At 40.3% G+C, this 144,179-nt stretch overlaps 8 protein-coding genes across 21 annotated transcripts in view; 5 read left to right on the top strand and 3 right to left on the bottom strand.

The window, feature by feature from the left end:
* fggy (FGGY carbohydrate kinase domain containing) overlaps positions 1-9,162 on the bottom strand; it is an 18,960-nt gene extending 9,798 nt beyond the window's left edge. The window contains exons 1-7 of one of the 7 annotated variants that reach the window (XR_008386354.1): positions 5,780-5,868; positions 5,359-5,655; positions 3,762-3,970; positions 3,408-3,519; positions 2,113-2,264; positions 1,894-1,982; positions 266-381 (exon numbers count right to left, since the gene is read on the bottom strand). Coding sequence is in view for 6 of the 7 variants with exons in the window: in XM_053629763.1 (XP_053485738.1) it covers positions 266-381; positions 1,894-1,982; positions 2,113-2,264; positions 3,408-3,519; positions 3,762-3,970; positions 5,359-5,374 (694 nt within the window). In the remaining variant the exon portion in view is untranslated. Of the gene's footprint in view, positions 1-265; positions 382-1,893; positions 1,983-2,112; positions 2,265-3,407; positions 3,520-3,761; positions 3,971-4,556; positions 5,043-5,358; positions 5,656-5,749; positions 5,890-9,070 lie in introns of those variants that run through there. The other 6 variants (XM_053629763.1, XM_053629764.1, XM_053629768.1 and 3 more) reach the window with 6 other exon arrangements.
* Positions 8,446-10,559, top strand: LOC128610446 (transcription factor Jun-like). The gene is made up of 2 exons (XM_053629774.1): positions 8,446-9,688; positions 9,810-10,559. Exon 1 carries the CDS (start codon positions 8,856-8,858, stop codon positions 9,684-9,686), a length of 831 nt encoding a protein of 276 aa, XP_053485749.1. The 5' UTR covers positions 8,446-8,855; the 3' UTR covers positions 9,687-9,688; positions 9,810-10,559.
* Positions 10,560-13,400: 2,841 nt separating this feature from the next.
* Positions 13,401-22,503, bottom strand: tada1 (transcriptional adaptor 1). Of its 5 annotated transcripts, none has more exons than XM_053629773.1 (9): positions 22,257-22,503; positions 21,805-21,896; positions 19,293-19,510; positions 18,267-18,332; positions 18,007-18,107; positions 17,695-17,910; positions 17,377-17,528; positions 15,677-15,833; positions 13,401-13,973 (listed from the first exon to the last, which is right to left on the bottom strand). In XM_053629773.1, the coding sequence occupies exons 3-9, from the start codon at positions 19,327-19,329 to the stop codon at positions 13,821-13,823; spliced, it is 882 nt and encodes a 293-aa protein (XP_053485748.1). In that variant the 5' UTR covers positions 19,330-19,510; positions 21,805-21,896; positions 22,257-22,503; the 3' UTR covers positions 13,401-13,820. The 5 variants fall into 5 exon arrangements, 4 of the variants coding, with proteins under 4 accessions (XP_053485748.1, XP_053485745.1, XP_053485746.1 ...); XR_008386355.1 differs by lacking the exon at positions 19,293-19,510 and adding an exon at positions 15,339-15,435 and having other exon boundaries at positions 13,836-13,973; XM_053629772.1 differs by lacking the exon at positions 19,293-19,510 and adding an exon at positions 15,339-15,431 and having other exon boundaries at positions 13,836-13,973.
* A 4,620-nt stretch (positions 22,504-27,123) lies between these two features.
* Positions 27,124-43,975, top strand: LOC128610442 (angiopoietin-related protein 1-like). Its single transcript, XM_053629762.1, has 5 exons — positions 27,124-27,294; positions 35,919-36,744; positions 38,192-38,385; positions 40,964-41,234; positions 41,590-43,975. The coding sequence occupies exons 2-5, from the start codon at positions 35,955-35,957 to the stop codon at positions 41,775-41,777; spliced, it is 1,443 nt and encodes a 480-aa protein (XP_053485737.1). The 5' UTR covers positions 27,124-27,294; positions 35,919-35,954; the 3' UTR covers positions 41,778-43,975.
* Positions 43,976-60,248: 16,273 nt separating this feature from the next.
* Positions 60,249-70,940, bottom strand: cldn1 (claudin 1). Its single transcript, XM_053629761.1, has 4 exons — positions 70,626-70,940; positions 64,764-64,928; positions 62,904-62,988; positions 60,249-62,212 (listed from the first exon to the last, which is right to left on the bottom strand). Exons 1-4 carry the CDS (start codon positions 70,846-70,848, stop codon positions 62,047-62,049), a joined length of 639 nt encoding a protein of 212 aa, XP_053485736.1. The 5' UTR covers positions 70,849-70,940; the 3' UTR covers positions 60,249-62,046.
* Positions 70,941-73,329: 2,389 nt separating this feature from the next.
* zgc:153913 (carboxypeptidase N subunit 2) lies at positions 73,330-76,618 on the top strand. Its single transcript, XM_053629760.1, has 2 exons — positions 73,330-73,679; positions 74,651-76,618. The coding sequence occupies exons 1-2, from the start codon at positions 73,674-73,676 to the stop codon at positions 76,247-76,249; spliced, it is 1,605 nt and encodes a 534-aa protein (XP_053485735.1). The 5' UTR covers positions 73,330-73,673; the 3' UTR covers positions 76,250-76,618.
* A 3,126-nt stretch (positions 76,619-79,744) lies between these two features.
* Positions 79,745-143,131, top strand: LOC128610425 (tensin-3). Of its 2 annotated transcripts, XM_053629734.1 has the most exons (27): positions 79,745-80,171; positions 96,770-96,919; positions 98,930-98,980; positions 99,462-99,584; positions 101,988-102,052; positions 103,475-103,558; positions 105,489-105,601; positions 108,035-108,095; positions 109,103-109,178; positions 109,740-109,866; positions 110,066-110,131; positions 112,706-112,807; positions 122,177-123,265; positions 129,159-129,310; positions 129,411-129,531; positions 131,933-132,016; positions 134,024-134,135; positions 134,960-135,393; positions 135,541-135,627; positions 135,767-135,898; positions 136,878-136,973; positions 137,390-137,467; positions 138,310-138,387; positions 139,603-139,771; positions 139,855-139,923; positions 140,999-141,028; positions 141,262-143,131. In XM_053629734.1, the coding sequence occupies exons 2-27, from the start codon at positions 96,770-96,772 to the stop codon at positions 141,404-141,406; spliced, it is 3,894 nt and encodes a 1,297-aa protein (XP_053485709.1). In that variant the 5' UTR covers positions 79,745-80,171; the 3' UTR covers positions 141,407-143,131. The 2 variants fall into 2 exon arrangements, with proteins under 2 accessions (XP_053485709.1, XP_053485710.1); XM_053629735.1 differs by lacking the exon at positions 122,177-123,265 and having other exon boundaries at positions 79,749-80,171.
* Positions 112,854-119,929, top strand: LOC128610432 (uncharacterized protein aq_1264-like). 3 transcript variants are annotated; one of them, XM_053629746.1, is made up of 2 exons: positions 112,854-113,686; positions 113,932-119,929. In XM_053629746.1, exon 2 carries the CDS (start codon positions 115,958-115,960, stop codon positions 117,140-117,142), a length of 1,185 nt encoding a protein of 394 aa, XP_053485721.1. In that variant the 5' UTR covers positions 112,854-113,686; positions 113,932-115,957; the 3' UTR covers positions 117,143-119,929. The 3 variants fall into 3 exon arrangements, with proteins under 3 accessions (XP_053485721.1, XP_053485722.1, XP_053485720.1); XM_053629747.1 differs by having other exon boundaries at positions 112,854-113,806; positions 114,137-119,929; XM_053629745.1 differs by having other exon boundaries at positions 112,854-114,357; positions 114,451-119,929.
* Positions 143,132-144,179: the final 1,048 nt, after the last annotated feature.

Below are 144,179 nucleotides of genomic sequence, written 5' to 3'. Positions count from 1 at the left end.
AGGTCGTTTCTAGTCCAGATTGCTAAGCAGTGTTTGGTTTTGTCGGGTCTTGATGAATCAGTCTGATGTAATCTTTTGATCATCTGTTTTTAGTGCATCATTATTTATTGTCAGTGATGGATGTAGATCAGAGAGGTGAGGGTGTAGAGGATCTCTTTCCAGTCAGGAGTTAATGATCCGCATCACCCGTGGGTGCGGTTGAGGATCGCCGATACGGGTTATACAGCACCGTGGTTTGGGTTTTTGTTTTTTAAACACGTCTTACCCATTTTTGAATGATTGTTCTCGATCAAGTCCTGCAGACCGACGGCGGCCCAGAAACTGTCGTCCCAGCCGTCCAGCGGCGAATACGTCCACTTACACACCACCGTGCACAGTGATCTAGGACACCGCAGAGAGGTGTGAAGACAGAGATACACAAGAGTCGGTCCACGGTTTTACTCGTTTACTCAGAACACACCCGAATACACTATTAAAGCAGTAACCTGTCAAAGACTTTAAAGCAGCGGTATGTAACTTGCAAACTGTCTGTGTGTGTGTGGACGGAGTGTGTGAACTATGCTTCTGCATGAAAGCACAAAGTCATGTGACAAACATACCCAGCCTCAAGCGCTCTTCTCTTCATCCAAAAGAAATCGGATTTCTTTTTCAGGACCGTGTGGGCAAAAATCCGATCTGTTCTAAATCAGACCTTTCGTATGTAAAGTAGCTAGATTGATTTGGATCATAAAGAGAATGGATAAGACAGGAAGTTATGTGGCTTTTTTTTCCCCCAACACACTTACAATAACAAAACAACAACAACAACATGTCCAGCGGAAGGACTGACCGAGACGACTGGTGCATTCACATTACAGATATCAAAGACGAACACGGACCGGCAAAGTCAAACATATCCGATCCGAGCTAAAGAACAAAAACAAATCTGTGTCACATAACGAAGCCCGAGAGACGCCAATAACAATACCGAGTACTGAAAGACCGAAACACACACCCGTACACACACACACACCCGTATCTCGACAGGTTCAGTTAAATTCAGTCCTCTCCCAAACGACTGGAGCAGCAAGGCCAACTCGACCGTTTTCTGGTGTGAGCTCAAGAGACGAATACGAGACCATCGATCAGAATTTCAGCTTTCATTTCCTCATATTTATAAATGGACTGGAATTCCCAAAGAAACACGGAGAAGAGCCTGAAAAGTTCTGGAACCGAGACGAAGCTCCACCAAAGTGATGGAAAAGTGCCAAAGTGTGGAGAAAGAAAGGATCTGCTCGTGATGCAAGCAATACGAGCTCGTCTGTGAAACGTGGTGGCGGTAGCGTCGTGGCTTGGGGCTGCACGGCTGCTTCTGGGACATTCTCCCTAATGAGAATGAGTTTGGGAACTCGTGACGAGAGCGGCCGAACGGATTCAGACGTTTACAGGAACGTCCCGTCTGCCGGTTTACACAGAAACGTGCAAACGCACATGATCAGGAGGAACTTCATCACGCAGCAGGACGACGATCCAAACCACACTGCCGTCTCAATAAAGGACTTGATCGGGACGGGGAGAACGTGGAAGGTTTTAGACTCCGTCTCCAGACCTTAATCTGACTGAGCAGCATTTCACTTCCTGAAGAGGAATCTGAAGGGAGGAGCCTCCTGAAACAAACAACAACTGAAAGAATTTGCAGTAAAAGCCTTGAAAAGCAACACCAATGAAGACAGTCTGGTGACGTCACGTCTAGACGTAAATACCAGGAAATGAACGCTGGAAGTCTGATCTATCGTCTCATATCCACCTTTCGATCTCAATCTTTGACGTACAGCGAAAACAAGAGAATTGGACTTGTTGTTCCGATACTTTCGGAGAGGACTGTGTGTGTGCGTGTGTGAAGAAAACCCTCACCTCACCAGCGAACCTGTTGCCTTCCAGGATAAAAAGTCTGGCAGGTCGAAGAAGTGTGCGGCTTCCTTCCAGCAGCGCTCCCTCAGGTTCTAACGGAAACACGGACACAGTGCTGAGACGGGATCCGAGAGAATTTAGCGGTTGCGTGTCGCTCTGATGTCACGCGGGCGTCAGTTACGACGGTGTTTATGGAGAGAAACGTGAAGCGAGCTGCGTCACCTCTTTCAGCCACAGTAACTTGGGCGGCTGCATCTCGGGAGACATCACGCCGCCGACGGCGCTCAGGACTCGGTGAGAAGTGGCTGTGATGCGAGACGCTTGTCCCGTCGCTCTGTGGTCCATCCACATGACCACGTTCCTCTCCTTGACACCTGACAGGAACATGGAAGACGGCGGAAGTGACATGGGTGGGAACATGCTGCACGATTTAGAACCTTTAATGCGGCATTCTCCTAATTGACGGCATATCACAATCATTTACATATGCAAATTTGACATGAACTTATTATTATTATTTATTCCATAAAAGGATCTTCATTTGGGGCTTTAATGTCTAGAATATGGAGCATTGCAGTGATGGAAGAAAATTCTCGACCCTCAACATGCTGTAATTTAAATAAATTAAGCATAGTCAGCTACAAAACTATTGGCACCCTTGGGAAGGATGGTTGCTCGGTATTCTCCAGCTCGTGCAGGAGTAGGCTTGTGGGATATGACGATTCTGTTGTTCCTACGTGATCTTACGTCGCCACGATACGCCGTGGCACAATATTACCAGCCCTGCCATCCTTTTTACGCACTGCATGAGCTGCCCCACAATTCCTGACTGCACAGCTGGTAATATTATGATTACACCCTGTACTACTCTCCTTAAACCCGACATGGAGGAAACGCTCGCTTTCTTTGATTTGTTTTAGAGTTGTAGATGAATAAAATCATTAATGGTGATTTTTTTTTTTTTATTATTGCACAATATCGCAAGAGCCGAGGCAAAAAGAGCGCCGATAATTGAGCGGTTTAAAAACATACTGCTAAACTGTGATTGGCTGCATCCGAATCCGTCGGTATGCACGCACCTGTGACGGCACCACGGATGACCGGTTCTGTTTAAAAGTGCCTGGGTTTAAACCAGTAAGTCATTTGTCTGGTAGAATACACTCGGCTTTGTCTGTGCGGTCGCTTAGCAACTAAAGTGCGCGGTTAACGGTACGGAAAATTTCACTTCGATTTAAGGTTACGTTTCTCTCACAGGTTTAGGCTGAGAGTTCTTCTACGCGTTTTTCCCCGAGGGTGCCAATAATTCTGGAGCTGACTGTCTGAATGTCAGAGATCCTAGCAGAACTCTTGTTGGGCCACGCCTCCAGCTGTTAGTGTTTTCAATAGCAATAAACGTTTCGCAATTTTCAGACGATGCCTTCCAGATGGCGTTCTTGACGGACGCGGACATTTCAGGATGAAGAACTCGGCTGCGCGCGCGCACACACACCCACACACACCCCTTCTGAGCTACTCACCATCTTTATTAACAGCTACAGGCTGAAAGTTCTGGTCCAGAACCACCAACGAGCACGTGGCATCGAACCCGATCCCTCGCACTCGCTCCTTCGCGATGCCTTCGGTCACTTTCTACGATGAGATAGAGAGAGAGAGAGAGAGAGAGCACAAGAGAGAGCGAGGGAGTGAGAGCAAGAGAGCGAGAGAGAGCGAGAGAGAGCAAGAGAGCGAGAGAGAGCGAGAGAGAGAAAGAGAGCGAGAGAGCGAGAAAGATTACACACACATATGTAATCAGACACTGAGGTATATATTGGGAATAAAACACTTGTGGGCGGAGCTACAGAGGATACACCCATGCACCATGTCTTTTGTACCTTCACAGTGCTGCAGCATTTCCTCCAGATGTCGTCGGAAGATTGTTCGTAATGATCTGCCTGAGGCTGCCAGATGTGCACGGGCTCCTCGGCCGTGGCTGTAACACGGCCGTCGCGGGAAACCAGCGCGGCTCGAACGCTGCCGCTGCCCGCGTCCACGCCCACGTAACACCAATCGTCTCCGGACGAAGTGCTCGTCATCGAACCGTCTGCGTATAAACACACACACACACACACACACACACACACACGTGTGATATCAAACAGACACACAGCACACAGAGGGTTAACGTCACAATCTGAACCAGCAGCCCTGTCCAACACCTGACCCTAACGCTCTTAACGTGTCTCTCACGCTCCAGAATAACACTTCAATGACATGACTCTGACTCGGGGACTCGCCATAACCTACGACTAAATATACACGTACAAAAACGCCTCGCTAACGAAGACATCTCGAAGGAGTCTCCAGTGTCAGCAGTTTGTAAAGCTTTAAACGAGTAGACATGAATCCTTTTTTTGTTTGTTTGTTTTTTTTTTTACTGAAATATAAAGTTATGAATAAAACCAGTTTGTTTTAATTTGATATGAAAGCATGTTTTCAGTAGGTGGCCCAGCTGGTCACGTGACCAACGTCATTCAGTTCAACATGAACCTTTAGGAAGAATAACTTTTTTTTCTCCATTTAAAAATAAAATAAATAAGTAATACACCTGAAACAAGGGTAAACAAAAAATAAAAATTCCCCCAAAATCTCTCTGATTAGAGTTAAAATAACGGAAGCATTGTTTTTACTTGCTGAACGGCGTAAAGTTGGCTGGACTCTGGACTTCAAATTAAGGGACCGTCTCTAAAGTTACATACGACATCGGTATACACGTTTCTAACTCCAACAGCATCTGCCTTACAGTCATAAAACCAACTGTATAGTATTTACGAAGGTGTATAACGCACGTCTTTTAGATTTTCGATATTTAATCAAATAAACTGCCGAATCCTATGTAAAAATGGACATTTCACCGCTGAATGGACTCGTACACAAAACGTCCCATCATTTAAAGCTCAAAAGCATTTGAAGGGAATGACTTACAGTCACGAAAACAACTGTAAAGTGTTCATCTAGGTGCCAGGGATGCACGAACGAAAAAACTGTCTACAGTTTCATTTATTTATGTACATGTTCAGACAGATTGTGTATGGGAGCCAAAGGAATTCAACATTATTTACATAGGCAGCATTTCCAGTGAACCTTGTGAGCCCTGTTGAACTGCTTCTCTGACATAGAACGGATGAAAAAAGGTAATAATAATAAGAATAATAATAACAACAACAACAACAACAGTAATCTTATCAAATTGCTCAGTAATCACTTAGTTTCTCTCTCTACACACAGATCCCTATACAGTTTTATCTGTGATTATTGTGTATTGTCAGTACTTTTAATTATTTCATTAATAGGACTTTTTTTGTGTGTGAAGAAAATGATTTCTTCCAATACGGGTCGTTTTGACCCCCTTCATACATTCGTGTAGGTTTTTTGCTTCATGTATTGTAGGGTTAAAAATAATTTGATGGCATTTTTGGCAGACGCCCTTACCTAGAGCGTCTTCCATTTATCTCATTTATACAGCTGAGCAGTTGAGGGTTAAGGGGCCTCACTCAAGGGCCCAGCAGTGGTAGCTTGGCATTGGCAGCTCTTGACCTTCTGATCTGAAAGGCCAGTGTTACAGCTGACATCTACAGGAACACTTTCCAGTTGTTTTTATGACTGTAAGTCATGGTCTTGAGATGCTATTGGAGATAGAAACGTGTATATCAATGTCGTCTGTAACTTTAGAGACGGTCCCTTAATTTGCGAATATGGAACATCAAGCCAGCTTCACGCCAGTGCTCACTGAAGAGATAAACACAGAATAATAAAGCACAGTAAAGTTGTTCAAATGTCTACATATTTTTTTATAAACATGCTTTAAAAACAGCGTTTATACCAGAGGGATTCGTTAAGTCGATTATTTTACCGGGAAATAAGACGCGCTGGTTTTAAAGCACAAAAACCCCAAACGCTAGCAGGATCAGGACAGACTTCGAGCTACGGCGAGAGAGAGGGAGCAAACCGCGGAGCAGAAAAACACAGGGAGATGACGTCACTCAGCCACCGCCACGCCAGGGGGAGAGGATTCAAAATGATTTAAATTAATAAAACAGATGTGAAGCAAACAAAGAAACAAACCAATAAAGGAATAAAGAAATAAATAAATTAGTCTGTATTGTTAGTATTATTGTTGTTTGAAAAAACATTAATATTGAAGAAGAAGAAGAAATAATTATAATAAAATAATAAATGTGTGTTGAAAAGTAAATGAATTAATATCTATCTATCTATCTATCTATCTATCGGTCTATCTATCGGTCTCTCTATCTATCTATCTATCTATCTATCTATCTATGTCTATCTATCTATCTATCTATCGGTCTCTCTATCGGTCTCTCTATCTATCTATCTATCTATCAATCAATCATTTTGAAAGATTCCAGGCTAAAATGGTCATAACTGTCAAATAAAAAAATGAGCCCATTGTTTAAAACTATACTACATGAATTGTTTATCTATACCACGTGTGATAATGACTTTACTTTCTATATATTATTCATTGTTATTTCTTTTAACACTTCCATTTAATAAACATGTATGGATTTAGTTTACTATGAAGCATTGCTGTTAGTGTATGATACCCTGTACATCTCTAGTTTATAAATATAATTAATACTTTAAAAAAAAAAATGATCCGGGGAGTCAATTTTAAACCGATTCACGAGGCCGTTAGGACAATCTGATTACATTCGAATATTTCAAATCAACTAACAAACAGCCAGATTTTTATCCCGAGCTGTTAAAGTACAGAATCTCATAAAAACCTGCCAGCACATGAAGTCGTAGGCGTTTATGAAAAGCCGAGTCGTCTCGGTGATTCACTGGAGTGATTCATCAGAGACGTGCAGTCAGACAGGACGGAGTCGCTGTAGACTGTAGTGCGGGAGTGTGAGTATCTCCGTCTCTTCATGACAAAGGAAATGTAAAAATGAAGAGTTCATTACAGCGGGATTCAAAAGTGGCCTACTCCGGCAGCTTTTACACAAAAATCACACGATTCACGTCAACTTTACACGTGTGATTTCCGAACACTTCAAATCTTTCACACGTTTTGCGTGGATTTTTTTTTTTACACGTTTCATTTATATTTGTGTGCTTTTTCTCTGATGCTTTTATCATCATGTGTGACTTTTACGTGATTCGTTTATTTCTTTTCTTGAATTTCACGTGATTTTCACGTGGTTCGCTTACTGTTACGTGTTATTTTCATGTGACTTGTTCCTTTTCACGTGTGATTCATTTATTTTCCATGCGTGATGCATATTTTCTCACCTGGGTAATGTACTTTCATGTGGTTTTTACACACGCTTCATTTACTTCCACGTACGATTTTTCACGTGATTCATCTATTCACGGGTGATTTTTTTTCCCCCTCTGCAAGTGATTCGCTTGTTTTCGCACATGATTCATTTAATTCATTTCTTTTTAAGTCCTTTCTGTTCACGCGCAATTTTCTTTTACACGATGAATTCGCGAATTTCACGTGCGATTTCTTTCTTTCTTTCTTTATATAGTTTTGCACGTTCTAATGATTTATTTCTTTATTCTCACACGTGATCTATACAAAGCCGAGACGTTTTCGTGTGAAACTACATGGTGCGAATATTTCTTTCGCACGTGCTCGCACGTTATCCGTATGTCGTGGCGTGCCCACTCGAGTTTACACGTTCGGGTTCAGGGCGTAACGTGATGAAATGCGGCTTTACGTCGTTTTTTTTGTTTCGTTTTTGTTTCTTTTTAATGCACGTGATTCCGCTCGCCGTTTATCGCTCGTTCATCCTCAAGGTTGCAGGAGTGTATCCTGGGAAGACTGATCCTGGGGTAGGAGTACAGTCTGGATGTGGCATCTTTCACACAACAAGGGGTCGTTTAGATTCGCCAGCGCACCTACGGCGAGGGTTTTGGAGGTGGGAGGAAACTGGAGAAAACCCTATACACCACAGTACATCGAACCCTGGAGCGGTGATCACATCTCCCTCACACAATCAGCAGAAACCCCCTCCCCGGAGAGAGAGGAGTCAGTCTGGCTAAAACGTTCCGAGCGGAGATTTCGACTCGATGTGCCAAATACCTCCACGTGTTTGTTGATGTGCAGCCGGGGCAACTGCTGAAGCGTTCGTGCCACACGGCGGGTTACAGAAGCGAACAAAGCATACAAACGAAGCTCATCTGGAAACGAGGATAAGAACAAATGTGTTGTGTACGCTCTTTTTATTCCCCCCCCCCCCCATCCCCTTGAACCTTCCATCTACTGTACATTTGGGCTGGAATTTCACTTGTTCCACTCTTCTCCTTTACACTACTGATTAATTACAACTTTACACAAACATCTCACTTCTCCTATTTATTTATTTATCTATCTATCTATCTATCTATCCCACGTCTGATGCAAACACTTCTCCCTCCACTGCATCTTAAACTCGAGTAATCAGATCCTCCAGTGCAATACGTAATCCCAAGGTGCACCGCTCAATGAATAAGCGCATTACCTAATCCCATGAAGCATTGCGGTGGGCGGGGGTGCTTTTGGAGAGCTGGGGTGGTTTTGGAGGGCTGAAGCCCCGCCCCACGCGCTCATGTGGGCCAGTGAGTGTTGTTGGACATGACATCATCTTTATTTTCAGTGCGCGAGCTGAGCCGTGCCTCCGGGAAAGAAAGAAGAAGAAGAAGAAAGAAGAAAAAACAAAAACAAAAACAAAACAAAAAAAACAACCCACCAAGAAAGTTTGTCTCCACGTCGGAAGTGTGAGAGGATGTTTCAGGATCTTGCTCGAGACGGAGGAAAACTTTCCCTGAAAAGTTGCTGCTGTTGTTGTTTTTAATGAACGGATGCCAGAGTGATCGGCTGGAACTTTTTTAAGGTGCGCGGGTTTGGGGATCGGTTTTACGCGCGCGTCTTTCTGCAGAAATCTTCCATATTTGTTCGTTTATTCTTTTGAAAAATGGATGGATTGTTTTATAATGAAGCTCTAGATGGTGTGTTAAACCAGCACCACCATCATCATCATCATCCTCATCACCACCACCACCACCATCACGGCGAGGCTGGAGGAGGGAACGGATACGAAGCCCTGACGCGCAACATGACCCTGAACCTCGCCGACGCTCACGACGCGCTCACGCTCACGTCCCCCGACCTCAATTTACTCAAACTCACCTCCCCGGAGTTGGAGCGACTCATCATCCAGTCCTGCAACGGCTCAGCTCCGACGACTCCGGCTTCCGGTCCGGCGCGCGCTTTCCCCGCTCCAAAACCCGCCGCGGACGAGCACGATGCCTTCGCCGCCCTGGCTGAGTTTCAGTGCCAGCAGAGGATGTCCGGTAACCCCGACGATGTCGGACCTGTAGCTCCGGGATCGTCTCACGCCTGCGCCGGGTTTGCGGAGCATCTGAACCACACGTGGGACGCGTACACCGACACGCCGCCGCCGTGCGTCCCTGCGCAGTTCGGCGCGTACAAGGACGAGCCGCAGAAAGTCCCCGAGACGCCGCCGCTGTCTCCCATCGACATGGAGGACCAGGAGAGGATCAAAGCCGAGAGGAAGCGCATGAGAAACCGCGTGGCCGCCTCTAAGTGCCGGAAGCGGAAGCTGGAGCGGCTCGCGCGGCTGGAGGAGAGAGTGAGCCGGTTATCGGGGGAGAACGGAGAGCTGCGCGGCGCCGCCGAAACGCTCAGAGACCAAGTCGCGCAACTCAGACACCAGCTCCTGGATCACATCAAGAGCGGCTGCAAACTCCTCAGCCAGCAGCTGCAGACTGTTAAAGAGTTTTAAAGGTGCGGTCCGTCTTGTTTTTTTTTTTTTTTAAACTGTGCTTCAACACTTATAATGATGTCAAACATAGCCTATTTTAGAAAGACTGCGATTCAAAATGCTATTTTTTTCCTTTCGTTTCAGGCTTCTTTTTTTTTTACATTTCTTTCTGGCCCAGAAATTAGCTCCACCCCACAGCTGGATCAGAGCTACTTCCTACCCCCCCCCCCCAAAACGCACCTTACTCTGCACACGTACTGTAGTTTCTCCACAGCGTGTTGGGTCAGACGTCATTTTCGCTCGGGCATCAGAGGTGACTAAAATGACATACGGCTCCTTTAATACTTTAATCGGACTGCACTGTAAACCTTGTCTTCCAACGTGTAAAGGAAGTCGTCTGTGCTAGACGGCTTCGTGGACCTTTTCACAGGTGGCACGGAGGGCACCGTCGCCGCCTCACGGGGTCCGGGGTCGGATCCTGAACTCGGGGTTCCTCGCAAAAATATGCCGGTGACTTTAAAATGATCCAAACCGGGGTGCATTCCCACCTCAGGCCTGGTGTTCCCAGAATAATCTCCAGCTCCACCTCCACCTGACCTCTATAAAGCACTTACTGAATATAAATGAATGAACTGCATATTAACACGTGATGTCAACTTTCCCCCCATTTATCTTTTTACTAATATACAGATTTGCACTGTTTTTAAGATTTCTAAATTGTAAAAAAAAAAAAAAATTATTACGTGTAAACATTTTATATCATCAATCAACCTGTATATGGCGTTGTTTTTCCCCACGGCGACATGACGGTCCACGTACAATACAAAAGCAACTGTTACACACTTTCAGTGCATCTTAAATAAATAAATAAACAAACAAACAAACAAATAAACAGCGCTTCTTAAAACGAATGAAAACGTACTTGTGTGTATACCATTTTAAAGTGACTGTGAGCATGCAAACGCTGTAGAATTTTAAGAAGAGACCTGTTTACGGGATTGATTGATTGATTTATTTATTTTTTAGAACACGTTTTCTTCTTTTGTTTTTTAAGATAAGATCACGCGACACTTTGGGAATTGTTCAGCGAGTCTCGTTAAAGTTTATCTGTAGAGTCAGAATGGTCAATTTGTCATCAAGATCACATGCACATCGTTTATAGTATCGGCGGGACGTGCAGGTCACGAGACCATTTTAAACGTGAAAGAGAAGAGAGGGCTTTAAACGATAGAGCCGTCGTTAAACAGGCGTTCAACGAGAGATTCGAGAAATATATACACACACACACATATATGTCGCGAGATGACTGATGAACGAGAACTAAACGCGACAGAGCGTTGTGAGATTGCGTCCTGACTGACAGGATGTGAGCTTTCGCAGCTCCTTTCTCGTCACTACCCATGGTGTGTGGTGTACGGGTAAATATTCGGAACATATTTCTAGTAGAAAGTGGAATGAACAGGTGAAGTTACAGTTGTGTGTGCACACGCACAAGTCGTATAATACGACCTGCCTGTCTTTTTACAGGATTAGGTACAGATCGTGATTATATCTATCAGTAGGAGGTACAGATCGTGATTATATCTAATCAATCATAGTGCGGACATTCTGCTAATTCCTATTCCTTTGACCGTATAAAAATGTGAGGTAGAACCACTAAACATTACCACACACACACACACACACACTATACCAAGACAGCGTGTGAAATTCTAACCAGATGCAGTTTTGCACTCGCCCAGGCGCAGAGTCCGAGAGAGAGAGAGAGAGAGAGAGAGAGAGAGAGAGAGAGAGAGAGAGCAGGAAAGCCGTCACTTCTGTTTCTGTGGTTGGGGTAAAAGGAGAACTGACACGCAGAATAAGAAGCGTCTTTTTGCTTAAGACTCGATTCTTAGCAGTGATTTCCCTGGAAGCGACGTGACTTGGACGTCATAAAGAAATTCGGACCGCCTCGAATCAGCAGAATAAAGAAATCAAGTGCAAACAAACGACATTACAGGCCCACGGCAAAAACGACGGAATCGCCGCACTTCACCGGGCCGTTTTACTCCGTAGCAGATAAACGAATCACAGACGATGACACGGAACTATTTTTTGTTTAATAGCTGAACATTCTGGCTTCATGAAACATACCTCAAACAAATTCAATTATTTTAATTAACGGCATTTAAAAATAAAAAAAAGGTACAAATCAAGTAGAGGAATAAAAAAATAATAATAATAATAATATGGATAATGATCACCTTGTAATTTGCATTTCTAAAACAAACCAGCACGAATCGAAAAATGCTCATTAGTCTGCAGTTAGTAGAGCGTGCTCACAGACCTTCACCAAGGAAACACGGCCTCGACAAGAGCGGCGTCGATTCGGACGATGGGAGAGGATTATAAAACTCCGAGGAGATGATGGTCGGTTGTTCCCAGTCAGCCGTGTCTAAAATTAACGAAATGAGAAGGGTTGTAAAAATGAAAACGTACGGGTCGACCCGAGGGAGAAGCGTCGGGAAGGAAAACTCGAAGCGATACGCCTTGAAAATAGAAAACACACGACAAAACAGGACCCGGTGTTCGTGACAGAACTGTAAGAAATGGGCCGGATGAAATGGGATTTACGTGTAGGATGGAAAAGCCAGAGGAAAACCAGCACGAGGCAGTGCTGCCTAAAGAGAAGAAAACAAGGTCCCAGTGGGCTAAAGAGAAGCGAGCGTGGAGCGTGGATGACGGGATGAAAGTGATACTCGGTGATGAATCTGCGTCGGCCGCGGAGATGGCGCGGGAATGATTGCTGGTTCCGTTCTAATGAAACATTTAGTGGACACCCCGCTCTACCACCGGAACCACAGCCGCCCCACAAGGACCTGGCCCGAAGGACCAGGAGAGACCTCAAGTGTACATGCGTCCGGGGAAATTTGGGACACTTTTCTCATGATAGGAAAAAAGAAAGGTTTTGTTGTTGACGTGGTCAGAAGAATCGTTCAGGATGATCACGCGTCTTCGCTGCAGAGTAAAGAGTGTTCAAGCTGTTCTTCAGGAAAGGCAGATCAACTCGGTGACACGGCGAGCAAACAGTCCGGATCTCAATCCGAGTCAAATTTATGGTGGGAGCTTAAAAAAATTGGCTCGGTCGTGCAAAGCTGATCCATCAACCGCTACTCGAGAACGCTGGAACCGGCCTGATGGAGAAGATTGTTTTTCATTAGTGAACTCCGTGCCTCGAAGAGAAGAAGAAGAAAAAAAAAGCCAGAGAAGGAGCAACAAAGTACTAATTGTGTTGTTTTTTTTCTCTTTGTTGATGACTCCATAATTTTTCCCCTCTACTTGATCCGGAAGAAAATATGCCATTCATTAAAATCATTTCGTTGAACTTTTGAGGTTTTGAGGTATGTTTCACCAAGCCCGAATGCTCAGCTATTACACAAAAACGCCTGTGTGTCAGATCTCAGATCTGTGATTTGTTTATTTGCTACCAAGTAAAAAAAAAAATCCTCCAAGTTTGGTGATTCCATGGTTTTTACCAGGAGTGGTATTCTTCCTGCGCAGACAATAAGAAGATTAAACGTTCCCGAGTGGCGCGTCTGCGAGGTCACGTACAGCGTGTAAGCAGACGCTCGGATAACGCTTTCCTCCGAGCGTGTTACACCGCCACGTGACGCAGCATGAGCTCTCTCAGAGGAAGTGTGTCTTGTCTTAGCCTTCACCTTCCCAGGTGGGCGGGATTAAATCAGGAAGAAGGAATGAGCACCAGACGGGCTTTATTTCCTGTATTTACAAACCTTTACAGTGGAAAAAAAAAAAAGGTATGTGTGTAGGAACGTTACTTCATAAACATATTTACAAAAGTGATACAGATATTATAAACTGTCCAGAACGTTAGCATGGACGCTAGCTATGTAAAACCATAACTGGACCATGAGTAACAATTCTGAGCACGGAAGGCTTACTGTGAGATCTAACTCGTTATAATAATAATAATAATAAAATGAATCAGTGTCCATGTACGTAATTATGCCGTTACGTGCAAACCCAGACGGACCGATTCAGACTGATATACCTACAAACCATTTAAATAAACTGTATTATTCTAACAAAAGGATCCGGAAGTCCACACTGTCCATAATGACGATCATACACGGTCCAGGTGTGCCCCCTCGTGTCTCAGCAGAGTGACAGGCCCTCCTTGGCGGCCAGCCGCTGCCTGTGGATGTTGTCCTGCTCCAGCTCCTCGTGACTCGGGTGCCAGAGCCGGGCGAGGATGCGCTCCATGTTCAGAGCGTAGACGGTGTGAGACGGCATCGCGCTGCGGTGCACCTGACCACAACACACACACACACACACACATCAGTTTCCACGACATCTTACACTGCATAATGTTTTGTCTCTTCTCCAACAGAGCTCTCAGTGGAATTTACCTAAAATTTGCAAAAGGTCAGCGTTAAGTAAATGAACCCAACCTGCGCACTTAGTCTGTTTAGACGTTCTAGAGAGAGGAGACAGAGTGTTTCTTAGTCATCATAAGCTGAAACTCCTGATATGAAATTCAATTCGATTTGATTCGTGTAGCGCGTTTAACAGCGGACGTTGTCTCAAAGCAGCTTTACAGAAACATATAAACACAGGATGGAGATTTTAAGCGTGTGAATTTATCTCTATTGAGCGAGCCGGTGGTGACGGTGGTGAGGAAAAACTCCCCAAGACGATATGAGGAAGAAACCTTGAGAGGAACCAGATTCAGAAGGGAACCCGTCCTCATCTGCGGAACAACGGATAGTGTGAAAGTAAAAGAAAGCTCATTATGGTTTTATATGAAGTCTGTTTGTTGAACTGATCCACTGTTCACTAAAGAACACCCGAGTGTAAAACTGTGGTACTTGCAGTCCCGAGGCCATCGCAGCAACCGTAGTCCCAGCAACCACAGCGATAATGTCCTACCTAATACATAGTACCTAAACATTAGGACACACTAGTGCAGTCGCTTGTCAGGTAGGCGGCTAAGATTAAGGTTAAGTAAAACAAACTGACACGCATTTACAGTTTAATCTCCCCCACCCCCACCCCCACCCACAGACCTGTTTACACCGCGCAAGTTAAGGACGTGAGATATGAGAAGTAAGATATAAACACTTTAGTGTATATATCTATTAGAGATGCACAGAATTTAAGCATTTTTAATTCTAACCTAAAAACTCTCTCTCTTTTTTCTTTAGGTTAGCTTTTTCTTAATGGTTTGAACCATTTTGTATTCAAGTCTGTTTTGTGTTTTTATCTGTGTATTTTTTATTGTGTAAAGTGTCTTGAGAAGCTGCTTTAAAGGTGCTATATAAAAAACAAAGTTCATTATTATTATGATTACCAACACACGACAGAACGTGCTGGAATATGAAAAGAACGCACGTCGGGGTGGTGTGATGCCGTACAACACGGGCCACTACCCTGCTCTCTCTCTCTCTCTCTCTCTCTCTCTCTCTCTCTCTCTCTATATATATATATATATATATATATATAAAATGCTATATCTTCATAGGTCAGGAGTGTGTTATTCCACTCATACCACAACCGATTTGCCAGCGGTTCCAATGTTTAATTGATTAACACATGAATCATCATGCATGTTTAAACAGTTTATAGATTTAATGTTGTGGAACATCTGAGAGACGGGTTACTCCCTGTTCTTACTTATGTTACAGCGGTGATGAACGGTCGTTCCCTCTCCAGCTACTCTCTCTCTCTTTCCTCTCTCAGATCAGATCGGATCGGATCTCTCTCTTTCTGTCTCTCGCCAAAAAAAAAACAAAAAAAAAAACATTCTGCTGTCCTGAACTAAAACATCACAAGCACGTTTTCATTCTTTAAAAACTAATTGCTCTACTCTGTGAAAATATTATGTGAATATAGCCTAGGGCATTACGGGGTGTAGGGCAATACACCACAAAATATCACACGAGACTTTAACCGTGATTTGTGTTTTCACTGAAATATTCCTCCCTGAGTAAACGGAGAGATTCAGACATCACCTGTAGAGCCTCCAGTAGATCGTACATGCTGATGGGAGGCAGGGGGGCGGGGGCACTGGAACCAGAGCAGGCCAATAGGAAAGCAGCTTGCTGTTCTGCATCGTCTGGAGACACCTGAGGGGGCGGAGCACCCGGCAGCGAGGCACTGGGAGGGGGGCTGCGAGTAAACAGGCACACGACTATCAACTCGCTGCACAACCAAGTAAACGTACAGTTCCCTCCACTAATATTGGCACCCTTTGCTAAATATGGCCAAAGAACACTATGAAAAGTTGTCTTTATGGTTTAACCTTTGGATCTTTTATTTAAAACAATTCACAAAAATACTCTGCTCTCATGGAGATCAAACAACACGGGTTTAGATAAGATATTTAACAAATATCTTTGTTAAATATATTAGTGGAGGTCACTGACAGTTTAATATACATGCTCACTACATGGTGTAGAAAATAATCGCTGTCCTGGAACTTTACACACACACACTATACACGCAGGTTCATAAGTATTTGGACAGTGACGATTTTTGTACCTTGGCCTCTGTACACCACCACAATGGATTTGAAATGAAATCCTATGTATAAAAACTATGTGAAAATAAAGGGATGCACATACTGTAACCATGACAACAATAATGAAGTAAATAAAAAAAAATTGCACTGCTTTGTATCTGATAATGAGGAGATCCAGACTATATGGCCAAAAGTACGTGGACACCTAAAAGCACTGTATAATACATAATATATTTACGGATGTGAATTAGAGCTCGAGCGACAGTGGATTTTACCGATCGCGAGAACTCTGTCGGGCGGTACCCACCTGCCGATGACGGATTAACTGAGCGATAGTGTTTAACATTGATTCTGAACAAAAACACAACGCTCAAAATAAAATAAATATATAAATATTAATGTACCCTACCAGTCAAAAGTTTGTGGACACTCGACTGAAACGTTGCTCATGATCTTAAAAAGCTTTTGATCTGAAGGTGTGTGATCAAATGTGTGAAATTGGTGTCGTAGACAAAGATATAATCGTGCCGACGTATTCGTTTCTTCCGACAGAAAACTAACATTTTATTTACAAACAAATATATTTTTAAACGGGCGACTCGGAGTGAAATATTCCGAAAAGCAGCCGATAAGCGTCAAAAAAAAAAAAAAAAAAGCATCTCGGTGAAATTCCTCAAGAAATCGGTCGAGAAAATGCCAAGAATACATTTCTGGAAATTCTCGGTGAAAAGGGCGTCTACTTTCAAGATGCTAAAATACTAAATAATAAAGATGACTTGATTTTTATTTTAAAATGTGGAAAATAAAAATAAAGAATGAGTGTCTCTAAACTTGACCGGTAGTGTATGTTAACCATTAATAAATATTAAGGTAAAGAAAAGATCCAAACTGAACCAAACAGTAACACTACACAAATAATTAAAAATATAGACATCCAAAATGAATTTAAAAAAAAAAAAAAAAAAAAACACTTCAAATAACAAGAAAATTAGTCAGCGATAGTTTGATTTCGCCTCTAGAGGCCGCTCTCGTACCGCATAAAGACACTCCAGGGAACAACAACTATTGGTGTGGATTTTTGCTGATAACCGATAGTTCCGGCAAACAGTTATCAGTGCCGTTTAATCGGCAGTATGTGAAAAATCTGACCGTCTCAGGACACTAGAAGCTAAAGACGGTGAAGTGACTCACTATTCGGTGACGGTGTGGTACGCAGCCAGGCTGTTCTTCAGGTACGGCTGCGGTGCGACGTCACTGCCGAAGGCGTACTGGAAACGTCCCTCTCTCAGACGGTAGGCTCGTCTCCGAGACACCACTGCGGTGATGAGGTCTTTTAAATGCACCTGAACAACAGGATGGATAGTTAAGACAAACATAATAATAAAACTTATTACGCTTAAGATACACTACTGTACATTTATTTTTGAGCACATACAGAAACATATCATAGCTGGCTGGATTGTTCCAACCAGAACATACTGATGATCAAACACACACACAAACACACACCTCGAGAGCGTACACGACAGTGCTCACGGCGTCCTCGGTGACGTTGTCAAGGCCCATCTCGAAGGCGGTCACCATCATGCGGGCCTCCAGCTGCCCCCGCGTGGGCAGTAAGAGCGTGTGAGCGCTGAGCTTCATCATCTCCTCCTCCTCCGTTCCGGCCTCGCGAGGGCTGAACGTCTGAGCTCCACTCAGCGGGTTCTGGGGCTGGAAGCGATGCTGGACAGAGACAAGCTGAGAAGATCAGTGGACACCACATACAAAATTTTTTTTTTTAATTAAATGAAATAATAAAATCTTGGCAAAAGGACTTACGTCGAATTTCTGGCGCACGGAGGAAAACTTCTTTTTGCCTTTTGGCTTGGTGGGCTTCGAGGCAGAACCACTGGACCACTGCAGCGAACCGGGACCCTCTGCTGGAGAGAAAAAAATAATAGTGAAAAACTACACACACTTGATTAAGTTTCTCTTACGCGAACAGAAAAACACAAAGCTACGTGGAAAAGAAAAGTCTCCATTGAAATATTTACTTCACAGTCGCTTTAGGCTGATGTGCAGTGCGTTTTGAATCATACCTGGTGTGGATACGATAATCTGGCAGCGTGTGAGAATGGCCAGCAGGAAGTCATTGTGGATGTGAACTGCGAAAGGGAAAAACAAGACCATGTCCAAAATGGCCACAATAATAAATAAATAAATAAATCCTATGACCTTCACCTACCACAAGGGCATATAAGTTATGTTTCTTTTTATCCATCATATAGACAGTTCATCCTGTCGAATTCTAATCCCTGATTGGTCAGAAGGGGATTCATTTTCCATAACAGCAGCTCACAGGTTTATATTAAAAGGTGCAGTACACAAATTATTATATTTTTTTAATTCCGTACTTGTACAAATAACCTAGAAGATATGTATAACATGATTTAAACTTTTTTTTTTTTAAACCATCAGATTAAGCCGTGGACTTAGCAGAAGTTTATTAAGTCAGTGAGAAAACTTGTTTGTGTTTGGATGAGCCTCCCGTCAGTCATTTTATAGACACGGTGCTCTAAGGGCCAACTAAGATCCTGGAGGCGGAGCTTCATGAGCATGGGCGGGAATGGAACGGGTGCTGGGACTCAAGGAGTAAAGAAAATCGTTCAAATGTCAAACCCACCTAAGCGTTAGAGACTGTTTGTGCGTCTCAGTCAGCCCCCTAGGTGAGGAATCGGTGTATGGCGTACACGAGTTGTGGCGCTGGTAAGGACCCTGTCTCACTACGCGTTGGGACGCCGATGACTCTGTTTCCGGCGACACGACTATGTACTCGCGTTGTAAAACCTCACCGCTGGTGTTCATCACCAACAGGCAGGACCGAGATCTTTCTACATTATATATACACGTCGTATAAATTTGTTATCTTAATCACACGCGTTTCTGTCGCGGTACTTCAAGCAGGATCGTAGGCTCGCTAGAGGATTTAAAAAAATAATAATGAATCATTTAAAAGTCGTTAGTCTCAAACAAACCGTATACAGAACGTCAAATAAAGTTACAAAATCGCTAACGTACTGTAAATAATCATGTCGGAGCCACGACAACGATAACAAGCTGCTTACATTTGTACACGACGTCGGCTGAGAGCTCGTCCAGCATTTTTTTCCCGCGAGCCAAGAGTCGTCAGAAAACACGACGTCATTTCCTGTAAGGGAACGTAGTGAGCGTCGACGTTCCCTGGTTTCTGCGGTGCATCGTGGGATTTTGCGATTGATACAGCTCTCAAAATGGCCGCCTCCATGATCAGCGCCCTGACTACTGAACTACTGGGTGCTGAATCCTGAGGGGAAGGGAAAAAGGAAAAAAAAAACCCCTACAGAAGACTAATGTTACCTAATGCACCTTTAAAACGCTCGTTCTAATACGTTGTCGTTTCTATAGCAACAACTCGTTCACATGGACTTGTATGGCGGACGCTTGACATAATGCAAGCCAAATAAATAAATAAATAAATAAATGAATTGAATGAAACTTGTATACTCGTTGACGTGGTGAGTGTTTTCTGTTAGGAGACCTTCATGTAACGTTTATGGGAGGAGTCTCCAGCACACATTCGAACGCAAAACAAATCGTGTCACGTAAGACGCGTAGCGAGCACTAGAACTGATTTGAATTCAAACGCGCTGCTGAAAAAAATATGACAGGAAATGTTCTGGGAAGAAGAAAAATCTAGTAGGAGTAGTTGTAGTGTTTGAAATAACCCGGGCGTAGTCAGTAAACTCGGGGATTGATCCGGACAGTGAACCGACAGCGGGGAACTGGAGCGCTTTACTAGCAGGTTGATGAACTCAAATGCATGTGAGATCCATCAGACACGTACATACACGCGATACAATCCTAATATCACACCTCGCTTCGGCACAAAATGGTGTGAAAGCACGAGTGAACTTCAGTGAGGTGCGGTAGAGCGGGTAAGTGTGGATATTCGTTTCGTAAGGATAAAAAAGTTCACTGCGCTTCGAAAGAGTGTACATGCCAGAGTTGGACGTAAGGCTTTACTGAATTCTAATGACTTTTTCTGAGCACCTTTTAAATGCATGTCATTTGATTAGTTACTGTGATTTCATATCTTCAGCGAACAGAGGCGAGACCGATCAGACAGCTTTTGCAGGAAAATACACACGTGGAAACACTCGCGTCTTATTGGCTGACGGTCTCTCGATTCTGCCTAACACTGACTCACAGTCAGTGTGAGGGAAAACGGATATACGCCGATTCTGTTTTTTAACCAGTGTTGAAACTGGAACAGTAGCGTCCTCTGACGCCGAGCAGGACAACAAGGCGTGAACATGATATGAGCAGAGCATAAGGAAAGATAATGTACTCTTCATGGCACTGTAGCAGCTAAACCCATACAAGCCTAGTTAGAAAAGTTTTAGATTTTAATCAGTCTGGTACTCCTACAAACAGTGACAACACTAAATCCCACTTTTTCCTACACTGGCGTGCACTACAATCACTGAAGCGACTCAGAGTTTCACTTTGTAGTGTATTTGTGTAGGGTCTGATAGTAACGTGAAAGTAAAGTAATTAGCCATCTGATGACTTTTTACACGCAGTAATCGTTCAGTACGTTTACACGGACAACGATAATCCGATATGAACCCGATTAAGACGATACTCTGATTAAGACCCTAGCATGTAAACAGAGATTATCGATGACCTTAATCTGATTAAAGTCATACTCGAAGTGAACACACATGGAATTAAGACGTGTGGAGTATTCCTGTTTTAGTCGCATTACAGACATGTACACACTTTAATCACACTATTAACGTCGTGTGAGAGTTTTCACCGCATTGTGCGACAGGACACGTACACACACGGCAGCGCTCAACCGTTTTACGGCGAACAAGAGAACACGGCTGCGTCCCAAACCGCGTACTTACCTACTATATAGTAGGAGAAATACATGTATCTCGGCTACTATACAGTAGGCAAGTATGCGGTTTGGGACGCAGCCCACGGCTTCAATCAGTCGTCTATTAGCATGTACAGCACGATAAATAATTAACCGCACTTGAAGCTTTCATGAAATTAAAAATAAAAACACCCAAAACTGTATACGGTCCCATAACGAAGACCAACTGTATGTCGATATGTGAGATTCTGGAGGGAACGTCGGACGGCGTGACGTGAGGACGTAATGACGTGTGCTGTTAATCGAACTATGTTTCTATAACATGTAACACGGGAACATGAAAGGAGTATTCTAAACGCGACTCATGTAAACACCTTAATCAGAATACTGTCTTATTCAGAATAAGGTCAATGATTAGATTACCGCGGTCCGTGTAAACTGTAGTGAGTAACGTAATCAGATTACAATATTAAAGCAGCAATTAGTAATCTGTACTGGATTATTTATTTGAGAGTAATTTACCTGACACTGGTACTTGCATTATTACACGCTTATATTATTGTTATATCACTGACATGAAGTGGTGTTAAAATGACAATAATATCATTTATCGCAATTATTTCTGGGTCGATATATCGCGCAGTAAAAGTGTTTACAGGGACAGGATTAGTCATGGTAGGTGAAGTGAGTTTATTTATTGAATAAAATCTCACCATTGTCGTGTCCCAGAAGGCGGCGCGCCTCAACATCAAACTCCTCTTTACTGATTTTCTGTTTGAACCACAGCTTCAAATTCGCCCAGTAACTAATAAACAAACAAACAAACAAACAATTAATTACTTGTATATAAATGGTGCATTAGAGATTAATACAAAGAACATTCAGAAACTAGAAGCATCTCCACAGTGTCATTTGACGTTTATGTAATATACTGTAATACATTTATATTCATTTTGGAAAAGAAAAAGTTATTTGTTTTTGTTTTATTTTGAATTAGCCGGCTAATTATATTTGCTAAACATGCAACTGAGCTAGCTAGCTAGCTGATTTAACACACATCTCACTCAGACTTAATGCTCTCTCTCTCATTAAGAAACCTTATTATTATTATTATTATTATTATTATTATTGTTGTGAATTAAATCTGATAATATGAAACGCTCACTGCTTTATATTGTCCCCGATGGCGTCCGTTAAGTTCTTCTTCGCCAGCTCCAGTTCGCTCGCGTGAGCTGCCATAGCGACATCGGCACCTACCATCGAGCTAAACAAAAAGGGGGGGTGGGTGGCCTTGGAATAACGCTGAGGTTCAAACTGCACCGCTGTCCCGGAAATATCGCATGTATTATGATATGTAAGAGCACGATGCACCGTTTCGAGTCTGTAGCGTTGTCGTGCCACACTAAAAGAGATTTAGGCTGCTTTTACATCTCTGGAGAGAAAAAAGATCCACCGCCCCCTGCTGTTCAGGAGTGGTACAGCTCAACACTTCTCAGACCGGCAGCTCGCAGGTGCTACCATTTTAATCCAAAATGGAGGAAGCGGTTCATAATTCATTTGGAAAATAATAATAAAATAAAGTTACCCCAATATATATATATATATAAAGTGACCATGAACATTGGTCACTCCATATAAATTAATAGCTAATATATTCTTCTTCTTCCTCCTCCTCCTCCTCTTATTATTATTATTATTATTATTATTATTATTATTATTATTATTATTATTATTGGGCACATGGTGGCTTAGTGGTTAGCACGTTCATCTCACACCGCCAGGGTTGGGGGGTCGATTCCCACCACTGCCCTGCCCTGGGTTTCCTCAGCGTACTCCAGTTTCCTCCCCTCTTCCAAAGACATGAAGGGTAGGCTGATTGGGCCAAAAAAAGTCAACAAAACAAACAAAAACACCCCGAAACTACTCAAAGCAACTGACCATTTACAACAGCAAATGAAGAAACCGGTTAAAATTTCCCCCCAGACTCCGAATATGATATTTAAACAAACTCAATGTCTTTATATTAAACCATGTGCCATTAAGATTTGCATCAATGCTACATGATCTTGAAAATGGATTATATTTGGATACGCATCACACAGCTAACAAACATTCAACTGTAGTAAATTTATCTCTATACAATGTTCATGTTTGTTTATTTATTTCATTTTTTTATTTACTACCATTTCGAGATGAGCTTTTTCACAAAGCAGGATTTCTCTGTTAACCTTCTTCACATAATTTCTGATCGAATCATTAACTGAGTGGATCAATGCATGGACTCTCTCTCTCTCTCTCTCTCTATCTAGCCTATCTATCCATCCATCTATCCATCCATTTTATATCTTTCTGTCTCTCTCTGCTTTGTCTTTTTCTCTCTCGTTGTCGCTGTCTCTCTATCTTTCTCTGTCTCTCTGCCCCCCCCAATCTAATGTCCAATTTAAGTCAGCAATGGATGTGGTCAAGTGAGCTCTCTCTCTCTCTCTCTCTCTCTCTCTCTCTCTCTCTCTCTCTCTCTCTCTCTGCCAGCAGAGGGCACAATAAGTTTGTGTAATTTTCCAATTACAATTTGGGTATGTGTGTGTTTCTACAAGTTCTCGAGTTCATTCACAGGGATCCCAAACATGTTCTTTTTTAAAGCAAGACATCACAATAAAAAAGTAAATAAACAGTGTGGTTTTTCTTGCAATTCGGTAATTAATTGGTAAATTATCCCAGTGAACACTGAGTGACCTCAAATGTCCTTGGACATCCAATACTGACGTAAATAGTGTGATTTAAAAAAAAAAAAATGTTATTGGTCCTTAAATATATATTTGGATATGCATATCTATATTCGGTTCAATATCTTGTACATAACAGCGACAATCATCTTTTCCATGTCCTTTCTATTGAAAACAACATATTAAAAACTCGTCAACAAGGTCATCTGTTTGTCGTTTTTCTATACTTTTGTGCATTATGTCCTTTGGGATTTTATTCACAAAATGAACATCAGTAGTCCAAGTCCTTTTCTGATCTATTTTGTCATACAAAATACTAAACTAAGCAGATTTTCCCCTTTTTCATCAAGCCAGGCTGTAAACAAAGTCAATTCATTCCCCATATTCTAGCGCACAAACAGGTTAAAAACATACGCAGTGGCTTTTTTTTGGTGATATCCTATGTTCCAAAACAGCATTAATCCCTCGCAGCGCTTTTAAGAGTGACCCAGATGTTTGGCAGTTCATTCTTCTTAAACGGTTCAGTGAAAAAGAAATCCATAAAAACTCCAAATGGAAGGCAGATGCTCACCAGGAACATTTGCACCACAGAAGTTGATGTCCAGGACAGCCAGGTTTATTTATTACTCAGCAAGTCTGTTTTGTTTATGAGGAGAGACCCGGGGTTTGGAATTAACAAACAGCATAGATACAGTTTCAAGGATTACAGCAGAATTACTTGATTTGGGGATTTAGAGTTAATAAATGGTGTGTGTGTGTGTGTGTGTGTGTGTGTGTGTGTGTTTGTGTGTGTGTGTGTGTATATATATTTTCCAGGCCGAATGAATAGGATAAATGAAGGATGGAGACACACAGACGGATAATTACTCAATTCTGCCATGTTGCTTTCCTGGCTTTATGTTTGTTCCAGCCAGCCACCAGCCGTCTATGAGCACGGAGTAAATATACTGTATAAGGCGGAACGAGTGATTTGGGCCATATGGCGCATGACAGCTGGGGTCCCTCAGGATCACTGGCCCTGGTTCTCTTCTCATTATATCCCAGGTTTGGATGGCAGCATGGCAAAGATGATTTAAATCAGATCTCATTCCAAGGCACTGAGATTGTACGGGTGAATAATATTGACCCCAATACACTGCTCTAACTTTTATTAGCAATATCTGGAACTTCAAAAGTATCACGCTTCCTATTCGCAAGTTTCTAACCGATTAGTCAGACTTGGACCGGAGGCTGAACAGGAGAAACAAACAAGCTGTGGCACACAGAGCTCATTCTGCTGTGGGAGAACTGCAGAGAACAGAAAAGAAGAGTAAAACAGGGAGAGAACAGAAGAGTAAAGAACTGTAAAACAAACAAACAAACAAAACAGAGAACAGTAAAAAGCAGCAGACAAGAATACAGAAGAGTAGAGAACAGTAAAGACAAACAGAGTAGAGAGTAGTGAAGAACAGCAGAGGAAGGTAGATTACTGTGATACATCTAACTAATTAACAGTAAAGATTAGTAGAGAACAGTACAGAACAGTGTGATTAGTAGAGAACAGTACAGAACAGTGTGATTAGTAGAGAACAGTACAGAACAGTGTGATTAGTAGAGAACAGTACAGAACAGTGTGATTAGTAGAGAACAGTACAGAACAGTGATGATTAGTAGAGAACAGTACAGAACAGTGTGATTAGTAGAGAACAGTACAGAACAGTGTGATTAGTAGAGAACAGTACAGAACAGTGTGATTAGTAGAGAACAGTACAGAACAGTGTGATTAGTAGAGAACAGTACAGAACAGTGATGATTAGTAGAGAACAGTACAGAACAGTGATGATTAGTAGAGAACAGTACAGAACAGTGTGATTAGTAGAGAACAGTACAGAACAGTGTGATTAGTAGAGAACAGTACAGAACAGTGTGATTAGTAGAGAACAGTACAGAACAGTGTGATTAGTAGAGAACAGTACAGAACAGTGTGATTAGTAGAGAACAGTACAGAACAGTGTGATTAGTAGAGAACAGTACAGAACAGTGATGATTAGTAGAGAACAGTACAGAACAGTGTGATTAGTAGAGAACAGTACAGAACAGTGATGATTAGTAGAGAACAGTACAGAACAGTGTGATTAGTAGAGAACAGTACAGAACAGTGTGATTAGTAGAGAACAGTACAGAACAGTGTGATTAGTAGAGAACAGTACAGAACAGTGTGATTAGTAGAGAACAGTACAGAACAGTGTGATTAGTAGAGAACAGTACAGAACAGTGATGATTAGTAGAGAACAGTACAGAACAGTGATGATTAGTAGAGAACAGTACAGAACAGTGTGATTAGTAGAGAACAGTACAGAACAGTGTGATTAGTAGAGAACATTACAGAACAGTGATGATTAGTAGAGAACAGTACAGAACAGTGTGATTAGTAGAGAACAGTACAGAACAGTGTGATTAGTAGAGAACAGTACAGAACAGTGTGATTAGTAGAGAACAGTACAGAACAGTGTGATTAGTAGAGAACAGTACAGAACAGTGTGATTAGTAGAGAACAGTACAGAACAGTGTGATTAGTAGAGAACAGTACAGAACAGTGTGATTAGTAGAGAACAGTACAGAACAGTGTGATTAGTAGAGAACAGTACAGAACAGTGTGATTAGTAGAGAACATTACAGAACAGTGATGATTAGTAGAGAACAGTACAGAACAGTGTGATTAGTAGAGAACAGTACAGAACAGTGTGATTAGTAGAGAACAGTACAGAACAGTGTGATTAGTAGAGAACAGTACAGAACAGTGTGATTAGTAGAGAACAGTACAGAACAGTGTGATTAGTAGAGAACAGTACAGAACAGTGTGATTAGTAGAGAACAGTACAGAACAGTGATGATTAAGAGAACAGTACAGAACAGTGATGATTAGTAGAGAACAGTACAGAACAGTGTGATTAGTAGAGAACAGTACAGAACAGTGATGATTAGTAGAGAACAGTACAGAACAGTGTGATTAGTAGAGAACAGTACAGAACAGTGTGATTAGTAGAGAACAGTACAGAACAGTAAAGATTAGTAGAGAACAGTAACAAATAGTAGGTGGAGGTCTGTTTTTTTCTCATGCAGCAATGAAAATAAACTTCTAACTGCTTTTATGTTGTGAATGCACAGTGGAAAACCCAGAGCTTAACTTGATGACAGGGTTCTGTCATCAAGGAGGTCTTTGAGTATTCTCTCTCTCACTCTCTCTCTCTCTCTCTCTCTCTCTCTCTCTCTCACACACACACACACACCCACACACACACACACAAATGCAGAAGCATAAAACCTGTATGAGGCTCTCATCAGCAGCAGTGAGTGGTTGGGAGTGTGTGTGTGTGTGTGTGTGTGTGTGTGTGTGTGTGTGTGTGTGAGAGAGAGAGAGAGCGAGAGAGAGAGAGAGGGCAGTCACTGAGCAGAGAGACTGGATGTGTGAAGCTGAACACAGGCTCTAGACTCTCAGAGGTAAGACACCTTTTCTCTTCTACCCTATAGCATGTATTTAGAGGAAAAATATTATTCTATAGTTCCTAAATATGTTAAACTGCTTTAGTAAAAGATGCAGAATGTCCATGAATATTGCAGTTCATTATCGATATTTTGAAATATTTTCCAAAGAACGTATTAACGAATGAAATCACAAATCAGTGCCGATAGAAAGATTTTAGCCTGTACATTTCTTTTTAATAATGTAATTAATTCGCCGGGGTTTAGTTCAGGATAGTTCACTTTGTATTCAAGTGTATTGCCATTATGCACATTCTTGTTTAACAGCACACTGACATTCACTAGTGGCTTGAAAAAGACGTAAGCAGTATAAGCAGTGACCATGTTGGAAAATAAATAAGTAAATAAATAAAAATGGTGGTTTCAATCAACAAATAATTGACCAAAAATCTAGCTTATAAAGTACAATAGACTTATTAATGACATAGTGAAATGAAATAAAAATACATTCAATACCTATTAATTAAATTGCAAGTTATATATATATATATATATATATATATATATATATATATATATATATATATATAGTATATTAATTGATATTGATTATATTAAACATGAATTAAATCAATTAAATATTAAGACAATCCTGTGAGATTGTAAACCCGAATGTACTGCCTTATTAACTCTTAATCCCCACCTCCCCCTGTAACTCATGGATGCATGTCCTCTGTGCGTTAATCCTAAATGGAAATAAACAACGAATCATAGTGCTTTTAAGAGCTAGAATGACTTTAATCTGATGGAGACGTGCAGTCCGCAGACGGAGGCTGAGACGGATCTGGTTAGAGACGGAGCTGCGTCTGTGTGACTCGGGTTTCAGACTGAAGCCAGAAAGCCCCTGGTCACTGTGGTTCTAATTGAGAAAGTGTTTGCATGTGCTGCACCTGAGGAAGTCAGATACTTTGTTTTATTACATGTGATATGAAAACCAGACGATTCCGCCTCTTCTGTGAATAACTCAATCAGCTTCTGGGTAACAGCACGTTATAAATAGCTATTCATAAGAATTATTAGACATGCCCTTTTTTTTTGCCACAAAAGAACACTCGTAGGAATTTGTATTCAACAGATTTAATATAACATCCAAGAAAAGAAACAAAGATACAAAACAGATCACATTACTGCTTTCAGAGATGAGGAGTGCAGATTAGGTGATGGAGGTGGGTGGGAATGATTCAGCAGTGGCTAAAAAGTGTTTTCCTGTCAGAAAGGGCTCGAAGTAAAACCTTTTACGAGGCTAGAAATGATCCAATGAACCCTCCAATATAAAACAGTGCATCAAGTACCAATATTAACTCGATTGAAAACACCTGACGGGTTCTAGGTGTTAGGAAGGAAATAATTACCATTTCTAAGAAGCGGTTAATACATACACTCATAAAAACCCTTAAGGAACCCTCGAAGAACCATTTTTTCTAACAATGTATGTATTAACTCTATAGGCGTGCAGAACAAACACAAATGACTGGTCATTATTTTCATCTTAATGCCTAGAACCTGTATAACTGTTTAAACTGTTATGATATTTGAGGGAAAAGGGTTCTTCAATGGTTCATTTGATAGTTAAGGGTTATTAACTTCCAAATAAGGGAAGAATTCAACTTGGTACCCTTTCTGATAGGAAAACACTGTAGGGTTGTGGGGTTCTACAAAGAACCTTTAAGGGTTCCCCCAGAGGGACAACTGAGGAACCTTTAAGGGTTCCCCCAGAGGGAAAACTGAAGAACCTTTAAGGGTTCCCCCAGAGGGACACCCGAAGAACCTTTAGGGTTCCCCCAGAGGGACAGCTGAAGAACCTTTAAGGGTTCCCCCAGAATGGACAACTGAAGAACCTTTAACGGGTCCCCCAGAGGGACAGCTGAAGAACCTTTAAGGGTTCCCCCAGAATGGACAACTGAAGAACCTTTAAGGGTTCCCCCAGAATAGACAACTGAAGAAACTTTAAGGGTTCCCTCAGAATGGACAACTGAAGAACCTTTAACGGGTCCCCCAGAGGGACAACTGAAGAATCTTTAAGGGTTCCCCCAGAGGGACAACTGAAGAACCTTTAAGGGTTCCCCCAGAATGGACAACTGAAGAAACTTTAAGGGTTCCCCCAGAATGGACAACTGAAGAAACTTTAAGGGTTCCCTCAGAATGGACAACTGAAGAACCTTTAACGGGTCCCCCAGAGGGACAACTGAAGAATCTTTAAGGGTTGCCCCAGAGGGACAACTGAAGAACCTTTAAGGGTTCCCCCAGAATGGACAACTGAAGAAACTTTAAGGTTTCCCCCAGAATGGACAACTGAAGAAACTTTAAGGGTTCCCCCAGAATGGACAACTGAAGAAACTTTAAGGGTTCCCCCAGAATGGACAACTGAAGAAACTTTAAGAGTTCCCCCAGAGGGACAACTTAAGAAACTTTAAGGGTTCCCCCAGAATGGACAACTGAAGAAACTTTAAGGGTTCCCCCAGAGGGACAACTGAAGAACCTTTAAGGGTTCCCCCAGAATGGACAACTGAAGAAACTTTAAGGGTTCCCCCAGAATGGACAACTGAAGAACCTTTAAGGTTTCCCCCAGAATGGACAACTGAAGAATCTTTAAGGGTTCCCCCAGAATGGACAACTGAAGAAAATTTAAGGGTTCCCCCAGAGGGACAACTGAAGAATCTTTAAGGGTTCCCCCAGAATGGACAACTGAAGAAAATTTAAGGGTTCCCCCAGAGGGACAACTGAAGAATCTTTAAGGGTTCTCCCAGAATGGACAACTGAAGAATCTTTAAGGGTTCCCCCAGAGGGACAACGGAAGAACCTTTAAAGGGTTCCCCCAGAGGGACAACGGAAGAACCTTTAAAGGGTCTTTGAAGAGCCTAATTGGGAGATGCAAGACCAGTTTGTGATATCATTAAAGAAACCTTACGAATCTGAACCAATCACAGCCCAAGACGTCATGAATTAACATGAAAGTGATATTCTGTAACATTTCGCTACTGCATGCTATGTAAGCTAACTAGCTAAGGTCAAATAATGAACAATCTGTACCTGTCACAGATATTTGTCTAGTTGTGAGAAACGCGAGCCAGTTAACTAGTTTAATTAATTTAGCCCGCTAGCTAAGTGTGATGGCACAAATTCATGCGGTCACTTACGCGTTGCATATAGATGTTCAGTATGTTAATAGATCCTTGCATTCTTACAGAATGGTGCAGGGAATGGGCCATTTTAGTAGCTCCTTGGGCATTAATTAAGAAATAAATTACTCTAAAGTTGATTAATTCCCTATCACAACATGTCCTGACACTGGAGACTCCTTACAGATAACTCCTTATAAAGTGATGACACATTTTTTTCTGTTTTCTTTTTTTTTAAAAAAAGTCTGTTTATTGTTCGGCTTAGTTCATGTGGCGTGTCTACTATACAAGTCCCTGTGAAATTTGTTTCCATAGAAACGATAACGTATCAGAACGAGTGCATAAATTTAAACCTGTGATTTACAGCTTCACTACTGTTCAGAGCTAGAGTTCAGAGTTATAGAAAATTCATCAGCACCTCCTGACCAATCAGAATGCAGAATCCAAACTAAAAAAAAAACCCAACATTGATCATTTTTCTGTTGGTAAAGTAAAGAAAATGATAAACAGTGAAAACAGACTTTTGGGTGGCCATGGTGGAGGTGAGGATTGACTCTAAATTCCTCATTTGACAATCAAATGACTCTCTGAGATTCTTTTTTCTTTTTTTTTCTTTTTGTTTTTAGACACTAAAGTCCAACACTGTAATCGGGATTTATAACGCTCTCTGTGACTTCAGCCAACAGTGTAGAGTATCGCCTTCCAAGTACAACTTTAACTGCTCTCATTTGAGCTCGGAGCCAAACATTTTCTTTCTGCCAGACTTCAAATCAAAGCTTTGAACTTTTTGATGTGTCCTTGTTCCCATTTATTCCAAGCCTTGGCAATTATTTATTTGGGAATTATGCGGGAATGTCCCATGACTGCCAACATTCAATCTGATTTCAGGAAAAGTTCAAAAATATGAGGGTCACTAACTTATGCGTGCTTCCTATATAACTGACCAAATTGCTCAAACTACTACATATATATATATATATATATATATATATATATATATATATATATAGTTCCTTTTTATTTTAATTTTCAGTATGTGCTACTGCTAATAGTGTTTAAAAATGTGTAAGAAGATTGTAGGTTCCTTTACAGAGTAGCTGTGAAGGATGTGCTGGAGAATCTTGGCTGGTAACACTCAGCTTCTAAGTGTACTTCCATAGAGATTAGTTTTAGGAGCACTTTTAACAGACATCAACATTTCCCCAACATGGACATGTGGAGCTCCTGGAAGGAAACGCCTGCTCCCTCTGATTAAGGCTGAGACGCCACAGCCAAGTGACAAAGTGTTTAGAAAATCACGAGCTGTGCTTTCTTTCCAAACTCCTACCATAACTCTCCATCCCTGTTATCCCTTCTCTCGTTCTTTCCCACCACATATCAATTTAGAGTAATTGGGCGATGGAGAACGATTACGGAGAGAAAACAACGGTCGCTCAACTGGATGCAGATGAAATCACAAAACAGCGACAACTTCCTATTTAAGCAATCGTTCTTGTTCTCGTAGAACCTCAGAAGAAAGCATTCCAGAGCCGTTTATCGAATGAGCCCTTAAAGAACCTTTCAAAACCCCCCTTTTTTTAAAAAAAAAAAAAAAATGTGTGACAGATTCTAGTATTGTGAAGAAAATACTGTCCAGTGGTAGGGTGTATACCACACACTTACCCAGTCATTACATACACTTTTAGAAAAATGTGTTTTTCTAGGATTCCTTAGGTTTAGTTTTTTATTTTTATTTTTATTTTTTTTGTGCTAAGAAAGGGTTCATAGCTTCCAAAACAAGCATTCTACATGGAACCCTTTCTGGTAGTGAAATACTTTTATAGTAAAACAAATGAATAAATAAATAAAAATCAGAAACTAAATATTAAGGGTTTCTCCAGATGGACAACCACAGAACCCTTCAAGAATGTGAGCCTGAATTTTATTTATTTATTTATTTATTTATTTTTTTCGCAAAATGTTAAATGATTGACAGTTTCTAGGTATGAAGAAGTAAACAATGACCAGTAATTAGATACTGTACCACACACCTACACAGTTTACAGAAACTTTTACAGAAAATGCTATTGTAGGATTCTACAAAGAATCTTTAAGGGTTTCTCAAGATGGACATCGAAAGAACCATTCAGAGTTCTTTGAAGAACCCCCCTTTTTTCCTAACTGGGTAAAGCGTGTGGTACAAACTGCAAAATATTGGTTATTATTTTCGTCTTAATACCTAGAACCTGTCAAACGTTCTAACTCTCTTGGTACAGCTTGGTTCTTGAAGAGTTCTTTAAGGGTTCATTGGATCATGAAAGGGTGCTTAGCCTCCTAAAATGTTTTACCTGGAACCCTTTCTGACAGCGTGACACGTTATTGTAAGATCCTAGAAAGAATTTTTAAGGGATTGATGAAAAATCCTTAAAGAACCCTTTGTTCAATTAGTGTATGTGTTAACTCGGTAAGTGTGTGGTACAAACTCCAAATCATTGGTCACCATCTTCTTCTTAATACCTAGAACCTGTCTTGGTACTTGGTACACCCTTAGAAAAAAGGTTGTTAAAAGGTTCTACCTCGAACCTTTTACTATAGGGGAAAATTCCATCATAAGGTTTCACATCATACTTTTAAGTGTCACCCGAGAGGGATAACTAAAGAGCCCTTAAGGGGTTAAAGAACATTTAGATGCACAGCAATCCCCTATGATGAATCTCCATCCCTTTTATTCTACTCCATTTTATTCTGTCTCTCGTTATTTCCCACCACCAGAGACGGAGAACAATTACAGACAGAAAACAATGGTCGCTCAACTGGTTGCAGATGAAACCACAAAACAGCTACAGCTTCTTATTTAAGAAATAGTTCCTGTTGCCATAAAAGAACAAAAATAAAGCTTCTTGGAATGCTATGAGTCCTGTACTGACCATTTTCACTGAGTTTCCATTTACAGTTGTTCAGTAAGATACCTGAAAGCTCCAAAAGGAGTTCGGTGATCTGGTCATCTTGTAACACTACAAATGCATTTGTTTTATTTTGAAATATTACTGATTTTATTTTTATTTCATTAATGCCAATATATAGCAATTCACATTTTTGCTATACAGTTTAACCTACTTCTATACCCAGCACTGTTGAATTCTGGATTCTGATTGGTCAGAAGGTGCTGATTAATTTTTTTCTAACAGCAGCTCTGACAGTAGTGCAGCTGAGATTGATATTAACGCAGCTCTAACTCTAATACTATAGTACACTAATAACTCTAATATTATGAGTATAATATGAGTATTAATTATGTAAATAAGCATAGGTTTGGATTGATAAGTGATACCAGTATCTGTATCGATGAATACTAAATTGTTAAAAAAAACTTGTTGGATCACACCGTCTTGAATCTAATGGCAACTGCCACTTCAAGCTAATTTTTCTACTAAATATCTAACTGACACTTTTAATTTTCTTCCACATTTTTTTTTTGTTTAATGGTTTATGAAGTTCATCGTAAGTGAACAGAAACATGCAGCTTGTCTGTAAACCCTCATTTTAAACCCATACACAGGGTTGAAGGTGATCTGTTGGTTCATTTCTTACAAAAACATTAACTGGGAGGCAACATAATAATTATCTGACTTAACTTCCAGTGCTATCAGACTGAGTCTGTTTTTCTCACAACAATGAAGAAGGGAGTTTCATGACCGCAGCACTTTTAGGCTGGGAAATAATCCAAGAATCTTTCTCGTTATAACATTTCAGACAGCTTGAAAGGCCTGGATACCTTCACAAAAACACTTAAATCATGACTGCTCATTTTTTTCCTCTGTCACATTGTTTATATGCACAAGACATTGGTGTAGTTCTACCTGTGATTTACTCCTGCCTGATCAGTGCGTATTTGAAACTAGAGTTGGGTCACGGGATACCATTTTTACACAGCTGGCAATACTCTGTGTCAGTCAAGTACTTACAATTACAGCAATTTATCCGCCCCCCCCAACCCCCACCCAGAAAAAAAAAAACCAACAAAAAAATCAAACAAATATGTATCTGGCCTGTTATGGTTGGCTTGGGTTGTAAGGAAGCGCAGTCAATTTCTCTTGGAAAATGGAAAATGAGACAGTGTACCTTGGCTTGCTTTGTCACACATAACACAGTTTTCTTTCCTTTTTTTTTTTTTTTACATTCAAGGCTCATTATATTGATACATGATCCAGGCCACAAAACAGAATACACTCATAGTTCCTTTTAGGAGGAGGGTTTTTTCATCTCTTTGTTGGCCAGTGACCCCAATTTAAGGGTCGAAATTCTTGTGACATAACCCCTCCCCTCCCCCTCCCCCTCCTGACACACATCGGACATGACATTTAATCGAATTGAATTTAATTGTTATACATCAAAGCGGGAAAGACAGCACTCATTTATATTTACACATTTAGCAATTTTTTAAAGAATCAGTGTGCGTAAGAACTGCAGCCGCTCTATACTCTCCCCTAATGAGAGGACTGGGCTTGTGCATCACACTGCAGCTTATCAAAGTCTGGAGACGTAGTCAAAAGCATGCATCGCATCTTTGATTGTTTCATCCAACTTAGAGTGCTACTTTAATTTGATACACACAAGAGCACTGAATCCTGCATCCCATAAATACAGTAAGTGCTAGCAAATGGTTGGTGTGTCGGTTTAGCCGAGTTCATATACTGCGTTTTGTGTAATATTTTCATGAGAATAAAGCCCATTTTACATCAAATACATTGCTGTCTTGGACACACTGGGGCATGGAGCATTCATTTCTGTGCTTTGTTGCCCTAGGTTACTCAATATAGCACGAAAATATCTATACATATTATAAAGGACACACCAGACAATTCCACAGTCTGTTGTATAATGGGTTTAAGAGAAGTGCCAAACTGTATGAAGGCTAATATACTGTACATTTACATTTATAGCATTTAGCAGATGCTAAATGAAGTGAAAGGAGGGAAAGTTTTAATTATTGTAAACAGTCCAGAAATCAATTTCATGTGCATTGAACTACATTAAAAATAACGGTTGGTAAAATTCTCCTGTGACCCCATCTGCATCTCAGGTCAACGTATGACTTGGTGGTTCTGTGTACAACAGATGGTTTCCTGGTAACAGTTTTTCATCTGGATAATGTTTAGTCTACATTTGTATATTTGATCCATCATTAAGTAGCTTAAGGCAGACAGTATAGTATGAACTTACTGAAAAGCTCTGCACCTCTGCTGGGTTCTTATAGCACAGAGACACCAGACCAAACTGCAGTCTCTGGCCTGAGATACAATATCCTGAGATGGGTTTTCTTCCTTTGGAAAAGGGTTGCGTAACTCCATGATATGATCAAATCTTCTTGGCATCCTATCGTAGGTCACAGCTCTGTAGAAAAATAAATGTGGGAAACAAACATCGTAACTGCTCAAAAATATCAGGGAAGACAATCTTTGATGAGTCTCTGTTTTCTTTAAGGTGACAGTGTTTGTGCAAGAGCTGGAAACAATCACTATGGGACCCAGTTCCTGGAGACTTTGTGTCCTCTTCTGTGCCTGGACATGGGGACAAAGTATGGGCCTGTCACGGAGACGGAGGGCCTGGGAGGAAAAGGGAGAAGATGGCCCTAAAAAGTGCTCATACACCTTCCTGGTCCCTGAGCAGAAGATCACAGGGCCTATCTGTGCAAGTCGCGGACCCTTGCTTCCAGACAAAGATCGCATAACCAGGATAGACATAGCAGATGTCCGTGAGCTGATGTCCAAGCAACGACGTGAGATAGACACCCTGCGGATGGTGGTGGATGTGGACGGCAACATGGTGAGTGAGATGAAACTGCTGCGGAAGGAGTCTCGTAACATGAATTCCCGTGTCACACAGCTCTACATGCAGCTTCTGCATGAGATCATTCGCAAGCGGGATAATTCGCTGGAGCTCGCACAACTTGAAGGCCGCATCCTCAACGCCACAGCAGAAGCATTGCGGCTCTCAGCCCGCTACAGGGATCTTGAAGCCCGATTCTCTACTCTTGCTGCTGTGGTCAATAACCAGTCCGTTCTGATTGGTGCTCTGGAAGAGAGGTGCCTGCAAGTGTACGGGAATCACAGGCAGGAGCCACTTCCCCCGCCGCTTGTTCAGGTGGTTCCAGAGAACATTCCAGTACATGTGCCCCGTTTTTCCAATGAGATCCAGAGGGTCCACAGCCGGGCTCTCGCCAGGGAGAGGGGATCCAGAGCAGGACCAGAACCCACTGAAAGTACCCTGGAACTCAAACGGCCACTGACTGGCAACTTCAGCTCTGAAGGTAAGTGAGAATCAGTCTCTAACAGATAATCAATCATAAGCAGACCAGGTTTTAGTAAAAATCATGACTCAAGGGTTCTTTGGACGGTTAAGGGTTCTAGCTCCCTCAAGAGGGCCTACTTTGTCTGAAAAGGAAGGAGGGTTCTAACTTTAAAGATTAGTGCAGCGATGCATAAATGAAGAAGGGTTCAAGATGGAACCTTTATTGTAAGACTATACACCAGCTGGATGGGAGCATATCAGATGCAGCACTGCACAATGTGTCACTGTGTTCACTTGCTCATCTTCAGTAAATGCTTTATCTTAGTCAGGGTTGGTGTACTTATTTTTTTTAATATTTTGGGATATAAAACCATCTAGGATTGGCACCCTGTCCAGGGTGTACCCCGCCTTGTGCCCGATGCTCCCTGGGATAGGCTCCAGGTTTCCCCGTGACCCTGAAGGAAGGATAAGTGGTATAGAAGATGGATGGATGGATGGATAAAACCATCTATGTTCATAAGAAAATATTGTGGATGCATACAAAAAAATGAACAAAGATAATTGCAAAATTGCATGGATTTGTCTGCGGAATTGATCAGCATTGGTCAAAAGAGGGGGATACTGTTGTTCAGAATTTCCCTGGGATCGGGTGGAAGTGGGATTACAAAAACTGTCCAGGCCTTTTGCACACCTTTGCAGTTCAAGTCAATGAAATTAGAGTCTGTCCAAATGTCAGCTTCTTGGCCTGAAAATCAGACTTTGCACATTTTTAGACATATTTCAAGGTCTCTGCTTTCTTTCAGTCCAACAGACCACAAAGTATGTGACAGCCATGCTACTTCAGCTTGTGAGATCTTTTACCAAGCTGTCAGCACAATTTTAAATGCACCGAAACCACAAGTAGGAAGTGTCCGTGTTTGTTTTTACTCCCTACCTGTCTTCTGTTCACCCGCTGTTCGAGACGATGAATTTAATTTAAAGAAACGTAACTGCAGAGGTAGAAAGCCTCATGAGAAACCTCTTTTAAAGCTTTTCAACATTTCCAGAATTCGGCATGTAGGTATATATTTATATTCCGAATGAGCAAGTCACAGACAACAGTGGTGAGGAAAAACATCCTGAGACGACATGAGGAAGAAACTTTGAGAGGAACCAGACTCTAAAGGGAACCCATCCTCTTCTAGGTGACGGGATAGTGTGATTCGAAACTATTAGCCTAGTACAATAGTACATTATTAAGTCAACCAATACTAAGTGTATTGAAAGGATGTTTCTTATGGAGTCTTTATGATTACAGCAGTAGTTCTGAAGTACAAATTTACAGTATCCTCGTGAGATTATCCACTGAAGCAAGGGTGAATGAACTGTTTTTGGGAAGTGCAATCTTTAGTGTATCTACAGTATGTTGGAACTAATGTGTATTGAACTGGGCGTTTATTTGTTGTTGTACCCTTCTTGATTTTGAGGTCCTTTCCGCGACTGCCTTCATGCTATGCAGGCTGGACATGCCACTAGTGGGATGTACCTGCTTAAACCCGATGAGAGTGACAGGCTGATGCAGGCGTGGTGTGAGCAAGATGTGGACAACGGAGGCTGGACCATCATCCAGAGAAGGAAGGATGGATCTGTTAACTTTTTCCGAAACTGGGAGAGTTATAAGGTGAAGTGAAGCTCTAAGGCTCATCTCCATCTCCACATTTAATCATTTCTGTTAAAGTTCATTGAGCTTTTAATGTAACTTTAAGGTTCAAGGTTACAGATTATGCAAAAGTTCTATCACTTCGCCGCAATTACTAAAAAAAATTATCCAAGTACTGAGAAATTAAACTTAAGTGAAAGTGGAGATAATGTGTCAAAATCTTACTCATTAAAAGTGGAAGTATCCAGCCAAAAATGCACTCAAGTGAAAGTCAAAGAGTTGCTACTTAAAAAAAAAGTATTTAAAAGAAAAACGTAAATGTTTTTAACTGAAGAAGTTAATATCAGTTAATGCCAGGTTTTAATTTTTTAGAAGGTGAGTTTCATTTTAAAGCAACTATGGAATTTTACCTGAAAATATCATTCACTCTCTGGAAGTTTGCTGGTCATATGCATACATAGTTTGATAACGAATTAATCAGAGGTAAAATATTCTGTAAATATCCATTATGTACCATTAGCTAGAATTTGGACTTTGGCATCAATGCTAGTTTGACCTAGCATTAGCAAAGAAATCATGCTAACAGACATAGACAATGAAATGGCAGGACTCTTGATAGTTATTTTTCTACAGTGATAAACTTGCTAAACTGAAGTAATAGGACACTAAACTTTAGGGATTGGATTGGATGCTAAACTGAAATAATTGAACACTAAACTGAAGGGATTGGATTGGATGCTAAACTGAAATAATTGGACACTAAACTGAAGGGATTGGATTGGATGCTAAACTGAAATAATTGGACACTAAACTGAAGGGATTGGACACTAAAGTGAAGGGATTGGATTGGATGCTAAACTGAAATAATTGGACACTAAACTGAAGGGATTGGACACTAAACTGAAGGGATTGGATTGGATGCTAAACTGAAATAATTGGACACTAAAGTGAAGGGATTGGATTGGATGCTAAACTGAAATAATTGGACACTAAACTGAAGGGATTGGATTGGATGCTAAACTGAAATAATTGGACACTAAACTGAAGGGATTGGATTGGATGCTAAACTGAAATAATTGGACACTAAAGTGAAGGGATTGGATTGGATGCTAAACTGAAATAATTGGACACTAAAGTGAAGGGATTGGATTGGATGCTAAACTGAAATAATTGGACACTAAAGTGAAGGGATTGGATTGGATGCTAAACTGAAATAATTAGACACTAAACTGAAGGGATTGGATTGGATGCTAAACTGAAATAATTGGACACTAAACTGAAGTAATTGGACACTAAACTGAAGGGATTGGATTGGATGCTAAACTGAAATAATTGAACACTAAACTGAAGGGATTGGATTGGAAGCTAAACTGAAATAATTGGACACTAAACTGAAATAATTGAACACTAAACTGAAGGGATTGGATTGGATGCTAAACTGAAATAATTGAACACTAAACTGAAGGGATTGGATTGGAAGCTAAACTGAAATAATTGGACACTAAACTGAAGGGATTGGACACTAAACTGAAGGGATTGGATTGGATGCTAAACTGAAATAATTGGACACTAACTGAAGGGATTGGATGCTAAACTGAGTCCATTCAGTTGACGTATAGCATACAGTCATTGGGTGGATGACTTCATGATTTGTAATAGTTGTATTTGAAGGTCTGAGTAAAAAATTAAGGAGTAAGAGTAAATTTTTTTTTTTTCATTTGGAATTGTAATTACGAGTAGGCATTAAATTCAATAATACTCAATAAAGTATCAATATACCAAAATAATAGAGTAGCAAAGTACAATTACTCAAGTATTTTCCACCCTTGGCTTCACCTTCTTCCACACCCTGTATCCTAAAGCAAAGTATCTTCACTTTCACAAATTGCCAAGAAACAGAAGGCAGCAAAGCAGGAAGGCAGACTGTGTGCCAAACCTCTTTATGTTCTTTCCAGACTGTGGGTTCTTTTGCACGGGAATCTCTACGGATTAGACGCACGCTCTCTACGCTGTCATGGGTGATTGAGGGTACTATACTGTTCAACTTTGCCAGAAATGTGACGCCCTATTATTTCTACCTAGCACTGACTCTCAGGACACTTCTCTCCTGTCTCCCACACAGCCACACTTGCAAGTGAAAGATGACTCTCGAAACATCAGGACATTTTGTCATGATTCCAGGTCCCAATGGAAAACCTCGTTCTGAACCAATGGGTTTATGTTACTTCTCTCTCTTCAGGAAATACCTTTGGCTGCAAATTGCTCTCACTTGCATAAAACACACACAAATGACATAGTCGCTGTCCAATATTTGTATGTGGTTCAGGGCAATTCAAGTAGACTGAGATATCAGCATTTTTCAAATCAAATTGTGCTTCAGAGGAATCAAAGACATGGTTCATCAGGGAACTCCAGGAGTCTGGTTTTGCATGCATTTGCGTACAAGTAATTCAGGAGTTTACTAATTTCTCCGTGTACAGCAGGTTAATGAAAAGTTACTCAGGCCTCATTGACAGTAACAAGCTTCCCTTTCCATTTTGATCCAATGTAATAAAGCACCACTATTAATAAAATCACATTTCTTTTCATTCCACTCCAGCAAGGTTTTGGCAATATAGATGGTGAGCACTGGCTGGGCTTGGAGAATATTTACAACTTAGGCAAGCAGGGAGATTACAAGTTGCTGGTGGAGCTTCAGGACTGGATGGAAAAGAAGGTGTACGCAGCCTATAGCAGCTTCCATCTGGAGCCTGAGAGTGAATCGTACCGCCTGCGTCTGGGCACTTACCAAGGCAATGCTGGGGATTCTTTAACCAGCCACAATGGCAAACAGTTCACCACGCTGGATCGGGACAAGGATGCCTTCTCAGGTTATTATTGTTTCAGGTTATTATGTGCTTCACTGATGGCTGGTTGTGATATTAGATAGTATGCCGAAATCGAATATTTGTCTATAACTATTAGTGTTGAGCAATGTATTATATCACAAGGTCTCATCAATGAAGTCTGTAATGCTTCACTGGCTTCATGCAGGGTTTCCTTGGAAAAACCAAATAATTTAAACAGAAAAGACCACCCTCGACATGACCCTGTCTTATCCCAGCCACCTCTGGTGTACTGTATGTTATAGGTTTCTCCTGTCATTGTGCAAAACTGCAATATTCCAGCACAAAGTAGAAACGGTCTTCATTCTTCCTCTTCTTGTCCTGTCTAACCTCACTACAGGAAACTGCGCTCACTTCCATAAAGGTGGCTGGTGGTACAATGCATGTGGCCAGACCAATCTCAATGGAGTGTGGTACTCTGGCGGCGTGTATCGTAACAAGTTCCAAGACGGCATCTTCTGGGCGGACTACGGCGGAGGCTTCTACTCCATGAAAGCTGTGCGCATGATGATCAGACCTATTGACTGAAGTAAAAACAAAGCTAAATCCTGAACATAGTTTAACACCTACATCACTGTGCATATGCAGTGGCAAAACTGGAACTTTAGAAGAGCTGGGAGTGAATCCTTAATTCCACTTTCAAGTAGATATAATGGCCAACTTTATCAACTTTATGATCCCAGATCTTTGGAGGTCCCCCGGCATACAAGACCTTTATACAAACTGCATCATAAATCAAAAGTACATGCAGTTTCATGGTTGCATTCCTCCATGGAGAATATTGTTAAAATGCCATTGTGGTTAGCTTAGAGCTTATTTGTAAAATAATAATAAGAATAATAATACTTCATTTTATTCCTTTACTTATCCTTCCACTTTCCTGCTAGGGGTTGTGGTCACAATAGCCCGAGAAAGTCAGCCCAGATTTCGAAATTCAACTAAATTTGATTTGTGTAGCACTTTAAACAATAGGCATTGTCACAAAGCTTTTGATTTTAGATTAAGATCTGAATTCCTGGTCACAGATTCCAGCTTCTCCATGGTGATCCACAGATGTTCCCATCCAACTGTGAGATAATATTTCCAGCAGGTCTTGGTCTGCCTGGAGGTCTCTGTCGAGTGGGACATGCCTGTTACAGCTCTAGCGGGAGCCTTGAGGGGTGCCAAAACCTCCTGAATGGGCTCCTCAGACTCTTTCCCCACCAGCAAAGTGACATTCCAAATTACCAAAGCCAGTTTCCATTGCAACGGTCTGGACCATCTGACCATCTAAGGGTGCTTTCACAGAGGCAGTAGTTAGTCAGTTTGAATTGAACCCTAGTACATATCCCTCCTTGGTGCAGTTCTTTAAGCAGGTGAGTTCACAGCAATCACACGTGCGTGTGTCCCAACACAACTGGTCTGGGGCGTCTGATCAAGGTGGTCTCGGTCTGCATCTCAAGCATGGTTTGATCGCAGTGAGAAAGTGATTCGTCTCTGAATCGACCCAACTGCAGGAAGTGAATCAAACATGCTATGTGTTTTGGACTGGTATTGTACCTGACCCCCATCCTTCATCCTTCGTGTATTTGTGAAATCTAAATACTAAAAGAAAAGACTGTATCCTGCAGGAGCATTCAGTGAACCAAAATACATTAAATCTGACAAAGAACATCATAGGGATGCCATTAAACCAAATTTGTGATGATAGAATAGACTTTGATTAAACCCGTCCTAAAAGCAGGTGATAAATAAAACAAGTAAATAACTTCTTCAGCTTCAGTTATGGATTTGTAAGCTGCAATATAACAAATAATAATAATAATAATAATAATAATAATAAAAGATTCAGTTCTGCATGTCAAATTCAACAAAGCAACATAAGAGCTTATCCAGATCTGTGCTCGGTTTAGGTTACTCTGTCCCTGCCGAATAAATGTCACTTTCAGTGATGAGGTGTATAACAGTTTATATATTATTTTGACAAGGTTCTTCTCACATTTGGCAACCCAGCCTGCTTCATGACTGGCTGGCATTATGCTCTAGACTGCCATGGTTTATTCCGATCCAAATAAGCTCTGATGAAGTCAGAGTACTGTGGAAAAAAAACAACACCTCTTTGTGCAATGAGTTTAAATCAAATCCAGTGCTGGATGTTTTGACCATTTAAAAAAAAAGGCAAAGAAGAAAGAATTATGGCCTAATTTTGGTTGTTTTTTTGAGATTTGACAAAACCCCCCCCCCCCCCCCAAAAAAACGAAAGGAAACTGCAGACCAAGCAAAGGGCCTCAGAGGGGTACTGGCACAGACAATGAGAAACAGATTGCTCAAACCCAAACAGAGCTTGGAGAAAAAAAAAAAAGGAAAGTGAGGAGAGTTGGTGGAGGTGGGGGGAAGAACGGTTAAAAAGGAAGTGAAGTCGAACTGTGCTGAAGGTTATTTTTTTTTTTACCCTCCTCTAAAATACAAAGACGTTCACATTCTTTCCAGGAGAAAGCGCAGGGAAGGTCGTTTGATCTCAAGAGTTGCAAATCCCTCTGGGCGGTAATCACAAGCGAGGTCTAAAGCATCCTGGAGACCGATTCATGGACCGCAAGGACTTAAAGGAGCCTCGAATATCAATGTAGTCTGAATGTACCCTGGCGTCAAAATATTATGCATCCCTGACCTCAACTAGGCTGTCAGGAGTATCGTATTGCTAGAACCTTCCTTTCGATAACGAAAAATAAAGTTATCTTGGACACTGATCAGTGTGGTGGATCGCTATGTCAATATATTTCGGTTATTAATACATGATCTGTACGTCTGTCGAACACATCACTCACCACCGAGTAGTCAGCTAATATCTGTGTGCTGACAGAATGTGGGACTGGATCCTGACATTTTTTTTTTGTCTTTATTTAAAGCTCTTCTACGAAGCAGAACGTCCTGTGGTAAAAATGTTTCAGCAGTCCTGGATTTTATGGGGTGTTTCCTAGACACTCTTGAAATAACACAGATTTTCTTTACTTTTTAAGCGGGAAAGGTTCCATCATCCCTGCCAGTTTGTCAAGATCACGTATGAGACGCGCTCATTCTCATTAAAAAGCTTTCGTAGTCATCATTCATCGTTTATCATAACCAAGGGTTAAGTTCGATCAGCTCCGTATAGTGAGAAATACAATCTCTTATGGTGAAATGTTATACCATGCTGACCTTATAGTGACCAATTTGACTCCAAACCACACACCCGTCATGTTAAATGTAGCTGAGTTTAACAGAAAAACAGCTGGGAACTGAGTCACACACAGCAATTTAAACTTTAAACAGTTTTATAGAGAGGTTTATTGCTACATAAACATGTTTAAAACAGTTCACTGAGAGTTTCGATGAAAAGCAATTACCTTGGATTTAGAAAATTTACTGTGACCTTAACAGGGTCATATAAAATGAAGACGTTATAATTCTTTATTTTAGATTTAAATGGAGTTACACATGCCCACAGTATGTTGAAAACATGTAAGTTTTACTATGGTGAGCGTTTCTGTAAGGAAACATTTATGTAACATTTATGGAAGGAGTCTCCAGTGTCAGCCCTTTGTCACAGTCTGAGCTGTTAATTCAAGTGTTCCGACACAATGAAGTCTTCAGAAGAAGAGTTCAGAGGAGTTTCTCTCTACCGATCTTTATTTTTGTAATATGTAATTGAAAACATTAACCAACTTGCTTTATGAATGTACCACAACATTAAATGTGACTATAAGTGGATAAGAAGTACAACATGCTGTTCTTTACTAAATAAAAAAAAATATATTTTTTTTAACTTTCCATCTAACAACAGTCATGGTAAGTACCGTCATGATTCATTCACTCCACCACTCATTGTTCAACACTGAAGCATGAAATTAGCAGAAAAGGTTTTCTCATGGTAAAGACACCATTCTGATGTGAATATACTGTACTTCCTGCTACAATAAAGAAAGAATAGATGACCGAAGATGTTGCTGAGTCAATCCTTACAGTGTGTGGCCTGTCACTGAGGAAGCTGTGTATCCAGTAGATGATTGGTGGATGGATTTTGGCATTGTGAATGGAGGAGGCATGACAGTATCTTCAGTTCCTATTCTGGATTCATGGCCAAACTGGTTGTGATCCAGCTGTGGACTGACAGCTGGAAGGATTGATTTCAGCACCAGTTTCAGCAGGTATCGGGATGAACTGGAACACTAACTACACCCCAGGCCTCCTCACTGAACATCAGTGCCTGACCTTAATAATGCACAAATCCCAACAATCACGCTCCAAAATCTAATGGAAAGACTTCACAGAAGAGTGGGGGTTATTATAACAGCAAAGAGGGACTAAATCTAGAATGGGGTGTCCCTAGATAGATTTCAGCACCAGTTTCTGCAGGCATTACTGGCCTGTTTTGGTTTCGTTTAGACTGACGTGGTTTCTTAGATACTTTTTGACAGATTTTTCCAGATGGTAGCTGTGTATTCACGCTCAAAGCTGTGTATCCAGTAGATGATTGGTGGATGGATTTTGGAATTGTGAATGGAGGAAAAACGACAGTGTCTTCAGTTCCTATTCTGTGTTTAAGGCCAAACTGGTTGTGATCCAGCTGTGGACTGACAGCTGGAAGGATAGATTTCAGCACCAGTTTCTGCAGGCATTACTGGCCTGTTTTGATTTCATTCAGACTGACGCGGTTTCTTAGATACTTGTATGACAGATTTTTCCATATGATGGCTTGTGAGGGAAAAGTAAGCCCCCGTCCTTGGATATCACCTGAAGCAGGTCTTGTCTGACTTCCACTTTCTTAAATAGATAACAGACATCATCTTGTGTGCTAAAGAGCTATCAGAATACTACTCCTCCAGTCCCAGAAGTTACACAATCAAGAAAGTAAGAAATTAAACACTTGGGCTGGGCCATGTGAAGTAGAGTTAGGGGGAATACCTCGGTGCCAGTGTTGATGACTCTTTTTTCACTGGAAATTAGTTCCTAGAAGTCATCAGATGATGACATAGACTAAATGGCATTTTCGTTGATTCTTCATGATAATTTGCACATTACATTGCAAATTAGGATATACACTATATGGCCAAATGTATGTGGACCATCACACCCATATGTGGTTCTTCTCCAAACTGTTGCCATGGAGTTGGAAGCACATGTCTTTGTATGCTGTAGCATTACAGTTTCCCTTCACTGGAAATATGACGCCCAAACCTGTTCCAGCATGACAATGCCCCTGTGTACAAAGCGAGCTCTATAAAGACATGGTATGTCAAGGTTGGAGTGGAAGAACTCGAGTGTCCTGCACAGAGACCGGACCTCAACCTCACAGAACAGGAACTCATCTGAACCCCAGGCCTCCTCACCTAACCTCACTAATGCACAAATCCCCACAGCCACGCTCCAAAATCTAGTGGAAAGCCTCCTTAGAAGAGTGGGGGTTATTATAACAGCTAAATCTGGAGCACATATGGACATGATGGTCAGGTGTATATATACTGCTCAAAAAGTTGCTAGCTTTGTTTGCGAGGCTGGTTTTTTATATTTTTATTTATTTATTTATTTATTAGATATAGCTGCTAAAGGAGTCTAAATAGTAACAAATCTTGCAACAGAGTCTCTAAGTTGGCTGTTGGAGGCTTTGCTTGACTGAGCAGAACGTCATGATTTCAAACCCCAGCATCATTAAGATGCCACTGTTGAGCCCTTAAATAAGCCCCTCATCCCTCAGCTGCTCAGCTGTACCTCTCAGTTGTAAATTACTTTGGATATAAGCTGTGCCAGATAAATCAAACATAAAAGACCGGAGATCATTGCCCCTGAGATGGTTAAGACCTTCAACAGCTCCACACAGCTGTCAAACATTTGATGAAAAAAAAAAAAAATTAATGCAGGCCAATCATGTACTAATCTTAATATCTTACAGATGTTAGACAGATGTTAGAAGTTCTCTCTAGTAAATATATAGGGTTAATTGGGTTCATTTAATATGCCGGGAACTCATCCTGTCATTGTGTGACATTATTTATGACAGAACAGGCCAAATGTCAAGACCATGCGATAGGAGAAAAAAGAAGGGGCGCTGCTATTAGACATTCAGCTGACGTTCTCCAGCTCACTGTGGAATCGTGCTTTGTCAACAAGTTTAACAAGAACCATTAATCTAGAGATGGAGGGGTAAAGGGAGGAGATCCAAACACCAAGGAATATTCGGCTTTATAAACAGACTTGGTCTGGGCAGCTCCTTCTTTAAATGTCGATTAAGTACCATTGCCTTGCTAAAGATGGCTATTTGGTTGTAAATTCTCGAAAAATCCCATCCTCTTATGTCTCTCAGCTCAGATGAATGCAGTCTTTTGTGCATGAAGCGCATTGAAAGTCTGTATAGTCGGGCTATTAGAATTCAGCTAGTTTGAATGGTCATGTTCGCTATCATGTGAGAAATGAGGAGAAAAGCTGTTTCTACTTAGCCTTAGTTATTATTTTCCCATGTTCATTGGGTCCTTGAAAGAGGCCCTGATATATAATAAATAAATCTGACTGATTAATATGAAGTAGGTTAATCATTTTGGTGTCGACGAGTACCAAAAAACATGTACTCGTACTCATACGCTGTCTGAAATGTTTTATTTATTTATGCAGCTCTGATTAATATGATGGCCATAGTCCGTCTCATCTTACAGTAGAGCCAGGATATTCGTTAGAGAATATCAGGATACCATTCAGAAGTACTGGAAGTCCAGTATCAGGCTCACTGGAATTACAGACACCTTAAAAACCTGAGGTATGTACAGTAACAAAGTAACGTTGGTACTGTAAAGTAATCCTGTTACATAACTACCCATCTAGGGTGGGGAAGGCAGTAACAAAGTAAAAAAAAAAAAACAAAATTAAAAATAATGAAAGAACCAGGATATCCAACTTCCTGTCCCAGAATCAACATCACAACCACCAATTCAACAAAAATAACTTTTCATTTAAAGTTGTAAAAAGAATCACAAAAGTGACAATAACCATAACAGAACTAATAACACCAAAGAGAATAATAAGAAGAATAGGGGACAATGGCTTCAGTGGAGGGGACGGCCTAAATAACAAACATTTATAACAATAACAATATTATTATCTATAACAATAACAAATGTAACAAACGATTGCTTATTATTCATCCTAGCAGGTCTCCTTGACATGCCTAGTGGAGCCCAGTTTACAGCACAGCACGCACACATCTCCAACCCATTTAATGGATCTGATGTTTAATGATGTTTTTCATGAATGATGAGCAAGAATAAATCGCTGGACCGCCGAAAAAAAACCAAAAAAAAACCAAAACGTCACCATATGTGAACTCATTAACTATGAATCGGAGAGAAATATCCTGTTGAGATGTGAGAAGCCAAAAAGTACACATTTAGACAGTTCTCAGCATGTGTGTGCAATATAGAATCTCCATGGAGAGTTTTAACTTGGCGCTTCAGCTCTATTTAGGTTGATTTATGTTCCGAACCTTTTGGACGAGTCTTTGCTATAGCTGGACACTCCCACTGAGGAAATAAACGTAGATGTAGAGCAGCTGACATGTCCATATCTCTATATTCTGTGGGTGTGATTCTAGGTTTTGGTAGATTTATCTTTAGTCAAGCCCAAACTTGCATGTAGAGTCATTTCACAACCTTGAGTACATGTAAACAAACCTTACAGGCCAAAGAGCCAGTGTCCGCTCTTAAACAATGCAGACTGAAGTATACTTGGACTTCATTGGGGGATTCTCTGAGAGGCCTACGCAAAGCAAGGTTCAACCAAATGTGAAACAGTGATGAAATCTGTATTTACTCAAACAGGATGAAGGAGGAAATGATTGATGATGTGAATCACAATGTTATTGGTTGTTTATTCTGGACAAGTAAACAAGTCTCTTGTTATCGTCTCAATCTGGAAAAGTTTTCCAATTGGTTCCACTACAGCGCTGTTGATTTCTTGATTCTGATTGGCCAGAAGATCAGAAGTGCTGGCTGTAATGCAAGTCACAGGTTTGTGGTCAGGGGTGCGTACTGGGTCAAGCTTAAGGAATAACCAGACAGTCAGCATATGCAAGAAACCTTAAATTAGAATGACTGCATTTCACTACATTAGCATGTCCGTGAACAGGACCCTGTTGCACTGAGACAGACCCTCTATGACTGAAGTCTGTGCAGAAATCCCAGGTGGAAAATTTCCTTTCACTGCTTGGCTAAACATCTCACTGAGGTCACTAAGGCTCAAACAGTGTCATCACATCAGGCCACTTCTACATACAGGACTCGGTGTTGAAGTCCAGCAGCGTTAAATACTAACGTCTCTCAGGAGGAGCTAAAGGAGCAAAGGTGTCATCTTTGGCTTTGCTCTGTTTGGCCTGGAAGACATCTGACTGGTGTGAATGGAGACATTTTGTGGGTTTTAAGAGAGTGAGTTAAGTCTGAGGTCTTTCGACATGGCATCTGCGGAGTGGAAAAAGAGCACCGACATACGTGAGGTACGAAGCTACGAGCTCTGTGTGGCGGTCACTTCATCCTAAACATACAGAGCTGATTTGATGGGAAATTAGCTCTGGGAAGTCTAGTGAACAATTTTAAGCAGGCCTGCCTCCAAGTTCCAAGACCTTATTAAAAATGCGAGATGGAGAGTGTTAAATGTGAAACTCACGCTATTACTGTTATTGTTGGACAGTTGCTAGGGTTAAGACAAAGAGAAAAAAAAAACTTTTAAGACTGGTATAGATTGTGCTTTACTGTGAGGTTCAGACAGTTTTCATGTCAATAACAGAAATAGTGAGGCACTTTGGAATTGCTTATAGGTAGATTGTAGAGTGTTTAAAGTGGACTACCCACAGAAAGTGCTGCTTTGGAACGTTTGCAGTTTGAACGTTATGTTAAGAATCGACCTGGAATTGGACGTGTGTCTATATCGTCTCGACGCACTGTGAAGAGGACGGTTCGAGTGGCCAAAAAATCTCCAAGGATCACAGCTGGAGAATCGCAGAAGTTAGTTGCGTCCTGGTGTCAGAAAGTCTCCAAAACTACAATCCCATTCTGAAAACGTTGGGACAGTATGGAAAATGCAAAAAAAAAGAGTTATTTGAAAATTCAGTTCACCCTGAACTACATTGAAAACACATTATTAAGACATTATTTAATGTTTTATTTTGTGATTTTAATTTATTTTTGAAAATATATACTCAGTTTAAATCTGATGACTGCAACACGCTCCAAAAAAAGTTGGGACAGTCGACTGTTTACCGCTGTGTAACATCAGCTTTTCTTTTAATAACACGTATTAAGCGTGTGGACGCTGAGTGAAGACACCAGTTGGTTCAGTTTAGCAAGCGGAATTTTCCTCCAGTCATATATTATGTATTTCTTCAGCTGCGCAACTGTACAGGGACTTCGTTGCCTTATTTCACACTTCATAATGCACCACACATTCTCAATGGGACACAGGTCAGGACTGCAGGCAGGCCATGCTAGCACCCACACTCTCTGCTTACGCAACCATGCGCTTGAAATCCGGGCAGAATGTGGTTCGGCGTTGTCCTGCTCTGGATGGCAGCACATGTTCCTCCAAAATGTGTACATATCTTTCTGCATTAATGTTGCCCTCACAGATGTGCAAGTTACCCATGCCATGGGCACTGACACACTCCCGTACCATGGGCACTGACACACTCCCGTACCATGGGCACTGACACACCCCCATACCATGGGCACTGACACACTCCCATACCATGGGCGCTGACACACCCCCATACCATGGGCACTGACACACCCCCATACCATGGGCGCTGACACACCCCCATACCATGGGCACTGACACGCCCCATACCATGGGCACTGACACACCCCCATACCATGGGCACTGACACACTCCCATACCATGGGCACTGACACACTCCCGTACCATGGGCACTGACACGCCCCATACCATGGGCACTGACACACCCCCATACCATGACAGACGCTGGCTTTTGGACCTGACACTGATAACAGCCTAGACGGTCCTTTTCCTCTTTGGCCCGGAGAACACGACGGCTGTTTTGTCCGAAAACTATTTGAACAACAGACGATGTGTATCATGATATATACTTTAACAATACTTTTCTTTAATGCCTACAAAGACAAATAAACAATTAAATAAAAAAAAAGTCAAATCAATGGCATCCGTTCAATACCATTTAATTTGTAATTATTAAAAACTGTAAAAAAAAAAAAATGTAATTGAATGCATACAATCACGCAATACCATCATTCAGCACGTTTACACGGACAACAATAATCCGATATGAACCCGATTAAGACGATAATCTGATTAAGAAACTAGCATGTAAACAGAGATTATCGATGACCTTAATCCCATTAAAGTCATACTCGAAGTAAACACACATGGAATTAAGACGTGTGGAGTATTCCTGTTTTAGTCGCATTACAGACATGTACACACCTTAATCACATTATTAACGTCGTGTGGGAGTTCTCACCGCATTGTGAGACAGGACACGTACACACACGGCAGCGCTCGACCGTTTAACGGCGAACAAGAGAACACGGCTGCGTCCCAAACGGCTTACTTACCTACGTTATTTAGAAGAAACAGAAACTCACTGTTCCTCCACGTTACCATACAGCTCTGCCAAAACCTGATTAATGATGCACATATTTTCCAGGATTTTAAAAAAAAATTATCTTGCTGATCTGCCTTTGAGACTGTGGTGGATTATTTTTTCCAGTCATTTCAGCCATCTTCAGGCCAGATATTGTGCGATTTTGTATCTTAAAAACAGAAGATGGAACATGTTTCTTATATCCAGAATCCCTTAGTCGAATGTATGTTAACTCTCTACTGTATGCATTCTTACATTTACATCAAACAATGTTTTTTAATAGATTTTTATTACTTGGACTAATTCGAGTAATAAAATATATATTGAAAAAAAAAAATTGGTAAAAAATACAATGTGCAATGGTGGAAAGCATCCTCTAGTCAAAAATAACAGAAAACGTATGAGATTACAATTCCAGTTACTGCATTTTACATACTACACAGTATGTTGAGGAGTTTTTTCCTTTTTTTTTTTTTTTTTGCCACTTAGTAAACATGTAAAAGTTATATCTTCTAGAAAGGAATTACAGATACAGTTACAGTAAAAAGTATGTGGATGGATTTACTCATTCAAAATACATACAAAAATGACTTCCAAACATATTTTGGGTGAATTATCTTTTTAAATCTTTCTCTTGAATTCTTAATTCTTTCTCTTGAAACATAAAATTTAGAAAATAACCTGCAGTTGCAAAATGTCATGACGTGAAATGACACCAGTTTTTCTTACTTTCAATTTGATCAAATGGAAATATATTATTAGAGAAGCCGAGTGTCTATTTTGCTATGTACGCCTGTTTCAGTTCACGATCACCCATACCACACTTCCTTTATCGCATGCTGTCGCCATATGGCAACAATTGCATTTGATCATTTAACAGAATACTCAAAAGATATAAACTTGTTTCAATGACAAAAAATTAACGTGCACTGCGAAACCGGATAAGTTCATTTAACTCCAAAAATTTGAGGAAACTAATTATCTCAAAATTTTTTAAGTTGATAAATCTATTTCTTTAAGCCAAATACACTTAAATAGAGTTAACTGAGTTGAATTTTTGTTATATTTAAGTGTGTTTGGCATACAATTTTTTGAGTTAAATGAACTATCCGGTTTTACAGTGTGAACTTGTCTCAGATAGCGTTTACATTTTTTCCTTGAAGTAGTTTTGCCTAAATATCGAAAAATTAATCAAATTTTGAGTGCCCTCCGATGATGACCTTCACTATGCCATGTGATTCAATTCAATTCTATTTTATTTGTATAACGCTTTTTACAATAGACATTGTCTCAAAGCAGCTTTACAGAAACATATAAACACGTTAGGTTAGGGATAGGGTTAGGGGGTTAGGGTTAGGGTTAAGGTTAGGGTAAGGGGTTAGGGTTAGGGTTAAGGTTAAGGTTAGGGGTTAGGGTTAGGGGGTTAGGGGTTAGGGTTAGGGTTAAGGTTAGGGTTAGGTTTAGGGTTAGGGTTAAGGTTAGGGGTTAGGGTTAGGGTTAGGGTTAAGGTTAGGGGTTAGGGTTAGGGTTAAGGTTAGGGTTAGGTTAGGGTTAAGGTTAGGGTTAGGGTTAGGGTTAAGGTTAGGGTTAGGTTTAGGGTTAGGGTTAGGGGTTAAGGGTTAGGGTTAGGGTTAAGGTTAGGGTTAGGTTTAGGGTTAGGGTTAAGGTTAGGGGTTAGGGTTAGGGTTAAGGTTAGGGTTAGGTTTAGGGTTAGGGTTAAGGTTAGGGGTTAGGGTTAGGGTTAGGGTTAAGGTTAGGGGTTAGGGTTAGGGTTAAAGTTAGGGTTAGGTTAGGGTTAAGGTTAGGGTTAGGGTTAAGGTTAGGGTTAGGTTTAGGGTTAGGGTTAAGGTTAGGGGTTAGGGTTAGGGTTAGGGTTAAGGTTAGGGGTTAGGGTTAGGGTTAAGGTTAGGGTTAGGTTAGGGTTAAGGTTAGGGTTAGGGTTAGGGTTAAGGTTAGGGTTAGGTTTAGGGTTAGGGTTAGGGGTTAAGGGTTAGGGTTAGGGTTAAGGTTAGGGTTAGGTTTAGGGTTAGGGTTAAGGTTAGGGGTTAAGGGTTAGGGTTAAGGTTAGGGGTTAGGGTTAGGGTTAAGGTTAGGGTTAGGTTAGGGGTTAGGGTTAGGGTTAAGGTAAGGGTTAGGTTAGGGGTTAGGGTTAAGGTAAGGGGTTAGGGTTAGGGTGTATATATATATTCCAGAAAAGGAAGTAAAAACAGCACTTCCTGGTCCTGAAGCATGGCATTTTTTTATGCCGTATTTGCCCCATATGGCAACACCATGCAGTAAATAGTTTAAAAAAAACAACTGAAAAAGCAACACTAGTTTTGTTTGCCTGCACATTTGATACCAGAACCAACATTCAAATCAACAAACACTGTACAATTAATTTATTGTTTTTACTTAATTCGCTATAATTCCACATGTATTGAGGTTTATATTGAAAAAAATATATTTTTGAATAAAAACAGTGACTCAGTTGAAGCCATTCACCAGAATAGATTGATGAAAGCAAAAACAAACAAACAAACAAACAAACAAACAACCCATAGACACCTACAAAAACAGGGCGGACAAACCAAAGGGCTCGGTCTGGTTTAGCAAAAAAAAGGCAAATACGCGGTTTAGAAGCTGAAAGAGTCGACTCTTATTGGTGAACAGAAGCGAATGGGAATACGTGTTTGCTTCAGTATCATGTGATGTGACATGGTCACTGTATGAGAATCACCGTAGCCCTGCCCATTCATGCCATTATCCAATTAGCCAATCATGTGGCAATAGCTCAATGCATAACATCCTGCTGACACAGGTCCAGAGCTTCATTTCAAACATCAGAATGGAGAAAAAATGTAATGTGTTCTCATTGGCTTTTACTGTGGCAAGGTTATTGGTGCCAATTTGAGTATTTCAGAAACTGGTGTTCTCCTTTCACACAAACAAACAAATATCCAGGCCAGAGGAGAATGGAGGCTACAATAACTAAAATAAGCACTCTTTACAACCATGGGGAGTAGAAAAGCATCTCAGAATGCACAACCTTGAGGGAGGTGGGTCTACTACAGCCGAAGACCACGTCAGGTTCCACTCCTGTCAGTCAAGAACAGTCAAGAATCTGAGGCTACAGTGGGCACAGACTCACCCTAATTGGACAGTTGAAGATTGGTATATTTATACCATCTTTGTGAAGGGTTCCTCCTTTCCGGCAAGGAGACGCTTTCACCAGTGCCTTTAATTCCACTCAGCTCTCATTCCTGACCATGCAGCAGCCATTTTAAAAACACGAATAAAATATACTGAATTCCTTTTTAAAAACAAATATCACACCAAGCTGAGAGACCCTGCCTCTACAAATCTTCAGAAACAACCTTTCTTTCTTTCTTTCTTTCTTTCTTTCTTTCTTGTTTCACCTTCTCAGAAACACTTTACCTGGACAGTTGAAGAAGGACTATGTCCTATTCCTCTGGTGACTTGGTGAGCCATGTAGCAACTTAATATAAAAATATACATCCTTTGAGTCAAACTTGCTTTTATTGTGTATTGGCTGCTATATAATCCATAAAGAAAGGTGTAATATGTTTGACATGTAAGTTTGCAACGCCTTCTTGTGGTGAAAGTTGATTATGACAGGACCATTGAGAAAAACAAATCTCAGATAAATGACCTAATGATGAGAAGCGTTGAATAATTACGGGATGCAAACTGCATAAAATCAGCTCTTTCATCAGAGTTGGAAGTTTATCGAGGAGCTGTCGTGCAAGAATGTGCAGGGATTTAGCATTATTGACTGGCATGGTGGCTTAGTGGTTAGCACGTTTGCCTCACACATCCAGGGTCGGGGGTTTGATTCCCACTGTGGCCCTGTGTGTGCGGTGTTTGCATGTTCCCCCCCGTGCTGTGGGGGTTTCCTCCTTGTACTCCGGTTTCCTCCTGCAGTCCAAAGACATGCATGGTAGGCTGATTGGCGTGTCTAAAGTGTCCGTAGTGTGTGTGATTGTGCCCTGCGATGGACTGGCACCCTGTCCAGGGTGTACCCCACCTTGTGCTCGATGCCCCCTGGGATAGTCTCCAGGTTTCCCCGTGACCCTGAAAAGGATAAGCGGTATAGAAGATGGATGGATTGTCTATGCACATTGGGAGCCAGAGAAAAGGAAAATGTGAGCCATTGAAATTAGTCCATGATTTATCTTGCAAATAAAGACTCATCTCCACCAAAATAACTTTCCTTACACTAAACATTAAAGCAAATCAGAGGTTAAGGTTTAATAACCAGTTAAACATCCAACATTAGGATCTACTAATGTTCCTAAAATTCCTCAGATTGACTTAGTGTAACATGATCTGATCATTTGTGTGTACAGTAGGTTACACTCCATTTAGGAGGAGTATGTTTAAAAGACAGTAGATGGGGCTGTTAGACAGGACGTGTATCTGAGGGGAAACATTTAGAACATCTGAAAAGCTGCTCCAAATTCACTTTCCGACTCTTCAGGAGGAAACGAGTGTCATGATGGTCTAATCACAATTAGTCAGGTGTGTTAGAGAAAATATTACTCTGTGCAGGTTCAGGGCCTTCCAGATACATTTGCTTAGATGTGTTATTTTATAAGTTTCCCAGTGGAGTTGATGGAATGTGACTTGAAAGACAAACTGGGGGTAAAATTCAGATTTATAAAGAGTGACTCTGTGGTGATGATATGTTTGATATGTAGGAGCATGCAGATATTTTTCAAACTGATTTCTAACCATCCATCCACTATGCATCCATCCATCTATTCATCTGTTCATCTATTTATTTATTGCTAAATCCTTCCATCCATCCATCCATCCACCCATCACTCACCCATCCATCCATCAACTATTTATCAATTCCTCAATTCATCCACCCAATATTCATCAGTCTATCATAAATATTTCATTAATCTATCCATCCATCACTCACTCATCCATCCATCCATCCATTATTCATTAACCCATCCATTCTCCTGTTTATTCATCCATCCGTCCGTTCATCCACCCCATCTATTCATCTGTCCATCTACTTATACATTCTTCATTTCATCTATCCATCAATCACCCATCCATCCATAATTCATTCACTCATCCATTCTCCTGTTTATTCATCCATCCGTCCGTTCATCCACCCCATCTATTCATCTGTCCATCTACTTATACATTCTTCAATTCATCTATCCATCAATCACCCATCCATCCATCCATCCATCCATTTGTCCACCCATCTATTCATCTGTACATCTACTTATCCATCCTTCAATTCATCTATCCATCAATCATCAATCATTATTCATCCATCCATCACTCACCCATCCATCCATTCATCCATCATTCATCCACCCATCAGCATTCATTCATTCATCCATTCATTTATCTGTCCATCTGTCTGCCCGTACATCTATCCTATCTTCTTATCCATTTATCCACTTTTCAACCGGTCCGTCCATCTATTTTTCATCCTTCCATCCGTCCACTCATCTGTCCACTCTTCCACCCATTAATCATCCATCACTCCACTCATCCATCCATCTGGTTAACACTTTCACATCACTTGTAAAAAAGTTTCTGCAGCAGTGTAATGTCAGATACCTTCTATATGAACTTCATCTCTTATTCCTGTTATACATTCCTATCCAAAAAAACTTTACCCCTATTTTTCAGCAAGTCTGGTCCTGTTCTTCTGAAATGTCTGTCGGGATGTCTGTTAGGGCTGTTTGAAACCTGCCCATGCTGGTGTGTGTGTGTGTGTGTGTTTGTGGATCTGAACCCTGACTAAAACATCGTGTCATTGCTATGTATATCTACATCTCAGCCTGGCTCGAATGATCACGGCCCTGAAACACAGTCTTTTCTTACTATCTACTGTTTAAACTGATTTAATCAGTGCATTGTAGTTTACACGCTCTGATCCTGACACAACCTGTCAAAGCAGCAAGCATACCCTCAGGCGGTGTTGAAATCCAGCCGGCACAAACGCTTCCAAGTCACCATGCCCACATGCCCAGACTACAAGATCTTATGCCTGAGGTCATATTCACTGTATACTGCTGCTCCTATACAAGTAATGAACCTCAATGTTTTCCTCATGAATAAATCTTAACACACTTAGCTTGTGTTTCAAAAAGGATGCACTTCTTCTGTTGTTATTTTGCTGGAATTTGACGTAGACGATGTGCCTGCACAGGTTCTTCAGTGGTCTGATTGTAGAACATGTTCCGGCAGATCCGCACGAGTCATGCACTCTATGGGGGGCTCGAAGGAATGTGCAGGAACAGGATGTAGTGAAGAATAAGTCATGGAAGTGAAGTGAAGTAAGTTGGAAATTTCCCCATTTAAAAACCGTTTTAAAATTGTATATATCCATAAGCGGTGCATGATTTCTGAATTCATCACCGTCCCATTCAGAACTTCTTTTCCCCCCATTGATTCCGCATTATCCTTTGGATTAGGGTCTGGTCGTAGGATATATCCACATTACATTCTTGAAAATGTAAATAATTGCAATTAGAGGTACATTTTCTTTTTCTTTTTTTTTCTTTCTTAAATCCAGAAACCCAGGGGGATGCAAACTTTTCCACTATATCGAATAGTAACTTTAACAAACGCGGAAGGCGGTGGCAAAACCATTTCAAATACCAATACTGCTAACAAAAGGCTTGAAAGAAAAGTGTTGTTATGTCATAAACTATAAGAGCCAATCATGCTTGATATGCAAATACATCTTTAATATATAACACTAGCTAAAGAACAGTACTTGATGGTTTTCTGGCATTTTCTTTGGCTGACTTTTTTAATGTTTAAAACTTCATTCAGGGGAAGAATTGTGACACTGCTTATGATTATTCAAAACACTAACTGTATCCACGTAGTGTGTGTGTGTGTGTGTGTGTTACTGAATATATGGATGAATGTATGTAATATCTCTCTTAATTCTCTTAAAGCTTAGCTTAACCCGAGACACGCCTCAACCACCAGTAATGTGTTACGTACAACCTTCAGAAATATACAAAGCTAAGCCGTATGAAACCAGTAAACACACACCACGTATCATATGCATGTCTACCCGGTCTCACCTGATGATCTAATGACCTGGGATTTAAAAAGAAAAGAAAAAAAGTACATTAGCAAGAATTTATGATAATATTTATGATAATCATGTGATGTAATTGATAGTTTCTCTCAACACAATGTCATTTTATCTCTTGTTAGGTTTATTGACATACTGGTTTTGAAAGTGTATGTTAAAGTATCAGTCAGATCTGTTGCACTTCTGCCTTTTTCAGATTACATTTTACGACCAATTAGATTTTTTTTTTGTTTTTAGACCTCTTTTTTGTTTTTAGACCTCTTTTTTGCTGATTCATCATTATGTGTGTTTGTGTGTGTGTGTGTTTTTATATTTATTGTTGGATATTGTAAGATACACACGCATTTCATTTGCGAATTGTTGAAATTGTAAACAAATTGCGCATTTTTATTTTTATTTTTCTTCAGAAACTGTGGGGGATACAAACTTTTGCACAAGTAATAGTTTTAACATCCAAGAAACAACGTGTTCTGATTACAACCTTCAACCACATCAGAAACCAATGTTACGAATAAAAATACATAGAGGAAAAGTGTCGTTAGGTCATAAACTATAAGAGCCAATCATGTTCGATATGCAAATGAAAGCAGGGGGGTGATGTGTAGATTTTTTTTTTTTTTTTTTTTCAATTTGAAAATGGATTTAAATACTGATTTGGTCACATTTTATTCAGCAATATGCATAAAACACAACCAAGAGATTTATTTATAATTACTAATGAATAATTAATAATGAAGTAATTGACTTTTTCTTCTTGTTGGATTATTTTTAGCTAGTTGCTTTATGCAGATTCAGATTCAATATATATTTTTTTTAAAGTAGAATTATAATGAATGTATCTACAACTCTGTTCCTGAATATTATGACCTTCAACATGTTTTTTTGTTTTTGTTTTTAGTGTTATAGCAGTTTTAAAATCCCTCTCAGCCATGTTTTCTGTCCGCGTGTCTACCTGGGATTGTTCTGGATTCTGCTCCCGTGAACGTGTCTCCGCGGGTTCTCCCATGACCACAGAACACACCCAGCTCCCTTTCAGCTCATTCCAGTGAAGAAGGAAGGTGTTGTTGAGAAAATAAACCACACAGTCATAAGCCGTGTGTGCCACTGGTGCTTTAATACAAGTCCACCCACCCACCCACACACACACACACATGTAGACCTATAATTATCATTTAAAAAGCAAGCATTGTTGTGTATAAACATGTTTACATTGACACACCACACCACAACACAACACAATAAACATGCAATACAACTTCCTTGCATCATTTCTTTAAAAACAACGTTTAATCGCAGGTCTCGTACAAAAGCAAGATTTTATTCAGTAAATCATTGACATACAAATGTCTTCAACATTCAGTAACAAAACCTTACACCTTACAAAGCAATTCACGAAAAAAAAAAAACAACGACATTCGGACGCATACATTATGGGTCACGCTGACAAAAGAAGATTACACCACAGCGCTGTTGAGTTCTGGATTCTGATTGGTCAGGAGGTATCGATTTATCCGCTCGTTCATTTCCTACGACAGCAACTCGAACGATCCCAGGTTTACATCGATGCGCTCGTTCTAACACGTGCTCGTTTCTCACACGCGGACTCGTGCAAGGCTAATGATACCAAGTTGTTATTTCTGGATACTCAACGCTAAATGTATATAGAAACGGATAAAAAGTATGATGTCATTCATTAACAAATTCAAATTTGTAATTGTTGGCCAATGGTGTGGTGTAAGAGAAATAAAACACTTCAGTTCATGCTGTTTAAAAAAACACCCGCAAGTGTTTGATTCCTTACATCTGTTTATGATGTAATTGAAAACCAGTGCAGAATAATATATTGTTTACAGTTTTTAATGCCCGAGAAATACCATATCACTAACTAGCACAAGGTTCTGATAAAAAATAATAATAATAATAATTAATCCAGGTAGCATGTAATCACACTCTAATAATGGATATGTTTTGGGGAAAAAAAATTAGCACTGGCAACAAATTTGAATCAAATAGCAATCTATGTAATATAAATAAAAAAAAAAGTTCCTTGGTATTTCAAAACAGTTTCATTATTTTTTAAAAATGCACAGACATTCTCACAAATCCCCTTGTTGGAAAGATTAGGAAGAGTTCAAATTGGTGTGAGAACTGAATGATTCAGTACGTTTACACGGACAACGATAATCCGATATGAACCCGATTAAGACGATACTCTGATTAAGAAACTGGCATGTAAACAGAGATTACTGATGACGTTAATCCGATTAAAGTTACTCGAAGTAAACACACATGGAATTAAGACGTGTGGAGTATTTCCTGTTTTAGTCGCATTACAGACATGTACACACTTTAATCACACTATTAACGTATCACACTATTGTGCGACAGGACACGTACACACACGGCAGCGCTCAACTGTTTGACGGCAAACAAGAGAGCACGGCTGCGTCCCAAACCGCGCACTTACCTCTTGTATAGTAGGAGAAATACATGTATCTCAGCTACTATAGTAGGTAAGTACGCAGTTTGGGACGCAGCCCACGTCGGATGTCGGACGGCGTGGTGTGGGGAAGTAATAGCATGTGACGTTAATCGATCTATGTTTCTATAACATGGGATCATGAAAGGAGTATTCTAAATGCAACTCATGTCACGATATTGTCTTATTCAGAATAAGGTCAGTAATTAGATTACTGCTGTCCGTGTAAACGTAGTCATTGTTCACTGGTCTGGTTTCTTGAATGAAATGAATCAGGGATTTAGTGGCTAAAGGTTGCCAGGTCGGTAAGACTAACGCAAATCGTTCCTTGGTTTCTGCAAACAGAAGCTGATTCTAGAGATAATATCATTTTGAACAAACATAACAGTTATAACAGGGATTTCTGACAAAACAGGTCGCATGTGAACAAAGGATTCACCTCAAACCACGCCGCATTATTAAATCCAGAAGAAAAGTGGAAGTGAGTGAGAAAAGTGAGTGAGACATATTTTGCAGTACTTTAGAGAAGAGCGAATGTGACTGGTTCGATGTTTTGTTCTGTAACTGTGTGCTTTATGTAAACCTGGACCTGGATTATCCTGAGAGTGGCTGAGCGTTAAACGTAGCCGGGCTGTGAGGGCTGGTTCGGGCGGGGCGCCGGGTAACGGGCTGGTGGAGCTCCTGAGCTCTTCTGGCCACAGTTACAGCACAGCAAGCTGCCTCCAATCACAGTGAGCGCGCACGCTCCCCATCCGATATACAGAGCTTTACCGAACTCGTACCTGCAAGCAGCAAGAACATCAACATCTGTACAGTCCTGCTGCGATCATCTGGGAACATACTTTTTACTGTGATAAAAGATGCGAAGATTTTTATCAAGATTTATCCTCCCAGCTCCACTTTACTTTCATCCAGGTCCACTACTGACCCGATCGATTTTAAAGCCACCCTAATCCGTAGGCTACCGAATGTCAATAAAAATCTTAATTTGTACCATGATTAAATCCTTTTACAGTGAACTAATTTGATACACTGACTAGTCTGTGTGGAAATTGTCACTGTAGTAGTTTTTGGTATTTTCTATTAAAAAGTACAAGAAGCTGAAAAATCGTATCGGTAAACGTGAATCAGTGCTAAACACGTGAAAGAAAAGTGTTCTCGTGTCATAACCCATAAGAGCCAATCATGTTCGATATGCAAATGAAAGCAGGGGATGGGCGGGACGTTCAAAAGTGTTTTGAATTTGTTACGTGATAAAATCTCATTTGCTACACAAAGTGAAAATAAACTTTATTTTCCAAAAATGAATTAAGATTAAAGACTAACCCTAGAATAAGGTAAAAAAAAAAAAAAAAAAAAAATGAATTCCTGTATTAGTCAATTATGCACAACTCAGATTTAAACGAACAACAGCAATGTATGTTAAATGTATCTCTAATGAAGAAAATAAAATGGTGGTAAAAGTCTGCTCACTTTCCATTCGTCGGGGTGAAGGGGTCGAAGAACTTCCGTCTGATGTTATCTCCATACCAGATAGTAGCAATGAAAGCGAAGACACCTGAAGGACCAAACAACCAAACAGGTGAAGCTTTAAACAGAATAAAAAAGGATTCCTGTAAAGAATTAATATCATGCGGAATTGGTGGTATTTATTACTGGACGACAGGACATCCTTATATTGGACATAATGAGAAGCAGTGGCGAGTGGTGACTTCTATAACCGGGTATACTGTGACTCAACCCACCCCATGTTTTACGCATGGCGTAACCAAACACAGTAGGTAAATGGTATGGCACATCGGGTTAGGACACACTCAAAGACAAAGAGCAAAATCAGAAACGACAAATAAGAAACACCATGGCAGCTCTGACCCATCGAGGCATGGACTCCACAAGACCTCTGAAGGTGTTCTGTGGGATCTGGCACCAAGATGTTAGCAGCAGATCCTTTAAGTCCTGTAAGGTGTGAAGTGGGGCCTCCATGGATCGGACTTGTTTGTCCAGCACACCCCACAGACGCTCGATCGGATCGAGATCTCGGGAATTTGGAGGCTGAGTCAACACCTTGAACTCTTTGTCATGTTCCTGAACAATTTCTGCAGTGTGGTAGGGAGCATTGTCCTGCTGAAAGAGACCACTACTGTTAGGGAATACCATTGACATGAAGGGGTGTACTTGGTCTGCAACATTGTTTAGGTAGGTGGTACGTGTCAAAGTAACATCCAAATGAATCCCAAGGTTTCCCAGGAGACCATTGCCAGAGCATCACACTGCCTTCTTCCCATAGTGCATCCTGGTGTCATCTCTTCCCCAGGTAAGCGACGCACCCACACCCGGCCTCCACATGATGTAAAAAAACATGATTCCTCAGACCAGGCCACCTTCTTCTATTGCTCCATGGTCCAGTTCTGATGTTCACATGCCCATTGTAGGAGATTTCAGTGGTGGACAGGAGTCACTGTGTGTTCTGACTCCTTTCTATCAGAGCCAGCTTTAACTTTTTCTGCAGTTTGTGCTTCAGTAGCTCTTCTGTGGGATTAGACCCGATGGGCTGGCCTTCACTTCACATGCGCATGAAGAAGCCTTGGGCACCCATGACCCTGTCGCTGGTTCACCGATTGTCCTTCCGAGGACCACTTTTGGTAGGTACGAACCTCTGCATACTAGGAACACCACACAAGACCTGTCATTTTGGAGATGCTCTGACCGAGTCATCTAGCCATCACAATTAGGTCCTTGTCACAGTAGATCAGATCCTTACACTTGGCCATTTTTCCTGCTTCCAGCACATCAACTTCGAGAACTGACTGTTCACGTGCTGCTTAATATATCCCACCCCTTGACAGGTGCCTTTATAACGACATAATCAATGTTATTCACTTCACCTGTCCGGAGCTTTAATGTTATAGCTGATTGGTGTGTATAGGATTGAATTCAGAAACTGGCATGATCAATGACAAACAAGTTACCATGACGACCCATTAGTTACTGAAGGGGTCGCAATCGGTTATCATAATTCTTTTACAAAATATAATAATATCATTGTAATATCACTACAACTTGTTTTTACACATCACCCAGTTCTTGTGCTTCTCTACCTGTAATAATTATATGTTATAACGTAAGTGATCAGGAACTAACAAGTTTTGTGGATGTTCCACAACATTTTCCTGAAGTCCTGATGTGTTTTATCCTTTACTGAGATATATATATATATATATATATATATATATATATATATATATATATATATATATATATATACACACACACAGTATATACAGAGAGATAGATATATAGATATAAAGATATAGATATATCATATCTCCATACCTGCGATGATGAAGACCACGCCTCCAGCCACAGCCACTTTGTCTTTGAGCTCCACATTGTCCTCCATGCACTTGGTGCACTTCATGCCCACCGAGGCCACCAGGATGGCGATTCCACACAACAGGATCCCCGACAGGATGAACCCTCGAGCCGCCTGGACCTCCACTGCAGAGGGAGAGACACAAACACATCCATATCAGACAGACGTGATAGCGCAGGGAGCTCATAACTGCGGTAAAATATTTAAGCTTTTCAGGAATAATCAGTACTTTCATAGCGCTAATAATAAGAATGAACTGATCAGCTGATCGCATTCACACTAGTGCAATTTTGTACAATGAGCAAGTCCTTATATAAGGTTACATCTAGTTTCATGAGACAAAAGTGAAAGGAAAAATAATTTCTCTCTCTCTCTCTCTCTATATATATATATTGTAGATATCATGTTATATATATATTTTTTGCCATATCGTTGAGTGGACTAGCTGTTATTTGAGAGAAAGTAATTTAATAAACCATGAACATAGCATTGGAATGCTTGGAAATATGGTGTAACTTCTCTTCTGTAACAATTTAGAAATAATTGTTCTGTGCCATGCCTGTACTCAGTACAAGACCAAGTTATGACAGTGTTCTGGGGAACTCATCCTCTATTTGATATTGGTATATAGTTATATTGCAGTTACAGCTGAGGTCATAACTGTACATATGCCTTGCAGAATCTGCAAATATGTTAATAATGAAAAAAAAAAAAAATCTTTAACTAACATTAATAAATCATTTATGATCCCTCTTATTATTATTATTATTATTGTTTTTTTTTTTAAGATTATTAGCATTTTGCAGATTCTGCAAGGCGTATGTAAACTTAAGACCTCAACTGTATGTACAAAAAACACAGTCGCTACAGTTATTCCTGAGAACTTATATTTCTTTAAATTTAAGTTGATTATTGTAAATGGAAATGAGCCAAAACAATTCGATGTTTGATGATAATAATGAATCTGCTACGATACGATATGATTGGATTAAGGACCTGGGGTTAGTTTACGAATAATGATGACGATTCAGAGGCCAAATCAGATTAAAAATATGAATGATTTGTTACACATCGGTCGTTTGTTTTTTATCCATATTAACTGATTCATGATTGATTTCGATCTTTGTCTTTTAAATCAATACACCGATCCAGATCGTCAGGTCTGTACACCATGGTGTTGTGGGTAGTGAAACAGTGAAAGCAGTTCAGGAACAGTTATGGAATCCGAGGTATTTATCCAACCTGTCTGAACTCGCAGGAAAATACGTGCAGATAAGACAGATGAGGAGGAGGATGTGGAAGAGAAGGATGAGGAGAAGGACAGGGAGGAGGATGAGGAAGAGAAGGATGAGGAGAAGGACAGGGAGGAGGATGTGGAAGAGAAGGATGAGGAGAAGGACAGGGAGGAGGATGTGGAAGAGAAGGATGAGGAGAAGGACAGGGAGGAGGATGAGGAAGAGAAGGAGAAGGAAGCTTAAGTTGAGGAGAAAGATGAGGAGGAGAAGCATGATGATGATGATGAGGAGACTTAGGATGAGGAGGAGTTGGAGAAGGACGAGGAGGAGCAGGAGGAGGAGGAGGATGAGGAGATGGAGGAGGAGAAGGATGTGGAGGCAGAGTAGAAGGATGAGGAGGAGTAGGAGGAGGATTAGGACGTGGAGGATGAGGAGGAGAAGGACGATAAGGAGGAAGAGCAGGAGAAGGACAAGGATGAGAAGAATAAGGAGGAGAAGGATGATGAGGTAGAGGAGGATGAGGTGGAGAAGGAGGTGGAAGAAGAGGAGGAGGACAGGAAGGAGGAGAACGAGGACAAAGAGGAGAAGGAGCAGGACAAGGAGAAGGAGGATGAGGAGGTCAGTGAGGAGGAGGAGGAAGAGAAGGAAGAGGATGAGGAGAAGGAAAAGGATGAGTGGAAGGAGGAGAAGGATGAAGAGGAAGGGAAGGAGGAGAAGGACAAGGATGAGGGAGGAGGAGGAGGACAAAAGGAGGAGGAAGAGCAGGACAGGGACGAGGATAAGGACAAAAAGGAGGAGGAGGATGAATTACATTCAACTGCTCAAATTCTCGATGATTTCCAGTATTTCTGTAGATTTTACATAGAATTGTCTAACGAGCTCGTTCTGAACCTCTCTACATGAGCTCTGTATGAAAGCCCGAGCTAAGAGCAGTACCTAATGTACTGACAGGAATGTACTGACAGGCATGCGCTGACAGGAGCGTCGTAAAGGCGGGAAGGTGGAGATTCTTATCTTTATTCTTTACGAATCTGAGTAGAGAGAGAACAAGTAAAGAAACGAAAACAAAACAAACAAGCAAACAAACAAAAAGTCCAGGAGCTCTTTAAGCCTCATACATACACTGCTTTACCATGAACTTCTCCAGATATAATGCGCTTCATGTTAAATAACAATAATAAACTATGACTTTAAGGGAACTCTAATTAATATTGGCACCCCTGTCAGCCCATAAGGTTGTAATATGTCGACATGCAGTAACTGATTATTACCATTACTAACAAACTTAGAGAAAACAATGCATAATAATGTCATTACAGGAGCTACACTAAGGCAAAAACTATAGAACAATAGTAGCTGTTTACCCAAATCCTTACATTATATAAACAAATCAATAGTAAATAAATAAATAAAGAAAGAAAGACAGAAAGAAAGAAGTAAGTTAGTAAAAAAATAAATAAATAAATACATAAGTAAGTAATTAAATATGTAACCAAACAAACAAGCAAACAAATAAATTAATAAATAAATAAGCAAACATTAAGTATGTAAATAAGAAGTAAATGACTAAATAAACAAGTAAATAAGTAAGCAAATAAATAAGTATATAAAGAAGAAGTAAGTAAATAAATGAATAAACAGATGCAAATAAGTAAATAAAGCATAAAATTCAACAAATAAATAGGGGGACAAATAAGTAGTTCATTAGGTAAGTAAATAAGGAAGTGAGCAAGCAAACTAACTAACTAAACTAAGCAAAATAATAAACTAGAATGAGTAAATAAATAACAACAAACAAAAACAAACAAATGAACAACTACTACTAAAATAATAAGTATAGATAATAAGCTAGTAGAGATAAGATGTAAATAATGTAAATAAGAGACTATAACTGTAGATAAGATGTAAATGTAAATGAGAGACTATAACTGCAAATAAGATGTAAATAATGTAAATAAGAGACTATAACTGTAAATAAGGTGTAAATGTAAATAAGAGACTATGACTGTAAATAAGATGTAAATGATGTAAATAAGAGTCTCTAACTGTAAATAAGGTGTAAATGTAAATAAGAGACTATAACTGTAAATAAGATGTAAATAATGTAAATAAGAGACTATAACTCTAAATAATATGTAAATGTAAATAAGAGACTATAACTGTAAATAATATGTAAATGATGTAAATAAGAGACTATAACTGTAAATAAGATGTAAATAATGTAAATAAGAGACTATAACTGTAAATAATATGTAAATGATGTAAATAAGAGACTATAACTGTAAATAATATGTAAATGATGTAAATAAGAGACTATAACTGTAAATAATATGTAAATGATGTAAATAAGAGACTATAACTGTAAATAATATGTAAATGATGTAAATAAGAGACTATAACTGTAAATAAGATGTAAATGTAAATAAGAGACTATAACTGTAAATAATATGTAAATGATGTAAATAAGAGACTATAACTCTAAATAATATGTAAATGTAAATAAGAGACTATAACTGTAAATAATATGTAAATGATGTAAATAAGAGACTATAACTGTAAATAAGATGTAAATGTAAATAAGAGACTATAACTGTAAATAATATGTAAATGATGTAAATAAGAGACTATAACTGTAAATAAGATGTAAATGTAAATAAGAGACTATAACTGTAAATAATATGTAAATGATGTAAATAAGAGACTATAACTGTAAATAAGATGTAAATAAGAGACTATAACTACAAATAAGATGTACATAATGTAAATAAGAGACTATAACTGTAAATAAGATGTAAATGTAAATAAGAGACTATAACTGTAAATAATATGTAAATGATGTAAATAAGAGACTATAACTGTAAATAAGATGTAAATGTAAATAAGAGACTATAACTGTAAATAAGATGTAAATGTAAATAAGAGACTATAACTGTAAATAATATGTAAATGATGTAAATAAGAGACTATAACTGTAAATAAGATGTAAATAAGAGACTATAACTACAAATAAGATGTACATAATGTAAATAAGAGACTATAACTGTAAATAAGATGTAAATGTAAATAAGAGACTATAACTGTAAATAAGATGTAAATGATGTAAATAAGAGACTATAACTGTAAATAAGATGTAAATGTAAATAAGAGACTATAACTGTAAATAATATGTAAATGATGTAAATAAGAGACTATAACTGTAAATAAGATGTAAATGTAAATAAGAGACTATAACTGTAAATAAGTTGTAAATGTAAATAAGAGACTATAACTGTAAATAAGATGTAAATGTAAATAAGAGACTATAACTGTAAATAAGATGTAAATGTAAATAAGAGACTATAACTGTAAATAAGGTGTAAATGTAAATAAGAGACTATAACTGTAAATAAGGTGTAAATGTAAATAAGAGACTATAACTGTAAATAAGGTGTAAATGTAAATAAGAGACTATAACTGTAAATAAGATGTAAATGTAAATAAGAGACTATAACTGTAAATAAGGTGTAAATGTAAATAAGAGACTATAACTGTAAATAAGGTGTAAATGTAAATAAGAGACTATAACTGTAAATAATATGTAAATGATGTAAATAAGAGACTATAACTGTAAATAAGATGTAAATGTAAATAAGGGACTATAACTGTAAATAAGGTGTAAATGTAAATAAGAGACTATAACTGTAAATAAGGTGTAAATGTAAATAAGAGACTATAACTGTAAATAAGGTGTAAATGTAAATAAGAGACTATAACTGTAAATAAGGTGTAAATGTAAATAAGAGACTATAACTGTAAATAAGGTGTAAATGTAAATAAGAGACTATAACTGTAAATAAGATGTAAATGTAAATAAGAGACTATAACTGTAAATAAGGTGTAAATGTAAATAAGGGACTATAACTGTAAATAAGGTGTAAATGTAAATAAGAGACTATAACTGTAAATAAGATGTAAATGTAAATAAGAGACTATAACTGTAAATAAGATGTAAATGATGTAAATAAGAGACTATAACTGTAAATAATATGTAAATGATGTAAATAAGAGACTATAACTGTAAATAAGATGTAAATGTAAATAAGAGACTATAACTGTAAATAATATGTAAATGATGTAAATAAGAGACTATAACTGTAAATAAGATGTAAATAAGAGACTATAACTACAAATAAGATGTACATAATGTAAATAAGAGACTATAACTGTAAATAAGATGTAAATGTAAATAAGAGACTATAACTGTAAATAAGATGTAAATGTAAATAAGAGACTATAACTGTAAATAATATGTAAATGATGTAAATAAGAGACTATAACTGTAAATAAGATGTAAATAAGAGACTATAACTACAAATAAGATGTACATAATGTAAATAAGAGACTATAACTGTAAATAAGATGTAAATGTAAATAAGAGACTATAACTGTAAATAAGATGTAAATGATGTAAATAAGAGACTATAACTGTAAATAAAATGTAAATGATGTAAATAAGAGACTATAACTGTAAATAATATGTAAATGATGTAAATAAGAGACTATAACTGTAAATAACGTGTAAATGTAAAAAAAGAGACTGTATCTTACAGGGTAGTTGTAGGAGTGAGTCGTAGACTTTGCACTGTATCTGGCCGGTGCTCTGGTACACACAGGACTGCCACAGTCCCTCATATATGGCCTGTGCTGTTATAATGTTATCCCCTGCGTACGAGGACATCTTCCACTCCGTCATGGTGGCGGAGATGATCAACCCCACAAAGCCTAAAAACGCCAACGAGAAGCCGAGAAGCTGCATCCCTCCGCTGGCCATGTCTGCTATCAGAGAGGGGTTTCCAATCAGAAGAGGAAAGACAGGATGGAAATCCTGAGAGAGAGGGACAGAGATAAAGATAGGGAGAAAGAGAGAGAGAGAGAGCTCTCAGCTGCAGGTCAGGAGAGAAGATTCACTTGGACTAAAGTTTGGAGTTGATCATCACCTCCTCCCTCACCTGGGAGCAACACACACACACACACACACACACACACACACACACACACACACAGAGAGAGAGAGAGAGAGAGAGAGAGAGAGAGAGAGAGAGAGAGAGAGACTGGTGCCACCTGGTGGACAATTCACTAACAGCAGGCAATTTAAATGTATTTCAATACAGTCATGGGAAAAAAAGTGCACTCACCTTCAGTTCTAGGTTTTGGGGCTTAAATAACAACTGTGTGGCCTTCATCAACCTCTATAAACAAACAAATAGCCTCAGGTGACAACACAACACACAGTATGGATCGTTTTATTCCAGATGTTATTTATACGCTTGTTCTCGAGTTATTGAGATTTGGATTCAACCAGTTAAACAGGTTAATAACTATAAGAGCTCAATAATAAATAGAATAATTTTGATCATGTTGGGTTGGGATTGTAAGTAGATTGTGCCCTGGGGATCCCGGATGCCATTATGAGATCAGGAATTATGTTTTACTAAGGAGAAAACATGTTGTTTTCGAACTTTCATAAACAATAATTCCACGTAGGCTACTTGCGTATGTTTTCTGTGTGGTAGGAAAAAAGGGGAAAAAGATCCCTTCATTTTAAGTGAACAGACTGTTAAAAAAGTCTAAATATCTGATGGGAAATGTCTAAATGAGAAAAAGATATATGATATGTAATTAATTAATTAATTAATTAAAACAATAACAACATTGTTCAATAAAAATGCTATTTGATAGTAACCCTTTCGGTTATGTGTTGTCTGTTTAATAATACACTGAATGGCTGAAACGACAGTAGACAGTTGTTTAGACAGGTCTGAAAATGATGTGAGCTCAATTTGATGAAGATTGGACAAAATTTGAAGGAATAACAAAAATGGCACTTGGAAGCATTTTGAGCATGTTATTGTAACTTTTGACCAGTAAGCGGTGCTGTCAAGAAATTTGCCTTCAGATTTGTTGGTACGTTACTGGCAAACCATTGGCATATCAACATTGTTTTGATAACTTTTGTCCAGGTTGGTCTGACTTTGGTGTTGATTTAACCTCGATTTTAAATTTTGGACACATGGTTTAAAAGTTTGACTATAAACATACTATAGAGCATTGGCAACACTTTGCCCAAATTTGCTCAGAAGGTTCCTTAGACCCTTCCCACTCAGTATGCCAAATTTCACAACTATTTCCAGAAGGTTCTATGAAGAAGAAGAAGAAGAAGAAGAAGAAGAAGAAGAAGAAGAAGAAAAGGTGGAATAACATGGTGCCTGGGTGCTTGGCCCCCTAATAATAATAATAATAATAATAATAATAATAATAATAATAATAATAATATAAACTTGCTAGTAATAACAAACTGACTAAATAGATAAATAAAAAACAAAAAACAAACAAACAAATATTACTACTGCTACTACTACTCTTAATAATAATAATAATAATAATAATAATAATAATAATTATTATTATTATTATTATTATTATTATAGTTATAATAATAATAATAATAATAATAATAATAATAATTTGTTTGTGATAACTAACTAACTAAATATATAAACAAACAACAAACAAACAAATACTACTACTACTACTTTTAATAATAATAATAATAATAATAATAATAATAATAATAATATAAACTTGTTAGTAATAACAAACTGACTAAATAGATAAATAAAAAACAAAAAACAAACAAACAAATATTACTACTGCTACTACTACTCTTAATAATAATAATAATAATAATAATAATAATAATAATAATAATTTGTTTGTGATAACTAACTAACTAAATAGATAAACAACAAACAAAAAACAAACAAACAAATATTACTACTATTACTTTTAATAATAATAATAATAATAATAATAATAATAATAATAATAATAATAATTATTATTATATAAATTTGTTTGTAATAACTAACTGACTAAATAAAAATACAACAAACAAACAAATATTACTACTTCTACTTTTAATAATAATAATAATAATAATAATAATAATATAAATTTGTTTGTAATAACTAACTAACTACATATATAACCAAACAAACAAACAAATGCTACTACTACAGATTTACTTTCTTTAGTTATTTATTTGATTGTTTTCTATACCCCTTTAACACAATTTATTTCTATTTAGCAAAAACTATTTGTCTTTTGTATTTTTTTTTTTATCAGTGAGCATAAAAAGCCTACTGCTGTTTTAATAAAAACACAAACTGAAAGTGACTGTGTAAAAAAGAGTATGTGAGAGTATCTGTAAAAAAAAAGTTCCCTCGTATTATTGACCAAAGGGTCGAAAAGTCCACAAGATGGTGCCTAATATCAACAAATAGAAAATGACTCTAATTTCTATTTCTGCTTGTCCTTTAGAACTTCACTCAGTGATGAAATGAAAAGAGTTTCTGTATTAATAACACAAAGAAACCTGCTGAATAACTAAACCCACATGCTGCCGAGACCCTCGAACCGGAGCGAACTATTTTGTAACATCTTCCAGTAAGGCACTGAATGACGAACAGCAAATATTGTACTTTTGCAGAGCAGACGAGTGCGAGATTAGCGGTGAGATTAGCGCGGCCAAAACGGCAGAAAGTCTGAACCTGAACCTGCAGCTCGACTGATTCCTTCTTACAGAAAATTCCGGACATGCAGGTACATCATGTACATTTTCTCCTTCAGTGCCGTATGTTTGTCTCCTTATTTTGATCCGTTCTTAGTTTGAACCTGAACAGCAAAGTCTAAACAGATTTCATCATTCTATTTGTCAAGAAGATTCTTTTATACTGCGTACACGCACCGTTGTTTGTAACGACACTATGAGAAAGTTCAAAGTTTTCCATTTCTACTACTTCATGTATAGTTAGATCATTTGTTCACTTAAAAAAAAAAGACCATGTCTCATGAAAGACAAAAATATAAGTCAGAAAAAAAAAAACAATCACAATACAGAAATTTCCACATAAATCTATATAATGTAAACAGGTAACAACTGCTGAAGCCTTGATTCTGATTGGTCAGTAAGTCTTGATTCATTTTCTGTAACAGCAGCTCTGACAATAACGCGCTCGTGTGTATCACTGGTATTGTGAAGTTTTCTGTAAGGGGATGTTTATTTTACATTCATGGAAGGAGTCTCCAGTGTCAGCGCTTTGCAAAAATCAGAAGTAAAACCGTTTTAAGCTTTAAGTTTTCTGTTTTGTTTACGTCTCATTAACTTGAAGGGGGGGGGGGGGGGATGACTGTTTAATGCAAGTGAGAACAGGAACTGGAGTTGTTCCACGATCGTTAAGTGTAACTATAAATGGCTAAAATGTATGACGTGTTGTTCATTAATGAACAAAATCTTTGAAAATTGCTGTGGTAAGAGAGGAAATAAAACACTTCAGAACATGCTGTTATAGGAAAACACTCAACAATCAACTTCCTGTAGTGTTAATTCCTTACATAGCCTACAATGTGCATTACAGTGAACATAAACATAACAACGATCATTAAAGATCACGGAAGGTTATTCATTTCCTACAAAATGCTACTTTTTTCAACTTTTACAATGGATATAATAAAGTGTCAAAGCGCAAGACTGAAACCAGAAACAAACACTCGTTTGTTGTTTGTTTTCCCAGGAGAAGATGAAGATCAACAACGTGGTCGCTCTGCTTGTCCTGCTTCAGCTCTGCCAAAACGCTGTCCTGAGCATCAGCAGCACCTCCTGCCCTCCACTGTGCCAGTGTTTCTCTGCAACAACCGTCATTTGCTCAGATCCGCTGATAAAGGCTTTGCCAGCGGACATCCCTTCCCAGGCGACAGCTCTGATCGTGATAGCATCTGGTCTGAGAAGGATCACCATTCAGGAGCATCTGGGAAACCTGACCAAACTTGTATTCTTGAACAACCCAGTGGAGAATGTCTCCCATGACGCCTTTAAAAGTCTGATGAGTCTAGAGGAGCTGGAGATTAGCGGAAGTCATTTCTTGGTCTTAGAAGCTGGAACCTTTAATAAGTTGGACAAGCTCACCAAGCTTCTTCTTAACAACAACAAGATAACGCTTTTAGCACCAAGCATTTTTGACTCTCTTGAGAAGCTTGAGACGCTTCAACTGCGAGGAAACATGCTCACAAATCTCCACAGGGATATTTTCCACAAGCTCTACAACCTCCAAGAGCTCAATCTGGCCTCCAACAAGCTTCCTACAATACACACGAGTAAGCTGAGCAAGCTGAAGAAGTTGGACTTAGGTTTGAACCAGATCACCTGTCTGGCTGTGGACACCTTCAGAGGAAACCCTCAGCTGCAAATTCTGTCCCTGAAGGGTAACCAGATCGCTCAACTCACTCCGGGCATCTTCAGCCAGCTGGACAACTTGAAGGAACTGAATCTCAGAGGTAACAAAATATCAACATTGAGTGCTGGATTATTCCCTTCCAATCTGAAGAAGCTCATGCTCAGAGGGAACTCCTTAGTCCAACTATCCTCCGTGGCATTTACTGGCCTTCACAATCTCACTCATCTGGACTTGTCTCAAAACCTGCTATCTTCTCTTCCTGCAGAACTTTTCCACAACCTTTCCTCCTTAGAGCATCTGGACTTATCTGAGAATACGCTTCAGGAGTTAGCCAGCACTGTGTTCAGAGGACTGCTCCAAATCAGTGTCATTGATTTGCAGAAGAACAACCTAACCTCACTAGAAGCAGATCTTTTCACAGATCAGGGACAGATGTCGCGCCTCAACTTGGCCAGGAACAGACTGGAGAACCTTCCGGACGGTGTTTTCGAGCCTTTAGACTTTGAGTGTTTGTTGCAGCTCCATGGTAATCCCTGGCTCTGCGATTGCGACCTAATGTACCTTCACGAGTGGTTGCTCTTCTACAGCAAGACCGTGGCGGACCTGAGTCAGGTTTACTGCGCTAATCCCCAGCCTCTCAGGGGAATGAGTCTGACCACCATGAACAAAGAGCAGCTTGTCTGCGTAAACAGATCCATCTCTGAGACACGAAACAGCATTAACCAGACCACCAGCACTGACTCTGACAGACAGTGCAGTCTCCAGGAAGCCAGTGGCATCATTGTTGTTAAGTGCAAGCTCATGAAGTGTACTGATTTAAAACTTGATGTGTATTTTCACCAGTCCGATGGAAGGCCTTTAAATTATACTTTGACAGAACCTTGGCCAGAGTCTGTTCAGTGCTTCAATGGGACGGTAATCCTCACTGTTTTTCCTTAAGTTGTTCTTATTAGTAATTCAATATAGAGCTTTTAAAATAAAAAAAAAATAATAAATAAAATAAATAAAAAACAGGCTTCTACAAGGACACCTAAAACATTTAATATAATAATAAAAAAGCGCCACTAATGCCATACGGGACAATCTGGGAGGATGAGAAAACTACTATTCTAACTTCATCAATTTCCATTTTATTTACTAGACCTCACCGGCCTCTCTCTCTCTCTTTTTTTTTTTTTTTTGAATTTTTTCGAATTTTTTTGGCCCGAGAACTTGCAAAGTGTCTCCCAAGTTGGAAAACTTCCTGTTACAAAGCGCTAACACTGGAGACTCTTCCATTCATGTTAAATAAACATTTCATCTTCATAATAACGACGATTATGCCTTCTTCTTTCTTTTATTTCTGTTTTCTTAGCTCTTAAACAAAAGTTTATTTCATTCTGCCAGCCTCACACGAGACTCCGAGAGATCGTTTTGCTTCTTTCGTGAAATAAACGCTCAAAATAAGCAAAATGATCTAATAATAACAGGATAAGACCATTTCAAGCTTGAGTAAATGAGCAACAATATCTACAAACAGGCATAATGAGCTTATCTTTGTTTAAAAACAATCTAATCAAGAGAAATGTCAGAGGGATTTCACTATACTCAAGATATTCCTCTTGTTACAGTGGATATTTTTTGGACGGCCCAGTGGAAATGTTTTATAGGACCAGGTGGTTCAGCGTCCAACGACGTTTTCACATACAGAGCAGATTATCCAGGAGAAATCTCTAACCACATGACTCACACTGAGCTGATAAGCAAGGTGGATAGCCTGTGAAGTTCAAAGTACAGCCAACACTACAAACAACAGTGTAACGCTCCAACACAACCATGCGCTCTTTATGTCGAAGCATGCGCTTAACAGGATATACCATCGAATTTCATTACCTTGTGACCCGACGACTCCATAGTTAATATTATTACTATTAGGAACATTGTTAAATGTTTACTGTTATCAACACCAAGGTTTATTTATTTATTTACGTATTTGTTTTATTTTGCATCCAGGGACCCCTTCAATGCCTTATATTCCACAGATTCATTCAGCATAGATTTCATTTATGAACACAATTCAAATATTCAAACATACAGCACAGTATTTAAACATTATGTTGTCGTAATTCGGCTAACACGTTAGGTCCGCAGAATTTATATTTATTACGGTAATCTTTGTTGAGTGATCAGGGTTTGAGTTAAAATTGAATAGAAGTGAAATATAATACTAACTCTCAGGAATTCATAGTAAGCATCTGTATAAGAACGTTGATAATGGCTGTGATTTCCAGCACTGTAACAAAATAAACACTCATTATCAGCTCTGAGGAACCGTAGCCAAGGCTGACGGACCCCGCTCTGAGAACGGCTGCCCTACATAATCCTTTTCAGTCTTTCTAATAACACGATTGTGATGAAATTGGATGTCCTTGGGATTCCGAACAGACCCATGAAATTATCCTTGACCTGAACCAGCAGGATTTCTGTGAACGCTGAAGAAAAGACAGCATGGTGCTAAAGTTCACCCACAGAGGGCGCTCTTCGCTGGAGAGAACAGCTTGAAGTTTTTCAGGAATCACTTTCAAGATTCAAGCACTTTATTGTGATATGTACAAGCGTCTTGTATAATGTAAGTCTTAGCTTGGACTTTTGCACCGATCCTGCGTTAGATTTCAAATAAAAGATAAATAATACAAAATAAGATGATGACAATATTACAAGACTGTACATGTTGCGACTGGTGCCATCCATCCATCCATTCATCCTCTATACCACTCTATCCTTTTCAGGGTCACGGGGAAACCTGGAGCCTATCCCAGGGAGCATTGGGCACAAGGCGGGGTACACCCTGGATAGGGTGCCAATCTATTGCAGGGCACAATCACACACCCATTCATACACTATGGACACTTTAGACATGCCAATCTGCCTACCATGCATGTCTTTGGACTGGGGGAGGAAACCGGAGTACCCGGAGGAAACCCCCGCAGCACGGGGAGAGCATGCAAACTCACAGGACCACGGTGGAAATCGAACCCCGGACCCTGGAGGTGTGAGGCGAACGTGCTAACCACTCAGCCACCGTGCGCCCCGGTTTTAATTATATATATATATATATATATGAAGAGTATATAAACTTTTATACATTTCACTAAAATAAACTTCAAACTGACTTAAAATGTAGCAGAAGCTGATATAATGATTTGATTGGTCGCTTTACAGGTACATCAGCTGATAAATTGTTTCGCTGGATGCTAATGTAATATCCTCATACTAGTACAAATAAGTCCAGGTCTAAGAATACTGTCAAGCTAAAACCCTGTTACACTGGAGCTCTTCATTCAATTCAGAAGTCGTTTAGCTCTGCAAGAACTTTTTAACTGTCAATCCTGGCAGCCTTTGGCCAAAGTAAATAATTAAGCAAGACACTCCTTCAGCTATTAAATACTGTCCTACACAAAGCTCAGTTTTGTAACTCTGCATTCCTTCTACAGCCGTGCAGAGGTCCACTGACAATCAGAGGCTCAAACAAGCCAATAAGGGGGAAACTAAAGTCTTTTCATACATGACTTTAACCAGAAAGTGACCATCCCTGGTGTGCGATGAGCGTACAAGCTCAACCACTCAATAATATAAAAAAATGATAAATAAACACAACAGATATGCCAGTAGACATGTGAAGGTGCTTTGAATCCTCTGATATTAAGCGCTCTTCTGGAAGCCCCGCCTCTTGCACCCTTTTTCACATTAGTGACATCTCGTCTGGAAAGATGGACTGGCACGGTGTCCTCACGTATTTCGAGTCCATTAATGTGAAATAAAATCTACGAGTGATGCACATTCCACTTAGCAATCATCAGACAAGTACATCATTGAAACAAGTTACCTTGATTAGGCACACGCTGAAATTTAGGGCACTGACAATGTGGGGGAAAATGTCCAAACATGAACATTGAGACGACAAAATGACAGTGCAAAAAAAATGTCGGCTGTGTGGAACCATTTCACGCCACCCCTCCCTTTCTGAGATGAGTCTGGATGAGTAACGTTAAAAAAAAGACGAAAAACAAAACAAAACAAAACAAAAAAAAAACAAAGTGGGTTTTTTTTTTTTTGCATAAAAGTTAATTCCATCTCTTGGCATGTTTACCCCAAAATTACACGCCTTCATGTGGTGTTTAAGAAGTGCGTTCACGAAAAGCACAATGCCATAATTAAGAAGAGATTTCAGATTAAGAAATCACACAGCAAATAAAACAACTTTTTTTTCTTTCTTTTTCTCCTTTGGCATCAATTAAATCCGTTAAACTCAATCCTTTAAACATCACCGTCGTTTATGGTGAGAAGGCATGTGCCTTCCTGTTCAACCTAAACCCCCTTCCCCCAAATCCACGGCCTCAACCCCAGAACCTCGGAGCAGAGGGAGGGAATGATGGGAGAGAGAGAGAGAGAGAGAGGGAGAGAGGGAGGGAGGGAAGGCGGGATCAGAGGGGGAGGACTCTGGGACTGCTAGGACTTGTGGTGGAGTCTCTCTCTCTCTCTCTCTCACTCTCTCTCTCTCTCTCTTTCTCGTCTCTCTACAGTTTGGAGTTGAGTCAGATGAGAGATCTGGTCCTGACCGTGAACGTGAGTGTATAAGAAACTCCGTTAAAATATAAAACACATCCTGGACTTAAGTTTGAAGCAGTAGTGTCTATCTCCAGCTGCAACTACGATGACAAACAACTCTCTCCTTGGCACAGTAAAGAGATGCATTTGAACTTTTCCTGCTAGTACAAATCCTAAAGGAGACGAAGGAAAAGAAAAGGAAACAGAAGAAGAAGAAGAAGAAGAAGAAGAAGAAGAAAGAGAGGAGGACGAGGCGCACTTTTTGAAATCAAAGGTAAGCTCATTAGCTAGCTGCTCCACTTCATGCTCCTCACTCCAAACCCATCTTTCTCTTTCCCCTCCCATCGACTTGTTCATGTCCATGTCATGGATGAATGAATCTTCACAGAGCGTTTTGTTCTCGTGGATTATTACGCACCGAAGTCTGAAGAGTGTCCGGAAAGAGAGGGTTCTTTCCGAGAGAAAGAGAGAGAGAGAGAGTTCATTGAGCTGTAAGAGCGAATAAGAGTGAAGGCTTCTCATAACTTTCCTCTGATTTTGTAGCATTTTCTACCTTCTGAGGTTTGGACCTCGTGCTAATTGGAAGCATATGTTGATGCACAGGGAGCGAGGAAGTCCTACATGTTTTCCTTGCTGTCGTTGGCTCGCCTTTGTGCAAGAGAGAAAGAAGGCGAGAGATAAAGTGGAGTGTTTTAAGCTCTAAGCTTTGGCACGGCTGCTGTGAAGATTATTAATGATGTGCGTATGTAGTAAAATTTATCATCCGAAAGCCTCCGTAAACCTGGGACCTGTTCAGAGCCGAACAGCCGAATCGACTCTAATGAGGCAAACGTTATAAAAAGTTGCAAAGGTTAAGGTTATGGTTTGAGGCAAGATTAGCGTCCGTACATTTTCTTTCTTCGTTTGTGTGAAATCATACACCACTCTTTCAAATTCGTATGAGCTTCTCATGACAGCACCTTCACTCGTTTCTCTCTTAAGCCGGCTTATCGCTGTGCAATTTTCAGCCTCATTTTGTTCTCGCAGACAAAACTCATACAGCATAGAGATTAGTGTTCTGCTACAATGTTCGTCTAAAAACCTCCAATAGGAGGGCGGCACAGGATTATGCTAAACTCACGAGACGGCTACACATATAGTAGTGGCGATGGCAAAAACGTAAACGATACTAACACTAATGGACCGAAAAAATATCCCTATCACCCCAAGCTCATGTTAAAAAATGTTGAGACTGTGTTCAGCACAAGCCGATTGATGACGTAAGCAGATCGCAGTCATTTTCTCTAGTCACAGGTCTATCGTAAGAAGATCTTCATCATCAGGCAATATAATCTGACAAGGAGGACATACATTATCACACAGTCTGGTATAGATTTCAGACAAGATTTTGTTGGGATCATGTCATGAGTCTTAAAAGGCAGCTGAAATTACACAGTGTAAAATGCACGTCTACGTCCTTAGTAACTTCCGCAGTCTCAAACCTTGTGTAGCCAATGGAAAGCTATAGGATGACCGTGAGTCAGTGGGATTACCCTCTCGGATTTAAACATGCAATATATCGTTCGTGAAAACAAGCTACATGACTGTTGTAAGCCAAGATAAACTTTTACCGTAAGGGATTGTTTTCTGAAGACTCGAATATTGCGTCACCCAGTAAAGCATCAAAGTCTTAAACGTACACTGTGCCCCCTTTTAGTTCCTTTTGCTTTGACATTTCTGACCTTGTTGGAATTCATCTACGAGTTCATCTGAGAGTGTGTAGAGGCGGAAGTTTGTCAATTTAAATTCTACATGATTTCTGTTCTCCCCGTGCTTTAGGGGTTTCCTCCGGGTAGTTCGGTTTCCTCCCCCAGTCCAAAGACATGCGTGGTAGGCTGATTGTCATTTCCAAATTGTCTCTAGTGTGTGCATGTGTGTGAGATTGTACCCTGCAATGGGTTGGCACCTCGTCCAGGGTGTCCCCTACCTTGTGCCGCGAGTTCCATGGGATATCCTCCAGGCTCTCCCGTGACCCTGTGTAGGATAAGTGTACAGAAAATGGATGTTTGGATGAATGGATGGACGGATGATTTCCATATGAAGATCAAACATGGATCAGATCCGGTAATGGCTGGCCACGATATTGAAATTCTCCTAACTCCAGTTTTACTATTACGAAACCATTAGGGTGGAGCTTTGTAGCACGAGGTCTCATCTTTATTCATCTTGCGTAGGAGCTCCAAATTTTAACCTACTGTAAGAGTATGCTGCAATGAGTTATCACTCAAAAATACGCAAAGAGCGCAGTCTTTCCTCCCCCAAATAAATATGGCGAACGAGACGTCCAATCGACATACGAATCTGGGTTGATTGACAGTTGCGTAAGTGTTTTTCAGTTCGCACAGTTAAAATCTATATACCATGTTTATATGTTTTTGATACAATGTCCATTGTAAAAAGCACTGTACAAATAAAATTCAATTGAATTGAATTGTTTTGAACACTCTGAGATTAACTGACACCGTCTGTAAGCCTCGCCCCTTTCCATAATCTCACGTTGGAAATCCCTCCTCTTGTCTTGATTTTTCTCACTTGAAAGACATGCTCTTGCTTTCCGCGTTACATTAATGTCAAATAAAACTGATCAATGTTTGCTTGATTTAGCTAACATTAGACAAGTATACAATTAACATCAGATTGCAGATTTATTAAGGATGGCTAGAATAGGAAGAAAGAGAGTCTGCAGGTAAACTCAAACAGACAAGTGGCAGGTTTTTTTTCCCCCTCCCGAGCGAGAGATGGTTACCGTAAAAACCCTTAGACGAGTGATTTGAAGGACAGACAGGCAGCACCTTTTGTCATCAATGTTCTTATTGTTTGTTTTTAAATTCAGAAAAGGCTACTATTATGAATAGCAAGCATGGTAAACAGAAACGCTGCTCTTGCCGTTAGCCTGCTGTTTCATTCAAACCACACAAAACTTACAGTTCCACCATTTGACGCTTTGTGTAAATTGTATTTTGATTACATGATCTTTGCTTGGCTTGTTTACATCTAGTTCTACTTTAGTGCTTGAGAAAAGAATCCACTAGAGCTTCGACTAGAGGTTGAAATTTGTAACTCCCAACCTCCGACCAGGAAAAGTCAAAGAAAACACCCCCTCAACTCAGGGTACAAGGTGATTTAAGGGTACTCAGGGTGATCTCAACTACAAACTCCTCCAAGTTCAGCAAGTGACATCAAACCAACATGGCTGCTCACAGCATGAACAGTAAACACAGCAGCACTTCTTATCTTTAAACGAGTTATAATGTATATACAAGGATAAGTTTCAGATCAATCCCCATACAGATATACTCACTTGTGAAACCTTTAACACTGACTATACAGTACAGTTCACAACATCGCTAACATTAGCTCCTGGCCTTGGTGCTATCCCTGGTTGTGTTCAGAAAGCATACGTCTGTTAGCGTATTTAAGCCCAGGTGGAAAGATCTGACAGAACAAAACCATGGCTGAGAGCAATATAGAAGCTGCCTGGCCTTTGTCAGCCTTCGGACCGTGTCCTTTCTACGCAGAGCAGCCTGTCGGCTAACATGTGTAAACCATTACAGGCACCATCGGGGGACTACTGGACCACAAAGTGGCAGTCCCAAGCATGGAGTTTCTAAAATTTTAAAAGCAGAGTGTCAGATTCATAAAAAGAACACGAGAGAGACGAGAACATAAACCCTGAAAGCAATAGATGTAGTTTAAGAGGAGAGGAAAGACAGAGTGGGGGAAAAAAATGGAAAATATGGTAGAAAACGTCATCATTTTAAAACCGCATTCTTTTGGCTCTCAGGATTCGGAGGCCGTAATTTTGAGCTGGTTTAGTAGCTGTTACGCAGCCCACAGTATCCTCTGTCCAGTCAGCATGCTCTATATTGTTTCCGGCAGGGTTTTTTTTCTCTTTATTTTCTGTAGAACGTCCAGTGTAGGAGGCGAGACAAATACAGGTTAAAGTTCCAGAAGAGCTAAACAAACATGGCTAAAATAGCTTCTCACTCCTCCCTGGACTCTTTCGACCAGATTCCACGGTCTTGTTGAGCATCGAGATTCAGCATTGAATGAATGAATGTTTTTAAGCATATGGTTTCTAAAAGTTTGAATGGAAATGAATTCTTGCATTCGAAGCATTTGGTGTGATTATATCTGACGTTCTCAGAAATGGTCAAGATGAATCAGTGAATATCTTGACCTGATGTAAAGCATCTAGAATCTAGAACCAAGATTTCCTTGGTTTGTCCATCTGTGGGAATGAGGTTCTGGCTACAATCTTAGAAATATAGGAACTAAACTGTACTTTTCCTGTTGCTGGGGTACCATAAAGGGTTTGATCTTTGGTACGTTTCGTATCTACCTTTAACGCTTTACCAACTTCACCTAAAGCTGCAAGCACACTAAAGGTAGATAAGATGTACTCTTGATGGTACCACCCAGGTGACAAGCATAGGCAGTTCTAGGGAGGAGGCTAGGGCAGTGCCTCTCCAACAACAAGCCTGAACCCCCCGCCCCCCTTAATTTTTTTCAGATTGAGTAGACTCTGACATAATTGTTACACACGTTATATGATTACTTTTTGCCACCATACCAAGGGAAAAACCCTGCATTATCACAGAGTTACACACAGTTGTGGGGGAGCCTGGAGCCGATCCCAGGGAACTCGGGCACAAGGCGGGGGACACCCTGGATGGGGTACTCACATACTCACATACCCATTCACACACTACGCACCAGTTGAAAATGCCAATCAGCCTGCGTATGTTGATCTCTCCAAAATGAAGAGAGAAATGGACACACTGTAGTTCATCTTCTACAGAAAGGACAGTGGTGCAGAAGATCATGTAACTGAAAAAGTCTCCATAAATAAAATGGTGAAAGGTTTTGAACAAGGTTTTGTCTCTCAATAGACACGTTGCAGTCAGTACCGTTGCTTAATATTCCGTGTAGAAAAAAGTTCGAATGTAACTGGCCACTCTAACAAAATGACTGGCCCCAGCATTTATTTATTTCCAAGAGCGTAGAACCTTGTCCAGTGTTTATCTTTCAGACAGGGTGCAAAGAGCAACCTGTTCAGAAAGTCAAGAATTCTCAACTCTCTGGTAATCAATTTTTTCTCCGATTGATTGACATGCTGTTAGCGATGACCGTTATCTGGACGAGGTCTCTTATAAGCGTGGAAACGTTCTCTCGACATTACTCGGTTTCCCCGTGGTGACCCGCGTTCATCACAGAAGGCTTTTCCTCCACCTCTCTGAGCCAGGTCACATTCCTGACTAATGGCCTCCTCTCTCTCCTCACCGAGCCTGACTTCCTGCTGCATTTTACGGTGTTCCTGCTGTCGCCTGGGGTTCAACACAGCCCTGAGCGTCATTAATCACGCTCTGTTGTTTGGCTCAACGCTGACACCAAGTGATCCCCAGCGGTTGGAGGTCCTCCGTGCTTCCCGAGAAGATAACCCCATCCAGTAACCACAGTCTGTGGGACTTTTTTTTCGGATACCTTTTATCTCTCTGATGAGCACATTGGAAAAGGGTAACTATTAATTACAGCATTTCTGCTAGCTTCCCAGCATGTTTGGAATTTTCTTTGGAGCTATCAGCTCCAACACAGGTTCGTGCGAAATAGCTGTCGGGTTTTATATTCCGAGGCTCTTGTTTTTTTTTTTTTTTTTGCTTTTTTCTTAAAATAAATCTGTGGATATTATTCTTTCTTGTAATGAAAGGCAGCTCCCTGAGTCTCAAAAGACACAAATATCAACTCTAATGTGACCATAAAGACCACCGAAAGAATCTTGGCTCGTTGTATATCTGACCACTGGCCAACCAAAATCTCCAAAACGCCATTATGCAGCATAAATCACGAGTTCATGAATTTGAACTGGGGTCGATCGAGAAGAGAGAAAGTAAACCACAGGAAATGCTAAATACCACTCAATAATAATAATTAGCCCAATGAGACACAGTCTGCTTTCGAAAGTGGCACGGACTGCTATTCAGCCAAGGCTAAACAGTTTATCTCTGCATGATGTCATCTTCGGTGGTTTATCACTATGGTTAGTAGTGTTGACAACTGCAATGACGGGGTTAGGAGGTCAATCCACCACATCACAGATGCAGTCTTACGTTCATATTCAAAGACGTAATAAGCAAAACCCAGAATGTATTCCACATTAAAATATATATATATATATATATATATATATATATATATATATATATATATATATATATATTTATATATTCTACATGATTCTATTATTGATTTATTTGCAGCAAGTAAGACCTTTGGCCAGATCTACAATATATAAAGTTACACCACAGGGCTGTTGGATTCTTGACCTGGATTTGTCAGAAGGTGTTGAGTCATTCAAGAGTAGATACGTAGATTTAGCTGTAAGAGAAGGTGGACTATAAGAATAACATTCAAAGAGGGTTCGTTTTTGGAGGTTGATATAGTGCTGGCTCAAAAGGTGCTTTGCTGAGTTTCCTCAAGAACACCTTTGATCTTTCTCAGGAAATCAACGTCTTACTTTATCAATACTCTGGGGTTGGCTCATTTCAAATGAGTTCCCGCTTGGAACCAGGATCTAAGAAACCTAGCGACAAATAAGGCAAAATCTAATACAGTACGGCTAAACTGTTGAGGATTAAACCTTTTGCTCAAGGAGCCATCAGTGGACCTCAGTTAGTCCTGGGATTCAAACTCAGTCTCAGAGTCCCTCAGAGTGCCATTTTCTTTTGCCATCATGTACTCCGTCCATGCTGCTTGGTAACAAACATGTAAAGATCCTGGTTTTATCTTCCATGGAAACGCTACCCAAATACCACCCTAAGATCGACCACCTATGTTGCATGAATATGCCTTTTGAACCACACTCTACGTCTGAGCATTGTTCCCGGGGGCTTAACCGAGCCGTCCTCGCTTTCACTTCGAGCAGCTGTGCGTGGGTGATAACAGATCATATATCTGCGTGAGGCCACCATTTCCTGGGTTCCAGAGAGATATGGACGGTTTACTGTAACTGTTGACACAGATTCCATGAATCAGGGGATTTGCAGAATGTAGCAGTAATTTAGTAGGGATTTTGCAATAATTACTCTGCTAATTCAGACTCCAGTCATATATTCACGTGAAACACACTGTATAATCTGTCTTTTGTAGACTTCACATTCCGTTATGTTCACTGTGCAATTCCTTTGACCTGAAATCAACGCCTGATCTTGTTATCGAGAGATATTTTACACTTGTGAGCTCATAGAACCAGAATGAGATGTGGATCAGGACGTGTTACACGCAATGGGCTGTTTTACGGGAAATGATTATGTACTGTAAACGATGATTGATCATTTACGATTCTTATTTATGTATGTGTATATATATATATATATATATATATATATATATATATAAGAATGACACATCATAGTTTTTATCCGTTTGTAGATAACTTAGTTAAGGCTTTACCTCAGACTGCTACAAAGCACTGATACTGGAGACTCCTTCCGTAAATGTCCCCTTACAGAAAACATCACCATAGCAACAGTTACGACAATTTTGCGTTATGTGTTTATTCGCAGTGTCCACCGTACGAACCCCTGTGTAAGGTGTTACTATAGAAACGACAACGCATTCGAACGAGCACGTCGATCTAAATCGGAGTGTCTGACCAATCAGAATCGCTGTGGTGTAAAAGTGCGCCAACGTCCTCACAAATCGCTGGCTGTGTTTACGTATTTATGATCACCGTTACGTGCCACGGCCTGCTCCTTACAAGAGTGCAGCTCTTCTGAAAGGCCCGCTCCGTATTAGCAGATGGTTAGTAAATCAGTGGCTTGTCTGATTTCTCCCAGAGCTTTCCCTTCTTTGCCAACAGATTCCTGTGTGCTGATCCAGGTGAAGGGTGAAGCCACTGGGTATGATAACTGATTTGAAATCAGCGCTCTCTCCACCTCGCTGCAGCTGCAGCTCTGCACGCCAGATAAAGCAAGCTGACTCGGGAACACCTCGATGTAATCGCACGCCCGTAAAACAGTCGGCTTGTTTTTTTCCAAACGTTCCCGAACTGAAATATGTTTCTCTTTTGCATGAATCTCACGGGCAAGTTGAAAACTGCGCCCGAGGTGAGCGCTCTTCTCGGTTTTGATGATGACGTAAGGGTGCAAGAGTATTTTTGACTGCCGCTGTCTGATTACAGACTGAAATCGATTAGGCTAGCATATTTGACTATGGCACGTAGCTTTTCAGAAAACGTGATCAAAGTGTGACATTCACGACGTGAGGGAATCACACATAGCTAGCGAGGTGTTTAGACATCTTTAGACAGACTGATCGTTTGTACCGTTGTCTTTCTGAATCCCAAAACCCAATTTGAAACCCAGCCACAGTTTCATCCGACCAGCACAGACCCAACTCAGCTAATAACAGCTGATAACCAGCTTCTTGTGTTGTTCTTCGTTTAAGATTGATTATCCAGTTAAAGATTTTACACGACGTTATGATTTTCTGAACACTTTACTGCGTGATGTTGCCATGTGGCAACAATGAATTTATCTCCAATTTTTTTGGATAGGTAATAATACAAAACTATTTTCCTTGAACTGGAAAAAGAGGGCTTTAACCTTGACATAACAAAAAAAAATGAGTTACCATCCACCCACATCCTTTTTACAACTGTAACTCCTTTCTAGAAGATATAACTTTCACATGCTTACTAGGTGGCAACTTATTATATTCTTTTTCATTTTACGCCATTTTCCTTCACTGTACATTGTTGTCATGCCAACAATTTACCAGCTACCCGTTGTTCAGCGTTCACCTGCTCATGTTTATGCTGTGCATATTTGACAGCATATCTAAAATAACACTTTCTGTATGCTCCTGATAACAATAAGCACAAATAAAAGCATGAGTAGATTCATTCAGGATCCTGTTTCCTCTTAAATATCCTGCAGCTCCGCGGTTTCCTCCATGTCTCAGCCCGGTGTGCGCGGAATTGTGGTTTTTTTTTTTTTTTTTTGTTGCATTTGCTGATTTATTGTTTTGTGTTTGGTTTTGTTGTTTTTTTTTCTGATTTGCTGTTTTTTGCTGTTGATTTTTTTGTGGTTTTGGATTTATTGTTTTGTTTTTGGTTTTGTTATTGCATTTTCTGATGTGTTTTGTTTTTTGTTTTACTGTTGTTGTTTTTTTTTTTGTTGCTGTTTTGTTGTTTTTGGTTTTGTTGCATTTTCTGATTTGTTCTTTTGTTTTTGGTTTTGTTCTCGCTTTTTTCTGCTTTTTCTTTTGTTTGTTTGTTTTGTTTTTGCATTTTCTGATGTTTTGCTTTTTGTTTTACTGTTGTTTTTTAAATTAGCTGTTTTGTTGTTTTGTTTTTGTTCTTGCTTTTTCATTTTTTTGTTTTGTTATTGCATTTTCTGATTTATTGTTTTGTTTTTGTTTTTTTTCTATTGCTTTTTCATTTTTTTTTTGTTTTGTTTTGTTTTGTTTTGTTATTGCATTTTCTGATTTATTGTTTTGTTTTTGTTTTTTTTTCTATAGCTTTTTCTGTTTTTTTTTTGTTTTGTTTTGTTTTGTTATTGCATTTTCTTATGTGTTTTGTTTTCGTTTTTGTTTTTGTTAATATGTTTTTGCAATTATGTCCCATGGTATTACAGAGATGGATATATTTACACTTGTATGAGCATGTGGATAAAACGTGCCTCAGATATCCCGGAGTGGTTTGATTGCTTTTAAATCTGTGTAAATGTGCCTTCGGTGCTCTTACGTCCGGGATTTAATCCTAATACGTGATGCGTGGAACGGCTGAGCGTAACTCGAGCTGGCTGGAAACCCTGAAGACGTGCCTCCACTTATCCGGGTGTGGAAATCTCTTTAAGATTACGGTTGTGTCACCTTGATTTAATGTGACAAGGCATTTTAATTATCTGCTGAAACTGAATGAGGTGAAATACATCATGGAAAGTGGCTCGGCGGGTTGTGGCTACGTGGCGCGTCCAGCGTTCCTCTTCAGGTGTCGGGATCTGATCTAGAGGCGCCTGTTAAAACAAGTCCAGGTGTCAAACGCGGTGATCCCTCTCCACCTCAAGACTCTTGCGCCTTGTGGGCTTGTAGCAGCACGCTGCGTCTGTCTTAATGGTACCTGTAATGGTAATAGCATGCTAAAGCATTTAACACACTAACAGCAGTGAATGTGTTTACATGCACGCTAATAATATAATCATTATCACGTTACAGCACCTACCACATTATCGAGGCGGTCATGTGAGCAGAATAGTAGAACATCATGAAAGGGATTAAAGTTAGGATCAGATTTGAATGGGATTTTTTGGGGTTTGTTTTTGTTTTGAACTCTGGACTGTGATTTACGACAGATCTTTCATCTTTCATGGGGTTTGCTGGCAGGCTAAGCAGTATATACAGTAATTACTGATGGACGTACTGTATACAGACCAGGAGTTTCCCATTATCCCACTGCTGAAGTGTATGTAAGCCTGTTGATAGTATTGTTACCTAAATACATTTTTACGCCAATTGTTGGTGTAAAAGTAGCCCCAATAGAGGTACATTTCAAATAAAAATAAAGGATTAGCCAATAGTTAACCTTCTAAGATTTAACAGTGATCTTACATTTTGTCGTATTATCATAATGTTAATGATTAAGTTTTTTTTTTTAAAAATATAGGCGTCAATCTGTGTTGCAACGTTTAAAGTTAAAGCCTTTACTTCTTACTGTAACTGTCACAGACTCCCCCATCACATCGCGGTTCCCATGGCGACAAACACCATGTGCTTGTCCCTTTCGGTCAGTTGTGCGTTTTGTATTAATTCTTGATTACTTTGACGATTTACCGTATACCCTCTTGTGTCCTTGCCGTTATACATTATATACCACGGATTTAAAAAGTCTACACCCCCCTGTTAAAATTGCAGGTGATGGAAAGGACCGAGATAAATCATGTCAGGTCTTTTGTTTACGCACTTAATGTGATATAGCAAGCGACAAAATTCAAGTGACAAACAATTAGAAATGTTTTGAAGGAAAAAAAAAAAATGTACAGTAACCTGGTTGCATAAGTGTGCACACCTATTAACTAATACTTTTATCGTCAAATGGTCTGGTCTGCACTCTTTTAACCTTAGAAACGCTTTACACGGGTTCTCATTCACTCACACACCAATGCTAGCAGACCCGCCATGCAAGGCGCTAGCTTGGGGTTCAGTGTCTTGCCCAAAGACGCTTCGGCATGTGGAGTCATGTGGGCTGGGAATCGAACCACCAACCCTACGATTAGTGGACAACCCGTTCAACCACAGCCGTCCCATGCACCGTTTGTTTGTAATACAGCTCTCAGTGTTTCTGGGTGAGAGTCTACCAACTTAAGCACATCTTGATTTGGCGGTTTTAGTCCGCTTTGATTGCAAAAGTGCTCCAGATCTATCAGATTGTGAGGAGATCTAAAGTTCACAGCGCTCTTCAAGTCCTTCCACAGGTCTTTGATAGGCTTCAGCTCAGGGCTCTGACCGGACCATCCCAAAATATTCTTCTTCTGAATCCATCCCTTTTCTTTTGCCTTGGATTTGTGCTTTGGGTCGTCATCGCGCTCGACGGTGACATTTTTCTTCGTCTTCGATTGTTTAAGTGAGGCCTGAAAGATTTGTACTAACATAAACTGGTATTCTGAGCGCTCCACAATTCCCTCTATCTTGACTAGAGCCCCAGTCGAGTCAAGTCAAGCGGGGTTTTTCTCTCATTCCTCTATATCGCTTGTACACGTTGGAACGCAATGTCGTTCCTCCACTGTTACACTATCCAACAGTGTGTACATCGGTGGAGGTTTTGTTTTCACGCAGTGTTGTTTTTAACGCTCCCTCGATGATTCGCGCTTGTTTGTATAACGCATACATTCCTTCAGATGATGAATGAAAGTTTTGCGGAGGTGATGCGAGAGACAGAAGCGACGTGTGAAGAAGCGCTTTACACGTGCTGAGACTTGCGCACTTGGAGTAAAAAAAAATTACAGCGATGATCACAGGAGTGAAAACACACACACACACACACACACACACACACACACAATAGCAGACAGCTTGCATCTCCGTTTATTACTGTACATGATCCCCACATTTCTGTTATTGGTGCTGACAATGGCCTGTTTTTCGGCAAGAATAAAAGCAGTAATTCATTTTCAGATGCTTAAATACAACCTTCAGGTACACAACATGTGTGTAAACATAGTGTGTGTTTATACAGTGTACTGTGACTGTACTGGCTGTGTGCTGCTATTCACATCACATATATATATATATATGTTTTATATCTCACTAGAGTCTGAAATTTATATCGGCTATCTGGATGTGGATTTATTGCTTCCTGAATAGTGTGTGTGTGTGTGTGTGTGTGTGTGTGTGTGTATGGGGTGTGTTACTGCAACAGTAAGAGCAGAGGTTATCTATAGAAAACAATCCTTAAACCCTTGAATAGAGCTCAGGTCAGAAGGTCACACTAAACATGGAGGTGTTTCCTACCCAGTGTGTGTGTGTGTGTGTGTGTGTGTGTGTGTGTGTGTGTGTGCAATGTTTACAGTTATGGTCAAAAATGGGGGGAAAAAAGTGATAAAGAGGATGTGAACGTCATTCTGTTGCTATGTCTGTAGTATAAAAAACATTGAACAAAAAAAAAAAAAAAACCCTACTACATAAAACCGTACACTTCACATTTATGGAAGGAGTCTCCAGTGCCAGATGTTTGTAACATTCAATTTTCCATAAATGAAAAATCTTCGTTACAGTAGAGTTTACGATTTTTTTTCTTTTTCTTTTTTTTTTTTTTTTTAAATTTTAGTAAAATGACAAGGAACTATAAGCAAGTATGACGTGTCCTTCATTAATAAATCAAAAATCGTAATGGTTGGCGAAAATGGCCGTGATAAAGGAGGAATAGAGCGCCTCATCAGCATCAGGATGTGCTGTAATGGGAAAAGAATCACCTTCGAGGCGGTAACGGTTCACCCGTCCGCTTCGTGTCATCGATTACTGTCTTAGAAAACCTCTACCTGAAGTGTTTGATTTCTCACTTATGTCAAGTTATCGAAGCAGCAACGTTAACGAGATGTTTACTGAAAAACCCGAGCACCGTTGATCATTACACGAGTAGGTGTATAAATATTGGCACCCATCATTCAGCCTCATTAATAAATGACCAGTTTGCCAGTTAAAGACCAAAAATCAAATGAATTCATAATGCAGTTGTGGACTTCAATCGTTATTCGGTTATTATTCGGTGTGTTAAGTGATGTGATGTAAAGCAATGCATGCACAAAAAAACAAAACAAAAACTTACTGTGGCCTAGAATGCACTTTCACCCAACTGGTGAATAGGGTTGTTTGTGTCATGGGAAAATACCACACTTTTGCTGCATTGGAATATTAAGGGGCCATTACTTTTGCAAATCGCCCGTTCAGTATTACCCTCTTAATCGCTCTCATTCCACACAAAACTACAACCATTAATATCTAATTAAGCAACTCTCCTGAGAACTTCAACAACACCCCCCACCACACCCTCCCGTTACCTTGGCGATGACCCCTCCTTCACACAGTCGCCCTTTCGTTCTGATTACGGGGTGCTGGGAGGGATGGGGGGGCGGGGGGGGGGGGGGGTTGTTTAAAGACAGCACACAACCCCCTCACCCCCATAAACACACACGACACACACACAACCACTACTTTTGGATTTACAGCTCTCTTTATCATGTGTGTGTGTTCAGTCTGGAGTCAGACTTCATTAAGTGACACATTCAAGCAGCAAATCGTTTCAAAAACAAACAAGTCCTCGAAAGAGCTTCGGAGATGTAAGATGGCCCGCTGACGAACGCCGTCGTGTCAGTGATGTCGAACTGTAAACTGAAAGATTAAAGCGTGGAGGCTTCATTCAATATCCAGAGTGACTATTATGCTTTTACAGCGTCATAAAAAGTTTCACAAAAAGAAATTTCACTGCTGCGGTTTCTAACTGTTAAACAATTAGGCTGCGTTCACAAGGACCGTTTTTTTTTTTCTTTTTTCTGGTATCTATCGAAAACACGCCTCTCGACAAAACGTGTCAGGACGTACAAGAGAAATAAATAAATATAACAAGTCGTCCATGAAATATAGTATTTTAACTGAATGTACTGTCGAAGACTTCCTAGGGCGGGGCTTCAGTCATTCAAAGTCATGTTCAAAGCTATAAGGACAGTCTACCATCAGCCTCTGTTGGATTATAAAACAAAACATCCACCGACAGACACGCCTAAAACAAACCAGCTGTGCGCACGAATATATTTTCAGATAGACGCCTTAGGACTGGAGTATCACACAGGACAAGGTTCATACATAATAATCCTTTTCATGTTACATCAAGTTAAATTTCACCACTCAGACAAAGCACTGTTCGGTTCTTCAGTCCGTATTTTCTATCCTCCATTATTTATTTATTTATTTATTCTTTCAGCCTTAAAGACAAATACTTATGTTTAAATGCGCGGGTCTAAATGTTATTGAAAACCCCATTTATGATGCTTCTGCTTGAGTAAAACCTGGAAACCACGCAGGCGTTAGCTACATGCAGGTGATCTGCATGATCGGAATACCACGCCCAGAAACTTAAGGAACCGCGTAACCTGATTCTGAATACGAGGAACTTTCTCCACATAAATACTGATGAAACTTTTGAACTTAAGGCACAAACTGAAAATGGTGCTTTGAGCATTCCTGTCATACATACATACATACATACATAGATAGATAGACAGATAGTTTGATAGATTGTTGCTAGAACTAGAATGCAAACCCTGCTAACAAGGTTTTAAGGTTTGTAGAACATTTTCTGAACGTTACGCTTCTAGGAACATTTGGTTCATAGAATATTCTGCCAAATTTCTTAGTATTTTAAGAATTTTTAATTTTTTTTTTTTTTAAATCTAAAGATTCCTACAATGATTAATTGTATGAACATTAACACTAACACATAACTGAGACAGTGGTGGCTTGGCGATTAAAGCTCTGGGTTACTGCTCGGAAGGTCGGGGGTTCAAGCTGCCACTGTTGGGCCCTTGAGCAAGGCCCTTAACCCTCTCTGCTCCAGGGGGCGCTGTATCATGGCTGACCCTGCGCTCTGACCCCAACTTCCTAACGAATTCCACAGTGCTGTAATGTATACGTGACTAATAAAGACTCATTATATCCATAATGTTAGCGTTCACGTTTATATATAACGTTGCTGCGACATTTTTAGTTTTAGGAAATTTCCATTCCTAGTAAAATCCCATCCCTAGTTCACCTCGACCCTGTTTTTCTGCCACGCTGACCGAACCTGTGAAGCATGAAGTGCCTCCTGAGCTGAATGGAGCAGGACAACACACAGGATCAGGACCTACAGCTTCATGGGTCTTTCAGAGCAGGATCTCTTCTCTCTGTTGATATTGCTGTGTTGGGATAAGCAGGAACAGATAAGCCATGCAAGGGGAAGCCTTGCTCTAGAAACACAGGAAGTGCTCTGGGGTTTAGCTTGCTGCTGGACGCCACATGTGGCCATATTATCAGGAATCAGAAGCTCTTTAAAGATATTTCATTCGTGATGCATGAACACGAATACACAGCAAATTCACTCTATAGTCACTTTCGAGTATGAACCTTCTAAATTCTGTCTGCTTAGACAAAAATCCTCCGCGTTTATTTCTGAGATGAATTGTGAATTTAGCCACGTAGGAGCTGCAATGGATCAAATACGTAATCCATACGGTCAACCTAGTCCATACTACGAACTCGGCTCTAGCTAGCTACACACTTTAAATCATATAAAACCTACAAATGGCGAACCTAGCAACAACGTTAACACTCAGGAACTGGTTTTAACCAACATTTTAGCCCTACGTTCAAACTATCAAGAAACAAAATGGCGGTCAACTATTCGTTTTCAATGTATGACATGGAGCTGTGATTTCAGCCTCAGTACGACATTTGAACTGAGAGATAAATCTAAACATTCGACTGGAAAGATTCCTCGGACCAATCGTCTGGTCCGACGCTTTTTCAGTTCCCCACTCAGAACCCCGGTTCCTACCCGCAAATTAGTTCCAGACACACAAAAATGGAAGGAAACTGTGTGATAACTGCGGTTTAATCACATCCAGCCATATACAAGCTGTAATTAAATGTGTATAGAGACATTACGAGGGAAAATAGAGACAGTTAGTGCCTCTGGTGGGTGTCTGTCGCTAGTACAGTTAGCTTGCTTTGCTAATTCGTCAACAAAGCTAGTACTAGCAAATTCAAACAACCGGTTTTCATGCTAATTAGTATGTTATATCATTTGTGTACAACTAGTTAGCTGTAGAAGCTACATATGTACATCTACTACCGTTTTTTCAGCGTATTTTTATGATCCTATTGTAGACGTTGAGCCTGAACTAAGTAAACTGTTCAGTAAAGCTATAATATAATATAATGCTTCCCTCAGGTAGAAAACTCTTCACCAAGAGGAGTGTGTATAAAAAAAAACTCTCACTCCTTGCACAGTAAAACCTTTAAGAGCAAATATTGAAAGCAATTTCAGCTCCGTGTTCTCTTTGTGCGTATTGTGGAAGCTAACCTTTTACGCTTTTATGCGGTGATGTTCACTTATTTTAATTTTTTTTTTTTTTAGAATTGTCTGAATCGTGTGAAATGTTTTACGATGAGGTCGAACATACAGTAAATATCCACAGTCGTCAACAATAAAATATAATCGAACTGATTGTATGCCTTACTTTTAACATCTTAAATGTCCGGGTTTAACCTGAGGCGACGGCCATGTTGTGTTTTCTCACACAGATGGAGGAAGGCTACGAACTTGACCTGACCTATGTGACGGAGCGCATCATCGCCGTGTCCTTCCCGCAGGCCTGCTCCGAGGAGACCTACCTGCACAATCTGAAGGATGTCACGCGCATGCTCAAGTCGAAACACGCCGATAACTATTTGGTAAGACACGCCTCAGCTGGGTGTTTACACATGCTAGTGGAGGAGAAATGACTTTGCTGGAAGAAGGAGCTCAGGATTATAGGCCCTGGAGGAATGAGTTTCAGCTTGTCTCGTGAACGTCATGTAGGGACGTCTGTACAGAGAGCTCTTTTCAAAGTCTGGCTTTTAGAGACAACAACAGCAATTAATGCGCTCATTACGACAATATGGGCTTGAGGACATCCTTCTGAGTGATACAGAATCGACAGGAACCTAGTGTTTAAGCCTTTATCCCGGTGCACAGAGAACAGAATGTTATTGGAGGATAGACTGTAAAATTTCCTATAATAAGGTTGTTTTAAAACATCTGCTGTAATCATAGTTTACTACAAAACGTTGTTAGAACATTCACACAACCTTCCCAGTTCGAGAAAAGAAACGATAATCTAGGAAATGTTAACGTTCCTACAACTAAAAAAAATGTTCATCAGTGCTATCTAAAAACATCGCTTAGCTTTAGCCTACAAATGAAAGCGTTGCCGCAAAGTCGTAGAAATGTCAATAAACGTTATATAAAAAAAAAACATTTGTTACTCGTCCGACAAATAAAAACGTTCCAGCAACATTTATACGAAGTAAAAATGTTTCTAAATGTTACGTAAAAGCATCTGTTGACGTTTTTATAAACGAAAAATGCTGTCACAACATTGTAGAAATGTGGATACATCTTATGTAAGCACATTTATACTACACCGGGCTGCGAATAACGCATCAAAGTTGTAGAAATGTGGATGAAAACTTTTGTTTACACTGCTAAGGCAAAAACTGTTGCGGCAAAGTCGCGGAAATATTTCTAAACGTTACGTCATACCATTTGTTAAAGTTCCTACAACTAAAAATGTTTAATTGATAGTGAAAACTTTTGTTTAGCCCTCTAAGAAAAAGATGGTTGCGGCATAGTTGAAGAAATTGTGCGTGTGTGTGTGTGTGTGTGTTTTTTTTTAACGTCGCTACACCTACAGACGTCCTAGAAAGCTTTATAAACGTCATATGAACACGTCTGATAACGTTTATACGATTCAATTTTGCAGAAACATTGACAAAATTTTTCATCAAGACATTCCTACAGGCTCACCGTCACGGCACCATTGTAGAAATGTTTATTAGTTGAAGAATTAAATGTTAAATAAGTCAATAAATAAATAAAAATCTTTGTTAACATTCCTACAACTATAAATGTTATGAAAAAAAACATCAGTTAACAATCCTACATTCCTACAAAAACTAAAAGGGTTGCTGTATTGTTTCAGAAACATTTCTAAATGTTATGCGCGGCGTTGTAGGAACGTATCTAAAAAATATTGCTGCGATGTTGTCATTTATAAACGTTTTTTTTTTTAAAAAACATTTGTTAACGTTCGTACAACCAGAGATGTTGCAGCAACGTTGCAGAAATGTTCAGGAATGCTACGTATTCAGAAATCCTGGCCGATGAAATGTTTCTTGAATCACGGTGTTTAGAAAACAACGTAGAATTGTTAGATAAATGTCCTCACGCATTCATTTGAAGGCTCTAAAGTAAACACAGATTCTGATTCGTGTATGTTTAGATGCTGTGAGGAGATTGAGCAAGTGGGCGGGGCTTTGTTCTGATGATCTAACTAATTCACTTTGATCTGTACTGTATTAGAGAGCATGATTAGTGTTTACTCGGTGCTGAAATCTCCAGTGTTATCTGCTGTCTTGTGACGAGCGTATCTCTCGCTTTCTGTCTCTTTTCTTTCATGCCATTGTTAACAGACTTGTTTGTACATCTTCGGGATGATAGTGTCAGACAAAGTTCTCTTTAAACGACCTGAAAGACCAAATCAATCGCCGCTGAAATGACAACGAACGGATCGCAGTCATACACATTCCTGAGTATAAACCTAGTGGTGACTCGTGGTATTGTGCTTTACTGCTCATCCAGAGAGCCATGTTTTTGTTTTATTTTTCTCCAAGGTTTGCTCAGGTTCCCTGTTTTTGTTCCAGGTGATCAACCTGTCAGAGAAGAAACATGACCTGACCAAGATGAACCCTAAGGTAATGGAAATAGATCTGTTTTTAAATGGCTCACAGAAAGCGCTGTAGTATGTGGGTGGAGTGTGTTGACTGCGTGTTTTGTAACAACGGTGTTAGTCATCAGAAGCTAGAACCAACACCGCCCCGGCGTGCATACAGTCCAATGCAAAGCAGTTTAAAAATAAATAAATCTCTTTACACCACAGTGCTTATTCTGTATTCTCTATTCTGATTGGTCAGAAGGTGTTGATTAATTTTCTGTAACAGTCATATGTATGCGCTTGTTCTACTACATTATGTTATGTTTCCATAGTAACAGCTCACTTGACTAATCCGTCTGATATGAATATTCTGGATCATCACTGATTTATCGATGAATCATCTGAAGAATTCGATTAAGCTGTCTGATTTGAGGAGTTCAGTATGTCCCGGCTCGACTATGAGAAACCCGATGATCTGCGGCACATCCCGAGTCACTGATTTTGTCTGTGATTTTGCTCAGACTTTAGACACGGGCTGGCCGGACCTGCACGCTCCTCCTCTGGACAAGATCTGCACCATCTGTAAGGCCATGGAGAACTGGCTGAACAACGACCCGTTACACGTGGTGGTCATCCACTGCAGGGTGAGATTTCATATACTTCACACCTCAAGAAATCTTTTCCAATGAGTTGTGTGTAAACGTTTGTGTAAAACAGACCGAATGAAAATTTTACGCTGGGCCGTGGTGACTTGGCGGTTAAAGCTCTGGGTTACTGATCGTAAGGTTGGGGCTTCAAGACCCAGCACTGCCAGGCTCTGGGTTACTGATCAGAAGGTTGGGGGTTCAAGACCCAGCACTGTCAGGCTCTGGGTTACTGATCATAAGGTTGGGGGTTCAAGACCCAGCACTGCCAGGCTCTGGGTTACTGATCGTAAGGTTGGGGGTTCAAGACCCAGCACTGCCAGGCTCTGGGTTACTGATCATAAGGTTGGGGGTTCAAGACCCAGCACTGTCAGGCTCTGGGTTACTGATCATAAGGTTGGGGGTTCAAGACCCAGCACTTATAGGCTCTGGGTTACTGATCGTAAGGTTGGGGGTTCAAGACCCAGCACTGCCAGGCTCTGGGTTACTGATCGTAAGGTTGGGGGTTCAAGACCCAGCACTGATAGGCTCTGGGTTACTGATCAGAAGGTTGGAAGTTCAAGACCCAGCACTGCCAGGCTCTGGGTTACTGATCGTGAGGTTGGGGGTTCAAGACCCAGCACTGATAGGCTCTGGGTTACTGATCGTAAGGTTGGGGGTTCAAGACCCAGCACTGATAGGCTCTGGGTTACTGATCGTAAGGTTGCTGATCAGAAGGTTGGTGGTTCTGCCAAGCACACTGCCAAGCTGCCACTGTTGGGCCCTTAACCCTCTCTGCCCCAGATGCACTGTATCATGGCTGACCCTGTGCTCTGACATGCTGGGGTATGCTAAGAAAAGAATTTCACTGTACTGTAGTGTATATATGATTAATAAAGAATCATTATTTCCAAAAGTTTTGGACGTGCTGAGGCATTTGCATTTGGTGACGTCCCCAAAACTCCATAAAAGGAGAAGCTCACATGGCCAAAAAATTACGAATAAACGGCAAAACCAGAGACTTTCTCAGAGGTTATTTGGACTCACGTCCATGCCAAGAAAAATATAGATTATTTAACAGAGTAAAAGCACCTGAAAGGCCAAGATCTCGAGCCGAAAATGTAAATTCTATGTGAATTAATCAAGGTGAAAAGAAACAGATTTGATCTGAAACCAAAGGGAAATAAATAGCTATTGTACCCAGGTGACTGTGGACAACATGTCCATGTCTCAATGTTGGCAGCCTGAGACAATAAAGGCTCTAATAAAGTGTTGCACTTTTTTTTTCTTCCAAAATTATGGGATCTTCATGGATAGTAAATTTCTTGTGTAAATCCTCCTACGAACGATTCGTGAATAAATCTGTTCATAACCATCTCATTAAATGAGGCCCAATGTTCCTAGTTCACTCCATAAAGCACTTTTTTTTTTTGCTAACACTGGGCCTCATTTATCCGTCTTTAAGTATATATGTGAGTACGAAGTAATCACCATGATGTTGACACAAACTCAGGAGCACAACATAGGATTCCTTTTTCTGAACTAACTGGATTTTCATAAACACCACACTGCTTGTGTAAATGCTCCTGGGAACAATTTACTAACAATTTGATCGTATCTAGCGTGATAAATGAGGCCCAACGTTAATAACGAGTGAAAGTTCACCGATTTTTACAGTCTTAACTGTGTTGTATTGGCGCGAAAACAGAGCTGGTGTATAGATTGTTCTAGGACTATTTTAAGGAAATTGTAGCAATATGCTAGCACTTACTTAACGATTTTTATGACTCATCGACTTGTATGAGGTGTAGTTAGGGAATATATGGAAAGGAAAGTTGTATGACATTACACAACTGTGATTACGTTACATGTCAGAAATACTATTTATTTATTTATTTATTTATTTAGTTAGTTATTTTACCAGCGATATATTTGTATAGAACTTGTATCCAAAAAAGTCTGAGACGCATTAGCAATAACCATTTGTTGATCGTCATGTCAGTGATTTAAAAACAACAGCCCCCCCAAAAATGAACTATTTTACAATTTAACACTCTTTAATGATTTGCCTTAATTTGACTGACGTTTTTCTTTCATTACATAACATTTTATTTATTTATTTTTATTCATTTATTTAATGTTTTTATAAAATATTTATAACATTTATAATTTATTATATTCTCACGTTTATATTTTTAGGTTTGATATTGCTTTTATCTTATTCCTTCACTGCTATTATGTATTGAATTTGTATTATTATTATTCTTTTTTTTAAAACTTTTTTAAAAACGACCTTTTTACTACCTTTTATTATATTTATTTCTTTCTTTGCTGTTTCTGCTTCTTCTCCCCTTCTTCTTCTTCTTCTTCTTCTTATTATTATTCACACATAAAGCTTGGTAATATTTATGTCCTGTGCTGCAGGGAGGTAAAGGCAGGATCGGAGTCATCATCTCTTCCTTTGTTCACTTCACGGACATCTCCGCCAGGTACCTGACGTCAAACTATTTCCCTTCTGCCGTAGCTGCAAAGTCAAATCTGTCCTTATTTCCAAATCTCATCAGCACTACATAACATTACCACATTGTTCAGTACTGTAGGTAGTTTTAACATAGTCTTAGATATAAGACATTGAAATTAGTCATACATATGTACAATTGAGTGCAAAAGTTTGTACACCCTCACATTGACATGGTGAATCCAACAAGATGTTTCGACATGTGTATGGTCTTACGCATGTTCATCATCATCATTAAATCAGAAATGGTCAAGAATACAGGTCATGATACAGTATTAATAGTGAAATTACCAAAATGACATTTCCTCATGTAGCATAAACAGTCGTCGATAGCTTCCTTTTTCTGCCCCGTTCAGGTATTTCATACATTTTCTGCCCCTAGCCCGTTCAGGTATTTCATGTGTTCCAGCTCAAACACACCTGGTGCAACTAATGAAGCCCTTGATTAGTTTATCATCAGGTGTGCTTGAGATGAGACAACACCTGTTTTGCATGTTTGTGCTGTCATGATGGATTCTATTCAGGGGGGTGAATAATTTTGAGACTGGAGAAGTCATTATAAGTTGCGTTTTCAGTTGAATTTGGTGAAACCACATGAAGCATTCGTTGTGTCGAACTATTTCAATCGCTTTTGTTTGATTTGTTCATCGCAAACAGCTGAAAGCCTGTACATGCAATGGGGGTAGAATCATTTTGATTGCAACTCTATCTATCTATCTATCTATCTATCTATCTATCTATCTATCTATCCCATGACACACTGCTTTAGTGTTCGAGCTGTTTGACTGCTTAAATTCATTAGACGTCTTCACGACGCTAATTCATTTAATCTAACCAGAGAATGCGAGTGGGGGTGTACACTTTTGAGCAAGCTAGCTCAGTTAGTTAGCTATTACTAGCTAGTACTTGTAAGAGCATTGTCATGGTTACAGTGTGTTTGTTGCATGAGCTTTTCTTGGCCAGCGCTGCTCACCTGCTCATTTGGTTTTAATGTTCATTATCATACGTATCTCTGCTGATCTGCTCCGTACACACACTCCTGCTGTGAAGTGGGCTGTGAGCCAGCCCTTCACCCTGCAGGAGGTTGTACAGTGTGTGTGTGTGTGTGTGTGTGTGTGTGTGTGTGTGTGTGTGTGTGTGTGTGTGTGTTTAGAGACACAGAGAGAGGCCTCTGTTGAATAGTTACCAATGTTGTTGGTTTAGAGGAGCCTGGACACACACACACACACACACACACACACACACACACACACACACAGCACTCCCTTGCCCATGTTTACTTATCCAGAACATTTTGTTTCTCCATGATGAAATCTTGCAATAAATCTGCTAAATACAGCATGTGTTAATATGTTAATAATTATACCCATGGATCTCTGTGTGCGTGTTACAGCGCAGATCAGGCACTGGATCGCTTCGCCATGCGAAAGTTCTACGACGATAAAGTCTCTGCTGTGATGACACCGTCACAGAAAAGGTAAACAGATTTAAAAAAAAAAAAATTTTAATAACTCAAGTGTGCCATTCTTTATTAAAAAATTGAAACAATACGGCACAATCGTGACTCTGCATAGAGAAGGACGTCCACCAAAAATTCAGTGCCCTGGTAAAACGGGAACCAGTCTGAGAAGAAAGTGTACATCTTAGCGTGACGCTCCCACCACCATGCTTCACTTCTCCCATCTGTAACACTACAAAATGTGGAAAAATTTCAAGGGGGGTAAATATTTACGCAAGGCACTAGAGTTTTAATAAGCTTTGGTTGAATTATGCATCGTAATGGATGGAGGACATCGCAGTCCTGCCATTCTTCATGACTGATGTCATTTTGTTATGTCACACCGAATGATATATCCATGTAGCAATGTACAGGATTGTGTGTATATCACATAGAACATTAATACAGTGTATCAGAAGGGCTGTATTTCTTGCACGGGATAGAATCCAGATCCACGGAAGCCTTAACCAGGATAAAGCGCTTACTCGTGATTACTGAAGAGAACGTTGGTGGGGGAGGGGACGGGGGGACAGGAAGATTTTGATTAACGTGGTTCTTTCTCATAATACCGATTCCACAAACTAATTCCGTTACAGAGACTCGGTCACTCATTCCCACAAACCTCTCTCGTTTACAACACAATGACACACCTGGATCAAAGCAAACAACTAAACAAAATAGCAACACAAGCCAGGCTGAGCATTGAACCCGGGTCTTTTGTCTTCTTGTTTCGTGTTTGACTCGGTCTGGCGTTGCTGTTATCGTAACGCCCGGTTAAACATGACGTACGAATCGTCTACATCATACTTAGAGTAATGTATCAAAGTGAAAGTTCTAGCAGTTCCCTAAAAGTGAAAAGAAAAGAAAGCACCTCATTGTCGTCTCTTCGGTGTTCTGAAATAACGTGCTGAAATAATCGCTGAGTCATTCACCCGCTAAAATGTATTACGTCGTTTAAACGTCGAAAAACATAGCGTGTACAGCGTGTGTAAGCTCTCTTCTCTGCTTCGATGATGAAGATGATGATGATGATGATGATGATGATGTGACACACAGGAGCATGGTGGCCATTTTGGCAGCTGCTCTCTGTTTGCAAACTGAATTGATGACAATGATGTCCATTTTTCTAAATCATGTATCAATCATGATCTTCACCAAGGCAAGGTCAGAAAGTAAATCAACATGTTACCGTGTCATTTTATATAATATAAAATATATTCATGTTTTCCTGAGGTAAAGAAATATGTTATTGACAGAAAAAGTGCTGCTTGGCGCGTCTTCTTTGTCCTACGTATGCTTTTGTTTATATTACGCCGTGTGCCCTGTCTTGTACTTGCTTTGTTTTCCTAACGTGTGCACCTGTTCCGTGTTCACCCCTCAATTCCGTCGCCCATTTAAACCCCGCTGTTTCCGTCTTCCATTCCAAAGTATTTTCACACGTTTCACTCCCGAGCCTCATTTCCTCGTCTTCTGTGTTTCCTGCTTTAGACTCGTGTCATTTTCCAACGTTTTTTCAATTACGGATGTTTTCCATTTGACCTATGTTGTGCACCACCACTATGATTATCGTATTCACTTTAACGAAACACACGCCACGCACCCGCGTTAGCGTCTCTTCAAACCGCAGATTTATAAACAAGCCTCGGGGTTTGGAAATATAAAAGGAGCTTAAGAGAATGAATCAGTTTGTTCTGGTGTTCTGTTATAAACCCCTGCGGCGTATTTTCCATCGTGGTCCTATAAAGACAACGTGATAAAACATACATGATTGATACAGCAGTGGGAAATCTCCTAGGACAATGTTTTGGGAATGTTTGACAGGAAGTGCGGGTATTAAGTTCAGTAGATTAGAATTGAAACACTGTCTTGACGTTGTGACTGATGGTTTGGGGGTTTTTTTTTCACCCAGATATGTATGGATCCTGAACAGTCTGCTCAGTGGCTCCATGAAGATGAACGCCTCACCTCTCTTCCTGCACTGTATCATCCTACATGGGATTCCCAACTTTGAAAACTCAGGGGGTTTGTATGAGTATTGACATAACTTCTGGAGTCGGAAATTCTGAAAATTAGGGTTTTTCTAAGCGTTCTTAGATACTTAAGTGTACCACTTGAAACCTCATGTTTCTCCAGGGGGACTCCCGCCTCCTCCCCCCACCAACAGTGTACGAGTGACTAACCACTACGCTAACTGGTCTAAGTCTCCATTCTGCTGAAGAGTTTTGAGTCTGTCGTTTTTTTTTTTATTGCTTTTTCAGATTTTCACGTTCCAACACCTGCATCCAAAAATTTTCCCGCACCTGGAACGACACTGTTGTAGCCAAATAGTCCAGGCTCCAAACATTCCCATGCCTCTCTTCTCCAGTGCTTAGGTCTACTTTATATATTTGGAATCATCTATGCGTCGTAAAGACGTTTATAAGTGAGGAATGAAATGCTTGAGCGTGTAACGCTGTATTCCCCCTATACAGTAACAGCACGTCTTAAAGCGTTTTATTCTTCTTCTAGCACAGGAATTTGGAACAATCGAAAGTTTAGAAAATAGAAAAGTATAGGAATAATAGAAATCGAATCATAGAAAGTTAACACAGCTTGTGACGTTGCGAGGACGTGGAAACTCCTCTGTCCCGAAGATGTTGGAAAACATCCATGCTTGGTGCTTGGACCCCTAGAAGAAAATCACTGCTTTACCTCTAAATGGTACAAAATGCTGACACTGGAGACTCCTTCCATAAATGTGTCCTTATAGAAAACTTCACAACCACATTGGAAAGTTTTTAATGCATGTACTGTATGTAATGCATGTAGCATTTGTTTTGCTATGTCAAGTCCCGGTTTCACTACGGAAACTATCGGCGCAATCGGAACCAATCAGAATCAAGAAATTCATCCCGGACCAGGGTTTACTTTTTAATCCTCCTTTACATACAGCTTCTATCTAGAACAAAAGAGACTAATTTTTTTTCCACGGGACTAATCTGTTCCACCTCGTAGCACACCTGCCGCAGGTGATGTGAGTACACCGGGTCTTTCGATCACGTGTCGTAGGTGTGTTACGTGCTGGAGGAGAGGAAAACCGCTCAGCGCTGACTGGGCGTGTTTACAGACTGGCCCGGGGAACTCTTATTCAAAAGACTGACAGGCAAACAGAAAAGACTATCACCATTATTCATATAAACACAATCAGAGGTGCGTGTACATGCAGGATCGGACTCTCTCTCTCTCTCACACACACACACACACACACACACACATATATATACACTCATATACACATAGACACTCATACACACTGTGTAGCACTCACACAATGCACTAGAAGAGTGTAGAAGGTGAGAGTCACTATAAATCAGACTAACTGCAGTAATATGAGACACACACACACACACACACACACACACACACATACAGTATATTGCGATACATTTTTTTACTATGTGATGCTGACAGAGTTAATGCTCATAGTCACAAAAGACAGCAGTTCAGATTTCCCACAATCCCACACAGTTTTGACGTATGGCACATATATATTGAACTCCCCTTTATTGCTAAAATCTGCATTTTCCCTGGGGTTTTCTTTTCGAGTGTGTGTGTGTTTTGGTTTTATTTTCCATGATAAAAAGCAGAGACACTGAGGAACTCAAACGCGGAATCTACATCTAGCACGGTGTGCTGAGATCACACGCCTTATCTATGTCACATGAGACATTATTGTGTGAATAAGTCACTCCGGTACTGGGAAATTTTTACTGCTGTTTGTTTATGAATATTCATGACTAGTGGGCAGTCTCATGAAGAGAATACGTTTTTAGAGGATAAATTACTTGTGTTTCATAATCACTTGTGATGTGGTTCATAGACGCTTGGGAATGGAACAAAAAACAAAACAAAAAACAACCAAAAGTGATAATAAAATAATAAAAACACTAAAACTGACCACATGCAGTTTTACACTCGGGTGTTCTTTAATGAACAGTGGACTAGTTCAACAAACAGACTTCATATAAAACCCATAATGAGCTTTCTTTTACTTTCACACCATCCGATGTTACCCAGATGAGATCGGGTTCCCTTCTGAGTCTGGTTCCTCTCAAGGTTTCTCCTCATATCATCTCAGGGAGTTTTTCCTCACCACCGTCTCCACCGTCTCGCTCAATAGAGATAAATTCACACGCTTAAAATCTCCATCCTGTGTTTATATGTTTCTGTAAAGCTGCTTTGAGACAACGCCCGTTGTTAAACGCGCTACACGAATCAAATCGAATTAATCTAATAAATAAATCATCATTTTTCATGTCTGTTTAAACCGAGTGTTTAATTTAAGATTTTATGTTGTAAATCAATGATACAAGTATATATTCTTCTCGTCCTGTGTAAATGAAATATAGAAAAGATAGTCTGCTCTTTGCCAGTACAATGTTTACATGATGTTGTGATTCTCTCCATGTTTTGCAGTGTGTCGTCCGTTCATAAAGGTGTATCAGGGCATGCAGGTCGTCTACGTCTCCGGAGTGTAGTGAGTTTCTCACCACTTTACATTTACATTTACCCGAAAGGGACCTTGAGCCATGCTGAGTAGGCACTCCTAAGCGTCGGTCGTTTGGGCTTTTCCTTTACCCTTTCCTCCGAATGACAAGCTGTTGATGATCAACGACAGAGTGTTGTGATGAAGCGGAGTCACTGTTACCGCCTATAACAGCATGTCCCGGAGTGTTCTATTTCTCTTATACTACGGCAATTACACGTTTTTCTTAATTAATGAACGACGCGTCTGTTTTGTTCTGTCTGTCGAATGTCTGTGAAACAAGCTAGTTCCTGTTATGACTTACATTATAGCGTCTACAACCGTCGTTCCCTTACCAGCCTCGCTTTATTCTCTCTCTCTCTCGAAATAAATAAGACACCCACACACCTTGCCTTTTACTGTTACGTCAACTCCTCTGTCCTGAAGATGTCCGAAAACGTACACTTACAGCTTTACCTCTGACGGTTACAAATTGCTGACGCTGGAGACTCCTTCCCTGAAGCTTAAATAAACCTTTATGTCCATCGAGTAAACTTCACCGTATAGACGATTTAACATTAAAAAAATATACCCATTTATAGATGTAGATACAAGGCTTTGTGTATGTTGTTACTACAGTGCTCGGACCCCTCAAATAAAACTTACAAGTGACTGTAACAAAGCCCTGACACTGGAGACTCCTTCCATAAGTGCTCTATAATAATACTTACGGAAATCATCACCATGTCAACGATTACACGCATATGCCCGGCAAGTCTATAGAAGTTGTTACTATGGAAACGATAATGTATTAGTTGTCAGAGCTGTCAGAAATGAGAATTCAGCAGTGCTGTGGTGCAGCAGTTAATAATGCACTGGCTAGACTGCTAGGAAGTAGGAAGTAGACCAAAAAGCTTTAAATGGCCGTTCCCATTGTTTTATTGTATATTTTTGTTGTCTGAATAGCTGCAATGTGTGTGTGTGTGTGTGTGTGTGTGTGTGTGTGTGTGTGTTTATAGTCACATCGGACCAGGCCACAGACACAAGGTGTGCATAGCCCTGGAGCCGGCGCAGCTACTGAAAGGAGATATAATGGTATAACGATTAACTGACTTCACTAAAGATTAACGCGGGTTAATAAAAGCACACTGTGTTTAAGACGCCGAAGTCGTTTCTCCAGCGTGACGGCGGAGCGTGTGGCTTTATACATTAACCCTGACATTTACAGGAAGTAGTTTAGTTAAAACCAGGAGATCAAGGTCAGGAATAAAATCTGGAGAAAGGGAAAGCCGGAACGCTACAAATCAAAGTCAGTCGGTAGAACAGATGCGGTAGAGTGTGTGTAAAGACACAGGACCGAAATAAAGAAATAACGAGAGAAGAAATAGAAGATCCAAAGATAGGCCTGAATGCCCTTAAAATAAATAAATAAATACATACATACATAAACAACCATTATGCAGAATCTAATCATATATAAATATCTCACTGTAAGGATTATACAGATTAATAAGTGTACGTATATATATTTAATAAATGAGTCGGTTAGCTTGTTTTGATCCAGACTCAGTGAAGTCCATGTCTTCCGATAAACATAGTCAACAGTAATGTGAATGATTGTACGTCCATGTGGTGTGTGTGTGTGTGTGTGTGTAGGTGAAGTGTTTCCATAAAAGCAGTCCGTCTCAGCGAGATCTGGTCTTCAGACTGCAGTTCCACACCGGAGCCGTGCAGGGATACAGCTTGATGTTCGAGAAGGAGGACATGGAGCAAGCCAACAAAGGTTTATACACACACTGTCTCTCGCTCTCTCTCTCTCTCTCTCTCTCTCGCTCTCTCTCTCACACACACACACACATAAGACTGTGTGTGTGGGAATAAGAGTGTGTGTGTACTAAGAGAAGTGTGTGTGATGGGTTGTAATTCAGTCACAGTTTCCCAGCTCACGCAGATCGACTGAAACTCTGCTGTGTGGATTTCAGATCCCAGATTTCCGGATTACGGCAAAGTGGAGCTGGTGTTCTCTGAGGGCCCTGAGAGGAGCCAAGGTATAATTCAGCTTTCTTCTCTTTCCACACCGCACACACACACACACACACACACACACGTCTCCTGCTGTTAGCCGGGGCACGGCCTGCTTAGCTCTTCTGCTGCCCTGTCAGCACACTCTTCACACATTTCCCCTCTGAGAGAGACTCCCAGCAGGAGGGAGGAAGAGAGTGTGTGTGTTCAAGCGAGAGACATTCCACATCCTCACTCCAGCAGCCAGCAACAGACATTGTGTGCGTGTGTGTGTGTGTGTGTGTGAGAGAGAGAATAGCATTGCATAATGGTCTATTTATAATGGAGGCAACGTATATATATTTACACCGCAGCGCTGTTGAATTCTCGAATCGGATTGGTCAGAAGGTGTTGATTAATGTTCTATAACAGCAGCTCTGGCTGTAGTGCAGCTGTTTACATGAATGCGCTCGTTCTAATACGTTATCGTTTCTATAGTAACGCGTATTCTCTTGCACAGCGGACGCAAAAAATAATCCCATCAATAAACAGATTAAAAATGCGTTGTTACTTAACAACAGAAGGCATATGATCGCTGCAGTGGTGTGGGTTTTGTGTTTATTAACGCTTTCTCGGGGTACACTGACCTCGACTTGTCGGGCGTTGTCAATCTGTAGAAACAAACCGGTTATTTTATCGCTGCGAGTCCGTTAGAAGGTCAGTCAGGACACTGTTGGGTTTCTGAGGCCCTGTTTACACGAGTGCGTTTTCGACCCTCGGAAACGCAGAAGACCCCGTTTTAGTTTGAACACTTCGGGCTCGCGTTTCAGTGTAAACAGACCAAAACGAAGACTTTTGAAAATGAAGGCGTGGCTTCGCAAACATTCGCTCCCTGATCGGGTCTTCTGGATCATCGCGTATCCTTCCCTGAATCGTCAAGCCACGTCCTACCGTATGACCGTTACGCTACCTCGATCGTATACACAACAACACAGAGACTGAACCGCAAGCTTTTGTGGATTTGTCGTCATTCTCAGCAGCCGTTGTGCGGTTAAACTCTGTGTTTTATAATCCTGCAGCTGCCCACGTGCGCAACAGGCGAGCTACGATTAGAGCGTTCGCCAACAAATCTCATTTCGAGCGGCGTAAGCCCTACACGGAACGTCGGTTTGGACTAGCAACCGACTTCCTGTTTGCACTCGTATGTGCATGCCCAATGTGCACGAATGGTCATGTGACACGCGTATTCGGTCGTGTAGTGTGGACGGAGATCGTTTCTGGAACGCAGAGGAAATGCACTAGTGTAAACAGGGCCTATGTGTAGAGTATTGTAACTGGTGAGCAGGGCGACTGGGAAAGGGGAGGGGTCTGAGCCTCTGAACAATAACGCTTGTACAGAGATAAAAACAGACAGCACTATCAACTATTGATAGTAAAACATTGTATACAACTGCCACAATAAAATGATAACATTCGAACCTAGTAGGCTAGGTAAGAAAAAAAAGAAATACCGATGAAACACTGCAAATTCTTAAATCCCTGAGAGTCTACTTTCATATGAGCCGTAACCACTACTGTGGAGCGTGACATCACGAATAAATTCAATGCTGAACACGGACACAACCGATTTTGAAAATCCCATTTTCTGGCCTCTGGTGAAAAGAGTTCGACATTTACGGAAGGAGTCTCCAGTGTCCGCGCTTTATAATAGATAGATAGTTAGATGTTTTCCACCGTGGGAAAGTTTTCAGGACAGAAGACTTCACGCTTTCTGGCTTCTCTGTAACATGACAAGCCTCTGTCTTATTAACTTCAAAAGAAAATGCAACTATAAACAGATTATATATATATATGACATGACACGACATCACCCTAATGTTGCATATATCTTCCGAATCGTCTCCTGAACATTCAATTGGGTGCGACTCCACGCTTGGTGCTTGGGCCCCTGTTGAAATTCGCAGCTTTATTGTTAAAAAGTGCTGACACTGGAGACTCCTTCCATTCATGTTGAATAATCTTCTCTTTACAGAAAACTTCACCTTATTAACAATTAAAGGCATTTTGAACACCCTATGTAAGTTGTCACTACGGACCCGATTGTATAGGAGTCGGGGATACAACAGCTCTGTGGTATAAATTCAAATAAGTTCGGTTTCTCAGGAACTGGAAAGCAGAAATTTGGTGTACTGCATGTTTGTGCTACACTGTAAGTAGTTTTCTAATGCTGACCTGATAACATGGCCACCAGCAGCCAATAGGGTTTCAGCAACCATTTGGCAAGGTTAGGATATTTGCGATGGGGCAGTAAAAGCCTATTGGCTAATGGCGATGGCGGCCATGTTATCAGGTCAGCGGTTGAGACGTTGGGCTTCTGATCAGAAGGTCGTGAGTTCTAACCCCAGCACTACCAACCTGCCACTGTTGGGCCCTTGAGCAAGGCCCTTAACCTTCAGATGTATAAATGTAAGGCGTTCTGGATAAGGACATCTGCCAAACGCCGTCAATGTAAACGCGATAGTGAAGTGCTTGGACCCCACGGATTACTGCTTGATGCGATGGTATACACCTGGGTATACACATGGTTAATCCTACACCCTCTTCTTGTCTGTGTGTGTCAGGAGCTGATCTCTGGCAGAACGGTGCCGCTGTGTCGGTGGACTACAGCTCTACAGACTCGCTCACCAGATGGGACTCGTACCAGGACATGTGCAATGGGGAAGGTAACCTTGAAAACTAAATAGACACAAAGTCAAAAATGACTTGCTTTGAATTTAGTGCCGTGTTAATACCAAACTGCTACGGAGGCAACCATGTATCTTATGTAATCTTGCATCAAGCTTCCTAACTTCCTAAAGCTTGGCATGGCACGACGTCATTTCCGAATGACGTGTTTATGCTGACGTGGCTTGTATAAATGTGAAGGTTTTTGGGATGGGGGTGTGTGATGATTGATAGAACAGCAGCTCCGAGGCTCTCTGATGAATCTTACATGTTCCACTGAGGGACATCCTGCTGCTGACGTTAACACAAACATTCTGCACACGTACACGGCTCCGAGCAACAAGGTACCCCCCCGTGAGTCGTTTGATAAATCCGTTTCCACTCCGCTGTGTAATGCGTCTCATTAAGGAGACTTCCCAGAATGCTCGTTAGATGGAGATGATGAGAGATAGTGACTCAGGGATGTGAGATGGAGAAGTAATCATGAACTTTACCTTCCATTGTTTGGGAAAAAATCTTCACTTGAGATCAGTTAGGCAGGAAATTATGCAGCTTGCTGGCATCCCATCCACAGTGTATTCCCACCTCCGGCACAGAGTTCTCAGCATACACTCCAGATCCGCCATCACCCTGACCAGGATATGACCACTGACGATGATCATGATGATGATGGTGATGATGATGGTGAAGGTGATACTGATGAAGGTGGTGATGAATGTGATTATGATGATGATGATGATGATGATGAAGGTGGTGATGAATGTGATTATGATGATGATGATGATGATGAAGGTGATGATAATAATGATGATGAAGGTGATGATGATGATGAATGATGATGATGAATAATGATGGTGATGATAATAATGATGATGAAGGTGATGATGATGATGATGAAGGTGGTGATGATGATAATGATGAAGGTGATGATGAATGATGATGATGATGAAGGTGATGATGAATGATGATGATGAATAATGATGATGATGATGATGGTGGTGATGATGATAATGATGGTGGTGATAATGAATGATGATGACGATGAAAGTGATGATGATGAATAATGATGATGATGATAACGAAGCTGATGATGATGATGGTGATGATAATAATGATGATGAAGGTGATGATGATGATGAATAATGATGGTGATGATAATAATGATGATGAAGGTGATGATGATGATGAAGGTGGTGATGAATGTGATTATGATGATGATGAAGGTGGTGATGGTGATGAATGATGATGATGGTGATTATGAATGATGATGATGATGAAGGTGATTATGATGATGAATGATGATGATGGTGGTGATGATAATGATGAAGGTGATGATGAATGATGATGATGATGAAGGTGATGATGAATGATGATGATGAATAATGATGATGATGATGATGGTGGTGATGATGATAATGATGGTGATGATAATGAATGATGATGACGATGAAAGTGATGATGATGAATAATGATGATGATAACGAAGCTGATGATGATGATGGTGATGATAATAATGATGATGAAGGTGATGATGATGATGATGATGAAGGTGGTGACGAATGATGATGATGATGATGAAGGTGATGATGATGATGATGATGAATAATGATGATGATGATGGTGGTGATGAATGATGATGAAGGTGGTGACGAATGATGATGATGATGAAGGTGGTGATGATGATGGTGATTATGAATGATGAAGATGATGATGGTGATGATGACGATGATGACGATGAAGGTGATGAAGTAGCCTGAGGTTAGAACCCAGTGTTCATAACTCATAAATATCAGTTTATGAAAGAAGAGAGCAGATGCATTTTCTTTCTTTCTTTCTTTCTATTGCTGTTCTTTCATTTATTCCCTTGTTCCCTTATGTCCTTTCTTCATCCCTTCCTTCCTTTTCTGCTTTATTTGTTTCTATTGCTCTTTCTTTCTTTCTTTCTTTCTTTCTATTGTTAGCCTTTCATTCCGTCATCCTTCTGTTTGTCCTTCCTTCTTTCCTCCCTTCCTTCCTTAATTTCCTGGTATGTTTGTTTCTATTGCTGTTCTTTCTATCTTTCTTTCTTTTCTCTGTTCTTTTCTATAGTCTTTTTTATTCTTCTTCTATATTTTACTTCTTCTTTCTTTCCTCCTTTTTTCCTTGGTTCTTTCAGTATAACTATGAGGTTTCGGAGAAGGAGAGATAGTGGACATGTTTCTAAAGAACATCGTAGCGTGTACTGAGTCTGGAAACATAATAAACCGCAGCAGGACAGTGTGGCACGGGGAAAAATCCACACACACTGTTGCTTAGAAATGCTGTTTTCTTGTTGTAACAACAATCTCTCTCTCTCTCTCTCTCTCTCTCCCTCTCTCGCCCTCTCTCTCTCTCTCTCTCTCTCACATATTCTTTCAGCCAGTGCATGTTTGTATGGTACTAAACACACAGGCTGTAACCAGAAATGCCCCCAGCCACACAGTCACACACTGAACACACACACACTCTACACACACACACACACACACACACTCACACACACACTTTCCACACTCTCCCTGCCACAGCGGTCCCGAGCCTCACACTCAGGGGTATTTTTCTCCTGCCATGCCCACTGTGGCGAACCTCACCAGTCTGCCCCGGAATTCACAGGCCGCTGAAAATAGACAAACACACGGAGCTGTGTCCAGATCGCGGGGTACCGGAGAGTCCGCGGCACTACACTGAACGCCCGGCGTCGTAAAGCAGGGTGGCTCCCTTAATAAAACCCCGGGCGCATAACGGATAAAAATAAATAAATAAATAAATAAAAATCTAAACGAGGAGGCAGAGTGAGGCCACGTGGTGGGGCGCCTGTGAGGAAGATGCATTCCTGTGGAGAACTTTACACTCACATGTACACACAACGTTGGAGAAGAAGCCCCAGAGGAATTCAGCGTCTCTGTACTAGCAGCTCCGTCCTTCTCCATAACTCCACTTCCTCCTCATTTACTGCCACCGATTACAGAGCTCACGCCACAGCGCCGTGCAGCTCTGCGTTCTGATTGGTCACGAGCTGTTGATTAGTTTTCTGTAACAGCAGCTCTGACTGTAGAGCCGCACATCACAGCTTTATATCCATACTACTGCTCTAATACACCTTACCGTTTCCATAGTAACAGCTGACAACAATGTTTCTCTCCAAAATATCTTTCTTTCTTTCTTTCTTTTTCTTTCTTCCTTCTTTCTTTCCTTCTTTCTTTCTTTATTTCCTTCTTTCTTTCTTTCCTTCTTTCTTTTTCTTTCCTTCTTTCTTTCCTTCTTTCTTTCCTTCTTTCTTTTTCTTTCCTTCTTTCTTTCCTTCTTTCTTTCTTTATTTCCTTCTTTCTTTCTTTCCTTCTTTCTTTTTCTTTCCTTCTTTCTTTCCTTCTTTCTTTCTTTATTTCTTTCTTTCTTTCTTTTTCTTTCCTTCTTTCTTTTTCTTTCTTTCCTTCTTTCTTTCTTTCTTTCTTTCCTTCTTTTTCTTTCCTTCTTTCTTTCTTCCCTTCTTTCTTTCTTCTTTCCTTCTTCCTTTCTTTCATTTTCTTTCTTCCTTCTTTCTTTCTTTCTTTCCTTCTTTCTTTCTTTCTTTCTTCTTTCCTTCTTTCTTTCTTTCTTTCATTTTCTTTCTTCCTTCTTTCTTTCTTTCCTTCCTTCTTTCTTTCTTTTTCTTTCTTTCTTTCTTTCTTTCTTTTTCTTTCTTTCTCCTTTCCTTCTTTCTTTCTCCTTTCCTTCTTTCTTTCTTTTTCTTTCTTTCTTTCTTTTTCTTTCTTCCTTCTTTCTTTCTTCTTTCCTTCTTTCTTTCTTCCCTTCCTTCTTTCTTTCTTTCTTTCTTTCTTTCTTTCTTTCTTTCTTTCTATTGCTGTTCATTCCTTCTGTTCATTCTTCCTTCCTTCCTTGTTTCTATTGCTGTTCTTTCTTTCCTTCTTTCTTTCTTCCTTCCTTCTTTCATTCTTTCTTTTCCTTCCTTCCTTCTTTCTTCTTTCTTTCCTTCTTTCCTTCCTTCCTTAGTTCTTTCTTTCCTTCCTTACTTCTTCCTTCCTTCTTTCTTTCCTTCCTTACTTCTTCCTTCCTTCTTTCTTTCCTTCCTTCCTTCTTTCCTTCTTTCTTTCCTTCCTTCCTTCCTTCCTTCTTTCTGTTGTTCCTTCTCTTTCTTGTTTTTTCCTGACAACATTTGGAGTGAAGTCTACAGCGTCCGCAGTCACGCTGGACTTAGTGAAAGTCTTCCCCATGGTGGTGGTGAGGGAGGAGGAAACTCGGGTAGCTCGGGTCATCCTGTTTATCCTGATGAAGTGTTTGAGAGGGAAGGCAGTGACTCGGTGAGTGGCTCCCTTTAGCCTGAGAGCTGGAGCTGGACGTGTGAGTGATGAGAGACATCATGTTGGATTAGGAGCAGACTCCGTGTGTTCCAGATGAACATGCCTCTGTGGTAACTGATCTAAACGTATATGTGTATATGCAGTATAACTGGTCTAAAGGTAAGCGGTGCTGCTGTGTTAATGCTGATGCTGTGAGCAGACATGTTGATCGGATGTCACTTGCTGAACGCAGGACATCAAGGACATCCCGGATTCCGGAGAAGGATTTCCGAGTTGACGGGGTGTTTTCTTTGGTTTTTCCAAGCCGGAGGTCAGAGTTATGACCTGTAGTCGAGTGCAGCCTAAACACACATGACTGAAAAGTTCACATGCATCTTTACTGTTCGAAAAACATCTGAGACCATCGCTGAAAGCCGGTAATTTTGGCTCGGTGCACATCTGGTTCCATAACTGTGTGTGTGTGTGTGTGTGTGTGTGTGTGTGTGTGTGTGTGTGTGTTGACAGCAGCAGGCGTGTAATTTGGTAACACTGCAGAGAGCAGCTCGAGTTTCATATAAAAGCAGCTGAAGTAGAGGCTCTGCAGCTCTGATTAAAAAGCTCCTGTCAGGTGTTTAGCTGCACAAAGGAATGTTTGTTTTTTTTCTTTTCCAGATGGACGGATTCTATCACTCTCCTCTCTTCACTCCATCCACACTCCATCTGCTTTCAATATCTCTAGTTCTGCTCGCACAAATCAGTGCATTCTTCTTTGAATGAAAATATTTTCCCTCTTTCCATTCACTCATTCGTCTATTTTTATTCATTCGTTTCTTTCTTTCCTCCTTTCTTTCTTTTCTTTTTCTTTTGTTTGCTGTTTGTTCCTTCTTTCCTTCCTTCCTTCTTTACTTTTTTTGTTCACTTTCTTTCTTTCTCTCTGTTTGCTGTTTCTTTCTTACATTTGTTGCCTTTTCCCCTTCCTACCTTCTTTTTTCTTTTGTTTATTCTTTCTTTCTTTCTTTCTTTATTTCTTTCTTTCTTTGTTTCTTTCCCGCTCTCTCCACATCAACCCTTCCTTCTTTTCCTTTTACCTTTTCACCTTTTTCTTTGAACTGATTTGATTGAGCTCTATCAGTTCCCGCCCCCTTCTCCTAATCCCCGCCCCCATGTTTACATTCCTCTTCATTATTTGGCAAACCCACCGGGCCCCCTCGTCCTTGTGTGGAGTCCAAGCGCAAGCGTGCACAGACACACACACACACACACACACACACACATTCTCACTCATACACTCACTCACACACTCACTCACACACACTCACTCATACACTCACTCACACACTCACACATTCACTCACACACTCACACACTCACTCACTCACTCACACACTTACTCACACATTCACACACTCACTCACACACTCACTCACACATTCACACACTCACTCACACATTCACACACTCACTCACACATTCACACACTCACTCACACATTCACACACTCACTCGCACACTCACTCACACACTCATTCACACACTCACTCATTCACACACTCACTCACACATTCACTCACACACTCACTCATTCACACACTCACTCACACACTCACTCACACACTCACTCACACACCTGACTCACTCCCTCATATACACTCACTCACACACTCACTCACTCACTCACACATATACACTCACTCACTCACTCACTCACACATATACACTCACTCACTCACTCACTCACTCATATACACTCACTCACTCACTCACACACTCACTCACACACTCATATACACTCACTCACTCACTCACTCACTCATATACACTCACTCACTCACTCACTCACTCACACACTCACTCACACACTCATATACACTCACTCACTCACTCACTCATATACACTCACACATATACACTCACTCATATACACTCACTCACTCACTCACACACTCACTCACTCATATACACTCACACATATACACTCACTCATATACACTTACACATATACACTCACTCACACACTCACTCATATACACACACTCACTCACTCACTCACTCATATACACTCACACATATACACTCACTCATATACACTTACACATATACACTCACTCACTCACTCACTCACTCACTCACTCATATACACTCACTCACACACTCATATACACTCACTCACACACTCACTCATATACACTCACTCACTCACTCACTCATATACACTCACTCACTCACTCACTCACTCATATACACTCACTCATATACATTCACTCACACACTCACTCATATACACTCACTCACACACTCACACACTCACTCATATACACTCACTCACACACTCACACACTCACTCATATACACTCACTCACTCACTCACTCATATACACTCACTCATATACACTCACTCACTCACTCACTCATATACACTCACTCACTCACTCACTCATATACACACACTCACTCATATACACTCACTCACTCACTCACTCATATACACACACTCACTCATATACACTCACTCACTCACTCACTCATATACACACACTCACTCATATACACTCACTCACTCACTCACTCATATACACACACTCACTCACTCACTCACTCATATACACTCACTCACTCACTCACTCATACACTCACTCACTCACTCACTCATATACACTCACTCATATACACTCACTCATATACACTCACTCACACACTCACTCACTCACTCATATACACTCACTCACACATTCACTCACACATATACACTCACTCACACACTCACTCACTCACTCACTCATATACACTCACTCACACACTCACTCACTCACTCACTCATACACTCACTCACACACTCACTCACTCACTCATATACACTCACTCACACATTCACTCACACATATACACTCACTCACACACTCACTCACTCACTCACTCATATACACTCACTCACACACTCACTCACTCACTCACTCATACACTCACTCACACACTCACTCACTCATATACACTCACTCACTCACTCATATACACTCACTCACACACTCACTCACTCACTCACTCATACACTCACTCACACACTCACTCACTCATATACACTCACTCACTCACTCATATACACTCACTCACACACTCACTCACTCACTCACTCATATACACTCACTCACACACTCACTCACTCACTCACTCATATACACTCACTCACACACTCACTCACTCACTCACTCATATACACTCACTCACACACTCACTCACTCACTCACTCATATACACTCACTCACTCACTCACTCACTCACTCATATACACTCACTCACACACTCACTCACTCACTCATATACACTCACTCACACTCACTCACATTTACTCACACATATACACTCACTCACACACTCACTTACTCACTCACTCATACACTCACTCACACTCACTCACACATTCACTCACACACTCACTTACTGCCAAGGGACTGAAAACTCTTGAGTACACTGTGTGCTTAATGTACTGTGTAGGAAGACTTTGGAGGAAGACGGTTAAGTAAGTCTCTCATGAAAGTAGGAGGAGGTAAGAAATGTGGGATCTTTCCCCTCCCTGAGAGGGGTGAGGAATGTGGGAGGGGGTAGGTGAGAGAGAGAGAGCGAGAGAGAGAGAGAGAGAGAGAGGGGTAGAACAGGGGCAAGGAGCAGAAAGACTAAGACGTGCTGCAGGAATGTAACCGCGGTGGTGGAGTATTTCTGACTGCTTTGGACAAACCTGGACTCGTGCAAGTACGTATGCCTGCCTATGTGTGTGTGTGTGTGTGTGTGTGTGAACAGGCAGCCTTTATCATGCAGGTCTGGTATTCAGAGCTCCTCACACCTTCTTTGGACACACAGGTACTCAGCAGCGCTTGTGTCTGGGTCCCCAACTGCACCATCTACAGCGTCTTCCATTAGAACCCTGTTTTAGCGTGTGCTTCAATGTCTGTGTGAGTTTCATTGACCTTGATGCTGTTTTCTGTGGTTTTGTAACTCAAAAGGCCAGAGGAGTAGGTGGTGAATCACATGATCGTGTGAAATGCTTGGCTCAGCTGTGGGAGAGCTGTGGACTTTGATTAACTAGCTACTTAGTACTGCAGCCCGAGAGCCGTCTGAGACTGAGAGGAGTTTTTAAACAAATACAGCAGCTCTGCAGTTTAAAGACTGACCTTATAGGATGTCTTTTTTTATTATTATTTTTTAAACTATTGTTTATTACAGTCTGATGTTACGTATTTGTGAAGATAAAATTGCTTGAGATGTGCTGCGTCTGTCGCCGTCACCTTGTTGGATTAGGTGGAGCGCAGAGTAATAAGAATCCGGATTGTAGTGTATATAACATTGAATTGCTTTAGAGGTGATTTAAATCTTATATCTTTCTATCAACCGTCTGAAATGAAGGGTCTGTGAGTGTGGACGCTGTACATGGTACAAGGTACAGGTCATATCCAAGTTGTTTGATGTAACATTTTAACAAAAGAATTTTTTTTTGTGTGCAAGACTACATGACGATGAAAGCAAGAACCTTTGTGTGAAATTATACGTCCATGGCAACTACACTGTTGTTATTTCTTTTATTAACACTGTTTTTGTTATTGTTTATTCTTTTATTTCGTACGTTAACATCCACGAGATCTTGCAAACTACGAATTTTATCACACAAGGAAGTCCTAATTAAGATTTTCAATTCGATTTTAATCCGTTTTTAATAAGGGTCTGAGTCTCGACTGTGAACAAAGAAAGACCTTAACAGGAATATGTGACAACTGATTCCAGCTCAGTTTAGGTCTGGCCACCATTATGTAAGATATGAAAAACAAACCCGTTAGGACATTTCGAAGTCTCAGAATCGACATGTAATCTAACCGAAGTTAGGGTCCAGGCATGAACTCGAAGTTTATTACTGCAATGTATATCATTATCCGTTGATGCCTGAGAATGTTTAATATTTGTAAGGAACAAGGCCGGTTCTGTCACTTTGCACTGTGGTGTGGCTAGAACGTTTCCTCTATTTGTCTGTCTCTAAGTGTGTTTAAACCAGCTGACCTCTTGAAGCGCTACATCTCTTCTCTCCCCCAGCTCCTCCTTTGCAGCCCCCGATCGCAACCCTGGACAAATTCTCACCTAAACGAAGCCAGGGCAGCACAGTCATCCTTAGCAGATCCAACCGCACCACATCCGTCACTTCCAGCCCCGAGCATAGTGATCACGCTCTTTCAGCCAGCAGTGACTCTGGTCTCTCGAGTGCTTCCCTTTGGACTGAGCGCTGCCCTGTGTCTGGTGGAAAGTCTGCTGGTCCCAGTGAACAGGAGAAGGCAGATCTGAATCGCCTGCTCACTGGATTTGGGCTCGATGAGCCTCGGACAGATGACGGAATGGAGCTGACGTCCGCCTCTCGGGGAGTACTTCATCACCCGGTGCAGGTCCATATAAACGGCAACTCCAGGCCGAAAGAGCGAGAAACCGACATCCTGGATGACGAGGTCCTGATGTCGGGCCACGACCTGCGCAGTGTGGACAGTCTGGGGACTCTCTCATCATCATACCACAAGAGCAGTCAAAACTCTCTGCTCTCTGATGGCTTCTGCAGCCCTGGCGTGATTGAGGACGTCCCACATCATGGCACAGCGGCCATGGAAGAATTTGAGCGAGCATACGCTGAGACTCGGAGAAACTGCCTCGCCAAGAGAACGGTCTCTGTTCCTGTCACCACCACTTCCAGCACAGCTTCCAGGGGGCAGCAATTCCAGCAAGGAAACTACTCCACTCAGACCTGGGTCCGCCAGCAGCAAATGGTAGTGGCCCCGCACTACTCCTACCTGCCCGAGGAAAGTGGAGTGGAGGAGAACTTCCACAGGGACAAGCAAGAGATTTCACCCAAAGTGATCCTTAGTGATCAAAACCATGCTGCTCTGAACCCAAAGGTATCTCCAAGCCAGGAGAGCGAGAAAAATCACGACGAGGAGTTTAACTCCCTCACAGTGGACATTGACAACTCCATCGACCAGCTTAACCAGCTGATCCTGGACTTGGACCCTACATTTGTGCCCATCCCAACACGGACCAATTCAGTTAAAACAAATGGAGGGTCTACGGCTATGACTACTACGTGTAACAGCAAGGGCTTGACGCTCAGACTCAATGAGAACAACAGGAATCAGCAGACAGGTAAGATGAAGAAAAGATTTGAAATGCTTTAAGATCTGATATTGGCTTCTTGATTGGAGTCAGTCACTGAAATGTGAAGTTGAATAGTCCCAACATTTTAATACAACCTAAGAGTCAAAATCCAGTGTAGCAAATCCTTGCACTCTTTTTGGTGGTGGTGCTACAACCTACGACTCAAAATCCAATTTAACCACATCTGGTAAACGATTCTGTACTCTTTCTGGTGGTGGGTTTGGTGGTGGTGCAACAACCTACGAATCAAAAACCAACTGGACAACATCTGGTTAACATTTCTGTACTTTCTCTGGTGGCAAGTTTGTTGTTTTTGAACATTTTGAAGCAACGAGCTTGATGGAGGACCTCAGGATATGTTTGGGGGGGGGGGGGGATATCAACATTTATATCATATTAATGAAAGATACTGTATGACGGTTTCCTAAATCTGATTGGGAACTCTTGGGGATATGTCAAGGAAGGTAGGAAGTATGGAAGGAAGAAAGGATAGGAGAGACTATAGTGGTCTTTGCTGGCTTCTGTTCACACATGAGCCCTCCTGATAATTCAGTGAGAATTGCTCTTGGTAATATCCTTGGTCCTATGCTTGTATTCGCACTTAAGCAATAAGGTCCGCGTTTACGGGAGCGTAAATAAAAAGCGACAGTGGAAATGGATGATCTTTGGTTAATTCCCCAATGATCCATCAAGCAGCTATGTCATACCAGTCCACTGTACACATTTCCATCCAATGTTAATACTGCACATCTTACTAACATTTAAAATGTTTTGCTGTTATAATATCATCTACCTGTTGCAGAAAAGCGGGAAGTCCTGCCAAAAAGCAAGACACAACATGGAATAAAGGCATTTATTAATGTGTATAGGGACCGTTTTGGCACTTTCCACACTTAACACCATTGTGCTACGTCTGACAAACAACATGGTTGAAGGAATTCCAAGCGGTTTTCACACAAATGGGGAAATCAGAGCTCCTGGCAGAACCTTAGATATGTCACAAGGTTGAACTGTTTGGACTTGCCTTTACTCAGGTATCTCCTTCTTGGAGATCTCAAACATATTCACTCTTATCAGCTCCTCTTTAGGACAATCTTTAAGCCCTCATGAATGGACATAATCCTTATTTTCTAAGATCCTTATTTAGTCTTATTTACATTCAAGTATTTTTATGACAGAAGTCAAAAAAAAAAAAACAACATATTTCAGAAATTTGGTTCTGGTAGTGAAGGAGCGCCAGGTATCTGTATGAAACCGCAGTAGATGATGATTATTTCCTTTAAAAGGCACAGAAACATTAGAAGCATAATCCAGGAACTTTGTAGCTTAGATCGAATTTAGCGCAACCGGTCACATTTGTTCCCTTGAGGGTGTAAAGGAGAGATTTGACGGAAGGGCTGACAAGATGTCCTAGGAATTCTTTTGAAGTGAAATGACATTTCTACTGTACAAGCAAGACATGAAGACAAAAAAAAAGGAGAGGACAAAAAAGAAAGATGAAAAGAGTGGAGAAAATAGCGGGATCTTAAGGCTGGGGTTTTGTGATATTGATCAAAGGCCAAACATGACTTGTGTATTAGCACACTATACTCGTCGATTGATTATCAGCTCGCATTATCTTGGCACGTTTACAAAATGGTAGCCTTGAATGCTGCCTGTTTATCCAGCTGCCCGGGTGCAGAGGCATCGTGGGAGTCTCCTGTAGACTCAGACACACACCAAGAGCAAGCCTCTGCTCTGGAATGCGAGCAATGTTCATGGACAATTGGAGAGAGTAAACGCTTTAATCGGATCGTTCACACCTTAACAGCAGAAATAGTTACGCAGGTTGGAGTTACAGGATGTTAAACGCCAATCAAATTTCAAGGTGAAAAAGAGGTTTTTTTATTTGACGAGCCAATTTTACGAGGATATTTGAGCGGAAACCTTTCAAACCGTTTCGAGGGCCTTCAAGGAGATGAAGTTTTGGTTACACTGTAACACAAATATTAAGATTTCAGTACTCTTTGTGGTCACACTTTAACTTAAAGGCGAAGAAAAAAAAAAAAACAACCAAATAAACTAAATGAAAAGAACTTAGACAAGATAGGCTCCCCATGACCCTGTGTAGTACAAGACGTACAGGAAATGGATGGACGGATGGAAATTAGACAAAAAACTTTATAGTTTCAGTACTCTTTCTGGTGATGTTGGCACCCAAAGACAAAACAAAACAAAATCAACAGTGAAGTTAGACAGAAACATTTTAGTTTCTAGTACGTGGTTATGTTTTAACTTAAACGAAAACAAAAATGAAGTCGGACAAATACATCATAGCTTCAGAACTCTTTCTGGTTACGCTGTATTGTAAAGACAAAACAAAACAAAAATGAAGCCAAACAAAAGCATTACAGTTTCAGTACTTTTTCTGGGTATGCTTTGAAGTAAAGACAAAACAAACGCAAAAATGATGTTAGACAAAAAACATTCTAGTTTCAGATATTAACCATCCATTTACATTTACATTTACATTTATTCCTTTAGCAGACGCTTTTATCCAAAGCGACTCACAAATGAGGAAATACAAGCACAGAGATATATCAAGAGGAGAACGATACAAGTAGGACATCCGAAGAACTTTTAAGGAATTTGAAAATGTCCGAGTCGATGTGAGTATCTGAGAGAGGTTAGACAGTTACTGGATCGACTATTGATTTGTATTTGAGTAAACCCACGGTGGGAATGTGCTCGTTTGCGGCGGACGTGCCTGTTTATTCTGTACGCTAAAGATCAGACACAGAAGTGGAGCACATCTGGCTCGATAAGATCAGCGTGTAGACTTCAGGAAGGAGATCAGACGGATTTCACCATCCGTCAGAAGAGACGGAGCTCGTCCCCATGTTGGATGAATTATGACTTATATTTTTAGACATGGAGGTGATGATTCACTCGGAGTAGAAAAGCAGGATTTCGAGTGGATCAGAGGCGAGGTGGCTGCGAGAGACTGGAATTTCCACCAGAGGAACAGAAGTAGCCCGAGGCTCTGCATTCTCCGCTCCTGACACAGTCAGCGGCCCGAAGACACAAAATAACATGTGTGAAAAGATCATGTGCAGCCCCGACACACCAGCACACTCCAGAGCCAAACATACGTGTGGCTTATATATAAAACTTCAGAGATGGAATGTGTTGCAAACATTAAAACAGGTGTAAAAGTAAAACACAGACCAGAAACCGGAGACGTGCGACAAATCACATCTCAGTTACACCGTGCTTGGGGTTTGGAATTTTTAGATTCGTCATCATCAGTGAATCAAGTGATTCACACACAATAAAGGGAGTGAATGGGTCTGATTCAGAGCTGATTCATTATAATTATTTACACAAGCAGCTAATGGCTTCAGAGACAGCCAAGTCTAAAAATATATCAAATTATTTTCTTAACATTCTATTATTATTATTATTATTATTATTATTATTATTATTATTATTATTTGAATTCTAACATTAACAACCATAGAAATGAAATAAATATAGAAAAAGTGTAATAAAATACAAGAAAAAATAAGTACATACATTTTATTTGAGATATTATTACTAGAGATGGAAGAATATAACTTTTTATTTTCCGATTCTGATACTGACACCTTGAACATCAGCCGATACAGACACCGTGCAATCTTCTTCCTTTGCTAAAAATTTCTAGGCTTTAATAATAAAAAAAAAATAAATAAAAAAAAAGTAAAATAATTTTAATGTAAGCACATAAAAAAACTGGAGGAAAAGAAACACACCGCTAAAAACAGCAGACTTTCACACAAAATTCACTTACATTACTAAAATAATAAAATATAATGAAGTGTAAATTAAAAAAACAATTCTAACAAAAATGCGATCAAAAGTCTCTTTATATGGAAAAAAAATCCAGTTGAAAAATATTTTTCAAATTCAATCTTTTTTTGTTTGTTTGTTTGTATTTTTTTTTTTGTTTCATTATTTGTTTTCTCTGGTATCAAATCCACCATTTTTATCTTTATTTTTGGCTGATATCGGCCCATTCAACTGATCCTGTTTATTAAATAAGCGCTATTTCTAATTATTATTATATTTATAATTCATTATTAATTAGGGCTATATTTGTTACTACTACTACTACTACTACTACTACTACTAATAATAATAATAATATGTATATAAAACACAGTAGTATAGCTATTGTTGTTGTTGTTATTATTATTATTATTATTATTATTATTATTGTTATTATTATTTTGTATATTCTTTCTGCTTATAATAATTTTATTCTGTAAATTAATTTCCTTTCATATGTTTGGCTTTCGAAAATAAACCCAAACAAACAAACAAAAAATCTATAATGTATAACTTGACAATATATTTTTAAAAAAAATATTTTTTACTTAATTTTTTTTTTTTGATTTTCAATATTACTAAATAGTGTGTAAATCCAGCAATTAAACAACAAACATGTTCAAGTAAATATATCATTAATATATAAATATTTGAATCATTTTAATCGCCGTGAGTCCGTCGTCACATTATTCTGAATACATTGCTGAAAGGGAGAATCATCAGACCTGCATTTTATCTGGACTGAAATCTAGTGTGACGTTTCAGTGCGCGATGTTTTAGATAAAGTCAGTGGCGAAGTTCCTTTTTGAACGAACTTTCTTTTTTGTAAACAAATAAAGACGCTCTGAGCTCCAGGTGCTGCGTGCTGCGAGAAAGGACGGGTAGTGAGAGGTGAGACTCATTAACTTTCCTCTATGAGATGTTAATGAGCGAGCTAGTCTTTCCCCTATACACACACACACAGAGAGAGAGAGAGAGAGAGAGAGAGAGAGAGATGATGATTGGCCCCTCGTGCTCCACATGCTCTCTCCTCCATATTAACATTCCACAGACAGGAACAGCTCTACAGCTCTACAGCTCTGTGAACGGTGGAGATTAACACTCCTGTGCTAAGTGACACTTCACACTCCGAGCAGACGGACAAACACACAGCGGTTTGCTCACACTCCAGAGGTACAGCTCTGAATTTCTGGCCATTCTTTAAATACTTTTTAGCCGATAATTCAAAAGTGAGTCAGAAATAAATAAATAAATAAAAGTTTGCATGTTGGGTTTTCTTTTCTGGAGCTGTGATGCTTTATTGCTTCTTCTTCTGCTTCTTCTTCTTCTTCTTCTTCTTCAACTTTTAAGTCTTTTATACACTGCTTAAACTCTTCATCTGCTTTTCTTTCCACTTCCTGCATGTATATATATATATATATATCCCTAGTGGAAAAAAACATTAATAACATGTCATATGTAAGGAATAAACCACTTGCAGCTGTGCTGTTATGGGAAAACAATCAACGACGGGATGCTGTGATTAAAAGAAGTCACTGTTACTATGGAAACGTTGATTTGGTCGTTTTCCTATAACGGCACAACGCAAATTGTTTTATTCTTCTTATACCGCAGCGATTTGATATTTCTGTTCATTAAAAAAAAAAAAACACACATTGTACATCACACTTTTTTTTATTTATCCATTTCTAGTTACATTTAATGAAATGTCAGAGCTTCTAGAAAATGAATCAGACTAATCAGAATGGTGAATTCAACAGCGCTGTGGTTATAAAGCATGTTATAGAGTATACTGTATGCATGAACGTAACGTGTCTACACACATACAGTACTATTCCAGTGTCTATTATGTCCTTGTTAATTCATCAGGCATTATGTGTTATGATGTTATGAGATCATGAGGGTTATGCATTTGATTATACATACTTATGAACAGGCAGAGCTAGGACACACACACACACACACACACACACACACACCTGCTTGTGATAAGCGCAGCAGTAATGTGGAGTGTGTTTTTGCGTCCGATCAGCCGTCCCACCTGCCGGAGAGAGTTTGCGCACTCTGAGTCGTCAGGGCAGCGAAGTGTCCGAGCACTTGACGGTGTGTGTGCGGCCGGCGTGGGAAACGGAGGCGGAGTTTGGGGACAGACTGACATACACACACAGTGTAGCTCCACCACAGGTACTACACACACACACACACACATACACACCCATATACAATATACAGGATACATTGACATTGATACATTGAGGATTGATGTAACGTCTTTGTATTGCAGCGAGCTCCTCTGTACAGAGCAAACAGTGTGGAGTACCGAGGTCCGAGCGCTGGACTGGGCACAGGAAGTGACACGGTTCCTCCAACACCGGCCTTCCCCATCTCACCACCCACACCTTATGGTGAGACACTTACACACCCATACACACACACACACACACACCTATACACACAGACATGCAGAACCGTACGTGTCAGGCCCATGTGACGGGATATCAACCAGCTGATTTCGGCTTGTAGTTGCTATGGTTACTCTGACAGACATGTTGTTAGAAATTGTAATTAGGCGTTCTGGTGTGGCGCTATTACGCAATCAGAGCAAATGACTGTAACCATGTTATTCACACATTCCAAACCTCAAACTCATCTCCGACAGTATGTGTGGATTGCTTCGGGAATCATTAAGATGTCCTAGTTAGTAACTGAAATCTTGGATTTGCGTGCCAAATTCCTTACACAACACACCTCCTGCTGGTTTAAACCTGTGTTTGGAAATGGACTGGCGCTCATCACTGACCAAACCCATGTACTTCAGCATGCATCATTTCACAGCATATGGTTCATGGGCTGTTATGTTATGTTTCTGGAGAAACCCTACGGGTCTGTGAACGCTACCACAGAAAAGGTTACAATAGTTAATAGTTATAGAACTTTGTTTCGAAAGTTAGACCCTTTAGTTAGACACATCTCTAGAGCCTGGAAAACTGGCGGTTTGCGGAGATACCAAAGCTTGGAATCGTCATAACCCTTTAAAAGATGTTTGACAATCGTGGCCGATGATTAAAATGGATTGATTTGGTAGATGTTTTCAAATCCGGTTCAAGTCTTAACCAAACGGAATGACTCCCATTACAGAAATTCGAATGGTTTTAATGGTTATAATGGGAATGGTATTGTTTTTAATGGAAACTATAATGGTCCTTGTAGGTCTCTACTCCTAATGTGTTGGGCTCTAACATGATGACATGTTTATGTCTAGTGGAAACCAATAGAAACCATTAAATCCTAATCGAATATGGCCTAAAACACACTACATTTGTTAATGGTTTTAATGGTATTTTTAGTGGAAACCATTCGAACTTCTGTAATGGTTTTCTACTGTTGTGTTTTTAAGCAGCTTATATTATTTAAGAATATAAAATAATCAAAACAACAAATGTACTGATTTAAAACCACAAACAAGAAACTAAGAGATAAAAGATTCTGCATCTCAGCATTTAAAAGTCTTATTAGTGATATGACCAGCCGTTAATCATTATGGCGGAACATTGAAGGTGCGTTAGGTAATATTAGACAGGTTGGTTTGCTAGATCGGGTCTCTAATAGTTAGGAGGGTAGGTGGGTTGGATATTTGGACGGCTGCACCTTTAACTTGAACTAACACTGGTTTTATGTAAGGCTAAGAACGAAGAGAGGCGTCACATCATTAGCGATGAACAACCAATGAACAATAAGTTGTTACGTGCGTTGCGTTTACAGCCTGGTCTGAATTCAGCTGAGCTGTAGAAAGACATGTCATTGGGTTATGTTTGGTACGCCGTGGTCCGCTTTGATTTGGCTTCTAAATATACGTATTTTGTTTTGGTCAATGTTATGTTTATGACCAGTATTATGTTGTCTTTTCTACGCCTTTGAAAGGACATTAAAAATGTTCACTATGCCCGAACTATAGAAGTCTCACATGATATTGACAAAGACACTGGGTACAATTGACGATTGCAACTTTTAGACATTGGTAGGTGTCACATACAGCTGCCAGTGTTTAAGTATTTATACAACGGTGGACAAATCAGTAGCCCGGGAGTCCAAGGCAAGCACAGTGGATGTCCGGGATACACTAGATTTTTTTATTTGTAGTTTCTTTAGCATGTAGTAGATTTTTGAGAAATTGGTATCCAGCCTGTTTTCTCCCATCCACCGTCTAGAGAAAGAGAAAAAAAAAACAAACAACACTTGATATGTATGTTTCATGGTGGAGCAACACACTGCTAGCGCGCTACATCAATGAAGAATGCATTCTGGTTGTGTAAAATAACTGCTACAGTTTACAGACATATACAGTAATAACTCTGCTAATATCTTGAATGAAAATAAAGATGCGACCATCATATCAAATTATTAGTCTGCATTTAACTAGACAACTAATTTGTCATACTTTGGTGTTGAATTAGATTTCCAGGCAACCAGTACATGGGATTTGGCAATTACTTTGGAGATCTCACTTGCCTGATGTCTCATGTTAGCTAATGAATTTATGGTTTGTCCATCCCTGGATATACATGTCTGTAGTTACTTAATTTACTTAAAAAAAAACAAACAAAAAAAAGAATAAGATCTGTCTGAAATTCCTCAAATATGAGGTGGTGAGTGCAGGCGGTTCTGTAAAGTCAAGACCTTCGCTCCAACACGTCCAATCACACTTCTTCACACACTTCGCTTATTATAACAATCTCCATCTGAAGAGCTGCAGCGTCCTCGCCAGTTTCTTACCAAACACACTCTCTTTCCACCCTTTCTCCACAGTGAAGAACATGCCGGAATTTACGCACTTCGCCCAGACGCCGTCTCCTAGCACGCCGATGTATGGAGGCTTTAGGACCGAGCACGGTAAGCAGATCCACAGACTGATGGAAGTGATTTTGGAGGACTAGATGAGTCAGATGTCAGCGTGGTTATGTTTTTCTCGCAGTAAATAAGCTATGATCGGGGACGTTTACGGCTAAGCGGCCTCAGACTAAACACACGGTACAAGTCCTGACCCAGCAAACACGTGTACATGCTTGTGCGCTGTGAGAACTTCAGGAATGCTGCTTGGAGTCTGGCCGAGCACCTGGAAGTACCGTTTCGAAAGAAACGAACAGTTTACAACCTTGAATATTTTAAGCGACATTTAATCTAGTAGATCACATTGTTGTTGTTTTTGTGTTTTTTATTTATTTATTTTTTTATTATAAATTTCAACAAAACTCATAGAGGGCCCAATGTTAACCCAGCGCTAAAGCCGAGCACACGGCTGAGAGAGCCGCAGCCGTCGGAGACGTGGCTTTATTGAAATGTCAAGCCTTTTGTACACACAGGGCTGAACATATGTGCTTCCTGACCTCTGACAAAAGGCCAATATGGGAGGAAACAGCCCGCTGAACAATAGCGGAAAGGCCAGCTTAGAAGAAGGTGAAAAGGGGCTCTCAGTTGGCTTGTCCACGCCGCTTTGATTGGGTTCTAAAGCTTGAGTATCCACCCCTGCATTTGAAGAGCTAATTCCCTGAGGGGCAATAAAGATTAGCGTAGTTCCAAAAGTACTCAATGCTCTTTAAGAGTCTCTGCAGATTCCCTTTCTAAAGTGGTCCAGTAAAAACATGGGTTAGGGGTAACACCTTGTATTTAGGTTCTCTTCACTGATACGATTTGCTGCACTAATTACCAAGAACCAGTGTTAAACTTAGCATTCATACAGTCTAAGCACTATTACATGGATTACTGCATTGACTGATATTTATTCAATATGAAATATCCAATATAAATTCCACACGAATGTCTTAAATGATGAGAAATGTTCGAATTTTTACCAGTTAATGGGTTTGGTTTTACCCGGTGATGGCAGGAACGTTGATTAATTAATCTCTTAACGATTCATCCGGTTTGGCTTATTATTAAAAGCATCAATACACGTGATAATGTTACTCATGGGGTATTAATGCTGAGGTTCTTGTTAACGGACACGTTAAATCATGTCAGTTAACGGAGTTTTAACGTAAAGCGTTACTCTTAGTGGCTCAGGAAAGTTTGCGGAAGGAGTCTCCAGTGTCGGTGCTTTGTTACAGTCAGTACGTTTCCCACCATGGGAAAGGCTTCAGGGCATTCTGGAGGAGGAGTTGGTGAGTTTCACAACAAGCTGCATTTTGTTTGTTTAATTCTGTTAACTTGTAGCGACAGTAAAAAGAGACGCGAGTGAAGAGGACGTGTTCATAGCTGCCGATAAAAAGGAAAGAATTCGTTTCGTGAATGTTCCACGACATTAAATGGATAAAAGTATGACGTCGCTCGTTAATCAATAAAAAGGTGTTGTAGATGTTGTCGTATTGCTGTAGGTTAAGAGGAATAAAATGCTCCGTGTTGTTATTGGGAAACAGTAGCAGTAAGTCCGTTTCACGATGGGTTCATTCTAATGGCAAGCGTGAGAGTGCAACTAAACATAAAAAAATAACCTTTTTGGCCTTCTAGAAGCCTTTTCATCTTTTTCTTAAGCTCTCCGCGTTTAACAATTTTTCCCACTACCATTACAAATAACCTTGAGTGACCTGAAAGTTTACACTCCTCAGAGTGACAACACAATCTTTCAGTCAGGGTTTATTCATCCGTTCATTTATTTATTTATTTTATTTTATTTACAGGTGACCTTCTCGTCTGTCCAAACATATCCGCGACCTCGAGTTCCGTTGCCATAGTGCTCTGTCGCTGCAGCAAATGTTTTTGGCTTTGATGTCACGCTAGCATCCAACCTGATGGTCCTTTTAGTAGCGTTCAAAGCGTGGCAGCAAAAAAGACTGGATTAATCCTTCACTGTATTAGAACCATGTTCTCACAACAATTATTGTGTGTTGGTCTCGATTTCAGATATGAAAGCGTTTGCGGATATTATGAGGCATGACGAGAGCAGAGTGAACGTGTCTCACAGAGCCTTCCAACACTCCCCGCCCACTGGAGGAGAGATAACCCTCACAGACAGGTATAAAGAACAGATTGGTTCTTTCTGGAGCGATTCCATACGTCACATTTGCGCACTCAGGTTTAACACCACCAGTTACAAGCGGACTGGGGATCGGTTCTCCGGACCACTCCCCTAAACGAAAACAGCTTTCACGCTTCACCAAATGTACCATGATCTCTTGGGGCACACAAAAAAAAGTCCACAAGTGTGAAAACGAACTTAAAAACCATATTCAATTAGACATCATTTGATTAAGGATCCATTTGCAGGATCCTTACAGGTTCCATGTTGAACCCTATAACAGAAGGTTTCTCATTCAGCTCCAAATTCAACCAGGATTAGAAAGTTAGAACCATTTTTTTTCTGAGAGTCCAGGATTCAAAACCGGTAGACGGGTAGGAACTGATCCTCGTCTTGGAATCGTCTTTAAAATGTAAATTCGGGTTGAAAATTACAATATTTGATAATCTGATGCGTTTTTGAGTATTTGATACAGCATTGCGCAACCAAAGCCTGTATGCATGGTATGGTCATGTGGCCTACTATAATAAAGCTCTAAACAATCGCATTAGGTGTATGTAGTTATATGTAGAATTATGACGAGCATGCGTATGTTGTAAAGACACGCCCATCTCTGTGGTTTGTGCAGGATATTTTGTACGTAATATATCCTCCAGCTACAGTGGTTCTCTCATGTGCCTGGGATTTGAACTCCCCGCCTTTTGGGAAGGTGGTACCGGATGCTGGGAATATGGAGCATCATTGTGAACCAGCAGCTCCAACACACACTGTTGTGATTTTAGGCATGAACATCTATTAAACACCGTTCTTGTTCCCTCTAGCTCGGGTCAGTCCTCCTGCCCAGAAGGGGCGCTGCTCAGTCACCACACCTCCATCAACTCCCAACACCCCGGCCCCATGGGTTACAACCAGAACTCAATTCCATCCCACCATCCTCACCCACACCCCCCTCACCCCACCCCCAATGCCCACAGCGCTCCCTGGGGCAGCCAGAAGACCCGAGTGGTGCAGTACACGCTGAACCATAGCCCAGCGTTCAGCTTCGACGAGGAGCCCGATGGTCTGAGCTACGAGCCCCAGCAGCCGCCACTTCCTGAAAAGATGCGCACCTTGGACTGCGACCGTTCGTTAGGTTCGGTGTCCCCGGCACCTAGCGGGTTCTCCAGTCCGCACAGTGGGAGCTCGCTCTCTATTCCCTTCCCCAACTCACTGCCCGATTTGCAGACCAGGACCACCAGTATCAGCCCGCTACCAGGTACAACTACACATCCTTCCCATGATGCACCAGTTCTCAGCATGTCCTGGGGTTTAAAAATGATATAACATGCAATATATGATATAACATGCAGAAGTTATGACTTCTTCTTCTTCTTCTTCTTCTTCTTTTGTTTCTTTGTTGTAGACGTCCTGGTGAGCAAGCAGGTGACGGTAAAGTTCGTCCAGGACACTTCCAAATACTGGTACAAACCAGACATCGCGAGGGAACAGGGTAAATTACCAAGTGCATGTTCGAACTGTAATGATTTGAATGCTATACAGAATATGATCTCTGAGTAAAAAGATAGTTTGTGTACTTTTGTGTGTGTGTGTATGTGATGAGAATGAGTAACACGTCTCCCTCCACACAGCCATCGCAGTGCTGAAGGACAAAGAACCCGGCTCCTTCATCGTACGCGACAGCAACTCGTTTAAAGGCGCCTACGGATTGGCTATGAAGGTGGCCACGCCCCCTCCCTCCGTGGTGCAGCAGAGTAAGAAGGGTAAGGATTGGCTGAAAGCAGGCAGGTGGACGGAACTCCTGAGGGACGGCTGACTGTGATATGTGTGTGTGATTTTATTCCAGAGTATTTTCCATTCAGCGCCGCTCTAGTGGCCTTGGCTTTCTTCTCCTGCTGACATGAAAGAGTCCTTTTGTTATCCTGAGCATTGAATTCAACTCATCCGTGACTCGGAATGGAAACCGATAGGTGTTGCCTTCCATCGATACGTCCACTGTTTTGGTTTTGGCGCTCAGGGCTTTTTAACTTCTCAGCCATTTGGACACGTTTTCTTGGGTGTTTTTCTACTGAATGATTATCAGCCAACTCAAAAGTTTGCATCCCCGTTGATGTAGCGTGATGTCGAGTCAGTGAAAATCAGATAAATAGCCAGCACATGACCTGGAATGCAGACAGGAAGACACGACCCGAGCGAGAAAGAAAAAAACGAATAAACGTCGCTCCAGATGCGTTTGCGCTTCATAAAGTCGACAAACCTGAAAATACAGTTTTTAAGGTTGATTTTGAACATTGTGCTGGTACACACCCCTATCTACCATTCTATTACACACACTGTGAGTGTGTGAGCACCTGTGATGACATCATGTGTCTCGGTGCTTAAGTCGAGCTTTTGTGAAAACCCCTTGAGAACGTGAAACACAACGCTGAAGTCTTTGTCAAGGAATTCTGCCTCCTGAGGCCCTGTGGAGAAGCCCCGCCTCTTTCTACAAGCCCACCTGTGGGTGTTTGTGTGTGTATGAGAGAGAGAGAGAGAGAGAGAGAGAGAGACAGAGAGTGCAAAGGAATGAGGGATAGAAAAAATGGAGAGAGTGAGAGATAGTGATCTGAAATGTGAACTTGAATATAACTGCATTTTGTCTCATGTATTTTCCTTTAATTTACTTTTGCTTGTAAAATTAAAGTTGGATCTCTCTCTCTCTCTCTCTCTCTCTCTCTCTCTTTCTCACTCTCTCTCTCTCAGGTGGAGATTTGTCCAATGAGCTTGTCCGTCATTTCCTGATTGAGTGCACACCTAAAGGAGTTCGACTGAAGGGCTGTCCTAATGAGCCTTACTTTGGTAAATTATCCATCCATCCATCCATCCATTCATCAGATCCTTTGTTTATCCATTTGTCCATCCATCCATCCATCCATCCATACTTACATCCACTGACCCAGCTATTCATCCGTTTGTCAATCATCCATCCCTCTTTCCAATCATCCTTTCAATCGTCCGTGTTTCCATCCATCCACATCCCACTATCCATCCTCTGACCCATCATTCTGATCCATCCATCCATCCATTCATCCATCCAATCTTCTGTTTATCCATCCATCCTTCCATCCATCCATCATGGATTATTGGATAATCCATTCAATCATCTGTTTATCCATCCATCAATCCTTCATTACCCACGTGTGACAAAATGAACTTATACGTCTCTGTGTGTGTGTGTGTGTGTGTGTGTGTGTGTGTGTGTGTGTGTGTTGCAGGGAGTCTGACTGCACTGGTTTGTCAGCACTCTATCACACCGCTGGCTCTGCCATGTAAACTCATCATTCCAGACAGAGGTACATAGCACAGCAGCTCTGTTACTCTGAGATACTAACAGATATTTATTTACTGCATCCTCACCTCACGATGTTCATGTCAGGGTTTAGTATTCTGGGTTTCCCCCCAGGGTTTAGTATTCTGGGTTTTCCCTCAGGGTTTAGTATTCTGAGTTTTCCCCCAGGGTTTAGTATTCTGAGTTTCCCCCCAGGGTTTAATATTCTGGGTTTCCCCCCAGGGTTTAATAGTCTGGGTTTCACCCCAGGGTTTAATATTCTGGGTTTCCCCCCAGGGTTTAATATTCTGGGTTTTCCCCCAGGGTTTAGTATTCTGGGTTTTCCCTCAGGGTTTAGTATTCTGAGTATCCCCCCAGGGTTTAGTATTCTGAGTTTCCCCCCAGGGTTTAATAGTCTGGGTTTCACCCCAGGGTTTAATATTCTGGGTTTCCCCCCAGGGTTTAATAGTCTGGGTTTCACCCCAGGGTTTAATATTCTGGGTTTCCCCCCAGGGTTTAATAGTCTGGGTTTCCCCCCAGGGTTTAATATTCTGGGTTTCCCCCCAGGGTTTAATAGTCTGGGTTTTCCCCCAGGGTTTAATATTCTGGGTTTTCCCCCATCATTATTTTTTTCGCCCCTTCAGTATGAAAAAAACCCCTTGTATTAAAGGAAGTGGGTGGTGTTTAGCATGTTGCTCGTTCTCTAGATTTAAGTAGCTTTAATAATGAGCATGTGACCTTTAGCTAAAATACATCATCCTTAGCAGCATGAAATACCTTGATATGCAGTATATACAGTATGATTTTGTGTGAAGTGCATTAGAAGTGTGTGTGGTGAACCGTACTGCTCTCTGTGTTACCCTTCAGATCCACTAGAGGACACTGTTGAAGCAGCACCACAGTCCATCACCAACTCTGCGGCCGAGCTTCTGAAACAGGGAGCAGGTGAGTGGGACACTGAGGAATCTCTAACCCAACCTTTCTGGATTATAGACATTTTTATTTAAAAATATTATAGCAAAAAGTAAAAAAAAACAAAACAAAACAAAAAAACACAAAGGTTCTTTCTAACAGCACTTACTCATTTCAAAATATTTAAAAATAGGTTCTTTTTTCATCTTCCTTTTCTCTCTCCTCTGTTTTAATAATGAATTCATTATTAGACACATCTATCATTCATCCATCCATCCATCCATCCATCCCTTCACATATCTATCCATCCATCCATCTGTCTATCCATTTGTCCATCTATCCACTCATCCATCCCTTATTTTATCCATCTATCCATACATACATTTTTCAGTAATTCATCCATCCAATCATTTATTAGTCATCCATCCATCTATCCATCATTTGTCCATCCAATTATCTGTTTATCCATATATCAGTCCATGCATCCACTCATCCATCCACTCATCCACCCCTTTGTTTATCCATCCATCCATCCATTCATCCATTTTTCCTTCATCAATCCACCAATCCATGCCTTCATTTATCCACCCATCCTTCCATTTTTCAATCATTCATCCAAGTAATTTGTTTATCCATCCATCCATCCGCCCACCCATCCATCTGTTGACCCAGTCACTGACTCATCATTCTGACCCACCCATCCACCCATCCACCCACCCATCCACCCATCCACCCACCCATCTACCCATCCACCCACCCATCCACCCATCCACCCATCCATCCACCCACAAATCCTTCTAAGCAACCCACACACCCACCCATCCAACCATCCACCCACCCATCCATCCATGTGGCTGTCTATCTATCAATCTACTGTATCTATTTTTTTTTTATGGATTATTGCAACATAATTTTATGTTTCATGTTTCCTTATGTTCATTAAGACGTTTCCAATTTGGAAAATTAAGTCCTTTTTAAAAAAATAAATAAATAAATAAATAAAACATTTAACTGTAATTTTGCAAAAAAATAACCTAAACAGAATATAAGAAATGTTAATTAAATAGCGCAACAGAAATGATTAAAATGAATAAGTAATAGAATCAAACTGGTCACTGGATTTTACAGAATCTGTTTCACCGGATGTTATTATTTCTATGTTTGTTCCCTGATGAATATTTAGTCTGGAGTGACACTACTGCATGATTCAACCCCCTCCCCCCCTCTCTCTCTCTCTCTTTTGAGCAGCGTGTAACGTGTGGTTCCTGGGCTCTGTGGAGATGGAGTCTCTGACAGGTTACCACGCCGTGCAGAAAGCCACCACAGACCTGCTGAGCTCCGAGCCTGCGCCTTCCTCCACCGTAGTGCACTTCAAAGTGTCCTCACAGGGCATCACTCTCACTGATAACCAGAGGAAGTGAGTCGGCGTCTGTCTGTTCACACTTTTAAATACCATAAATACGTTTCCTGTTTGACGTACGACTCGTGTCTTCCTGACAGGCTGTTCTTCAGGAGACACTACGCTGTCAACACTGTTATATTCTGCGCTTTGGACCCTCAGGACAGGAAGTAAGCACAAAAACAGCCAATACAGGATTCTTCAAAAGCACACCCAAACTCCAAGCTGTCATTTTGAAATGGTTCAATCCTTTTCTTTTCCTCATAGTAGCTTGCATAAGTATTCCCCCTGTATTTACAACCTGGAAATGAAATGGACTCAATTGGGATTATATGTCATCAGTGTCCATGAAGCATGGTGGTGGAAGCACCATATTGAGAGTTCCCCTTGACCTCTTGGTTGCTACTCTGACTTGCTTGGTGGCCGCCTCTAAGCAAAGTCATGGTTGTGCAATGTTCTTTCCATTTTTTAACAGTAGATTTAAAGTGCACCTATTATGGTTGATCAAACATTACCTTTCGTGTAGTGTGTTATAGCTGCTGTGAACGTAAAAAAAAAACATCTGCGAACTTTCAAAAATCAAAAGCGCACGACAAACCGAGTTATTGACTCCCAAAAGAACGAACCGATTCTGAACAGCTGAAACGACTCGTTAGTAATTCCAGACTAGGGCGTGGGGGGGGGGGGGGGGGGGGGGTGAATACTTATGCAAGCCACTTCATGAGTTTAATCTGATGTCACAAATTAGGCTCCACACTTAGATTTGAGTCAATCACATCTGATATGTAAGTGATTAGAGGATAATAATGCATTCAACTGTTCTTCACAGCACCTGCATGACTAAGCATTTTTTTTTTTTTTTTGGGTGCTAATTTATCTAATAATAAAGCTAAAACTGAGATTGTATGATCATATTATATTTTTTTTTACATTTTTGAAACAAAAATGATGCAAATTAAGACTCAGACACTAAAATCCATCTCATGTCATTCTGTGACAAAGCTAGCTTAGTAGCAGTTAACTAGCTGGCTAGCTAGCTAACATTAGAGATATTTGGGAAGGAAATGGTGGTGTTTCAAAGGGTAATAATCATAAATCCTGGCATTTATTTAAAGGTGATGTTCCTTGGGCAATTTTAGTGCTTTCCAGGCCATTAAAAACAAACCAAACAGTTTAATCCCAGCTTTAGAATGGTTCCGCTAATGATCTCATGTTGACATGGAGCTGAATTGTGTTTATTCCCAGATGGAGACGGGACGGATACCCATCAGCTAAGTAAGTCATATAGTTTATTCATATTTACAGTGTGGTTATGATTCTCTTTAAACATTCTGCTCCACTTTTAATAACATTAAGTACTAATTATTCGTGTACGACTTCAATAATTAGCATATTAGCACAATTTATGCTATAAAAAAAAATAAATAAATCTCAGGTGACTGTAGTGTATGCTGATTTGGTTCTCTCTTGGCTCTTTTTAAAAAAAAATAAAATAAATTGCTGTGCAGGATTTTTGGTTTCGTAGCCCGGAAGACGGGCAGCGGCATGGACAACGTGTGCCACCTGTTTGCTGAACACGACCCCGAGCAGCCCGCCAGCGCCATCGTCAACTTCATCTCCAAGGTCATGATCGGCTCGCAGAAGAACGCCTGATCTGATCAGCTCGACATGTTAACCAGGAGGCGCCAAATCAACCCCATTCACCCCCATTTTCCCTCTCCAAATGGACCTGCTGTCCACTGATGATGACATCACACTGTGTGTCACATGAGCGCAAACTCTACAGCTATCGTTAATGAGGGAGGACTCTTATGGAGCGCTAAAGAGAGAAAACGTGTGTAGGTTGGGACTGTGCTGCTACTCAGCTTTAAAATAAAAGTGTATGTTAAGTGTCATGTATATTGTATATGTATGTAATGGTATGTAACCAAACTGTATTTATTGTATTTTTTTCTTTGCAGAATATTCACGTTTTTCAGGATATAAACTTCAGATTGCTTGTGTCTTACGTGCGGGGAATTATTGTTGATGTTGAGTGTTCTCTCGCTTTTATTGGAACTTTACTACTGACCATCTATTGATGAACGGCGTATACACACTCATAGCTGGGCCAGTTTAGAGGACTAGTTAGTTAGCTGTATTTTTTATAAAGAACTATGTGTTTATATTTTAAAGGGCTATATGAACTAAGTCACTAGTATTTGTAACAAGACCAAAAACCTTTTTTTTTTTTTTTTTTTTTTTTTTTTTTAATGTAGCTGGTAGTTAGAGGGTCTGATCGTAAAAATTTCCCTGTTTTTTTTTATTTTATTTTTTTTTTTTATAAATCTGGCTGGTAGATGAGGGTTTCATTCAAAATGTCTTTCTTTCTTAAATGTGGCTGTAGTTAAGAGTTTTAACTGCATTTAGGTTTTTCTTTTCTTTTGTTTTTTTGTTGTTGCCGGTAACTGAGGGTATTGATCACGAATTTCACATTTCATATATATATACATATGTATATATATATGTTGTTTTTTTTTTCTAGGGGGAGGGCGGACCCCCAATGTTGTGCATCTCATTTCATTTCACTTAAGCTTGATTCTGCCTATGCAAGATGTGTATTAACTACAGCATAACAAGTAAGGGCTAAATGTTAATTCACAACCTTGAGGTATTTTTTTCTTTAAGGATAAATATCCTATTTTCTAAAAAGCATTTAGGCTGCTTGCCCAAAAACTGGACCAATAATTATTGTAAAAGTGATTTTCATGTTTATTTGAAAGCATAGTAAAAGAAAAAAAAAAACTGTATTTTTCTATGTAAACCTTAATATATTCAGTATCCAGTGGCTTTATGTTACATTGAACAGATCAATCGTTGTACTAATGTTGTACTGATTGCTGTTAAACACTCTGCCGGTGTATAGGAGTGATTGTTTCGAAAGCGTCATGTTGATAAAGGAATATATCTGAACAGTGTGTACTCTGATTGTAGTATTACAGTGTTGCGTATCTGTTATTATGTAAATGCTCATGCTAGTTTTATTACAGTTTATCTCTGATGCTAAACAGATCAAAGACAATGTTTTTTTTTTCTTCATTGCTGCTTCATTACAGTGAAGTGATTGATGGGATGGGGTGGGATGGCATTGAACGACAGAATAAACACTGCGGACTCATCGTTGGGTGTCGGATCAGTGCATCGCTCGGTAAGACTGAAAATATATGAGAGTGTGTTATATGAAATAAAAACACTTATATGAAATAAAACACTTGAGAATGTGCTGTTATAGGAAAATAATCAACGACAGGCTAGTGTGATAAACCCGAGTTACTGTTATCATCTCGAAGTTGATTATTTTCCAAAAACAGGACATCCCGGAGTTTGATTCCTCTTCTACTACAGTAATTACTGTGATTGTTGTATTTATTATCAGGTTTTTATAAAAGGTCAATCCAAAAATGGGGTTTCCAGAGCCATGTAATGTCATTTGAGTGGGGAATGAAACCATTTTAGTCAGTTGCTTATATCCTGGTTCAGGGTTGCTATGGATCCGGAGTCTATCCTGGGATCGCTGAGTGAGAGTGATACACCCGGGATGGGACAGAAGTGCAACACAGGACACCCTACACTTACACATATTCACACACTCAGTCTCACCTAGGCATGATTTAGCATAGTCAATCCATGAATTAGCATGTTTTTGTGGGGTGAGAGGAAACCGGAGAACCAAAAGGAAACCACATGGACAGTAACCCGAGCTCAGGATTGAACCGGGGACCACAGCTGCGAGGCAGTTACAGTGTACCACCATGCTGACCGGTAATTAATACATATATTTACAATTGCTACAACTATGGTTTCCTCCCACAGTCCAAAGACATGCATTGTAGAGCGATTTGCATTTCCAAATTGTCCATAGTATGTGAATGGGAGTGTGTGTAAGATTGTGCCCTGCGATGGGTTGGCCCCACGGCTGTCGTGTCCCCTAACTTGTGCCCGGGGTCCCCTGGGATGGGATCCAGGCTCCCTGTGACTCTGTGTAGGAGAAGCAGTACAGAAACTAGAGGCAGTAGTTAAGATGTTGATGTACTGCTCAGAAGGTCGTGAGTTCAAACCCAAGCACTGCCAAGCTGCCGTTGTTGGGTCCCTTGAGCAAGGCCCTTAACCCTCAATTGCTCAGGTGTATAACTGAGATAAATGTAAGTCGCTCTGGATAAGGGTGTCTGCCAAATACCATAAATGTAATGTAAATGTAAGATGGATGGATATCTTATTGGGCTGGCCAGAGACAGGGCCATGCTTTATGCTAGGGTAGCACTGTCCACCCCTGGCCACACCTTAGCTAAGCCCCTGATTACATTTACAACATATTTTGCATTAGAGGAAAGTGTGTGGCAGAAGGGGCATGGTCAAGTACCAGGAGTGAACGAATGGGTAACGAGTG

This window comes from Ictalurus furcatus, chromosome 7 (genome assembly GCF_023375685.1).
Source record: "Ictalurus furcatus strain D&B chromosome 7, Billie_1.0, whole genome shotgun sequence".
Classification (NCBI taxonomy): Eukaryota; Metazoa; Chordata; class Actinopteri; order Siluriformes; family Ictaluridae; genus Ictalurus; species Ictalurus furcatus.
The sequence above is the reverse complement of the archived record's forward strand: the minus strand, read 5'-3'. Positions and strand labels throughout refer to the sequence as shown.

Bases quoted from the DNA above. Each gene is read 5' to 3' on its own strand.
- LOC128610425 (XM_053629734.1), top strand. From the start codon at position 96,770: ATGGAGGAAGGCTACGAACTTGACCTGACCTATGTGACGGAGCGCATC. The intron at 96,920-98,929 runs GTAAGACACGCC...TTTTTGTTCCAG, and splicing joins AACACGCCGATAACTATTTG to GTGATCAACCTGTCAGAGAA. The intron at 141,029-141,261 runs GTAAGTCATATA...ATTGCTGTGCAG, and splicing joins GACGGATACCCATCAGCTAA to GATTTTTGGTTTCGTAGCCC.
- LOC128610432 (XM_053629746.1), top strand. From the start codon at position 115,958: ATGTTTCTCTCCAAAATATCTTTCTTTCTTTCTTTCTTTTTCTTTCTT.
- cldn1 (XM_053629761.1), bottom strand. From the start codon at position 70,848: ATGGCCAGCGGAGGGATGCAGCTTCTCGGCTTCTCGTTGGCGTTTTTA. The intron at 64,929-70,625 runs GTAAGATACAGT...CTCCCTCTGCAG, and splicing joins CTCACTCCTACAACTACCCT to TGGAGGTCCAGGCGGCTCGA. The intron at 62,213-62,903 runs GTGAGCAGACTT...TGCTGCTTGCAG, and splicing joins TTCACCCCGACGAATGGAAA to GTACGAGTTCGGTAAAGCTC.
- LOC128610442 (XM_053629762.1), top strand. From the start codon at position 35,955: ATGGGACCCAGTTCCTGGAGACTTTGTGTCCTCTTCTGTGCCTGGACA. The intron at 36,745-38,191 runs GTAAGTGAGAAT...CTTGATTTTGAG, and splicing joins TGGCAACTTCAGCTCTGAAG to GTCCTTTCCGCGACTGCCTT. The intron at 38,386-40,963 runs GTGAAGTGAAGC...ATTCCACTCCAG, and splicing joins GAAACTGGGAGAGTTATAAG to CAAGGTTTTGGCAATATAGA.
- tada1 (XM_053629770.1), bottom strand. From the start codon at position 22,351: ATGGTAGGTGCCGATGTCGCTATGGCAGCTCACGCGAGCGAACTGGAG. The intron at 18,333-21,804 runs GTGAGATTTTAT...TCCCTTTCGCAG, and splicing joins CCTTCTGGGACACGACAATG to TTCACATCCACAATGACTTC. The intron at 13,974-15,676 runs GTGATGTCTGAA...TGTTGTGGTCAG, and splicing joins ATCTACTGGAGGCTCTACAG to GTGCACCGCAGCGCGATGCC.
- LOC128610446 (XM_053629774.1), top strand. From the start codon at position 8,856: ATGGATGGATTGTTTTATAATGAAGCTCTAGATGGTGTGTTAAACCAG.